Consider the following 123,098-nt stretch of genomic DNA (forward strand, 5'->3'; position numbering starts at 1 on the left):
CTCCCGGGCAGCCCAGAGCTCTCCTCACCTCCCCATCCCTGCAAAACTGCCCAGCTCTTTGCTGGGGAGCCCCACAGCCATGGGTATTGCACCCCAACACCCCCAGACCCTTCCCGCTGTAAGCACTGACCTCTCCGAGCGGAGAGGGGGTTTGCCACTCGCTGCTCCACCGGGCTCACTGGAAGCGCCGCTACCGCTCTCTGCCTCAATGTCCTCCTCCCCGCATCCTTACTGGAATTTATATCGGCTTTTAATTAAGTGCTGCAGCCACATGACTTTGCTAACTACCAGGTAGGTGGGCTTCTCTGGCAACCGGGCTTTGTTTGGCCGGAGAGGCTGAAGAAAAGCTGCTAAATTAATGTAAACTGTGATTAAGTTACAAAAGACGTATCCATCATTAGCCAATTGACATGACAAATGCTTTCTGACCACCTGCAGAATGAAGGGATATTTTTCAAGTTTTACATCCTTCTGCATGACAAGAAGGAGACAGAAGATTAACTAATACATTGTTCAGAAGCAGAGTGTTTAGTTTATATGTAACTAATAATTAATAGATGTATTGTAAGTAAGAAACTAAGCAATAATAACTAACATCATCCATTATTTCTTAGTATAGACGTATTGTATGTAAACATTTTCAAAAACTGTAATGCATATGTAATAATTATGTTAATACAAGCAACGCAAGAGCATCCAGCTTTGGGAGCACTTATGGAGGGTGATCCCCAGAGCTCCCCAGCGCTGTCAATAAAGAATGCTGCTTAACAGTATAATTGACTCTGCTGTTAAGTTTATTTCTTTGTTTCAAGGCAGCTGTCGGGATGATGCACGGGAGGCAGGATCCCTTCTCTGTGCCCCGCACAGCTGTGGGGAGGAACAGATGCCCCCCAGCCCCAAACTCCATAGTTTCTTGGGAGTGATCCCCACTGCCCTTCCAGGCCGCTTCCCTTTCCAGCTGTACGCAAATATCCGCAGCCTGAGGACATCTCCCAGTTCCCAGTTAGAGAAACACCAGGTCTACAGGCTCCTTTCTCTCCCAAGGTACACGGAGGTCTCTACCAGTTTTCAAAGGGAATATTGCACACCTGCAGCTCCTGGCAGGCATCCAGCCACAGTCCAGAGCCTCTAGAAGTCCTCCAACTCCTGACCACTTGCTATCTGCAGGTTGTCCAGGCTCCCACCTCCGCTAACTGCATCTCTCCTTCATTTATCCTTTGGAAAACCTGCAGCTGCCCAGAGCTGGGAGTTCTCGGAGCTCCCATGGGCTCGACTCCACTAGGGGAAGGAAGGAGCCAGCTGCACGGTTCTCCCCAGTGCTGATGCTGGATTTCACAGCCATCATATATGGCTCCTTGAGCTTCTCAGTGTCGAGACATTTGAGGGCCACTCCAAAACCCAAAGGGAGCTGCAGCCAGCCTGATGCAGCCTCAGCCGGGCAGTCACAGGGCTGGGTGCTGGTGGAGGCGGCAGCTCTGCAGTGTCTCATCGGCCAGGGCTGCAGGATATGTGTTACGGCTGCAGCATCCCAGCACACCACGTGCCTGTTCTTGCCGTTTCAACAGAGAGCTTCAAAGCAGAGTTGGCGTGTGTACAACAGGCAGCTGCACAAGGGTATGGACCTGCAGCACCCAGCTCCTTGTCAGGAGAAGGACACAGCTCCAACACACATGGGCTTTTCACCAAGAGGAGCCAGGGCCAGAAGGTCCTGTGGTAGGAGGTGCTGCTCACGAGGCCTCTGCAGTCCTCTCCTGTACTGACAGCAGCAGATCTGAGAGCCGTTTGCTAGAAATCCCGGTGACAGAAGCCAAAAAGGAATCACCTTCCCATTCAAATCCCCAGATGCACACCCAGGGTGGCTAATTGCCCAGGTATCCAGTGTCCCAGGGGCTGCCAACTCCTCTGCTTCCCCGCCAGCACCCCCCTGCACCTTCCCGCGGGCTGCCCGCTCCCAGGTCAGCCACTTGGCCGGGCTGCTTCTGGAAACACCCGTGTCCTTGCGTGGCTTCAGCCCTGCAAGGAAATGTGGGGATAAGACCTGAGCGGTTCAGTTTCCAGCTGCAGGCGGCTGCTGGAAGCACTCAGCACCCAGCTGGGTCCCCCAGCGCCCAGCTGCCCCCTGCACCCCACATGCCTGGATGAAGACTCATCTTGGATCAGAGGCAGGTTTGGCAGCCCCCCTGTTCCCATTCCCACTCCCATTCCCAAAGCTGGGCAGGTGCTGAGTGCCCCATCCAGCCCCATTCCTGTGGCAGGAGCTGCTTGGCAGCCCAGTCCTCCCGGTTCCTCCAGCCCCAGGGGGATCGGGTCCCCAGACGACGCTGCCCCCAGCCCCCGGCTGACTCCAGCCCCCAAGCAGAGCCCACAACCCAGCTCATTAGGGCCTGTTTGCAGCCTGCGGGCAGAGGATTTCTGGGAAGGCATTAGCGGTAACGAGGATGGCAGTGCTGAGAGCTTTTTAATCTGCAGGAGCCACGTCTGCTTTGTGCGCATCCCCACGGCCAGTAACGAGCTAAATGAGGCAGCCGGCCACTCGCTGGGCCGCTTCCAGGAAAAGTGGGATCGTGGCGGGGCGGGGGGACAACACGGGTCTGGGGCTGCGCCCCCAGCTCCACGCTCCTGGCCCTGAGCAAGGGTGAGAGTGGGCGACGGAGATGCCTGTGAGCTGGGCAGGAGGGCAGCGGGCTGGGAGCCTTTCCCATGGCGTGACCCACGGGGGACGCAAAGCACGGGCCGGGGGCTCTTCCTCCCTCCCTGGAACTGGCCCCAGCGGGCGGGCGGCTCATTTAGCTCGTTACCGGCCCTCATTACCGCTAATGCCCCCCACCGCCCCAAGCGGGCCTCAGTGAGCCAGGCTGAGGCCGCTGCCCGGAGGCGCCGCTGCCCGGAGGTGCGATGAGCATCGCCCCGGGCTCAGCCCCGGCGCACGGGGCCCTTTAAGGCGCGAGCCCGGTGCCGCCTGACGTCAGCGGGGCGGGCGCGCCCGGGCAGCCGCAGCCCCGGCGGCTCCAGCTGCGGCGGGCGGTGAGTGCGGGGGGCTCGGGGCTGCCCGGGGTGAGGGGGGCTGGAGGGGGGCGTGTGGGGGCGACCAGGGTGCTGGTTAGCTGGGGACTGGCAATATGGGGGTGCCCGGGGTGCTGGAGGTGGGAGTATGGGGGTGACAAGCGTGCTGGAGAGCTGGAGGCAGGGGTATGGAGGAGCCCAGGGTGGTGGGAGATTGGAGGTGGGGTGTTGGGGCGCCCAAGATGCTGGGGAGCGGAGGTGAGGGTATTGGGGCGCCCAGGGTGCGGGAGACCTGGGTGTAAGCATATTGGGGTGCTCAGGGTGCTGTGGTGCTGGACACCTGGATTTGGTGGTATCAGGATGTCCAGGGGTGCTGGGGAGTGGAGGTGGGGGTATGGAGGTGTCCAGGGTGCTGCGGACGGAAGGTGAGGGTATTGGGGTGCTAGGGTGCTGGGGACCTGGATGTAGGGGTATTGGGGTACCCCAGGGTGCTGAGGAGCGGAAGCAGGAGTATTGGGATGTGCAGGGACTGGAGGTGGGGAGTCAGGGGTGCCCAGGGTGTTTGGGACAGTGATGTCCTGGGGGTCCTGGTGTCTGCGCTGCTTGGGACCTGTGTCAGGGGTGCTGGGGGACATGGTATTTGGGGGTGCCCTGTCCTCCACCCCCCACATTGCTCAGCAGCTCCCCCTCCAACAGCGCCGGATGCCCGTCGCTGCCTGACACCGCCGCCATGGCCGGGGCGCAGGGCTGCGGCGAGGGGAAGATCGCGGGGCTGTACGACCTGGAGCGCACGCTGGGCAAGGGCCACTTTGCGGTGGTGAAGCTGGCGCGGCACGTCTTCACCGGGCAGCGGGTGGCCGTCAAGGTGATCGACAAGAGCAAGCTGGCGGGGGAGGCGGCAGGGCAGCTCCTGCAGGAGGTGCGCTGCATGAAGCTGGTCCAGCACCCCAACGTGGTGCGCCTCTACGAGGTCATCGACACCCACGCCAAGCTCTACCTCATCCTGGAGCTGGGTGACGGCGGGGACATGTTCGACCACATCATGCGGCACGAGGGCGGGCTGACCGAGGCGCGGGCCAAGCACTATTTCGCCCAGATCGTCCACGCCATCTCCTACTGCCACAAGCTTCATGTGGTGCACCGCGACCTCAAGCCCGAGAACGTGGTCTTCTTCCAGGAGCAGGAGGTGGTCAAGCTCACCGACTTTGGCTTCAGCAACCGCTTCCAACCCGGCAAGATGCTCACCACCAGCTGCGGCTCGCTGGCCTACTCAGCACCCGAGATCCTGCTCGGGGATGAGTATGATGCCCCAGCTGTCGGTAAGGGTGGCGGGGTGCGTCCCTGGGGACGTGCCTCCCTCATGTCCCTTGCCCGGAGCATGGTCCTGCTGGCGGGGTACCACCTCACTTTTGGCCCTTTATGCACCCATGCCCTGGTGGCACTGCTGTCCCTGCGAGGAGGAACCCCGTCCTTTGGGTGCTCAGCTGCCCAGCCGTGCCCTGGCACAGGGTGGTTCTCTCCGCGGTGACCATCCCTGCACCCACCGAGATCCTGCAGATCAATGGTTCATGCCAGGGAGGGAGAAAAGCCCGAGCAGGCTGCAAGCCTGGCGTGGCATCCACTGGGGCTCAGGAGGAGCAGCGTGAGGGTGCAGCTGCTGGCAAGCCAGTGCTAGTGATTATTTGGAGGGGTGATGCCGGAAGGAAACTTGCTCAGGATGCTGCTGTTTGGGTGGAGGAGCTCCAAAAGTTTCCTTTGCTCCATCCCTGCGCTCAAAACTGCTTCCTTTCTGTGGGTCCCAGCACCCTTCCTCCCCTGGCCAGGGTGCAGGGGTGCTGGGGAGACCATCCTGGGACACAGGGAGCTGGGCTGGGGGCACCAAGAGACTCTGCTGGGACAGAGGGGACGTGGGAGAGAAAGCGGGACCTGAGCCAGCTCTGCCGGAATTAAGGGCAGGAAGATTTAGCAAAACAAAACACAAGCCCTTAAAGGAAAAAGCCCAGCATTGGCTCAGGGAGAGGCGGTTCCGGAGCTGAAGATGGGGATGGCTTGTGGAGACGGCAGAAAAGTAAGCTGGTGGCGCTGCAAAGGGAGATGACAGGAGAACAGCGGTGCAGATGAGAGATTTTTCAAATGCGGGCACTTAGCTTAAGAAGCTGAAGGTATTAACAGAGAGCCCTGGGGTGTGCTCAGCATCCTCAAAAAGCGCTTTTCCAGATTTGTACTCAGCAGGAAGAGCAGGTGAAGATGCCGCTGCCTCTGTCCCTGTCCCCTGGGCAGGGCAGTGATCCCGCTCTGGCTGGACTCTGTTTTGGAACTGGGAAGCAGAGTAATGACATTAAACGGGTGGGTGACCGGGGAGGGGATGGAGCTCGGGGCTGACCTGGGAAAGGGGAGATAAGATCAACTATTTTGGTGAAGCCCCTTGAGACCTGCTTGGATGTGGGGATGGGGAAGGTCCTTCCCCACCTTGTTGGGGCTGTTGTCCCCCTGTCCATGGGGCAGGATGTGGGAGCATCCCAGTGAGCACTGGTCTCTGCTGGATCGGCACTGGGGGGCTGGTGGGGTGGCCCCCCCAGGGTCCCTGGGATTGAGGCTCTCTCCTGAGCCATGGTGGGTGCGACCTGAACTGCTGCTGCTTCTTGCAGACATCTGGAGCCTGGGGGTCATCCTCTACATGCTGGTGTGCGGCCACCCCCCCTTCCAGGAGGCCAACGACAGCGAGACCCTCACCATGATCATGGACTGTCGCTACATCGTCCCCCCGCACGTCTCGGCACAGTGCACGGAGTAAGCACCGCTCCCCCCGCCAGCCCGCCCCGACTCACTGCCCCCCGGGGGTGGGTGCCTTGTCCCCAGGGGATGTCCCTGGGAAAGGAGGGTAAAGTTGCCGAGTTTGGGGTTTGCCTGCTGCTGCAGGACTGCAGCATCACCCCTTTCCCCCATCAGTCTCATCTCCAGGATGCTGCAGCGTGACCCAAAGCAGCGAGCCTCCCTGGAGCAGATCGAGGGCCATGCGTGGCTGCAGGGGGTGGACCCGTCCCCCGCCAGCCGCTGCCTGCTGCCCCTCACCTCCCACAAGCGCGTGTCCGAGGAGGAGCACGAAATCATCCTCCAGGCCATGACATGTGGGAACATTGCAGACCGGGACACCATCCAGGAGTGAGTGACAGGGCGGGATGCCAAGGCGGGAGCCGCTGCGAAGGGCTCTGGGGGTCCCACCGAGCGTGTCCCTCGTGCGGTGATGTGGGTCCCTTGGTCCCGCGCAGGGCGCTGGAGGCCGACCGCTACAACCACATCACGGCCACGTATTTCCTGCTGGCGGAGAGGATGCTGCGGGAGAAGCAGGAGAAGCAGGGCCACCGCCTCAGCCTCGTCTACAACCTGGCCAAGGAGGTGCAGAGCAGGTGAGCCCCCCCCATGCCAGCCCGGGTTCCCCAGTGTAGGGCCCTGGCTGGTCCCCTGTCCCCTTCCTCGCCACAGCCCTCTCAATGCCCAGCCGGGTACTGACACCTCCATCCCTCCCGTTTCTCAGGACCAACTTATCAGACACATTCAGCCCCGCAAGCAGTGCTGGTGGCCTCTCGCCCTTCACGGAAGCATCAAGTGGCCTCACCACGAGCCCCCGGCTGCCCCCCGGAGGGGACATTGTTGGCCGGCAAACCCCTGGGACCCTGCTGAAGGTCCCCGCCGTTGACACCACCATCACCAAGAGCACCCCGGCCCTGCAGCAGATCTGTGAAGAGGAAGAGGAGGATGAGGAGGAGGAGGAGGGGAGACCGAGCACCATGGAGAGGAAGAGCAGCTCGCTGAACCAGGAGCAGATGCGAGCCTTCCTGCGTGCCCACCGCCCGCCGGGCCGTGGGGAGGTCTGGGGGCCGGGGCCTGAGCTGGGGGGCCGGGGTGGGCGCCCCGGGGCAGCCTGGGCTGGGAAGGGAGCGAGTGGGGGCCGGGGTCCCCTGGTGGCACGGGGGGATGGAGCTGAGGTCCCCAGGAGGGGGAAGAACGTGGAGCTGGGGGGGTCCTTGGCAGAGCCACCCAGGGAAAGGGGAGACGCCTCCCTACCCCAGAGTGGCCCTGCTGGGGTCCCTCGGGCACAGGGGGCAGAGACAACCCCCACCACCCTCCCGGGTCCCATGGACAAGTCCCCAGGGCCCACGTCACCCGCCAGCCCAGCCCGGCGGTCAGTGGAGAACTTAGGCCTGGGGGGCACTGAGGGGGGTGCAGAGAATGTCATCAAGCTGGACCCGGGCAAGAGCAAGGGGGGCAGCCTGCGGGACAGGCTTCTGCAGTTCCCGCTCTGCGAGAAAGCCCTGGCCTTCAAAATCCGGCCGGGCTCCAAGGAGAGTCTCCTCTCCCTGGGGCAGTTCAACTGCTGCCATGTCATTTAACCCCTGGGGCGAGGGTGCTGGAGGGCAGCCGCTCCCCCCTTTGGTCGTGCCTGTGCCCCGCGGAGCAGTGGCCATGGGGTTGGTGGGGGACGCAGTGACCCTGCTTTGTCACCCGTGGTGGCCGCCCTGCCGGCACCCACCCCGGACACCCGCTGCGGTGCCTGGGGGCTGGGCTGGGATAGACCCCCAGGACGGGACTGCCCGGCACGGGGGTGAGGTGGGCTGGGGTCTGTCCCTGCACCCACCGGTGTGTCCCCAAAACCCCGAGGCTGCTGGGGCAGCTCATGGCCCCGCCAGGGTTCGATGGACCGTGACGCATTTTTTTAACTACTAGAAATAATTTTTTTAAATAGTCTATTTTAATGTAATTAAATAGAGATTGCTATATCCCCCCAACCCCTCCCGGGACGGTGGTTTCCCCACCAGTGCCCATGGCCCCCCGCTGTCCTGCCCGCGGTGGCCGTGTGGCCATCGCTTGTCTGCCTGCAGCCCCCCCGCGGTCCCCCCGGCCGGGACCAGGCACCGGGTGTGACCCGCGGCCCTCCCCTGCGCCTCCCCCGTAAATAAGCTTCCTATTTATTATCTCTTTGTTTTCTTGCTGGCAAGAAATGAATGACGACGGAGGCGTGGGCCGAAGCTGTGCGGCACACGCGCGTGGAAAGGATCGGAGCCGCTGGGAAACGAAATTCGTCGGTTCAATAATAAAATAAGCTCATGGGTTGACGCGGCTGCCACATCTCGTTGCAAAAACACCCCCGTCCTCCAGTCCTGCAAAGGCCGGGGCACCGGGGGTGGCTGCACGGGAGCATCTGCCCGGGCCCGGGGGGCTGGTTTGGGGACGCAAGGGGCACAGGGTGTAGTGGGAGGGGGTTTCCCTGCCCGGGGCTGTTTTGGCCCTGCCTGGTTGGTGTCCCCGGCCACATCCCTGTCCCCGTGGAGGGCGAAAGCAGCCGCCACCACAGCCCCTTCTGGGGGAGTGAGGTCTGGGGGAGCGCGGGGTCCCCCAGGGGTTTCAGCCTGTGCGTGGATGGGCTCTAAAACGGAGCTCCCGTGGGGCACAGAGGGGAATGAGGGCAGGGGTGGGGAACATGCAGAGGCGCAAGGAGGGCCTGGCACATGCCGAGGACGTCGCCCACCTCGGGAGGGGCTCTGACCCCCACCGCCGGGCTGGGGGCAGGAGGCCCCCCCTGAGCCCCCAGCCTCTCTGCCATGTACTCATGTTCTTCTATCCATCCCATTATCTCCCTCCTTTAACATCCCCCTCGTGTGGCACAGGGTGGCTGGAAGACAGCGGCGCCCTGTGGGTGTCAGAGGGATGGAGCCAGCCCAAGGAAGCCCCTTCTTCGCTCCTAAAGCATAAAACCTTCGCCTGAACAGGGGCTTGAACCCTGGACCCTCAGATTAAAAGTCTGATGCTCTCCCAGCTGAGCTATCCAGGCTCCTGGTAGGTCACTCGGGCGGCATCCCAGACAGACGGCAAGGACCCCACCTCGCTGCGGCACCAGCGGGACAACCTGCGGGGTCCCCAAATCTCTCAGAGAGACCCCTCAGAGAGGCGGCTGCAGGGCGCGTTTCGCCCCTCTTCCTCTCGCCCTTTCTGTCCCTCCGCGGCCGCCGTCAGCCCAGCCGGCGGGGGGCGGAGCCTCCCGCACACCCGGAAGAGCCCGGTGGTGACCACGTGGTAGGTGACCACGTGTTCGCAGCACCATGGCGTCGGCCCCCAAGCGGCGCAAGGTACGGGGGGACACGGGCCGGCACCGGGGGGGCCGCCGCTCCGGGGCCCCCACCCGTGTGCGCCGGGGTCAGTGCCCTACTGCAGCCGGGGGGCTGGGAAGAGCTGACCCCGGCCCGGGGGGGAGCGCTCCGGTAGCGGCCCCGCCGTTCCCTCCCGCCCCCCGCGCTTCACCCCGAGTTTTCTTCCACCCACAGACGGCTGCCGGGAGCAGCGCCCGGGGGAAGGGCAGCGCCGACCCCCTCTCCGGCTTCCTGGCGTGGTGCGGGCGGGCCGGGGTGGAGCTCAGCCCGAAGGTGAGGCGGGGCCGGGCGGGGCCGGAACCCCCCGGGCTCCCCTCCCCATGTCCCCTCACGGATCGCCGCTCCCCTCTCGCCCAAGGTCCGGCTGAGCAGGGAGGGCGCGGTGGCGGGGTACGGCATGCTGGCCGCCGAGGAGCTGGAGGCCGGAGAGGTCCTGTGCACCGTCCCGCGCAGCGCGCTGCTCTCCCAGCACACCTGCTCCATCCAGGCGCTCCTGCGGGAAGGTGAGCACCGCCTCGGGGCTGCTCTGCCTCTGCTTGCTCCAGAAACTGGGGCTGGGATCAAGGCTAGGGCTGCTGGTGCCCCCCGCTCTGGGCCCCCATTACTTAGTAAGGGAGCCTAAGGCCATACGAGCAGAGAGGAAAGCTCATGACTGCAGTATCTCTGATTTTTAAGTGACAGCCACCCAGAGGCGGGTGGAACCACCCAGACTCTAGTAGGAAAAAGCAGAGTTTCTTTCTTGCTAGAGGGACCCAGAGCCTGGGGGTGAGGACAGTAGGTGAGGGGGTGCAGGGCCTGGAGCGGGTTCTGCTTCAGCTCAGGACAAACCCAAGCCAAACAGGAATTAAAGCAGAACTCCCCACCCCAGGCTGAAAACAGGTGGTGAGGCCAGAAGCTTCATTCTTGGAAGACTTGTTCTCAGAGGGAAAGACTACCACCTCAGATCAACTTACGTTTTTCTCCACCATCTCTGGTTCCTCAGGCCAGGAGGCTCTGCAGAGCCAGTCCGGCTGGGTGCCGCTCCTGCTGGCCCTGCTACATGAGTACACAGCCAGCAACTCCCCCTGGCAGCCGTATTTCTCTCTCTGGCAGGACTTCAGGAGCCTGGATCACCCCATGTTCTGGTAAAGTGAAGCCAAGTGGGTCTGTGGGGTGGCCTGATGTGACAGCTGAGTGCAGGCACAGTCCAGGGGCTGCTGAACGGGAGCCCTGGGGTTGGATGTGGTCCTGCTGCCAACTCCATCCCTCTGTCCTAGCCCCATCAATGGCAGTAGTAACCTGAGGGACCCTCCCAGGCATAACCAGAGAACAGGAATCTGTAGAGCACTAGAAAGTTGAGGTTTTGAAGGAAGGAGGAGTTTATAGACCCCTCTGAGGCAGAGAGAGATAAACATGCTGTTTTTCTCACAACAGGCCTGAAGAAGAGCGAACAAGGCTCCTGCGGGGCACAGGTATCCCAGAAGCTGTAGACAAAGACCTGGCCAACATCCACCTGGAGTATAGCTCCATCATCCTGCCCTTCATGGAGTCCCACCCCAACATCTTTGACCCCAAACAGCACACGCTGGAGTTATACACGGAGTTGGTGGCATTTGTCATGGCCTACAGGTGAGAAGTGAGAGCTTTGCTCCAATAAGGAGCAAGGACAAGGAGTAGGATCACAGGAAAGATTATGGGCTGTGGTACTTAAAAGGTTGCAGTTGCACAAGAATCTAAGTATAAGGTGAAGTTTGCCCTGTGCTGAAAGGTGTAAAACTGGCTTGTCTTCATCTCCCTTCTCTTAGCTTTCAGGAACCTTTGGAGGAGGAAGATGAAGATGAGAAGGGGCCCAATCCTCCCATGATGGTGCCTGTAGCAGATATTTTGAATCACGTGGCCAACCACAACGCCAACCTGGAATACTCTCCTGTGAGTGCACAGCCGCTGTGCTAGGCTCGTCCCGCTCCGGTTCCTCTGCACTGCAGGGCTGTTGGGAGCAGTGCCACGGCAAGGCCAGCGCTGCACCCCAAGCAGCTCTGCTCACCTGCCACCCAGCCTGGCCTGCATCTCCTTCATCTGAAGCTATTTTGCTCAACATACTGCCCTGCTGCAGGCCTGGCTTTAGCTAGGAAGAGCTTAGGTCATCTGAGCCTCTGAAACACCTTGTTTCTGAGCATGGTAGATCACCGCAGCTCTGAGAGCCTCTCTCTCCCTGCTTGCAGCAATGTTTACGGATGGTTACAACACAGCCCATCACCAAAGGGCAAGAGATCTTCAACACATACGGGCAGATGGCCAACTGGCAGCTCCTACACATGTACGGCTTTGCAGAGCCATACCCGGGCAACACCAACGACACGGCCGACATCCAGATGGTGACAGTACGCAAGGCAGCGCTGCAGCGTGAGTGGCACCCGGAGCCACTTTGGGAAAGGATGGGGCGGGTGATCTGTGTTAAACAGGGATGAAGGGTGACATGAAAAATACACTTGTTCCGCAAACACTTCAGGTGTTGGGGCTACGCCTCAGCTTTCTGGCTTCTGTTTGCCCCTCTCCATTCACCATCAACCACTGCAACCTGAGTGGGGTTTGCAGCTCTGCTGTTCTTCAAAACAGGTGCCAGAAGCGAAGCACAGCAGCAGCTGGTCTCAGAGCAGTGGGACTTCTTGTGCCAGCTTGAGATGGTGGGGGAGGAAGGTGCCTTTGTGCTTGGCTGGGATGAGGTGCTGACAGAGGAAGAGCTGTCTGTGACCCTGAAGGTAAGCACTGCTCAGGGGGAAGAGCTTCACAGGGAAGAGCACAGGTGCAAAATGGTTCAATGAGGGGGGAACAAGCATGTAAAGGCGTTTTGGTACTAACAGTCCTGCTGGAAAAGTAGTAGGAGGGTGGTTGCCCAGCTCTCAGTACTGTTGGTCATCTTCCTTTCCCGAACAAGCCATCCATGTATACTTACAGACCAGCCTGGACTGGCTGTGGCTTCTGCTGTTCTAGAGAGCTCTGCACCTTTGTAGGTAGCAGATGGGATGTCCTTTAAGACTGTTTCCATCACCCAGGTTTGCTGTTTGAATGTTCTTCTAACCCACAAGTTATTTGTGATGTCTCTTAAGCCAGCTTTACTCTCACCTTTAGTGCAGCTGAGGAATAACTCACCTGCACCACATGGCCCTAAGACATCCTTCTCTAGAGAAGAACACCCAATGTACTCACACTGCTGGTGACTTGTCTCTTTGTCTGCATCATTACAGGTGCTGTGCATGTCAGAAGAAGAATTCAAGGAGTATAAGGAACAAGATGGCTGGGAAGACGACAGTGAGGAAGAGGAAAACTCCGTCCTTTCTAACGAGGCTCTCTCCAGACTTAAAACCCCTTGCAAGAAGCTCCTTTATGAGAGTGTGCTGCTGACCCTGGAGTCCTATGGGTCAGACTTGAAAGCAGAGCAGGACTTGCTAAATAACAAGGAGATTTATGAGAAACTGAGTCGAAGGGAGCAGCAAGCTTTGCATGTGCGCTACGGACAGAAAAGGATCTTGCATCAGCTGCTAGAGCTGGTACACTAGAAACCTTGCTGCCCCAGGAATGAACTGCCCAGACTGTGTGTGGGACAGGAGGGTCAGCCTCTGGCCACCTGTGCTACAGCAGTGAGAACAGGTGGCAAGATTGAGTATGAGCCCACTTGTCCCTCAAATGGCACATGGCTTTTTAGCTACCTCTACATAAACAATCTTCCACAGCACAGAAGTGGTTTTGGGTGGCCTTATTTTACAATGAGAGCTCTGGAGCACAACTGCCACCTTCTGCTGGAGGACTTAAAGCCCAGACCTCCTAATGACTGTTTTAGGAAGGTAGACATACACTGCCAGAACAGCAAGTGCGTTCCCTCATTCAACATCAGAAATTTAAGGCAAGACCCATTCCTCGTCCCAATCCAGCTGGTAGCTCTTACAGAGGTTCGGCGTAAACATCTGGCAGAGGAGATGGTGACAACACTAAACTCTTTGACTACACTTAGTTGATGCTGAGCACTTTAAGACTACAAGTGCATCCCTCTGGTTTTCATGTAGGCTCAGTATAGCAAGATATTTCCCTGAACTCAACCATTGCCCTGCATCATGTTTAGCTACATTAACATTTTTTCCCCTCAGCAGTTTTTGCGTGACAAAACCCTGGAGGTTTGGAGGACAAGCTATATTTAATAAAGATAATGTTTCTTAACTCAGACAGTGCTGTCTACTTCAACAGGATGCAAAGCCCCATCTAAGTGGGGAATCTTTGCTGCTGCTGCAGTTAGAAGTATTGCCAACAAGCAGAACCCAGACTGTACTCATGATGACACAGGTCAGCTGCAGCCCTGCCCGCACTGCTAGGGGCCATGGTGGTTTAACAGTACTGAAGGCAGCTTTTTTTCATTCCCCTTTTACAGTGGTGTAACGCAGTGGCTGTTTAGAGTCCCGTCTGCCATCTTAGTGCTTCTCTCCCTACAGCAGACTAGATTTCAAACTACAAAAGTTTGGTCTTCATTTCTTAAACATGAGACGCATTATACCCAGGGCCTCTGCTGACACAGACGCTGGGGGAGCTGATACCAGTACCATTTGCTCTGACGGTACCAGCTGCAGGCTCCTAACCTGCCAAGAGAGGATATGAAGTGCAGTGGCCTCCTCTCCATCCTACCAGCCCAACTCATGTTATTGGGATCTTGGCTGAGTCCTGTCCACCTTCCACCCCCTCTTTACACCAGCCTAAAAGTTCTTAAAGCCTAAAGGGAACCAGCCACATACAGCAGCATTAGTACAGAACCAGAGAGATCTTTGTGCTGAGTCATTAGGACAAGTCAATAAGCTCTGCATATGGTTTGCTAGAGTTAAATTGCAGAAAAATCAATAATCCCATGGCATCTGGACTAGATTAAAAAAATCAGTTGCTGGCAATTCTCTGTATCCTAACCCAATACAGGAGGAAGAGTAAGCTGGAGCTGCAGAACACCAGAAGCAAAAAATTCAAACTTCAAAAGGCTCAGTTTCAGCACAACTGCTGACCTGACAAAGAAATGCCCGGGAATTGCAGGAACTGGCAGAAGACTACTCCTTGGCACACAGGTGACTGAGAAACACTGCCTAGAGACAGATCAGGAATGGAGAATTCCATTTGAGCTGCCATCCACCAGCACAGTTGGCTCAGCGGTCCCTTGGAGCTACTTACTGCTCTGTGCAAATGCACAGCCAGGTATACAGTCCCTTAAACCTGAGCAGGATGTCCTGACCTCTCCACCCATACAACAGCAGTCAACCAGCTTTACCAAACTAGTATTGTTACATAAAAAGAAAGCAGTGAAGCTCTATTTTCTAGTGTCTGCTACGTCACAATGCATAGGCTACAGGAGTTTGCCGTTCTGGCAACACTAAAGCCACCTACCCTTAGGACAGCTAATTAGCAACACCTTGCACAGATCCTGGCTGAAGTGAACTATCACAGCAGGGTGCAAGTGGTGAGAAATGCAGCTGCTCTGCTGTCTGTGCCTCGAATCCCTGCGCTGCAGCAGCTCCTTTCCAGCACAACTTCAAACTCTGCTCAGAAACTCACAGCTAAGATATTTCTCTCTCCACACAGCTGTCCTTTCGCACTTCACAGCAAGACCCATGACAGTTCTCCCCTGTGACCTCACACTAGAAAGCAAGCTCAGTTGCTCTCAACAGGCAGTGGCCAAAACTGGAAAACTGCAGATTTTGGATGGGTGGAACAGACTTTGAAAGACACCAAATGGCCAGGCAGGATGGAACTGGAGAGAATAAGCACAGTGGCACGTGCTGCATGTCATGACTTTAATGTGTAACTACAGTATGCATACATACAAGAAGTGGGAGAACTAAAGCCCAAGAACTAGAAAGGCTACAAAATACAACACATGGACCAATACTTTACAAAACATTCAAAATCCTTACAAAATGGGCTGTATTGGTCCTTTGGGTTTTTAAAGTTTTTTTTTTTCTCCTTTTGGATTTTTTTTTTTTGTATTTTTTTACAAACTTATACTGTGTGGTCACAGGGTGGGGGGGTGGGAAAAGCTCTAGATTTAACCCCCTACCTTCCAAAATTTACAAGTGTCAAGAAAAAAAAAAAAAGATATAGGCCTGGTCTCTGCTTTCTTTACTAAAAACAACTGACCCTCTCCCAAAGGGCCTGAGGTGTGTCTTCTCCAACAGAAAGGAGGCATTCTCTGCCTGCCACTCCACTTGCTGTCTGTCAGCATTTGACGAGGGTAGGGGAAAAGCAACACAGAACCTTAACCCCTCCCTCACTCCATATTCCAAACACATCCACCTTTTTTTTTTTTGTAAAACAACTTAGTGATTGAAAGGTCCCCCATCCACATAAAGAAAAATAAGTTACATAATATTATAACTGGCTTTTCAATATTCTTTGGGAGTCTGGGAATGTCAGGACAAGGAGGTCTGCCCCAGACAAGTGCTTGGCATCAGCAGCTGCCCCTTTATTACAAGCTGGACAGGCACCAGTTACCCACCTGCCTTTTACACAATTTGCACAAACCCAAAAGTCCAGACAAACGTTTCTGTTCCTTGTATTTACACTAGTTCAAAATGATATTCACAGCATCTTCTGAATTTTGGCCAAAAGTCAAAAATTTGTTTCAAACTTTGGAACATGCCCAACATAGACTTTCAACCCATGGTCTGTTGTGTCTACCCGATCAAGGGGGCTGGGAAGGTCAGGAGGAGCCTTACAGAGTCTTCTGTCAGTCGATGGGACGGGGATCTCCAGTCTGGCACGCTTACGGCACAAGATGCAGCTCATCTAACTGGCACCAGTGCCTTCCATGACTTGCTGGGCCTGCTTCTGCCCCATGCAGCACTGTGCAACCGACTGGAACAACCTGAGCACAGAAGCGACACAGTGTTAGGTGCATCTACGGCAACAAGCAGTGCTTCCACTATCAAGCACCAAAATTCAGGGTGTGACCCAGCCCTGGCTTCAGATATATTGTTTTAGTGATTTTTATGGTTAAGTTATACTCACTTCTCAATTTCTGGAGCACAGTGAACAAACTCATGGTTCCAGAACTTAAACGCTGGGTTTTTTATCAGCTCTATGAAAGTAATAAGGAGACCCCAGGGATGAGGCCTATTTACAATCAGTCGTTCCAAGAGAACCCTGAAATCCAAAAGTAAAAACAGTGAGAACTCAAAGATCAGAAATACCCAAGGAAGGAGAGCAAAAAGGTGAATGCTGGCAAGTTAAATGCCTTCCCTCTCACCTGGTGATCTGCTCCTGGATAGCCTCAGTGTTGGCCTCTGCAAACAGGTACAACATGGTGCAGCTGAAGTAGTGGGTGTGACTGTTTGGGTATCGCAGCTGATTGGCAATTGCGTTCAAGAAAAGATACCGGCCTGCAGAAGAGGAACAGTGAGTCCATATGGTTTCCCCTACACACATACAGAAAGGAATAAAGAAGCAACTTGTATTGCTTAAGATGAAGGTTTGTGAGCCTACCTTATGAAGGCATAAGAAACAAAACCAGCTTAAATATGAAAAATCTTTATCAATCCAAGCTGACGAGGCAATAAGAATTCCACTTACCTTCATTAAACTTCTTATTCCCCTGAATACCTTGAACATCAGATTTTAATATTGCTCCTATATTCAGAGTTTAATATTCTAACATAGCATTACTTACTGTGAATTCACTAGCAGCTACATGAGGCGATTTTCTGCATTTCTCATTGCTCACACAGACAATATACCATTAAATTTGATATCGCATGAACTACAAGCGTTTCCAGCCCACCTTCAGTGTCCAGGTCTACTGCCAAATTCTGGAAGATGTCCATGTGAGCCGAGTGGGTGATGGTGCTCATAGAGGGTGTGCTGCCTTTGTTGTGAATGTGCGCAATAGCTTGAGTACCTACGTAGAGCACCAGTGCATTAATCAGCTGGATGTTGTAGCGGTTGCCAGGTTCATTTGATACCTAATAGCAAAGATAGGAAACCCATTAACATTCTATATTCCTTCAGCAATTGAAGGTACAGCATGTACAACAACAGCATCCAAGTATCTTCTTGATTATACAGACGACAACAAAGTTAGACATCTACAAATTCAATCTGGCATTTACCTTTTCATAATATAGCAGTTGTTTGGGGTTTTTTTGGTTTTTGTTTTTTTTTTTTTTTTTTTTTTTCTTCCCCAAAAGCATCAGCAAAGCGTTGACAGACCCAACAAACTATTTTAGTACTCCCTACAATAATAAAATCAGGTAAAGGCAACCTGAATTCACCTGCAGTGCCAGAGGCTGGCTGAAACACATACCACCTGCCTGAATGCTCCAGTCTGAGTGATTTTCTGAGAAGGTCCAACTTCAGTCCTGAAGCCATGTGATGTATGAAATGTTGACTAACAATTCTGAACTAGGCTTTAGCTAGTTTGCACACCCCCCCCATTTTTTCTTTTTTTTTTTACTCCTGAAGCATGATCCATACATTCCTATAACAATCCATTTGGAGTAAAAATTTAAATCAGATTAAAAAAACCTGCAATCAATAAAATCAGTTGAATCTCAGATAGCACATGGATAAACAGTGCTGGAATCATGTGATGGAAGCCACAAGACTCTTCAGAAACAAAAGCGAACTTGATGTGATCAGCTCTGACTACATTCTTCCCTAAAGCTTTGCCAGATTGTGCACTAGAGACAGGGAAGCAGAAAGGTTGAAGTTTTAGAAAACCCTACATTCACTTATATGAGCTTTTGGCACCTCATGTAGATAAAACCAACTGCTTTTAAATTAGATCGTTTTAGCGCTATTGAAAGCCTACATTCCTCTTTCCTTAAATTCCACCTGGCTGAAACTACTTAACACAGCCAAGGAGATCATTTGTGCCACACTATTTAAATTCAGCATCCTCAGAAACCAGCCACTCACTTGTAGGTTGCTGCGCAAGTCAGACAAAAAGGTGACTGGAGAACGGGTTTTGAGATAGGAATCCAAATCTTTCTTGAACTGAGGTGGCATCACTCCAGTGAAATTTGTGAGTATTCGTGGAGCAATATTAATCTCACTTAACATGTCCACCTGTTGAGAGAAAACCCAGTCAGTTGATCCACAACCAATGAATTGCAAAAGCAGATCTGTAAGCAATATTACATCAACTACTTCTGTTGCTTTTTCCTACCAGCAATGAAAAGGAAACACTAGATTTTTGCAGATTTCAGAAGAAACATGGTCTTTAATGTGAAAACTTATTAGGTGACTACTGACTCAAAGAATTGAGACTGGAGGATAAAATAATTCAAGAGCCGTAGGGGAATTCAGTCACCGCCTTTGAAGTCTCCTTATCTACAGTCAAGTACAAACATCCCCATAAGTCAAGAACAACCTTCAATCTCAAGAAGGCTGAGTATCGCAGCTTCACTCCCATCACCCTGCATAGCTCAGGCAATCAAGAATAATAGGACAATGCTTCAGCACTGTGAGAAAGTTTACTCCTAATCCTTCCACCATTAGGAGGCTGGCATATGCCCAAAGATTTAATTAGATAACATTAACACTTTGCAAAGTCTCCCCCCATTATGCAAGAGGCTTGCTTCAGAATGGTGGTTTCTCTCATTAAGAAAGGGTGACATCCATGTTTCTCATCAAAAATTATTTACAATTGCATAGGGCTTGGACACAAGCTCTTCAATAATTACTTAACTAAACTGCAGTTCACACATCCTACAGAGCACAAGCTGTACAATTCAGTGTGAGCTGAACAGAACTGAGACAAGAACTGTTGGCTGAACGTTCAAACAGCAAAGCCACAAAGGCTGCTTAAGCACCTGTTTTTCAGTGAGAAATAAAGACACTAAAATGATAAAGATGCCCTTGCCCCAATGCTGTATATGCCAGTCAGATCTGGGGATGCCATCAAGCCTCCCTTTGAAAAAAGAAAAGCCCTCTGTGTTCCATGCAAAAGCTGAGTTTTTGAATGTTTGCATTAATTCAAGTATCAGTTAAAACTGTGCCCAAAATTCCAGTTTCTGCAAAAAAAAAAAAATGGATGAAGATTAAATGGAGCATTAAAGCTTCCCATTATCCAACTCATGAAAGTAAGTCCTACCTTTAGATTGGGGGTGAAAGGGTCTGGAAGCCTCATGTTTCGTGGGAAGGCACTCAAGATCAGATTCCTTAGCTGAATACAGTTAGGTGGGATCACGTCACAGAACCCATAATGGTAGTCACAGAGAAATTCTGGGAAATCATGCAATAAGACCAGCAACACACGCAGAGTGCCCTGTGAAACAGAATTAATATAAAAGAGGTGTGACTGTTGAAACTGCCCAAGATCTTGCAGAGGCATCCTTCTGTCATGTGGTTAACATTAACAGGAATAAACTAATCTGGGAAGGCAGCCTGTTTGTCCCACATCAGATTTGCATTTAACTTTAAGAAATAAATTATAAAAGAAATGTAAATCCTATTTTGCTACCAGAACACCTCTACTTTCAGACAGCATAGTTGAAAGTGGCATCTATTAGCCAACTTTTTTTTTTTTACCTTGTAAAGAATTTGCATAGGTTTGGTGAGTTCCACATTTCTGAGGAATGGAGCCAAGTACTTGAAAAGATCAATCAGTAACTGGGCATACATAGGCCAACCCTGTCAAGAAAAAAAACCAGCAGGTGGAAAACATGCAATGAAAAGCAATTATCTTAAGTTCAAAACTATAATTAGATTGGTCTTTATATGAACCTGGACTGAAACTTTGTCCTACTGCTAGCTCTAGCACTGAGTGCGGCACAGCTCACTGCAAGAGCTGGAGCTGCGTGTCATGTGCTATGGGTGTTCCCAGAACACTCAACACGCCACTTTCAATTGACAGGTTTTGGCCTAGACTACACCTCTTCCAGAGTTTGACAAAGGCATGTTTGTTAAATTCAGTTCATCCTGTATTCCATCATCTACTGACACAGACTCTCCTCCATGCAGTTAGGTTACTGTGAATATGGAAGACAACAAAAAACAGAACAGCCATGCCAGTAGTGCACTTGGAGATGTGAAACAGCACCACACCAGATAAGCATCTGTGTGAGCCTTTTAATTCAGAAGAGATAAACTGCAGCCACACCTTCTGCTGTGGTGTATGTGCCAGCATTCTTGCAATAAATATCCGATGGGAGATGAGTTCCAGCCAGGCATAAACAAAACCTGGAGCTTTTGTAGGCCTCAGGATGTGAAATGTGTTACTGAAAGAAAAGTTAGAGCAGGTTAGAAGTGCACAGCAATAAGATTGCTTTTCATAACATTGAGGGAAAACATACACAGCCCTAAAAGCAAGGCATTTTAGCATCTTGGAGTCTACCAGTCGTTGTTCTTAAAACAAGCAAGTGGACAGTCTACAGGAGAACCAGTTATTCCGAATGTGACTAAGCCACCAAAAAGGAATGGTCAGAGAGCCTTCAGATGAAAAATCTTGATCCTGCCAGGAAAGGATGAGCATTATGGCCAATCTCAAATACATACCAGAAAGCTGTGAGTGTCTGGAAGTTGATGGTCTCCAGCACATGCTCAGGAGCATTTAATTCCAACAGTAACATGATGAAAATGCGATGGTAAGGAAGTTGCTGAAACTCACTCTGCCGAACATCATGGTCTTGCAGAAGAACTCCCACCACAATACCGAGAACCTGAAGACATCAAGACATTCCAGTGGTGACACTAAGAATTACTTTGTAAATCAGGCTACTGATAATACTTTAACCATCAGTGAAAAAAAAAAACCAACAACAAACCAAAACCCAATAGATACTGACAAGAACCAAAAAAAAAATCTAGTTATGGGAAGTGTTATGTAAATTAACAATATAATCTGCCTCAGCAACTCCCAACCACTATACTTTGCTCTTCCTGTCCCATGGATCATGGTCACAACAACTGACTGGGCAGTGTTGGAAGATCTTAACTACTCAAGACCATCTAACCATAAACCAAGTACTGTAAGAGTGTAGGCAAGGCCCTCACAAAAGTTGCAAGTTTGTTTGATATGAAATCTTTGTGAACACTTAACATCCTGATGCTCCACTCAACAGTTTATCAGTTCAGTGACCAATCCGTTGAAGTCCCCATCTGATATGTTAGCAGTAACCTCATTAAGGTCTACGTTTCACATTTATCAGCAAACTTATACCAGATCATGCACTTTGAATGCTGCAAGTACAAAAAAGGTTCCCAACCTTATTCAGAAGGTTGATCTTTGTAACGGTGTTGGTTGCCTCCCCAGAGTGCTTCACTAGCAGTGCAATAAGTCGCACAAAGGCATCCAGATTGTGGTAGCACTTGGCTCGAATCATAGTGGGGTTGGCAGCAGGATTGTGCTGTTGCTCAGCCTGAGCACGATAGCTGATTTCAACACACATTTCGGTGCAAAGACGGAAAAAGCGGGTGATCAGGTCGTCTGTTTTTAGGATTCCTTGCTGGTGCATCTATCCGAGAAAGGAAAAAAAATTTCAGAACTATAACCACAGGAAGTTCATTTTACAACTTATTTCAAACAATAATTTACAAAGCGCCCACCTTGCCTGGCACTATTAATTTTTACCACACAAGACAGATGGGCAGCAAGTTCTCTCTGCTACTCTTCGCTAAGATTAATATTTTCAAGGCAATGTGAGGGTGGCAACACAATGTTAGAGAAGACAGAATCCTTTGATCCCAATTCTTTTCAACCATCAGCATAGCTGAGGAGCCTGTTTCAGTATCAGTTCTGCCTCCAGCACTCAACCTTGCATGAGGGACAGCAAGAGGCAGCAGCAGTTCAGTTTAGGAGCTCACAAGCTCTGGGAACAGCAGCTTCAGCTACCAGCTCAGGAACCATCGCTATTTTGCAGCAACATGCCGTAGAAGCAACCTGCATCTGGATAGTGATCTTTCCTTACATGAACATAACATGCAGAGGAAGACTGGGTGGTTTTTTTTTTTCCTTGGAGGGGGTGCTGTTATTGTTTCTTAATAACATTTTTTATATATATATATATATATATATATATATATATAAATATTAAAAGAGACCTCTTTATTTGTTACCCGCATTATTACAACCATAAAAATTAAAGAAATTACACTGCAGGAAGCTTCTGGATTTTGCATAAAGCATCTTCTAAACTCCTGCACAGACATGAAGCTATGTAAACAGCATGGGTGCTAACTCTTGGAGAACTTCCAGTATTTCTAGAGAAACTTTTTTTTTTTTTTAAATAAGGAATTAATGTATGTGCCTTCAAAGTTCTACACCCTTCTTGTCCTAAAGACTTAATTTAAGCAGCCAAAATTACAGTCATTTAAGTTCAGCCATAAAACCTTGTTTAATGCAGTCACTACAAAATACTCCTTTAAAACCCACAGCTAAAGCCTGTAAGGAAAAAAATATTTAAACACTGCACTTCCATATATTTCAATTGCTATTTCAAATCTGATCAATTATGTACAAAAGGTAAAGAAACAAGCGTGATGAAGTGAAGCAGGTCAAAAGCACATTGAGTATTATAAGTATACTATACTGGAGTGTACTGTATAAGTACGTAAACTTTAAGGTATAAGAAGAGTGAGGTTGCACAAAGAGGTAAAATTTCATTTTTAAAAAGCGAGTTTAAACATGAGACCCATTTAGAACATTCAAAACAAGATGTTATGCAGTGGAGGACCAACAGAAAGCAGCTACAAGCCAGTACACGAGGCCACTAAAGTCACATGAAAAATCACTACATCAGTCAAGATCTTTATGCATATGTTGTAGCTTGAACTTTTTTTCATTAGTAGCTGCAAAACCTGTAGCATTTCTGTGGTATTAACATGGAAATTTAAAGAGAACACAATGCAAATTAACTAAGCCAGGGGCTTCCTTGTAGCTGCAGTCAAGGAGCTGCCAGAAACTGTTTTAGGGAGATGACAGCAGATACATAGGGAGTTTGTTACCACACAGGTTGGGTTACTGAGGGCATCACCCTTCTCACTCACACCTGGAATGCAGATGTGTGCTGCTCATCACACCTGGTAAGGTACACAGGAGTGAAATGTGGGAAGCTGTTTAAATTTAGGCACCACTTTAGCTAATTAAGTTTCAAGTTTTTCCTCGCTCTAATGGTTCTAGTTAAGAAAAGGATTCCCTTGTTTACATGGTCTGGAACAATTCACCTGCAGCTCTGTCCATTAGCAATTTCCTTCTGTAGGCTCTCAGAGCCTCTAACTGTTACCCAGAAGGAGCAACACTAGTCAAGCTTCACTGCACAGAGTGTGTCAGAACTATTCCCAACAGCTCTCAGCTGAAGTTCTTTTCCCACCAGATGTACACCAGAACTCATGGTCTGAACTGACAGCTTGTTGCTACAGTATCTGAAGAACATGATTTACTGAAGAGTAGGGGTTTCTACAGAACTTTACCACCAAAACCAGACAAAATTTTGATAGTCAACTGCCATACACCTGGAAGTTTCAAAAGGATACCTAACATGGGTTATAACACTGTTTTAAAATGGAGGGCATCACACCCTACTGATGTTGAATAAAAAGCACCTTTCTTTCCAAAAGCTCTACCTGTCCAACAAACGCAGAGAACGCTTTGGTACTGTCACGGCCCGCAGCAGCTGAATGGTAGAGGTTCACCCACTCCCTCAGCAGGTATTCTGCCTTCTCCCTCAGACCTGGCGGATCATCATACTCAGAGGCTTGGGAAATTCCTGAATGCATCATGAAATTGGGACCTCCATGAGCACGGTCAATCATTGCTTCGTAGTTTGATCGGACCACTTCCATCAGCTGAGGTAACCTAATGCAACAAACCAGAGCAAGAGCTGAGTTAGAATTTCTCCTGCCCTGGAAGGCACATGTACTGGGAGCTCAGACAAATACAGCTGAAAGAAAATTTAGTTTTTATACTAAATCTTCATATCTCTCAGTCCTCATGGAACAGCAGAAATAAGTCATGAAAGCAGATGCATTTATGATGAAAGAAGGAACACTGACGTCATACAAGCTTTGAAGTTCCCCTCCAATTCATACAGCAGTGTGCTAAACTAGCACCGGAAGTACTGGAAACAGTTTCACTTTTCCAGATTTCAGAAGCGCTAAAATGCACTGAGAGATGATGAGATGGTCAGTGCTAAACCAGCCTGACTGGCGCCCTCAGTTTGGCTGCAGTGAAAGTCAAGTCATACAGCAAAGACAGTCAACTCACACCAACTGCAGACAAAAGGACTTTTGTTTTGGAACATTCCACCAGCAGTTGTGGTGCTAGTAATGGCAGCCACTGCCACCACCACTAGCCAGCTGCTGGCTGCTCTCTTGGCAACCCAGAGTTCTCCAAGCTCCAATCCATGTCCTTCTCAAACCCAGCAGCAATTGCTTCCACTTTAGTAACAGGAGGCCTGCAAGTCCCACAGGTATTTCCAGATTTGCTGCACAATTATCTGCTGGTGCAAGCCACGTGAGATTGGCAGATGATTGCTTTGTAGATTCTAAACAGAAAATTGTCTAAAGAAACAAGAAGGATCATCTAATTTGATGAATTGCTTGTGATTAACAAATAACCGTATTAACACCTAGATATTTAAAATTTAAATAGGTAAGAATATTGCCTACATTTGTGATAAAGCAGGAATTCAAGCAAGTTTCTCACAGTACCACAGTATTTTTGAGCACACCACATAGATTTTCCTGCTCAAGCATTCAGTTTGACATCATGCTACAGCTGCTTTTGACATAAAATCAACATAATTACATTAGAGTGACAGTTTAAACTAACATACGATTGCAACCCTAAAGAAAGTTTAAAGCTGTATGATTGAATGACCTGAGATATTGCTTATATAACATTTCAAATAATAAATTAGCACAGGAGAAGTCATGTATTGCACAGTATTTCAATCTCACCCTTCTGGGGCGTTTCCTCTGGAATGAGCATTAATCCTCATGAGTGTCTCAATCGTGTGAAACAAATCTGCCTCTGTTACGTGGGCGACACTTCTCTCATCCACCAACAGGATCTTCACCAACTGCATGGCAAATGCCACAGCCATGTAGTTCAAACCATTCTCCATTGACTGTCAACAGGAAAAAGGCAATTAAAGTTCAGCCACTATCTTACAATGGACTGACCAGAACTCTTCTCCTCCAAAAGAGCAAGTTTGCTTTACCTGAGCCAAGTGAAGGTCGTACTGCTGCATGTTAACAAGGTGATTGCGGATTAGCAGCTCCACAGCTTCCACGTTGTACTTGTACTCATCTCTGCATTCAATCAGGCATCTGAAGAATTGAACTACTTTTAAAAACTGTACTTCAGCAACACAGTTTACGCCAAGCAACTCAAATCTAATGCTTCAGAAACTGCACCATTCACTGTGATTCATGACTCTGCTCCAAAAAAAGCCTCTCCTAGAGCATTCTCTAAGGCAACATTTTGAGTTCAGAACAGTCAGCCTCAAGCATTTGTCACCCCGCACTACTGGTCACAACAACCCTTCAACAGCTTCAGTTTATTCAGCGTAAGAAGCCTCTCTTCTGAGGGTGCTTCTGCCATAGGCATATGCCATGTTGCAGTCTGTGACAGTGTAGAGACATACTCTATAAAACGAGGGGAAAAAAACCCCAGAGCATCTCTAATGCTTAACTCCATTAAAGATTCCTATCATGTTCTAGGATAGAGTAGCATTATCAGAAGATCTAGTTACTTCAGACAAAAAAGCTAGTTATTTTTCATCTGTCCAAATGGCAGCAATGGAAAATATTAACAGGCAAGTGATTCAAATTAACACAGTAGCTCCCAAAAGATGAAAGCTACACCAGTGTTCCTATTGTCTCCTAACTGACCTAGTAATTTGTTTATTACACCATGGAGATCCATATGCGCGGCCGTCCTGCAGAGCCTTCAGCACAAGCAGATGACACTCACGATAGCGAAGCAGGAGGTCAGCATCTGCCCCACTGGTGGCATCCAGTAAACCCTCTACAGCCTAGAACAGATGCAACCTGTTAGCAGAGGATAAAATGGGTCCTCTTCCAAATCTTCTGCAAATTAGATCAGCAAGAGTTAGCACCAGAAGATTCAGCAGACATGCAAAAAACCAATTTAGCCATTGTGCTGACCATTTGGTTAAGGCTAGGTGAGATTCTACCAGCTTCTACGGCATCTACACCTTCACTGTACACAGCTACCCTACCACAAACAAGCCTACGGTCTCTGTATGCCCCACTGGCTTTATATAAGCACCAAGTAGTATGAAAGACCATATCAGTTTGTGCTGCAGCTTCTGTAAATCAAATTATCTTTTTTCGTTGTGCACGCAGATTTTGCTTTCTCTACTAAACTGGCATAATCTCGATGAACAAGTACATCTTGCCTTCCCTCTATTTTCTCCCTGTCCTGTGGGAGACAGGAGAGAGTGAGCAGCTGGATGGATTGGCCAGGGTCAACACACCACATGTGCTCATTTATCAGTTACTGCGAAAATACAATACACAAGTGTGCTGCTATAAATCCAGCACTACACTCAATACTATCCACCTACAAAGGCAGTTCAAATATCTTCTTAGCCTCCAAATTATGCCCAAATCGAAGGCTGTTCTAGCGTGAAACAGTTCTCAATATGCCACATCTGAACAAAACTCCCCAAAGTCCCAGGATTCTGTACCTGCTTCTTCCCACAGCAGCCTGGCCACCGTGTGTACAGACACCAAGTGAATACCATGGCCCTCTTACAATTTTATTTACTGAATTTCCAGAGACAGCAATTGTTCAGTATTGTTCACCAAGCAAGTTCCACAGGATGCATGAAGACAGACTCCATCAGCAAGACAACCCACAAGCCAGATGAGTAATAAACTCTTGGTGAGTCATTACAGGAGAAGAGTTGTTGACACACTCACCTTTTGCAGTAGTCCAAGCGCAGCAATAGCATCACGGGAGTTACGAGCCACTACCACAGCCTCCAAGAGGCTGCGCAATGCTTGAGCTTGAGGGTTCATGGCCAGGGTGTGTGGAATGGACTGCAGGTGCTGCTCCAGTTCTGTCATACATTTGTCATAGATTTGTGCTACGTCATCTGTAGCCCAAGCTTGCTGCTTAAGAGAAAGTGGGAGTGAGTGATTTTTTTTTTTTTAAAAGGACTGTGTTTACAAAACTCAAACAGTGATTGGCTCTTCTGCCTTGGAAATTAGAGCATCCAAAATTTAGACCTCTACAGTACTGTGGTCAGTTATCCTGGCATTTTAAATAAATGAGTGAATTAAGCTGCGGAAATAACTAGCAAACAATTCTAGCAGTCCTTAAGACGAAGTACACATACAAAAACCTGTTCATTATCTCAAAATCCATTCTTGCCATCCATGATCTCCAAAAGTAACCTGAGATTTGAATAAAACATTTCACTGCTACTAAAACTACATGTAGTAATAATAATTTGCAGAACTTGTCCCAATTTAGGTTGCAGCCCAGAACAGTACAAGTCTTACATTGCCAATAATTCGACTTTAACGCATCTTTCAACCACTATTCTCAAGCAATACAAATGCCTGATTCTCACTAGTCTTCTAGGAAAGGACACGAGTTCTGCAACATTCATCAAAAGGGCAACAGCACTCTGAAGCCAATTAATTCGGAAATCTCTACCTTCATAGGCTGAGCCAGGAATCCTGTAGGCTGAGTTAAGTCATTGGTAGGCAAGAAGCCAGGGACATTACGTGCAAACTCTTCATAAACGGCCAGCTGTTTTGGGTCCACACCTCCAACCTTTGCAAAGAAAAGAACAGGCATTAGCCTAATCGTTAAGAAATGAGGGCAGTTTGTGCAAGACGTAGCTCCTCAGTCATATTCTTAAGCAGAGTGGCCTAAACATCAAAAATTAGCATTCATCTGCTCTGCAGTGAGGTCCTGTCTCTCCTGCTACAGCTCCTAACAAGTAGGATTTTGCTTCACAACTGGAACCCACATTCCCAGAAACAGGAAGAACTGAATATGGCTTCATGCATGTCTGATGCACAAGAGAAATGCTCTGCTGAGAGCACAAGGTATGTCCTTCAAGGGAATAAAATATAAAGGACACAAGACAATGAGATAGACCAGTGATTTTTCAGTGAAAGCAGCACAGAGGAAGAAATGCGAGTTTTAACATCCTCAAGGATTTGATGAAATGATATGAACACTCATTTTGGAACAACATATTCACGTGTTTCCATTACTAATGAAGCTAATAGCAGCTGCGCTGTTAGACAAGACTTATAATATACAGGATCGCTCAGCTGAAGCTGCACCATCCACTGTTCATTATCAGGAGGGAGAAAAGAGCAGCATCAGAACACAGCTCAGTTCATATCCTCACCTTTAACCTGATCTGTTCTGGCATCCGCTCAGCCTGGTAAGTTAACACGACAGGATCACAGTAGCGACGACCCTCTTGTCTAGCATGTTTTCTGAGCTCAAATTCCTGGGAAAAAGCCCCAAACACCACATTGAATTTTAGACACTGAGTCCGGATGTATATGAGCACATTTAATACCTTTAAAAGACAGGAGTCCCATACTTACAGTTGCGAGCCTCTTGTCCATCTCAGGGCCTGCCTTTTCCACAGCTGTCTTCTGGATAAAGCAGCACGCCAGTTCACAGTTATCCTGTGCTAACTGGGCAGCTGCCTGCTCCATCATGTCCCTCTGTTGTGGGGAAGCTGCCTATTGAAAACCACAATAATCAGTGAAGGCTGCAAATTTTCCTTGTATATTACTAGCCTCAAAATCTGCACCACTGACCATACAGAACAGCAGCAATAAAAAGGAATGCTCTTAGGAATGCACTCTCTTTGCATGGAATATACAATAATAAATTTAATTTTGCATAGCTTTGAATAAAACATGTAGGCAAGACAACAGTAAAGGCTTTCAACAAGGAACAAAACAGCAGGAGGTTCTCCATCTTCTCCACCAACCTGTCTCCAGGGCACAGAAATAAAGCCCTGCTTCAGACTGATGCACATACAACATATGCTAATGCAGAAAAACTAAGCTCTGCATCACAGCCTAAAAGTTTTTCTGCTTCCTAGGCTGTAATCAGAAGATATAGAGGTGCATCACTAAGAATGCAGAATCGCAGTCCTAAGCCTGTTTCAGTGGGTTCCCCTTCTGGTACAGATTTTCTTCTTTCCTCCTTTGAAACTGCTTTAAGGGAACCCTGGACAGATGGACTTATTTTCCAGGACGCAAAGCAGCAACTCCCACTGGAAATGGAATACACATACAAAGGCAAACAGTCCAATCTACTTGGATTTCTTTGTCCATTAAGATCTACCCCAATTTCATTAATTCCTGAGAACTACACTGCTTCTCTCAAAATAAATTCTTACTTGTTAGCCCACTTCATACAATAAGCCAGATGCAAATTTTTTGATGTCTTGTACAGCACTTTTTCTGCAACACAATGTTTTCTGTAATTAGCCCTTAAGAAAACTTCTTTGGATTACAGCTGGCCCTGTATCAATGCCATATGTCTTCAAAGATAAAAACAGCTTGACTATTACATTACATTTTCATAGCATTTTTGACATTTTGCAAACAGCACCATACACAGCACTGTCTTCCACAAAATTTGAATTACTTTCGGTTACACACATTCTCCAGTGGCACATCATACCTGGTAGATACACACAGCTGTAACACCAACTCTGTCCCCATAACTCATGTGTCACATCTTGACCTTCTCATACCACCCAAAAGACAACCAGCATTTCCCCAACTACCTCCCTATCCTAACTGTCATCACATCGGATGAACGACAACAAGACTGCACACCAAAGGAGTACTTGTGCCCCTCTTATCAGACAGAGAACAGGAGTGCTTTCTCTGATGGTTGTCAGCTTGACACCCAAACTCTGAATCATAATTAGCACAGGTGCTACCAGTGGTCAAGGGCTCAGCTCACACTAACAAAGCAATATTAAAACTGTTTACTCCCATCCTAAAGATGGATGGAACAAGATTCATTTGTATGCCTTTCCTGCTCTTCAGCACAGCAACCAAGTTACTTGAAGTTCTCTGTACGAAGGAAAGGTCAATAGTGTTTGAGGCGTGGGAGTTACACCACAGACTACCCATCCCGTACCTGCAGATGCAATTCTTACTACCATTTTGTGCTCCCTTCAGACCATTAAGTCCTGCCCTCTTGAGCTGGTTACCATGCAAGAGGGCAACCCCTTTGCAAAAGGGCCTTTGCACTGTCACTCCCTGACAGATGGGAAATAGTGACATGCCCTTAAGCAAGGGGTATGCAGTCCTTTTAAATTTTTTTAATCCCTGAAAGGATAGCAATGCCTTGATCTTTCCAAGATCCTTATGCTCTTGTGTCTGTCGCTGATGGTAAGCACAGCAAGATTTCTGGGTAGCAGCTGCTGTTCTGGCCAGTAGTTCACAAACGGTGTTCCATTTAGCCAAGAATGGGAAGCTAGCGCTGCAGCTCAGATTTTCTTCATGAAGAGAGTTGAAAATATCCTCTAGAAAACCCAATGAATTAACAAGCTGTACAGAAAAATCTTAACTACATATCTGCTAACAGCACAACGAAATATCTGCCTGAAACACACATTCTTGCTGAGACAATCCAAGACACCACCAGCAAGTCCCAGAAACAATTCAGTCCTCCCCACTCTGGCTTTTTTACCTCAAAACCCACAGAAAGATAAGCACTCCAAGGCCTTTGTGATGTGATCAAATTGAAGAAAACACCGGGGCAATATAAAAGGGTAGTCAGGAAGTTTTAGTGCAATATAGTAGGATTCACCATGCAGGCTTAAGACTGGTCTGAAATAACAGCTCATGTCAAACAGGTTGTTTTTGTTTTTTTTTTTCCCCCTGAATTCATCTCCACACTAGTTAAGCCATGTAATTAATCAACAAGTCTACAGTGTGGAGAACTGATTTGCTAATGCTGGATGTCTACAGTCCCATAAACTGGAAATAAGCTTCAGATGATGTGACTCTTACCCTCAGCGCAGTAGCAAAACTATTTTTCAAGTTGGTAGCTATGCTCATCAGCAAAGGTTCCCTGCAGGTAATCATGGCCATCCCAGCAGTCAGGTTCCGCATCATGTGGTGCGCGGCCACACGCATCCGTGACTCCTCAGAATCCAGTGCAAAGTCCTTCCTGACTATCTGCTCACAAGTAGTCATGGCAATCTTAATGGACCGATCAACCACTGGATGGACAAGCTCTTGCACTGCTCGCTCTATCGCCTGCCGCACACACTGCTTCAGCTGCGGGTGGGCTTGAAACAGCGGAATCTGGAGGATTAGAAAGTTAAGTGAGAATACTGTAAACTAGAATCCCATCTCCTCTAGACATTCCCATTTTCCAATCAACTTCTAAGTGTACTGTCACAGCTCGCCTACAGTGTTCCATATGCAGATATCACGATGTCTGTTTGATAATTCTTAAATGGCGATATCTGACGATTTTTCTTCCAAAGTTGCAGCTGAGTGTCACGCAAAGACTAACTTCACAGCTAAGTCACTGACTAGTCATAAGGAACAAGGAAGCTACTTTTAAGCTTCAATTCTGATAGCAACTATCTCAACTGTTACGTATTGCCAGAAATGAATTGGATACTAATGTAAATATCACAGTGAAAGATCACTCGACCATCTGAAATTGTCAGTTAACATTAACTACTAACCACCTCCGAAGCTTTCCGTTTGATTACTTCTTAGCACTCACCCTCCTCAATACTTTGAGAAGTGACTCTCCAATAACTTCAACTTACAAAATGCTGCTCCACCAGCTGAGATCTGTGGCAAAACTGGTGCCAATAATTTTTTCAGCAAACCAAATCAGCTCTAAAACTTACCGTTGGATTTAAGGTAATATGTGGAGCCAACCCTCCTAAAGAATAGACGTTGATGTCATGATAACTGTACTGGGGCTGTGGAGGAACCGTGGCTGTACAAGTGGTGCTGGTAGCTGGAGTTGTAGAAGCAGCTGTGGAATACAAGATGTTTGTACTGAACCATGACTGAAAAGCAAATGCTTGTAACAGAAGTATGTGCTTCTCTTTTAAACCAGCAAGTGACCAAGAAGAAAAACTTTGATCATGAAGCCTCCTAAACTTCTCAAGCAATTTTTATTCTCCATTTTCCCAATGATTAGTGCCAAACTAGCTTCAGCACATTTTAGCAGAGCTGTTTCTTTGGACACAGTTGAACACCTGATGTTTTGTTAATAGATAGACCTGCTTCACTCCCTTCTAAGGGAGTGCTACACACAGTACATGTAGAATTAGTCCTCAGGATCCCGTCTCCACACTCTGCACACCTACTTCTATTACAAAATTATTCAAGTGCTCCCAAGGATTCAGCAATATTACAATAGCACACGTAGATTCACACTTTTCTTCATAATAGCATAACCTGTCTTATTTAAGCTTCTACAGTGTGGTTGTGGATTCTATACAAAATGTACTTACTTGTTGTTGTGATGGGTGGTAGCTCTTCCGGCTGCTTCACATCTTTCTTTGGAGCAGACAGCTGCTCATCCAGGTTTTTCAGACGATCCTTATCCTTCAGGAGACTTCCAGGTTTCAGCTCATTGATGTCTAGTGCAAGATTCTTGCAGAGCACCTCAATCTCAAACTTCAGATTCAACTGCACGACAATTCTAGTTTAGGTTATGTCATAAAGAAAATACCCAAAACGTTTACTGGGTCACTTGACCCCCAAGCTTCCTATTCTAACCCCAGCCCTTTTAGAGACTTCAATAGTGACTGAGGATTAGACAAATACCTTGCATGCTGACCTCATAGGAAAAGAGTTTCATCCAAGTTCTGCCAAATTAAGCAATGCCCAATTTTCCCCAGGCTAAAGAAACCAGAAGTGAAATTTGGTCCTTTACAACATCCTTCTTGACTGGTATGTCAAGAAAACCTCACACTCAGTAGGTATAGGAAAGAAAAACAGAAGTTTACTTTTAGATCATGTTCTTGATGCAGCTCAGCTAAAACATTCATAATGGCCATTGTCCATGGGTTCGGAGGCCTGAAGACCTAAAAGAGAAAGAGGAGAGAGTAGTATTATCCAAATGATTTAAGAAGTTTGTGTAACTTCTGACTGAAAATTTTTGAAACATGAACACCTGTGTGTGCATACAGCTGTGGAGAAGTTTGTACAGCTGCATTTAGGGTTGAAGTGAGTATTCTGTTCGACTGAAGTACATTAGGCTGCTAGCTGAACATTAAACTGGAAACGCAATGACTTGGTCCTTCTGAGAGATCAGTTTTATGCCAAGCAGAACAGACGAGCTGATCAGGGTCAAAGAGGGGTGGGAGAAATTAAAAAAAAATGCAAGAATAAATAGATCCTAGAACCTTTTCAAAGGCATCCTTCCATTTCTCAATGGAGTTCTGTTCAGGGATACCACAGCACTGTTCAGCTAACACCACCTATTTAGACTGCAAAAATGCACAGGCCATGTACTTTCCTTGAAATGGAACTCCCTCACTTCAAGACCTTACATTCCTTTTTTTTCTCTCCATGAAATTCAATCAGTTTTCACTTCATGAAAAAAAGCTACTGCAAGACTTACTTTGTACAAGACTTATTTTGCCACTTGAGCAATAACTGTCAGCACAAAGTCACTTACCACACTCCTGACACTGGATTCTAAGACTTTGGCAACAAATGGCACTACATAAAGCAATTCCTGCTGTCCCTTAACATAGGCTTCCAGTAGTAGCGATTTCACATCCAAATCCTGAAAAATACAATCAACAATTGAAAAGGGGAAGAGGGTGGAAAAAAAAGGCAAGCGCACTGCAAAAATTCCACTTACACAGTATTTCTTCATAGGACATATTGGTAAAGTTGAGTCATAGAATCACAATGTCCTGAGTTGGAAGGGACTCACAAAGATCATCGAGTCCAGCTCCTGTCCCTGCACAGGACAACCTGTCCTTGAATTTTAGAGTGCTAAGCAGCAGTTACTTTTTGAACACAGATTTACAGATATACATTTTTACATGGGATTACTACACTTATTTTGGCAAGAATTTAACTACTAATTTTTCTGATAAAAAATTTTAGAAGTGTTAAATGACCAACTCTGGAATCATATTTTGTACTTGGCACACAAAAGAGGGGCACCAGGAAGGTGACAAAGTTTCCCAAATAGCCTACGCTACTGCATAACAGCACACCAATTCATGCCAAACAAATCTGTAGAGACAGAAGCTCACCGTGTGCAAGATGGGCTTATTTTTAGCCAGCGTAATCATTCCCAGCCAGTGACCAAGGTTTTTTAACAACGAACGGTCTGAAAAGTTGGCTGCAGCTTTATCTGATGTCAGTAGCACCTAATGAAAAAAAAGCAACTTGAGCAACAACTGGAGGACAATCACAGACTCAGAACCAAATCCAACAGCTGATCTGACTTAAGACCTAGAATTTTAGGACACTAAATTCTGAGCTTCAGTCACATTAGAGAGATAATCAAGAGCAGCCTTCAAGGCAGCACCCTGTAAATCTGCCCTGTAACGATTTCAAAATTCCTTTCTTTCAAGAGTATCAAAGAGAGGATTACACTTTTCCAGATCTTAACAGTTACTCTGTCAAGACCATTATGACTACTCAGTTAGTAAAGTACAATTTGTGAAGGCAATTCTTCCAATTAATGTTTCATCACAGACCTGAAGGCTTCAGTTTGCACTTCTTGAGAAACCATTTAATTCTTATTTCAAGATTTAAATTATGTCACAGCATTCTGCTGTTAGTTCTGTTCCTTAGCTGCAGAGGAGCATCAGCTGAGCAGCGCAAGGTCAGCTGTGCTCTAAAGAGCCAGGAGATTCTTTTGCACTACAGCGTAACCCACGGCGGTCAGGAAATTCCACCAACAGGTTTAAAAATAGTGCTTGCTTGTCAAACTTCTTTCATCTGCTCATCTCTTCCAGGCTACTGCTTTTCTCTCCTCCTCCCCTTCACATTAGTTTTGCCCTCTAGTGAATTTTGGTTGTCACACCCCACTTTCTAAACCCTTCCCTTCCTCTTTATTCTTCTTTGACCAAAACAGCAGAAAGTGTGGTTTTCTTGTCTTTATACTTTCCCCACACAAAAGAACTAGACCACAAGCAATATTCCCCTAGGTTATAATTTGCAAGCCTCACACAAATTTACACTCCACCTACATAAATGAATTGAAATGCAGATTTGCCCTCTCATTATTCAATCCAAATTAAATCTCTGGTACACTCCTGACTGAAACCAGAAGAATCCTAGTATTCACAGAGGTAACCTGCTAGTTCAATTGTAAGCTACCAAGTAGATCTTTTGAATGATATTCCATATTTGAAGATCAGCAACACAGTAAGCAAACACCCTGAGAACAGAACACTCTTAAAACTTTAAATCTACCTAAGTATTAGAAAACTTGCACTACTCACCTTGATATTTCTGTAGGTTTCATTCAGAACCATTTTATTAAACTCTGGATTCTTAAGCGTGTCAAGGAAGTTTGAATATAAGCTGTGAAAATTCGGCTCAATACTGACTCTCTTCATCACCAGATACTGTGATACCCAAGGCATGAACTCTTCTTTCACTGTTTCCTTCAACTCTTCAACCTGTCCCCGTACCAGAGGAAAAAGCACACCAGAGAAGTTATGAGAAGATGGCCACAAACTTCTGGGGTCAGCTCTGACCAACACAGTTGTGTTCAGTCAACTTCTTTTAACAATAATGCTCTTTGCTTTTTTAAAAATAGCTTTGAAATCAGTGTGTCATTATCCAAAGAACTGGTCAACCAGTAAGGACTTAATCATAAAATGGGCAAGGCATAATAATTTACTTACTCCTCATTTTTTCAGCTTTTCACCAGCTAACTGCAAAATATGTCGGCATCTTATGTTGAAGCCGTCTGTCCACATGACAGAGAGCATGGGTGGCAGCAGTACTGCAGATTTCTACTAGTTCAGAAAAAAATTCCCTGAATTTCAGCTTGAAATAAGAGCCCAGCAGCTGAACCTTGCAATATCAAATGGTACCCAGCCCATTTATGATGTGAATGTCTGAACTTGTATTAATGTCTTTCAGAAACTTGCATTAGTATTTTTCAGTCCTTTCAAATTACAAAAACATCAGAATGGACTACCCAGCAATTATTCAAGGCATCTACTAAAAGCGATTTCCTGAAAACAAAGCATTACAGACAAAATACTTCAGTACAAAGGATTTAGCTATGCAGAAACAAGGAAACTTGCAGAAGAAAGCAAGATTAAGAACAGCTTTCACTCACCTCTCCTTTCCCTGAAAAGTTGTATCTTTGAAGAGATTCAAGCAGAAAGTGTTGGAAAATACTATTTCTTTACAGTGTGCTCCCCCTATCATTTTGCAAGTTGGAATTTTTCCAGAAACATCACCCCCCACCATTTTAGAACGGATTTCCAGGAATATGCATTAAAATTAATTCTGTAGTGTTCTTCCATACTTGCCTTCTGTGTCATATTTGACTGAGACAGATTATTGAAGATGAAAGCAATTTTTTCCTGGACATTCTCTGGAGGTTCCACAATCCTCTCAGTTTGATCTGTTGCTACTAACAGCGTATCAATGTTGGTAGTATTAATGGAAGGCTAGAGAGAGAACAAAATGTTCAGAACAATACCTAGAGGTAACATCAAAAGAAACTCTGTTCTGTCAAGCGAAAAAAGAATTGAGCTTTGTCAGGTGACATCTACTGTCTCAGATTCATTTTCAGCAGCACTCTAATAAAGCCCAGTGATTTTTTTACTCAACAAACAAAGATCAATACTGAGCAGAAGAACACTGCTGTACAGGAAACCTCTAGCATTTACATTCGCATATAACAGGTGCCACTGCAAGGGCACCCATAAGGCCTGGAGAAAATCATAGTGCAATAGTGAGCAGCGCTTGGCACAGTGGTGAGTCTCTGGGAGCACTTCAGGGCTGAACTGGGAAGGAGAAATCCCAGAGCTTCATTTCTGAGACAGCATGCCAACTGCAAGTTGACAGAATGCAACCCACGTCCCTACAGCTGCAGGTCTACACCCAGGGGCTTTAGCACCTGGGACACTGCAAATAAGGGGAAAGGAGATACAGTTTTACATCTCCATCACGACTTCAGTTTAAAATTGGGCAATATAAACACCTGAAAACACTATCTATATGACATAATCAGGTGGGAAAGACATTAATAGCCACACTATGAACTGTCCCCCACAATTTGTTCACAACACTTTCAGCCACCTTTGGCTTTTGCCTCCTTTAATTTGAGGAGCTCTTTTAAGAGAACTATACAAAGTACCACGAAGCCCGACAGATTTGACCTTACAGTGCATCAGTTATCATACAGTAAAAGCTCTACACATCCTCAGCCTACATATGGGACCAAGAGCTTTCTGTGGAATAGCAAATACTGTCAATCTGCCAACGCTGTAATAACTCTGCATAACAGTCCAGAGATGTGTTTATATATGTGACTAAAGATTTTAAAAACCCCCTGCAGTTAGAACTGCTGGGTCAAATGAGATTCAGTGTGCACTAAACGTTCCCAAGCTCCAAGCCAAATATTTCAGAGTCCTGCTGCAAGTCATTAACAGAAACAATCATTCTATAATTGTCTTGATAACTAAAGCATTAACACATTTCTACTTGACACCACAGTAATTCTATAGTTTTGCGATCAAAAATACAGTCTCTACAAAAATGTTGGTCATATTTGCAAAGGTTATATATGCTGTAGATACAAAATATAGATCGTAGTTTGAAAACTTGTAGAACATAAATTAAATCAGATTTTGTCTCTGTGTACTCAACCCAGGCCATCAATTTAACTCTTTTGTTTCTCCAGTAAGGACACTGGAGTCACGGAATGCTTACCGGCACATCTTTCTTGAAGCTGACTCCAGTTGGTCGGGTAATTGTAATGGTTTTTGCAACAGTGGTGGTGGTTGAGGTGGTTACTATAGTGCTGACTTGGCCAGCAAGAGGAGCTTTTGCTGGAACTTGGGCCTGGGCCTGAGCCTGGGCAAGTGCAATACTTCCAGGGGTGGTGATTGAACCCTGCATCTTCACAGGAGGATCTCTGGATTGCTGTCCATATTCTATGTACTAAAACAGGGCAAACAAGCACATACAGAACTTCACACACTGCAACAGAACGGTGAGCTGCCTTTTAGCATGAGTAGTATAAAGGTTTGCCAACAATCTTTAAAATACTCGGCACTAACATCTTTAAAGAAATCTGAAAACTACAACTGAGTATGAAACTGTATAAACCCAGTTGGATGCCCCCTATTTTAGAGGAAAACTCCAAATCATTAAGGGACTGTAATGTGAATCCGTTGAAAGGCTTTAAAACCTTTGTGCAATGCCATGAGTCCTGTTTGATGATGCAGTTATGTTCAGGCAGCTATTTCAACATAAGCAACCCAAACAGGTTTATGGAAACAGAAGAGGCACCAGGTGACCACCTTCACCCAAAAACTTTTAAGAAAAGGCATTTGATTTTGTGGATGTGCACTACCTAAAAAATTGTGACAGCTCAGACTATTTTTCCAAACGAAAACAGGAATTTGCTCAAAAGAGCTTAAAATCATAGAAAGTCAGTGTGATAAAACAAACATACTCACCTCCTGTAAATGATGTGGGAACTGTATAAAGTGACTAATAGAAGCCAAGTGCTGACAATACTGGGGATAGTCCTTCAGTCTGTCAGACAAAATATGCATTAGTCAGAAACATAAGCCCAGATCAAAACCAGTATTATAGAGAAATACAAATACAGCACTGGTATGTCATTCCCATACGGCATCGCAGAACTAACTGTGGACTGCTAACAGCGGCTGTGCTTATTATAAACAAAGCATTTTCTACAAAGTACCTTTTGTCGCAAAACCCAGTTGAAATGAATTCATTTGACAGCGAAACACAAGGTTTATTCACAGCAACTCATCTCATCCTACATCTCAATACTTCTGACTGAGCACACAATTGCATTTATATTCAGTTTGCACTAAGGTTATTGAATAAGTAATTTTTAGTCTGGTTTGGTGTATTTTAAACAGCACAGACTGTCCCTGACACCCAAGACAGAAGCTTCACCTACTCACACCAATTATTGCAGTTCAATTTATGAATGCTAGACACTGTTACTACTCATGGAAAGTAAAATCTCTAGGTCCTGCTTAAAATGGCTCTTAAGGAGTAAGGAGGTGGCAAAGTCTCCCGTATGTCAGCCTTAAGGGCCTTTATTCATTCTGCTCAGCGAACTCCACAACAAAACATCCAACTATGAATGCTGCAACAACAGCTATTACAGATGCAATACTGCACAGCAGATGAACTATAGAGGGAGAATAGGACAGAAGATAATGTGCTCCTTGCTTGTGAGTCCACACTTCAATCTACACATTTCTAGTCATTAAATAATTCCAGGAAGCTTTCTAATACTTTTCAAGTTCAACTATCTTCTTCCAGAATGGAGATTTTTCCCATGGGTACACAATCCTGCCTACTATTGCAGCCTGCCTGGAGAGTTTCCTCTATCTGCATTCCATTAAGACTTTTGAGAAAATGGTAGTTTGGGGTTTTTTTTAATACTGTTTTCCATACTTGAGATTTCTGTGTAAAACCAAAGTTCCAGACCTAGCTAGCCTCTCAGTAACAAATAGCACAAACAGAACCTTGTTAGAATGCACCTGTACAGAGTAATTACATTCACTCCATTTCTAACAAGCTAACAACTTCATTTAACTTAACACTTCACTGAATTATTTTTTATAAACAAAATCTGCTAAGCAGTTTCAGCATCTCAGTTTGTCCCACATTTATACAGGTACTGCATTGAACATTTTGATTTAAAGAAAAAACCCCACCCTTTAACTAACACATTAGCACATTTTTTTCAGCTCAGCATTTCTCTAAAGTAATCCTGAAGTTGAGATGTGTAAATTTCTAACACATTTAACCAATCTTGTGCTGCATATTTAAAGCAGGTTCAAGGTTAACAAGATGTTACAAGTATTACAGAAAAACCACACTCACCTATTTTTAAATCTATCTAGTGCAGCAATACCAAAATAGTACATTTTGGATGCAAAAGGCTTTCGTAAGGCTTCAAGAACATAGCGCAGGGCCAGGCCCAATGCCATATAAGTAACCAGTCCTTTCTCTATGATCCCACCGAAGAGGCAGGCTGTTATGTGCAGCTCTTTATCCGGGTACTGAGGAAAGAAGCGGTATTCCTCAAACAAGTTCCTCAGCATACAGTTAAACACTTCTCGTTCTCGTTTAATGTTGGAGTCCTTAAACCTCTGCAGCATTTCCAAGACCTGCAAAGAAATTGGAAATTGTTACCAACAAATTTGCTTTATTTCAGCCCTTCTGCATCTTCAGGTTTCAAGAGCGCTTGCAGCCACTAAGGTAACTTGCCCTACCATAAGCTAAACTGCAAAATAACTGCTTCAAGAAAACCTCGTTTCAGCCAGCAGACGCTACATCACTACGAGTTTCCTCTTCAGACTTGAATTTTCTCACTTTTGTTTTAAGTAACTGTCTTCACATAAAAGTTTTTTGTGACTGCCTACTCCATTGCCTCAAAATTAGAAAAATGAAAATTAATGTTCAGTGTCTTCCATAATTTATAACCACACAAATACATTAAAGTAAATTTGAAGTACTTCAAAGAGCAAATACATCAGACTGATAATTACTCTCATAGAGACTAATCAAAATAATTAACAAAGCACAGAAGGTAGAACTTAGGACACCTTTATATACTTAGAAGTTGCAGTAATTTTTAGACACTTTAAAAACAAATGTATTCAAGATAAGTGTAATTTATACAGACTGTGCACACTTTAGCACTTGTTTTGAATACACAAAGCTTCCATTCCACATTGAACTCTTTCCACTTGGCATCATTTTAGAAGTGTTAATTAGACTTCTCAAGTCTTCAGTCCACAGAAATCAAAGCTGAATGCAATGGTCAACTGCAAGTTTACTCTGTACATTTCTAAGGCAGCACACTTTCAATTTACTTTATTAGAAAAGCAGTGCTGCAAGCATCCACCATTAGCCCTTTATCATTTTCCACTAAACTAATACATGAAGGAATAATCACTATCAACATTATAGCAAGTCTCTGAGCAGGTGATGCAACTGCTGCAGAAGGGAACTCACCTCATCTACAGACATGGTTGGATGTGGTGGATGGTTGTAAATACGCTGGAAGTAGCTGTTTGCCTCATCATCTATTTCTTTGCTAAAGTGCTGATTAGCCTCTGGCCACACCTGAGATAAGTCAGCTGTTAAAAAAGGAAACAGATAACATGCTCAGAACAACTCCAGGCAGTCAGGATTTCGTCTAGTCCTTTTCAACTCTTCTAATCTATACAGAACCTGCTAGTTCTCCTGAAAAGTAGAATATGTAACCTTTCTAGTAGATGGGAACTGTTATTTTAAAAAAATCTGGTTTTCATACATTATATTTATGCAAAATAACTGAATACTAAGATAGAATTAACCTCATACTGCTGTATTCCTAGAACCCACTGCCTCCCAAGCTAACCTCAACCGATGCCTAAACTAAATGAATGCAAGCCAGACTAGAACAAAGCATGCTACACAACACTGACATGCACACAAGCTTTCACACAAACTTTCAGGCCAGTCAGTGAGCTTTAAGCAAGTTCATACTGAATGCTTGAGCCCAAAAATATAAACTAATGGCCAACTACAAACATGGTACATATGTAGAGACTGGTAACTTTGCATTTATGGATGAGCTATCAGAGGAGACTGAGATATGTAATAAGAGCAGTGTGGAAGGTTTAGCATATGGCTATGCTTCCTAAAGGTGTTTGATTGCTTAAACATTTCATTGTGAGCGTACTTCAGAGGCACAAATGAGTTAAGGATAATGTCTCACTGTTAGGAACCAAATTATTCTGTCCAAACCCCACATTCCCAATAACTTATGTTAGTCTGATTTCTTTCCAATGTTGCGGTCTAATTCACTGCTTGACCTGTCAAGTTATCTGCTGCAGGTAGCTTTGTTTAACCTTGCTACAAATAAAACAAAAACACCCTCTTACCAGATGCATACAATTCTGTAAAGAGCAGGACAACACTTCTGTTCAAAACACATCACAACAAAAAAAGAACACAGAAACACACTGTTCATGCAAATCCATAACATGTTATATTTTTACACTAACAGTTTGTTTTTATCCCCCCAGATTACTTGTCAAGCTTTTAGAAGTTTAGAAGCACATTTTTCAGACTTCACTACATAATCAAAGCCAAATTTCTAACATTTATCACCTACAGATCCAAGCCTCCCCTGAAGGAAATGCAGATTAACTGCAGACCACAGTCACACTTCACAGTCACAGACAACACTACCACTTACAAGGTTTCATCTTACTCTGCTGGAATGTAGGCTGGTTCAGTCCAGATGTGCTCAGCTTCCTTTGCACGAATGGGTCATTGTTCACTGCAGGAAGGCCCAGGGCTCCAGTTCCTATTCCAGTCAGGCTACCCGTACTAAGACCACCTACTGAAAAGTAAAACTGTAGTAAGACCACCCACTGAAAAGCAAGCAACTGGTCATCTCGATTGCGCCCTTCCCAGCATGCACTTACCACTCCCAGCACTTGCCATTGCCAGGAACTCAGAGCTATACAGCCTCATAACTACCCAACATCTAGCAGTTTTATCTCAAGCAATTCCTCACCTCTGTCCCAAACTGAAATAATACTGCTAAAAATCTGTCAAAACATCTTGACTTTAAACATTTTACTTATTGCAGCTGCAACATTCTGAAGTGCCAGCTCAGCAGTGACCCAGGAGTGCAAACAGTGTAATTCCCTCCCACAGGACACCCAGCTGTTTGTCCAGTATTTCCAACCACAGCAATGACACGGCTTTAGCTCTGTGTCAAAACCAGAAACACTCCACCCAGATAGCAGTACCTGGAAGCTGTGAGGAGAGTCCTCCGATGCCACTGAAACCCGTCGTCTGGTTTTGGGTGGAAAGAGGGGGGAACGCTTTTGCTGGTGACTGAGGAGTACTGAACGCAGAGCCCAGGTTTGGAGGGAAGCCTTGCATGCTCTGGGTGTGAGGAGCTGCTGAGCCACCTAAACTAAGAGATGCCATTCCTGCAAGCGAGTCGATCTGAATGAAGAAAGGAAGATTATACACAGACAGCCATAAACCAAAAATCAAGCTTTTGGCAGGTTTTGTATAAAGGCAACTACATATAAAAACATTATTGAGAAGAGATTTTCTGATGGTTACTTTAAATTCTGAAGTCATCCAGATTACCCTAAAAGATCAGTTCGTCTACAAAATGTGATTTCACTTTTTATTCTATAATCCCACAAAATCCTATTCTATCAGAGGTTTTACAGAAAGGCTGATTGTTCCATAGTCTCTAGTTAAGTATAACACAACAGCAAATGCTTACAAGCAGGAGCACGTAGGATTTAATACTAGAGCAGTTCACGCTCTGCAGTTTGTGACCTCTGACCTCACCCCAAAACTTGCAAAGGCTACTTCACAACAAGCTTATAGAGTATTTGTCACTGTCTGAAGGATCCCACTTCTCACAGCTAAACACCTGAATGCAGGCTTCAACAAAAAACATTAAGACCTGAGTGATGAGTAGGAAGGAAGGCACAGTACCAGCTGACAAAGCAATACATTAAGAGCTCCTGGCTAGGAACAGCAGAAAACTGTATTATCTGTCCAAAAGATAGCATGGATACAGACTAACATCTGCTGCTTTATTTGTTCACATCACTTATCTGCAGCAGGTTGCCAAGATATTTGGTACATTTGATGAGCAACTTCATTAAAGTAACAATTTACAAGGAAACTGCTCTCTGTATTTAGTTTACATAATCTACTGATGCTTCAGACATTCTTAAATGCTGAATTGCCACTATTCCATGTGAAAAAGCTTTTACCATTTTACAATCTGCCATTGAATGCAATTGCTAGAAGCAAAACCTGTCTGTAATGTGTTGCTCCCAGAGGAGGAAGGGATGATGAGTGGCAGGGAGTAACTTAAATGTACCTTGTTTTTAAAAGAGCAGTTCAGTTGAGAGCTGAAGAGCCCCAGTTATAACAAGTCCTTATGCTCTAGCACTGTTGCTTGGCCCGTGAAGCTACAAACAAGACACATCAGGTTCAAAGGCAGTGCTTAATTCTCAGAAGTCTTAGTAAATTTTAGCACTTAAAATAAATCCTCAGTTATTTTTAAAAAGCCAAATCTCTATCCCTCTTCAGTGCTCCCATCCTGCTATACTTCAGTTACTTCTTAAAGACATTTGTGAAGTGAAAGATAGTTCTGAACTACAACCTTCAGGCATTGTTCTGTAGTTATTACCAAGTTATCTAAACATGCAAGCACGAAAACTAAGGGAGCCACATCATCTTTCACTTAGTCCTGCCGAAAAAGTTCAAATAGTGCAGCAAAACTAACACTAAGCAACAGCACCATCTAAAAATGCAGCATTTTATTTATCTACCTGTACAGGGGAGATGGCATCCAAGCTGCTAGCACTGGGCGGGCGTCCTTTTGGCATGACTCCGGGTGGCGGCTGTCTGGCCTTGTTCATGACATTACTGCAGTTGGCTACCATGGTGAGGATGGTCTCTGACAGCTCCTGAGAAACACTCCTGGAACAGAGCAGTACGATAGTGAGCCATACAACACTGACCAAACTGAAGCCCCTAGTTTATTTTGTTCTCCTACAGAAACTGGGGCCATATCTCACAAACAGAAGTTGCAAAACAAACCCAAGAGAAGCTACATTTTATTTGGAAAACTTGCATTAGAGCTTGTCCCAAGAGAAACGGCTATATATAAACAGAAAATTTTAAACTGTAGTTCTAAAATTTCATCTCCAATAGTAAATTCTTTCATTTTCAAAAACTCCAATACTGCTTTACAGTTACCCCAGCAAGTAATGACTTACAGAAGGCTGGGATATATATCTACAGGGCTGCAATAGGCCTTGGGAGAGCAGACTATTTACAACAGTCTTTGTCTCCTGCTGTCCACATTATGGGCTATATACAGCTCAACCTCATGAATTAAAAAGCACAATAACGGATGCTATGAGCCCTTGTTCAAATCCACTACTCAAGGCTCCTTCCTGTCCCCAGGCTTCACCATTCATGATTATTCCCATTCTTAATCTCGTTACACACAAGGTCTCTCCAAAAGAGGAGAGGACGTGACTAGAACCTGGACTACTACACAAAGACAAGGATGAGGAGTAAATACCACCACCCAATTCACTAAAATTCACCTGCCCATAAACCGAAATACATGCTTCACACGCCAGCATTTAACCAAAACAGAGACAGGAAATCTAGCTATTCAAGGAAATTATGATCAAGAGCCAACAGAGGACTCAAACTTAGGCCTGAAGTCATTGCACCTCTTTCCAAAGTACTCCATAGCTGACTGCCAGCTTCCCAAACTGGAAGGAAAGTCAGCTCTGCTGCTGACCTACCTAACCACAAAACACACACCACCAACATTTTCCTTTTGGAAAATACACCTAATTTTTATAGCTTGCTCAAACTTTAGTTTGACCTTTTTAGTGAGGACAGTTAAAGCAACAGATTCCTTCCCGACATTGCACAGCTATACCAACTCAGCTCTGTTAACCTCATCTGGTGATCTCTCATTTTAACTCAATTTTCAAAAACTTTTACTGCACAGGAACCACCCTGATGATTAAGGCAGGAAAGCAAAGTGCAGATCATTCTTCAGTTTTGGCAAGTATCCCATTACAGGCTTACACAAAGTTAAGGGCTTCCAGTTGTTCTCCAAAGCTAGTGACCCACTATGTAGAGTGGGAAAAAGCTCACCTGAGACAGACAGGGGAATCTGGGGCGATACGGTGAGCAGGATTCCATACAGAACAACAAATACTTTATCAGCTGTTTCATAAACTGACTCCTTTACATGCTTTAACATCCTCTCACCAGGGCCTAGTGTCAAAGACTTTAAAAGCAAGGGGCTCAGGAGGTGTGTATCAAAAAGCAGTCAGGAACCTGCCAAAAAAACCCAAAACAAAACACCACAAAACCCAACACCAACAAAAGGGAATTGTTTTGAGAAAGTGCAACCAGATCTGACAACAGAGCTCCAAGCACAGCACACGGTAGGCTCAGTAGCTACAATATGTATTTGCCCACACCCCGATGCCACAGCCTTAGAAATCTCAACATTTAAAGGTATGTATGACCAATTCACAGTTTTTTCTGATGCAGGAGGCATTCCAAGATCACACAGCACTGCAGCTAACCAGGGAACAGGACCAGGGACTGAAGAGCTGAGTTCACACACGTTTACCACACTCAATCTTTTGCCCTCTTCTTTTGTTTCGTAGCAGTTAAATTTGCAGTCTTTATGCTTAAATATAATACTACAACATGCTTTAGTAAAACAAATGCCAGTCTGCTGTAGGCAGCCCACAACGAAGACTAAGACACTTAAAAATCCTAAAGTTTGATACTTAGGAGGACCAGCTGGGCCATTCATGCTTTAGAGCGAGCCACTAATGTTATTATGTCCTGCCTTCTAGACAGATTGAAAGTGAACTTTATCACGTCCACAGACACACTGCTGTAACCAGATGCAAATGTCACAATATTTTTAGATAGCACAAAACTGCAGATTTTCACAAAATAAACCCTGAGCTTGAGGCAAATGATATGAAGTGGTAAGTAGGTGGGCATGATTTGATAACTAGATCTTAAAGAAAGTATTCATATTTTCCAGTTCTATGTAGAAATACATTCAAGCACGTAACCTAATCAGAGCCACTCCTGGAAGAGAACTAAGGGAAAACTACAGCATGGAGAACTCTGAAATGCAAGCAAGCAAGAGAGCCAGGGACCACAGTCAGCCAGTTCTAGAGGAACAAAACTGTCACAGCTTGCTGAAAAAACAAGTTCATCTCTCTTGCTTTTTTTTTTTAACCCATTTTTACAAAGCAAGGAAAGGCCTTTTCATTTCCTTAGGCATCAGGAGCCAGAAGCCTGTTCCCTTCTTGAGGCAGGGCCTGAGAAGGAACGAGCATTCCCCATGCTGACACATTTGGACCACGCTGGACACGACTGCATGGAAGAGGCTCTGCTGCCTCTCAACTCACCGTAGCTCCTTGAGGGGAGGACTTCTCATGAGCTGTTTGTTACCAAATCACAGCCTTGGTCAGCCTGCGGAGCCTGAAACCACCCTGACTTCATTTTAAAAACACTCAGTAATAAAAGGAACACTTATTTCTTTTTGAAGCCTCACTGCTACGTGATGCCACAACTGCAATGTTCACCAGAGATAAACAAGTTGCACCAAAAATAAAGAGCCTTGGAACATGTGGGGTCCTTGTGGCTAAGAAAAGAGTCTCCCTGGACACAAAACGGGACATGAAATAACTGCAGCCTAATTAAAGAGTGGGCTCCTAAACTGACAGATTTAGGAAATGGCAGACTTCAGCTGGTAAAGTGGAACTACCCTCCCAGACATATTTAATATTTACTGCAATTTTAATCTTCTAGTCTTTACAACGCCTGCTTCCATTTGTGACTGAAACCTAAGCTAATCAAAGCAATTGCTTAATGAAAGAAACCCAAGCATTTTCTTTTTAAAGCTCAAAGAGAATAACTAATGGAAAATGGCTGCAAGTAGGTCAAATTCATAAAAGGGAATACAAGTAGCTATAAAAAGAAACCAAAAGCTCAGAGAATTGTGCCAGTAGAGAACTAGTGGCTTTTGGAATTAATTGAATAAATACAACTTGGTAACGCATTAAGATTCAGAACGCAGGGACATTAGCTGCAAGTCTACAGTTAACTATTAAACCTCTAAAATCTGGACATGGCACCACACAAAATAAGGAACAAAGTTAATTTGTGAACTATAGTCTCAGAAGATGCATTTTGAGTTTAAAAATGACAGTCCAAGAGGTGTGCTGGACCATTGTACCTCCGACACAATATTTCAAGAGCATTTTGAAGTTTAACTGCACAAGTCCCAGTAAAAACCAGGAGTATTCTTTCTCCTAAAAATCTTAGAGGTATCTTCAAAGGTATCCTTCCAGTTCAAATACCCATTGTGACAATGCTGTGTTGATGATTCACTTCCTGGCATCTACATGAGAGCCAGGAATCATCCTGGATGCCCTTAATTTTTTTTTTTTTATACCTGTCGGGACAACACTGTCTAACCCAAGGGACACAATATAAGCCTCAGACCTGGTAATATGCACTTGGACATGACAGCCCCTTTTGGTGTCAAAATTTAACACCAAAACCAGCACCACCTCCAGCTCTCAGTCTCTCTGGCTTCTAAGTCACATTACGCTATGCCTAGTTATCTTTGAAGTATTGCTGCAGTTAAATGCTGTCTTGATCTGACAGTATTAAGAAGTGACACCACGAATATCTTACAACATTCAGTCATTTTTACCAAATGATAACACCATATTTAAAAACTGATTTGTCCAACTCCAGTTTCCATTAGTGTTTCCGTAGCTCTCTAGGAGCCACACTTTTTTCTTCTGGACTTCAGCTAAACAACCTGATCTGCAAAAGATCTTAGATATATTCCAACCTTTGACTGCTTTGACTGTCAGTACTTCAAATGAAGACAGAAGCGGCACATGTCTAGTTCCGGTCTCAATTACACTACGATCACCACTTACCTCTTTTCTTCTACACATAAGGATTGCATTAGCCCTTTCTGCTGGGTAATAACCACACATGGAGGTGTTTGCTTAACACAATTGCAAAATCCTTTATATAGTCACTGTTTTCCAAGGTGCTGTTCCATATTGTAGGTATGTCCTGTAATCCTTTTTGTCCAAATTACAGCTCTGTATCTAGTCATTAACAACCCAGGCTCTGACTAACAAGCCATCTCCCAGTTATCAAAATCACCTCACCAGTTTGACTATAAAGACAAGAACACTCCTCCTGGCTCTTGTGACCTAGCCTACAACAGAAGGTTCAGTGCAAAATTAAACATACTACTGCATCTATCCATGCAAGCTTATATACTCTCATTAACCCCATTCTCCATGTGAAATTCCAAACCAGCTGTGACCATGTGCCAGCAAACAAGCTGCAAGCAGATAAGACATTCAGCACAAGCAATATAATCCTTACCCAGCACAAGCTTGCAGACATGCCAGCATAGTTGCCAAGGTTTCTGGAGGAAGCTGAGCACTTTTGGGTTGATCTTTTTCTGGAGCAAGGCCACCCAGGATAGATGGACATCTTCTTTTTAAGAAAGTCATACAGGCCTGGATGAAGGGCTCCTGAGGAAAAAAAATGTTGTCTTAATCTCCCAAACTGCATCCAAGCCACTATTTCAAACTTGGCAATTGCACTGTGGAAAGAATCGCAGTAAGCTATTATAGTTCAGTGAAAATGTTGAACTATCAGACCTGGACACTTTCCACAACTTTAAAGCTACTTACACAATTGTTAAAGTGACTTAAGTTAGCCACTGACAGAGTGCAGAAATTAAAAAAAAAATCCTGCTTTACCCCATGCTCCCGAATTTTATCTGTGAGCCATTTGTCAAGTTTGAGGTATTCCCGTCGAGAGGCAAGTGCAGCAAGGTCAATAACAAAGGCAAATGGAGTACCATTTAGCAGCATTGACAAGGCCTAAAGAAAAAAAAAATCAGAAGACTACTAGTGAAGACACAAGGATACTCCTTCTCCCTTCTTTTCTTTCTAATCCCCATATACTTTTTAGTAAAGAAGTCTTGCTACCACATGCTGCTATGCTTTCTCTGTCAACAAAAAGATCAGTACCATCAACTCACTTATAGCTTGCTTGTGAGACAAATAAGCAAGAGCTCTCCTTTGAAAGCATGAACCTGCCTTCTTTGAAGCAACCTTGTGCTTCCAGTTTTAAATTCCTCTGATGAAAATCCACCAGCAAGTGGACAAGAGCTAGCAAGTTGATACTGCAACAAAATTAAATCAGAAGAGCCTAGCATCTCCCTGCAAACAGACCTCAAGGCCCTCAGAGCCATTTTGAATACATCTGCTCAAAGCGTTCATCTTTGAACACAGTAACAGCTACAACAAAACTGGACTGAAGCAGCAGTTGATGCTCTTGAACTTGGAGACACTCAATTATTTTGCATCTAACTTTAGGAAGTGATAAAGGCCGCAAAGAAGTCAGTCACAACTTCCAGTCTCTCTTGTGAATGTGTAAACAACTGAAAAGTAATTAAGAAATTTCTACTGCATTAAGCTTAGTAGTGCCACATTTACACATATCCGAAGGATTATTTCTACATTTCCATTTCAACGACATTCAAGGTTAAAACAGTTGAAGCTCTTCCTGGATTTACAGTATATTCACACAGCAAGCAGTTCTATTGTACTGCTTCCCAAGTTACTAGTCAGCTAAGCCACAATAACCAGCTCTGCTGCAAACACCAAGTAAAATGTCTTGGGTTCACAACTGGACAAGCTAGAAATCATCTGGAGTCAGATACCACAGCTCAGCTGAAGAGCACTTATAGTCCCATGAACATAGGCTGGTTTTGGTTGCTTTTTGGTTTTGTTTTGTTTGAGGTACAGCATCAACAACTGAATCCACACATGGTTAAACAAAGTAATCCATACTAAGTTAGTCACATCTAACTTAAGCTTCACTTTTGTTAAAAGATGAGTAAGTCTGCGTAAGACACCAGACAGAAAATAATGGCAGTGTTTTGCAAAACTCACCTTCAAGTCTTGCGCCACATCAAGAATACGTGACAATTTTGCCTGGTCATACTGCTCCCCTCTCATGTACCATTCTGCCATTGCATGCATGATAAGCTGACGAATTGAAGGAGACTGACCCTAAGGAGAATTCAATTAGGATTGTACTTCATGGCTTTAGGAAAAGGATCAACTATGTGAACATCAAGTAAGACATTTTACCTCTAAAGCTTAACATGCAAACATGCTTTCTCATTAGCTTCAGAATTTAGTTTCTGAGTTGGGCTAGTACCATAAAATAATAAATTATTCAGGAGCTACAACTAAAGGATGTAGAATAACTACAAATGGTAAGTACGTACATTCTCGTCTCTTTCCTACCACTGTACAGGTCAAATTCCTCTCAATTGTAGAGAAATTGCTTTTGGAATATGCAAATCTTTTACAAAATGCTACACCTGACATGCTGTCCTGAAGCAAGGATTGCAATGTGACCTTAACATGGGAGAAAAAAAGCGTATCTAGCTCTTTGCTCACACAGGGGCAATCATAAACTACAACGCAACTAAGATTTTGATAGCTGCAAGGGTTTTGCTTACAGTTCCCTCACATGAGGAAGAAAAACATCAAGTTGTGTAGTGGCACCATGTCACATGGCAGCCATTATTTTGTACTTTACTGTGAAGCCTATCCTGCAGAAAAATTGTGTGTTCTGCTATTTCAAGACTTTATGCAAAAAGCACATCACCTCTATCCTACCCCCATCCTGTCACTTCTTCAATTCAAAGACTTTTATCAGGAAAAAAAAAATCAACACACAAAACACATTCATAGCACTTCAGCTAGCAAATAGCTGTAATTTTGCAGTGAATGTGGACCAAGACCTAAGATGTCACACTTCTTATCATTAACTCCACCTAACTTGAACAGGGCAAGATGTTTCCTAATGCAGCTTCTACCCCCTCCAGAGGATTCCTCTGCCTTGAGTTTCTTCTTGTAACTACTATCCACTTAACTACTAGTGGACACAATGTTGAAGGCCACACCAAGAGTCAAATCCATAAAAGCCCACTTGTTTGCCCACCAAAGCAAGGTGTTTGTATACATAGTTACCCTGTCTCTAAATGGAAGCTCCCCTTGAAGGTCAGCAGCCAGCCTTATTTGCAGAAAACACCCTAGATTCTTAAAACTTACAGTATAAGTATTTTCTTTATACTTAGAATAGCCTTAATCTTTTAGCAAGTAAAATGGAGATCATTCTGGTTTAAGCCCTCCCCAGCTCTTACTGCTTCAAGGTTCTACACTTCAAATGTGTGAGGCTGAGAGTTCGGTGAGGGGATTGTTGCTGTTGTATGTGGTTGTGTTGAGGTTTTGTTTGTTTGTTTTAAATCAAACTTTTGTAAACTCTAAACCTAAAAGGTTAAAAACCAAACACACACACACAAAACAGTCAAACTTAACTTTGGTCTCTCTACTTTTCCTGGAATATTTTCTCAGTGAACATTATTTCTTTGTTCTGAATATATTTCCCCAAAGAAAATAAAATCACAACACTTTGCTTCAAGACAGAGACAACTCGTATTACTTCGCATAAAACATTGATAATTTACCTCTTGGGCTTTGAATTACCCAGTTCATAAACCAATACAAGCACTGCTGTTCTAACTGTTCAACCCATTTAACACACTTTCAGTTACATGAACAAACTACACGCACACTCCAGTGAAAATACTGACCTGTCCATGCCATGCATAGTGCAAAATGATGGCAGAGTTGGGATGGTTGCCAAGGAAAATTGGCATGAGCGTGGAGATAAGTTCATGGCGCAAGGTGTGCCAGGACGTGTTGATCTGCAGTAAGGCCAATACCAACATATCTGGGCAATGTTTGATAGGAAAACTGAAGAGCTGCTTAACCTGCTCATACTGTCCCACTTCTGCCAATCGTAATAGAGATTCAATCAAATCCAGGCTCTTCCTAACAAAAGAAAAAAAGAGAAACAGACAACCCCCCCCAAAAAGTTACAAAGTAGTTATCTGACAAGATCCTACATTCAAGCATTTTGTAGCAACAACCATAACACCACTTAAAGCAATGCCCACAGCAAACAACCTGATACTGCAGCTCCTATCACACACAGTTAAGCCTACAAGAATATTCTTAACCATGAAAAATAATTTTTTAAAAAATTGAGAGCTAAGAGGTTCTAATTCTGTTAGGGAAGAAGGACAATTGAAAGCTGATGTTGAAAAAAAACTCAGCTTGAGGTGGGTCACTTGGATAATTTAACTTGAAACATACTTCCAGGAATAGAATACACTGTTTTTCTATACCTCAGAGTCACAACCTGTGAAGCTTAATGAAGATATTCTTGTTTTGTCTGCCTCACAGACAAGTAATAATTGCCACCATCCCCAATTTACCCATATTCTCCCATCCTCCAATTCCCTATTTTGGACCATACAATAGAAATGGAAGCAAATATATTCACTGAAATCAGCTACAGAGCTATATCTAAAGAAGGGGTGTAAAGGTCAGCTCAGGAAGTCACATTAGTCAGCTTTATGCAATAACTCAGCAATAGCTACATAAACTCCTATTTAAATCCCAGGATTTCTTTCACACAAGTAAAGCAAGTTTCACTAATGTCATCCCAAGAAAGACAGATTTAAGTTCATACCTCCTTTATCCCCTCCTCTCAGCTCACAGTATCTGCCAAAATACATCAGCAGAAGTTCTCCAGACAACCAGAAGACTTTAATAAAAGCAAGAACTGGCAGTACATTTTCAGATATTAAGGTAGGACATACATAGTTCCGATAATACGGGAACTTTCACTGCTTAATCATGGAGCAAATCCTAATGGCTGATCTATTGGGATGTATACACAACTACAAATAAATCTGGTTGCATAAAGCCACACGTGACCAGACAAGTAATCTTACTCTAACTCTAGGTATGAAAAGCAGTCGAGAGCAGGTTTACCATGTAGCAATTTCTCGATTGTCATCCTCTGGTGGTGCTTTCAGGATGTCTGTGGCAACCGTATGACAAGGGTAGTCAGCAAAACAGAAGATGTCGGGGTTTATGAGGGAATGTTGAATGAAGGAAAGCTGGAATATAAGACATCCAAAAAAATAGTTTAGATATATAGAGTTTCAGGTTCCTTCCGCTTCAGAAAGTCAATAAAGCAATAGAGATGAGCCAAGATTTACTACCAACGTGTTTTATGCAAGACTGAACCTCACACTTCTCCCAGAATTTATGAAAGCAACCGATACGGCTGTGCTGAGGGTACTTGTTTGCACAAAGTTGTAACCTTTTTGTGTAACCAGGTAAAAAACTCAGAGCACGGCCATGCAGTAGCAGTTCTACACTGAGCTGCATTACCCATCAGAACTCTGCTAAAACTGAAGGTGCTGTCACACATGTGTAGCAAGTGATGATCTCCTCCCAAACAACCCAGACACCATTCAATTAACACACTGTACTTCAGTAACATATCCAAGGCCTATGACTTACAGGCCAAGTTCTCAAGTGTGGCTTGTTTAAAAATTCACATTACCAATCCACATTTGCCATTCAAGAAATTCACGAACTTCCCAAGTGTTGTACAGATACAGCAGAAACGCTGGTGAACCTACCTGGCCCTCTGCGTGCTTCCAAGGTCTGTATATGGCGTTAACTGGAAAAACTTCCATGCCCAGCCCTCTCTGGATGCCAAACACTACAATATGAAGGCCCTTGCTGTCACGAATCTGAAATCCTGGATGGTCCAATTCATAGGTAACTACTTTGAAGTCCAGGCTAGGATTCTGCAACCAGAAAAACAAGAGAATAGTCAACATTCAACAGAATCTTCAGTACTGTTTTGTAAGGACTCCTTTTCATCAGTATTTTATTCAGCTTAACACCCATCCAACTTTTAGCTGAAAGCAAGGTTTTTGTTTTAAAAATAACACAATAAACTTGATGCAAGTTAATGTCTGAAACTAGCCTGTGAGATTGCACTTCAAAAAAACCCATCCTAAAATCACCCAAACACATAGCTCCCTTCTTCGCATGCTAACTCATTCCTTTTCTAGGCTGCCATATGCCCTCCAAAAGGCAAAAGGGCCTGACCCGCTGGCAAGAACTTGCTTTTCCTTGTGAAGAATGTACACTGCAAGTACTTGCAAAGTACCTATTAGATTTTCAGCAACAGTGTGAAGCCATAAGGATGAGGGAGCTTGGAGGGAGCTATGGCATTGTGGAACACAGACCATTCCTTCCAGAGATAGGTGAGCACCAAAGACAAAGCTAGTTGTATGTTCCAAGGTTTAAAAAAAAAAAGTGACTCCTGAATAGATGAGAGGGAACATACAGAGGGGAAAAAAAAAAAAAATCACCAAATATAAGGTAGGCAAAGGAAATGGTACTCATGTTTCACTGAGTTAATTACAAAAATTGCTGCTTATAAAGTGGTAGAAAAACTTCCCTCTTTTTCAAGTGCCATCATAAGCAAGAAGCATTTAGAGTTTTGGAATGAGTAGCTACAAAAATAGTTTGGTTTCATTTTCATCATTAATGCTTACAGTGAGAAGCTTTTCAAAACAAGGTGCCTGATACACAAAACTTTCCACTGTCAGAAATAAGCTCAAACACAACAACCCTCAGAGAACACATGGGAGCAGTGTGGAATAAATCTCAGGTTTCACCCAAGTTAGCTATTTAGGCAGCTTTTATTTCCCACAATTCCTCAAAATATTGTTGTTCATGAGAAAAAAAAAAAGTCATCAATCACTTAAGTGCAGCAGCACAACTACATTAATGAGATTCAAAAGTCATTCAGGCTGCTAGGAGCTTAAAAAGCTTTATATTCACACGGAGACACACCCTTCTTTCAGATATTCTGCATAAAATACCTACCTAAGATGCTCACAAAACTTACCAGCTCTTTAAGAACATCAATCAAGACCTCCACATTCCAGGTGTGGGCTTGTGCTCCATCACTTTTATCTTTCCCATCACTCCAAATCCCACTGCCAGGAGCCGAAATAGACTGCAAGTTAAATACACTCAAATATTAGTTAAAAATAAAGTCTCAAAAGCCACTAGCTACTCCCTGCTCTATGAAGGTAAGCAGAAGTTCAGACAGGTAATGGCACCAGTTGCACACTTCTGGGAATCTTTCATTCAATAATGTATTGTAGACATTTATAGCAGAACAGTTAGTGTTGAATAATAAAAGCAATTCATAATGTATTGAGGCTAGCATTTTAACTCCTCATTTTATGTTGACTAAAAAAATATATAATCCCCACCCCAGCAAGCCACTCACTTGTAATGGAATACCATCTGTCAATCCCGAATGAGTTCGAGCCATCATCCCCAAAACCCTGGCAACCTGGGCAGCCGTGACTTCCCGCACACCAAACTGCATGATTATGTTGCGACATTCTTCAACACTAAGATGCAACAAAACAGAGAACTCTTAATACTAAAGCAGGTTTCACTGTGGCACAACATAAGACGAACCAAAACAAGACCTCTGAGTACAGCTAGGACAGCACAGACTGTTGGGAGTAACTAACCACAGACTGTAAAATGTGACCATTTACTCAAGTTGTTAGTCAAATTATCCACCATAACAAAATTCTAGGACAAGCAAGAAGAAAAATTCAGTAGAATGTCCATGCAATTATTTCCATGAAACACACTGTGCCATGTATTCAGTTCAAAGCCAGGTCTACTTAAGCAACAGTGAGAGATGTTTCACAGGCTACACTCTGTCAAAGTAAATGCACAGGCTAGCTTTAGCTGTTTGCTGTTAAAAGCACTTCCACGTATTGACCTGTGATACAGAGCTTCAGAGACTGAAGTCTTCTGCTAGCTAGAAGTAAAACAAAAGCTTTGAGAATGCACATTTCAAAATGATGTGCACTGTTCAAAAGGTACGTTGTGCAAGTACACCTTTTAGCCTGATGCAAGTTATGGCACCTTGAATTTCACAAAAACCTTTGAGGACCCTTTGGGCAAAGAGCAAACAATGAGCAGATGCTCTGGTTTCAATTTTAGAACTCAAAGCCTTTTTTGTAATTTTTGCTTCATTTTGTGAGCACTTCATAGTTAGGCCAACACGATTTACACAGCATCAGTATAGATATAAAAAATGTTTTATTAACAAGCACATGTTAACAACGGAAATTTTCAATATCTTCCAACACATATTGTGTTTCCTTACTTCACTGTTTAAACAAACTTATGTTAATATATTTGAGATTCAATCACCCCTTCAAAGTAGCCAATAGTCTTTTTTATAATACAGAATCATTTACTACTCTTCGCTTATGCTTCTTATTGAGTCTTCCTTTAAAAAAAAATTTAGATTCATATCGAGGGCTAAGATTAAGGCCCCTTCAACACTTGCAGGCTTCTGTTACCACTACCGGTGTTAGAGCACTATCCTAAATCCTTAAAAAAAAAAATTCAAAAACTGAACCGGATTTGTGCAGATACACAGCAGGAAATAAACCTTTAATATATTCAGATGAACTCTCCAGTAGACAGCTAACTAAAGCCTAGCTTCTCCTTCCATCTTTCCTAGTAAGTATTCCAATTCACACACATTATAAACGAATAACCCATGTAATGCAATACTTGTGTTAGGTGCTCTAAGCAAAGACCTTCAGTCCTGCTCACACCACTCCTGCAAACCCACACAGATCTATCAACGACAGCCCATTTCGTACAGCTCCAGCAAGTCAGCAGAACTGCCCACCTAACATTTCAGACAACGAACAGAGAGCAAGAATACGGAACACTGTTGAAGATGTGGGTAATGTATGTCTACAAATAGACACACAAACCCAGGGCAAGTTTAAGACAGCTGCATTTTTACCAAAAATAAGCCTAAGCAGGCAAAAACTGATGCAGCTGTCAAGGTACTCCAGCAATTTGCTATCATAATTAGATTCTACAGCTACAAGTAATCCCAGTCTTACTGTGTACCACACTGATCAAAACTCAGTACAAACAGAAAGCTGTTGCTTGGAGTAAGACAACTATTAACTTCAGTTCTTATGTAGTCTGTTTCATGGGGACAGTGAACTGACAGTGAACTAATAGGAGTCAGTCACACGCGCTAAGCTTTTCCAAAGATCTAGTCGGATTTAGTTGAAATTTATGCCTACCTAGCCACTTTGTTTTTACTTAAAAAAAAAAAGGGTGATAGTCAAATTTTTATAAAACCTTTAAAAGGAATTTTAATACCTAATGCTTTAATACCTTTACCTAGCACTTCTTACCGGGACAAAATCCTACACAATTTCAACAGACATGCTATACACATTAGGAGAAAGCAAAATATAACACAGGAATCAAAACAAGTGACTTCATAATACTTAATGGCGTTTTAGTCGTTTTAGTACTTTAAGTGCTCTTTACCTTTTGCCTCAAGAAACAAAACCATCGCACCACCCAAAATGCTTGAAAATCACATTTTCCTACAAACCTTGTACAAAAGCCATAGCCAACTTCCTGCATGAAATCTGCCAGAGAACTCTCCATCATGGTTTTGGCTATCCCTCCAGAATCAGGCAGGATCCTGTCCATTAGAATGTCCCGTTTTTCAGGGTATAGAAGTGGTGCAAGCACCACAGGGCAACGCTCCTGGGGAAAATCTAAAGGCAAGAGTAACAAAAACAGTGTCAAAACCCCAGAACACCAGTTGCATGCAAGTGACTATTCAAAATAACTGACTGCTGTGCTAGAGTTTCCCTGGTGCTGCAGACATCGAGAGGGCACTCATGCAGCATCCCTCCATCCCACCTCCCACTTCTCTACTGGCACTTGGATATCCCTCGAGAACAAGAATGTAGAACAGACTAAGTTTGTGCAGGTTCGCGGCAGCTGCCCAAAAGGCAGCTGTGCTGGTGCCAAGTTTAGAAGTAGATTGTCACTAACAGCAGTCATCCAAAAAAAGCACAGAGGAGGCAACGAAGCAGTAGAACAAAAGCCTCTCTTGCAAATCAGGATGTATTAGGAAACAAAGGAACTGCTATTCCAGCTAAGAAGTCTAGCAAGCCTAAACTGAGCACTTGGACATGGAAAGAGAGAATACTCCCTTCTTCCTCCCAGGGAAGCAAAGTTTAAGAGAGACAAAGTAATGAGAGGATCAGATGCGTGGATGAGAGTTCTGCTCACAGTGGAAAGCAGCAGAGACATGTTATGGGTGGGCCTTCCTAAGACAGCATTATCTTTAAGATGATGCTTAATGTCTCCTCTGAATAGCCCTGAAGGGTATGAAGAGTTCCCAATTTCCCAAACCAAAGTGAGAGGAATTGCAGAAGCTAATACACTAATCTTCATTAAAGTATCAACTAAGAAGTTGTACAAATAGAACAAATATTTTGCTCCTGTATAAAGGGAGCCTTCTTCAAGGTCTGTGCAGAACCAAGGAGTGGGTTGAGTTAAATGTAGTTAGCTTCTTGAGTCCAAATCTCCCTTATTCTGATGAGTTTACAGCAAACACTGTTGGTTCAGAAAGGAAGAGACTACCATATTGATAACATCCCCTGCCATCACGCAATGACCATGGTACCTTCCAGGAAATGAACCAGAGTTTATTCAAAAGCACTTCCCTCGCAGTGCTAGTGTTTCCTCACAGATCTGCACCCAATATAAACAACCCAGTGCTTAAGATCTACCTGCTTGAAATGTAAATGTATGATCCTTACACTGGAAAGAGTTCGAGTTTTTCAACTACAGCACACTGATTTGCTTTACTTAAATCTACAAATACCATCCCACACAACAAAGCAAACACAGAATTGAATATTTATCACAACTTTAAAAAAAACCTCAAACATGAGACCAAGTTACAGCTTGTTGAATGAAAAACAGAACATTACCACCCGATGCCAGAACAGCGGCACCAAGCTCCCCACCATTTGGGCAGCCACCCGCACTGACAGTAAGTTACAAAAACCCATTTCAAAGTTGGCATTTAGTCAGGGCTCCCAAACACCACCACACTTACCTCTACGTAATGTTTTGAGGAAAGCGTCAATCTGTTCCTGTCCTACCCCAAAGGCTCCCTTCTGCCCAAAGAGGAGATGGGAGAGGAGAAGGTGCAGGACCTCTATTGCAATATCTTGGAAGCCACCTTCTTGATTTCCACTGACGTCCGCGTCAATGTAAGAGCGCAAAAGATCCGGGAGTTTCTGTTTGATAAACTGGGCAGCTTTTGAAAACAAAAGAGGATAAGAGTCAAAACCTGAAATTTCTTTTTAATATGAAGACTCTTTTTAGCTAGGTACCAGGCTCTCAATCTGATTTTGTTTACCACAAGCCACAACAGGTCAAATTTAAAAAGAAGTCTCATAATCCATACCTCAGAACTCAAATATTAATGGACAATTAAAAGGTAAAATATTACACAAAATATCAATTTGAATGATTATCTAGCAAGTTATTAATGAAAGGGACCTTCAACTTCGTAGAAGATGACTGTGCTATCTACTGCCCCTCTCAAAATGGTGTTAGACTTCAACAGCACCACTAACTGCAAGGTCTTGCATTCCTTGGGTGACACAGACACACATCTATATATCTAGAAAGCCCACTGCTCAAAAAGAAAAAAGGTGTCTCTGCTGCAGTGTTTTGGAAGCTTCACTTACCAAAACCTCGTAGATCTGAGCTGAAAGAGTTCAGTAAAGCGAGACCAAAAATCACCTACAAACAAGAATAAACATCATAGTAAGGGGACATCGTCCTTTTAACAAGCTTAGTCAAAAAACATTAAGAAGTTTTTGAAATAAGTGTTCACCTACCTCTTGAACTTTACTTAATTTGATGACTTTACTCAATTGGGCAAATAAATGGGGTGAAGGCTTTAGACTCTGAAAGAGGTAAGAACAGTTAAATGGAAGCTGTTATGGGATTAGTCTCATTCGTCATGTGGCAGACTATCTACAGGCCATTTGCAGGTCTGGAGGATGAGTAACTATTCTGCTGTAGGTTAACACAAAGGTTATATGGCTAAACAAACATACTTGGAACTATTTTTTGATACATCTAAACTGAAAGTTCCTACTGTATATCCCACTCTTTCACTATTAAACCACTATCATGGCTTTCATATTAAAAGAAACAGGAGTACTGATGATTTATTTTGGTTCTGGCTGCCACAAACAAGCCATAAAGTACTAATATTATATTAAGCTTCAAAATCAGTTTGCAGACATTCTGAGTAATTTCATAATTTGGTCAGTTTAACAACAACAAGAAACAACTTCTGGGCAAGCTTTTTGAAGACTTTAGTACGACCCATTTTAGCCATTAAAAAAATAGGAAAAAACACAAGGGAAAACTAGCTGGTTTCCTACAGACCCATTCACTGTAGTTTCTGACATGGTGATCCCCTTCAAGCAGCATACAAACCTTCTGATAGTGCAACGGATTGTCAATGGCGTAGGACAGCGTCGAGATAAAGTTTGGTTTTGTAATCAGCGACGCACACTCCTGGATCAGAAATTGAGTCTGAAAAGAACAAGATAACTTGAACACTCATACTGTTTGGTAACAGGACAATAAAACAAAACTACTACTGTTCACTGTGTGCAGTCAAACTAAAAGGTGCTTAAGTCTTGTAAGTGCCCGAATTCTCATTAACTAGTTTATTTTCAATCAAGTTTTCTCCAGGTTTAGTTTTTAGTTTGGTTTTTCTTTTAAGGCCAAGAAAGTCAAACATTCTCCATCATATATGCAATGTTTTGTTTTCTGTGAACATCCTCACGCATTGTAATAAGCAATTTAAGAATATTTGATTCCTCTTTACGAGCTAAAAAGTCTGTGGCAAAATTGCTTAAGGATGAAAACACTCCTGAGGACATAGCCAGCACCACAAGTGCCAGTTAGTGGATTTAGATGAAGTTTTAAAAGACAAAGAAAGACTTTCAACATAGAGCACTGCACGCGGTAGAAGGAGCAGTTGTACTAAACTATGAGTTTTTCCAGATTAAGGGATTACAAGAGTCAGATATCAACAGTTTGTTGTCTTCTGACTTGAGGACTGGCAAAAGGTGCTTGCAATTGAAAGGCCATATATCGAGAAAGAAGCTTGCTTGAAGCTACTACCCCCTAATCTGTCTTTGTATTTAAAACAGATCAAATTCTACTGCAGATTTTTAACAACCAAAACTAATAAGTAGATGCCTCGGTGCAAACTGTACCTGATGAAAATCTTTGCCACTGCTTTTACCATCGCCACTGAAATCCACGTGCGAGAATAGACAGCGTAGTAAATGCCTGTCTGCCTCGGGACCGTGCCTATTCACAATCTGGAAAAAAACGCAAAAAGCAACTTGGTAGCAAACAGTCATTACAGAGTAAGATCTGGGTCTAGTACTATGAATACAGCAGCATTTCTAGTGGTTAAGTCATCTACAGTTTCAACAAAACTGCTAAGAATGTCCCTTTTTAATCAGTAACCTAGAAACCAAGACAAACCCTATTAGCACATGAAAAGTATAAACTAGGAGATAAAGAATCTAGATACTAGTCATTGACACAGAAGCCCTGCATTTCACAAGTAGTATTCTTAAAAGGCAAAGTAAAAAAGGGGTTTTCCGACTATTTCAAGCTTCTCTGCCACCAAAGCAGCCCAGACTGCACACAATGTCATAGCCTCACTTTTCTCCATTTCTTCCCGCAGCTACAGTGTGTAGCTCTGCCTTGGGACAGCTTGCACCTCTGCACTATGCCTATGTAGCAGGGATTTATCCCAGAGACAAGCCACCATCCAGCATCTTCACTGATCTTGCAGGCAGCTTCTACATTGTCTCCTGGTCTCAACTGACTTGGCTGCCGTTACTCCAAGGGTCTCTCAAGACATTAAGGGAATATTACACAGGAACTGCTTCCTGCCATCTAACGAGAAAAGTTCATCTCAAACCTGATCATTAGCAAGTTTTAAAATCAAATACCACATGCTGAACACCTGCAGCTGAGACCTTTTACCAAGTCCTTGCCCTGTCATTAGAACTCATCCAACTGAATTGTATACTTCACATCATAAACAGGTGATCTGCAACACCTATCACTCGGTACTAAATCTTAACAATACTATTACATTTTTGTTTGCATCCCCTATCACTTGCCTTAAGTTCAACTCTTGGCTACAGACCAGCTCATCCACTCATTGCTTGAAGAATCTTCAGGTTGTTTCAGTGCTTATTCATTTCTTTAAATCTCACCTCACTAGACATTCCTTGTTTTAAATAAAATCCACATTGGCAGAAATTTGAAGGCACTTAATCACCAGTAGCTTGCCTCTTTTGTCCAAATAGTAGCAGCTAACATCAAATCCAACCTTCAACTATTGGCAAAATTTTTGCCATTGTTTCCCCCTTTCTCACTGTAGGACAGACACAACACATGCCAGTACAAACACTCTGACTGCTTCACCCCATCACAAATATCCTGTTTGCCGGCAGCTTCTTTGTGCAAAAAGACAAACAGCATTGCTTGAGGTTGTGTCTGCTCCAGCTCTGCTGTTTCCAATTGTTCTCATCTCAATTCTTCTACTGCTATCTGACATTATGTTTCCCTTTCCCTCACAACCTGTGTATTCCAGGGGCTGCCAAGTTTTGTTCTGCTGGAAGGAAACATCCGAGTCAGATATAACTCTGCTTCTTGACCAGGGGCTGGAATATATGTGTTTGTGAGATGTCAGTCCAGGGTAAATACCCCACTTCAGTTATTTTGACAGCACTGTCTTTGAAGGCAGCCAGTCCTCGCCATTACGTAGCAAGATGCTCAAATCGGTGCAAAAGGCAGCAAAACTGAATCGACAGCAAGTTCTACTAGTTAGCTCAGGCTTCAGAAAGCAGGCAATTCATTTAAGCAATCCCAATTAAATATACAGATTTAGATGTGGTAACAAGACTGGCATGAAGCTGGACCATATCTGGTGCCATGACCACAATTAATTCAGAGCAGATAGAGGCAGAAGGAAATCGTACATACTAAAGCCATCAACATAACCTCTCCACATCAGAATTAGATTGCTCCCTTGCATAAAAGTTCACAAGGTTAATAATTTGAAAGTTTAACATATGGGGAGGAGGGGAAGAGAAGACTATAAGTTCAGTGCAGCATCTTTCAACTCTTAACTACATTCACAGAAAAGCTTTCCCAGGAAACAGGGAACAAGAATTGCTAGTTTTCCTGCAGAAAGAGCTGAAAGAAATCTTTGTATTGGCAGACTTCATACACATTTACAAGATGGTGTACCTAATCATAAAATAATCTGTAAAGACTGATTTTTTTTTTTTTTTTAACCATGAGCGTGACCGAGCGCTGCCACAGGCTGCCCAGAGAGGTTGGAGAGTCTCCATCCATGGAGGTACCCAAAAGCTGTCTCGACATATTCCTGGGTAATCAGCTCTAGAAGACCCTGTTTGAGCAGGAGGTTGGACCAGATGAGGTCTCTTCCAACCTCAACCAGTCTGCTATTCAGGATAAAGTCTGACCCACCCATATTTGGATTTATCACACACAGACGAGTTTTTGTTTAGGCAAACACAGGCTTAGATCAAAAGTAACTCTGCTTTTCTAGATTCAGAAAGTTTTGCTTTCCCAGACGAATCTGTCCACAAAGCCCTTCCCTCCTCTCCAACCAGGCTCTCCTCAGCAATACCTCAGGAAAACAAGACCACAAAAACTCACTTCAGAGGAAGCCATTAGTCTCTCTGACAAATGCATTAAAGGTGTTTTTTTAAACCTACTTCCTATTTTTTAAGCAGTCTTAGAGCATCAACCATGTTAAATGACTACCGAAAGCATGTTTAAGCAGAAATCAGTTCTTCAAGCTTTGCCACAGTGATGCTTGTGAGTGATGTGTTTAAATGCAAATGTCACTTTAGTCACTTGTGACAAGAACAACTGCAAGTATGGTTTTCCACATACTCTGTATGCTTAGAGATAAGGCTTGTATAATAGAGTGAATTATGCCAAAAATTTACACCGGTGTACTGTGAGACAATTAAAGCATGCACATATAATCTCTTTATCTATGGAAAAATTGTACTAGCAACCACAAAAGTAAAGTAATACCGGGAAGTTAAAAAACAAAAAACAAAAAACACGGGATCACAGAGATTTTTGGAATTTAGTCTTGAAATCCAAGATCTGTCTTGTAACCAAACACACACAAAACAGCCATTTCCATAGACCAGTTTCCAGACTCTCAATCACACAGCAAGTCTAAGAGATCGGTCATGAAGGATAAGGAACAATCCGTCCCTGTTTGAGAGATCTATATTCCAACTGAACAGCAGATCTACCATATCTCCTCCCAAATCAAAGAAATGTTTATCATTCCTTACTTAAACATTCATGACAGATCTGCAGGTCATGCCTCAGTCACACCTTGCTGCAAGAACAGCCTGGTGAAACCAACAGCAATCGAAAGGACAGCATGATCTCAGATGAGGCCCTGGAAGTACTGAACTTGCAAAAACATGGAAACTTTACAAAAGTTACAAGAAATTTATTCCATTTTATCATTTACAAGATTATTTTGAGCAGTGAATAGTGCTGCAATCAACCCCTCTCACCTCAAGATAAGTAATGAATGCACTTTTAAAGAAGTCAGCTGTTACCAGAAACTCACTCTGCTTAAGCCCTCTTGCCTCCTACTCTGATTCAAATCACTGCAGGACTGCACTAGGGTAAGATTAAAAAATTTAACTGGCCCAGCTGTCTGCTGGGAACTGAACTAAACCAGTTTCTAAAACTGGCTCAGTAACATTCGCTTCCTCCTAAACACTCCTCTGCAGATAATGCTTTTCAGTCCATCCTGCTTGTCAGAGCTATTTTTAAAAGGGTCAGTTAAACCAGAATTCTTGCCCAGATCTTAGATATTTGGGTTTCAATCTACAGTAACTCTGCCTGCCCTCTGAAAACCCAGTGCCAAGAAAGTCAGCTTGGCTTCACCACCAAGCCACACTTCATCAAATGAGGAACGAAAGACTTCCACCCAAGGTAAGCAAAAGCATTCAGATATAAGTAACCGCGTACCCACATTTTCAGAGCAACACCTCTGAACAGTAAGTGTATATATTCTCCTCCCTGTCCCGATCTGTGTTCTATGGAATGTCCAAAAACTGAAAGATGTAAGGTGAAGGAGCTAGGAAAGCTTTGATACCACACTCCAAGAGCAGCAGTTAATCCTACTACTCAACTACCAATACTGGTCCTAGGCTCTGAGCTGCCACATTGCAAGATCTGACAGATGAAACCAACAGGAATATCGGAGACACAAGCTGGAATTCTCGCACTGCAGAAACCAGCACACAGTAAAGCAGATGAGAGCACTGCACAGTACAGTTCAAACGGGAAGAGAAATTTCAGTTGACACTCCCATTTTTTCTTTCAAAAATGTCCTTTGTAGCATCATTCGTTTACTTACATGCTGTATTTCCTGCTGGCTGGCGCGGTAGTTTTTCTTGGTTAAATTGTCCACCAGGTAGCTGATTTGAGACAAAGCCAGCGAGAGCGAGTCAAGATTCATTGCTGGTTGGGGCGGAAGCAGGCGGCCGAGCCCGGCGCAAAATCACCATTATTCCCCTTTAGTCACCTCAGAGACAGGTTAATTTTTTTTCCCCCAATTAACCTGTATCTGGTTCTGTGTTACTTTCTTCAGCTCTTCTTTGTCAGTTTTCTTCCTCTGTTCTGAAACATGGCACCTGAAAAACAATATTGCATTAGATATAAATTCTGTAACAACTTCACAGCTACAGCCTAGGCACCACTGTTATCTTGTCATGGAACCAGTCAATTTAAACTAAGTTTTTCAGGAGTGTTTGTTTTGTTTTAATTAAAAAAAAAAATCTTTAAGCTGTCTGCATGCTGCTAAAACCAGTCAGTAGTTTCTCTGTATTTTCTACTACCATCAGAATACTATACGGTAGAAAATTAAATCCTAGAGAATTCAGCATTATGCCTCAGAGCTTTTTCTTTTATATTTTTGCTAGTTTGCCAGTTTGCCAAGCTAGTTTGGCAAACAACAACAAAAAATTAACAAAGAAATTGATAATACAGACATGTTTGATACCTTAACTTACATAAACCATTTGCCATAACTACGTCCAGAAGGAAAAAGAAGTACTATTAAGTTTTCACAACACAAGCTTAGTTGTTTTCGTGCTACCCGACCACATTTATTCATTTCTGCATTTTGCCAGTCTGAAAGAGCTAACAAACAGCTCTGTCAGAAGAATGACTACCCTTTCAGCACTGTGAGAAAGAAAACAAGATGCATAATGAATTCAATACCACACAGCAGAGGTCAGAATCATTCAAAGCATCAATCACAAGTTTATTAAAAAAAAAAAAGTGCTTTTTAGCCATCTCTGCAATACTTTGCCTCACTACCATGAAAGTAGTATTGCACTCAACCGTATACACCAAAACAAGCAATTGTGAATGAGCAACACAGGCAAAGAACTGCAATAAACTAACCCTAACATTTGGCTTGTACTGAAACAGCTTTCCAGTGAGCTACCACAGCTGAGCTTGCCAGTTTAATAAATTTCTATGACAACAGAAAACTTGGCACTTGACACCTGTCTGTTAAATTACAGATTGCCAATGTGATAAAATTGCATCCCAGAGTAAGTCCTGTACAACCAGCAGCCTGGAGTCTCAAAGGAAGCCATACGCTGCTCTGAGAAGCAGCACTCTAATTTATCAGAGGTGGAATCAAGCTGGAGAGTCCCTGTTTTGAAGTTCTACTAGATCAAAACACAAAGGTCACCAGCTTTCATGCCAAGAGTCTGAAGACAACTTTTTCAGAATTAAAAACCCCACTTCTCTAGCATCTTGAATATATGGACAGAACCCCCAGTATGGGATTTCTGCCTCATCATGGAGATGATGGCACAGGTGATGTGTTAACTTGGCACATACAACGCTTGGAGCAGCCGCTGGGGCAGCACAGCTCCTCGCCAGGCATCCTCCTGCAAGGATAGAACAGGAGCAGCATGGAAGGAAGCTGGAAATATTGCTGGGTAGGAACACAAAAATCTTTCCCCCCTCTCCTTTTATACAAAGGTTTTCACTCACACTTAGAACTACAGCTTATTAAACATCTGCCTATACTTTAAAACATTTTTGCTCACCGGACAGGGAAGAATCCACCCAGCAGTCAAGGCAGCAAGACACCTGGGAGGACAAGCACATTTATACACAACATGTGGGGGAAACCTACTCTCCTCTTTGTCCTCCACAGGCACCAAAAGCATCAGGAGTAACAAATCCTGTCACAGGGGATGAAGGTTATTCTGCTCTTCAGGAAAAGTTTATTACATTCAATAAAATGTGAGTAAACTATTTGTAAGGGAAGTAAAATCATCAATTGACTTCCAGACTTTCATAATGCCCTAGAAAACCCTGTGTACTCCTAGAAGCTATAGATTTTATTACACCAAAGAAACCCTTACATATTGTGAAGAAGAAATTTTCAAGAGGTAATACTCTTCAATGACAAGGCAGTTGTGCTATGAAAGCATTTCAGAGAATGTTTAAAACTGCAGCAAGAAGAATTATAGAAAACTTCAAATTTCTCTTTTTTTTTGTACATCTGACAAGCTACAATTCATTACCTCTATTTAGATGTTTAAAAGCCCAATGACTGTGAAACAGCTTTGCAGGAAAGGAGATAGGCACAAAAGTTAAAGATTGCTCAGTAGCACAGCACCTGTTTGGTTTTGTTTTGTTTGTTTGGGGTTTTTGTTGTTGTTTGTGGGGTGATTTTTTTTTTCCTTTGTTTTTGTATGTGTTTTGTTCTGTTTTTTTAGAACTCTATTCCTCTTTTAGAGTAATCTAGAAAGTGTCATTGGGCATGGCAAGTACACACTTTCCAAGACATTCTTACTGGCAAGGTGTAACATATGGGACCAACAAAAAGCTTCTGGAAAACGTTAGTTACAAACACAGCAGACAGACACTGTGCCACAGCACTTACACCCACCAAACCACTGCAGGAAATTCAGTCCCTACCAGAGCACCAGATTTCAGCAACCAGCCTGAAGACCTCAAGGGCAGGTTGAACTCAGGACTCAAGAACAGGGCACAAACCAAAACTCCATCACTTTTAAGGCAATGACAGAAGTTTTGGAGTTTGCCCTTTAGGCCCCTGGGAAGAAAAATGACATTTCTCTGGGTATTGTTCTCAAGATCAACGCAGACAGCACAGTGATCACACCTACTCCGCCCAAAAATCAAGCTTTTAGGTGCTATAGCTCTTGAGTTTGGCTCTGTGGTAAATGTGATCCCCTGCAGAACACTGACGCTGACCAGCCCATCCCACCAGCATCACTGCTTTCTCCCAAGAAAAGGACTACCATCTCAACACGCTTTAATTGCAAGAAAGCACAAGAAACTTTGCCACTTTCTAACTGCAAAATCTGACAGTGCCACAGGAAAACCCAAATTGGGGTCAAAATGGGATTTTCCCTTTCAAGGAAGCAGCACAAGAGCCTGAGCAGACACCGACACTCAAGGACAAAACACAATAGCTGAAGGAAGCAGCTTCCTATTTATGTTCTAAATATATGGTACGCACAGTATGTATGCTGATACACAGAAAAAGCCTGACAGCTCTCATGAGCACCAGACTAACAGCACTCAGGAGTTCCAAACGCTGCAATCTAACTTACAGTAGTATATAAAAATCAGAGTAATTAAGGGAGCCCTGCCCGGAAAGCAGATGTGCACAGGTACCTCTCTGGTCATCCGATACAAGGCTAAAATTCAATTTATACAGCACTGATTAAGAAAGCTATGAATGCTATGCAAAGCAGACTTTATTTTTAGATGCATATATTCTTAGTGGGAAGGAATCTCCCTACACCAGCCTCAATTAAAGAAGCTTTCAGTCCATGGGGCAAACCTGCCATCTCTACAGGCTCAGAAAATGTAGGCCTCAGACAGAACAAGTTTACAAAACAACCTTAAGTTCACTGACAAAATTAGCTACTTTCAATTACAGTTCCTATGATACAGTAATGGATTAAGCTATTGGACATGAGAGCCAGCAGCTCTTAAAAGAGCACAAATTTTATACTGTGCAATACAACTTTTTAAAAGGTAGAAAATATTTACTGAAATCTGCAGTATTACATAGCCTCAACACTTCCTAAGGAAATGAACAAGCCATCAGTTAAACATTTGGCATCTATTTCAGTAGATTCTTTTCAATAGCAGAGTTCTGTTGGGTTATTAAAACATAAATATGATAAAAATTTAGGCAAGAAGCCAAAAATCACAAGATATAGAGGGCCAATATGTTAATGAGCAGATGGGTTTGACAAAAACACTCTCTACTAACCTGAAGCAGCACTAGGAGTAACTAAGTCTTGCTGCTGAAGATGACAAACCTGAAGTCTTCCACAAATTTGGAAACAGCCTTACCAAGGAAGTCAGTTCAAAATTACTTTAAGTTGAATGTTGGAATTTTTTTAGTATTTTGCAGAGGTCAGCGACTAGTTCCACTGGATTTCAAGAGCTGTAAAGATTTGGGCCACATGTACTGCATTTGGAAGACAAAACAGCTCGAGTGACAAACAGCAACACGTTCGCCAATTAGGTTCTAAACTCCTGTCAAAAAACATTATATAAAACATGCCAAAAGTGGCACTGCAAACCTGTTCTTCAGCACATGGTCTCTTACCCACTTCTCAAACCCACGCACACAGAACACAGGGAAGAGCAGCACTCCTCTCTGAAGCCCCACATGAGAAGCCCTCCAAGGGTGAAAGGAGGTTGTGAATCATACCATAGGTAAGTTAGAGTGCAGGATGTCAATCATATTGAAATCTACAGAGAGAAAAACCTTACAGTCTAAGTCACATTAACAGTAAAGTAAGTTCCTGATTAATTTGACCAGTTCAAATTTAGGTGTTTACAAGTAGAAAAGCCACTTGAACACTCCATATACTGGAAAACTGCACACAATTCCAGTCAACTGGAAGCCACAATGCTGATTAGACACAGGAACTTTACAGAGAGCAGCTGAACTAAGTACATATGTTTGTTCCCATACATTATGGCCAGTTAAGTTTCAGCTTTGGAACCTACCTCAAATATATCAGGCATGCACCAATCACGACACAACCGCTTCAGGCATTTTCACATCTCAACTAGGATTGTTTAAAAAAACCCAAACATGTACATGAAGAAACTCTCACTTCCTACTTTCCCTTCAATCAAACACTGTAGTATAAAGTTTCCGCTGAAGGGAAGTTAAGGAAATTTAGGGAGCTGTTCTCAAAGGTTTTGTGCCATTTTCAGGTCCAAAACCCATTTTGGAACAGTTAAATTCTATGTCAAAAGGCGAAGGAGAACTGCAGGATTCATATAGTTAGGATGGCTATAGAACAAAAGAGAAATCTGGCTAAAATAGTGACATCCTCAACCGTGATTCTCAGGAATAAGAATTTCCAATACAATTTAGCGATGACCTGTCCTGGGGTCACAAAATATCACTGTCCACTTTTTCTAAGTTAAATTTGCACAGTTTCTCTTCCACTTACTCAACTGAACACAGACACTAGCCATTTGAGCAGCAATTAAAACGAATTAAATATCTAGGGGCACTGTGCTGGAAGGATAAACTGAATTAGGTATTTCTCTAAAGAGGAGAGACAGGCAGATAGCAAGCTTGCTCGAGTTTGTTTTGGAGACACCAGGCCAATGCGATCAACAGCAAACTTAAAAGCGTAAGGGCAGAAAAACACTCAACAAGACAATAACAAGTCTAGAAAGGACAAACACATATACTGCCAACTAAGTTTGTTTCCTGTTCATAAGAGTCATCTTGCCTGGACTCATCCTGCCTATAATTTTAGTCAATACCAATGTAGTTACCTTAGAAACAGGAAACACTTAAGTCGTGTGCACTAAGGATGACTTGTCAGGTGTCAGACCTGTTTTCTTACCCACTTAGAAACGCGTTCCACCGAGAGCAATGTCTTGCTTCCTTCTAACAAGTGGGATTCAGAAACAGCCAGTCTAAGCTCATGACCTATCAACAGATTAAGTGTCAGGTTTCGCGTTTTTCGGTATTATCTGACTTCTGTTGTAAATACAGCCCAAAATTGTTCGCGGTTTGTTGAAATTCAACTATGACTGTTCACTAATGTTATTGTATAAGGATAGCAAGGTACTACTCCGAGTTAGAGAACTATTGTAAAGGAGCTATTTCTAACACCACAGCATTTGTCAAGACAGCCAACTGTTGCTATTTCTAGTTTCAAAATAAGTAAGTCCATTTTACTGGGCAGCGTGTTCTCAACTGGAGGGCAGCGCTGAGAAGCGTTTCTTCCGCGCGCTCCGCAGGAAGGTTACGGCACCGGCTGATTTACCACAGCTCACTGTTCACAGGTTGTTTCCTTTGGGTAAGTCAGGATAACGCCGATCTTCTAAGCAGGCCACCGGGACAGCTCGGGGGGGCCCAGCACCGGCCGCCGGGTCTCTCCGAGCTCCCCCAGTCGCGATCGACGCTACAAGAGCGGGCGGGGGAGACAAACGGGCACAGCGCAGGAGCCGGAGCCTCCCGCGCCGCTTCGAAACGATCGCGCTGCCGCCGCCGGAGCCTCCGGCCCGCACCGGGAGCCGCGCGCGGCAACCAGGACCTGAAACACTCGCGCCTCCCGCCCGGGCCGGGGAAAAGCCCTTCAAAGTTTGTTCGGCTGCTCGTCCCGCGGATCGGACGGGGGGGGTGAAGGGCCGGGCCGCGGGAAAGGGCCGAGGGCCGGGCGGGGAGCGGCGCAGGCCGGGCCAGGCCGCGGGGCTGCCCCACACGCACCCCGGCCGGGGCTCCCTCTACCGGCCCCGCCGCCGCCCGCCCGGCCCCGCCGCGGCCCGCCCCGCCGCTCGCCACCCCCGCGGCCGCGGCACCCACCGCTCCAGAGGCTCCGCTGCTCCCGCACCACCCCCACCCCCCCAGCCCCTCCGCGGGCCGCCAGGGCGCGGGCCGAGGCTGCGCGGGGCGCGGCGCTCACCTCAGGGGGTGTAAGGGAACCGGAACGGGGCGCCAGGCTGGGGCCGTTCGCGCTTTTATCCTCTCGCCTCCGCCGTTTCGCTACAAAATGGCGGACGAGGTCGCGCGCTCACGTCGCGGCCTTTCCCCTCCCCCGTCCCCTCGCGGCACGCCAGCGGGGGGGGGCAGCGGGGGCGCGGGTGGGCGGGGCGTCCGCCGAGCCTCCCGCCCCCCCTGGCGCGGCGCTCCGCCAATCAGGGCGCAGGGCCGCGCGCGACCTGCCCAATCAGCGCGGCGCGACCTCCGGGGGACATTCCGCCGTCCTCCCCCCGCCCTTCCCGGCCCTCCGCGCGGAGCCAGCGCCGCGCGCCCATTGGCCGAGAGCGGCCGGAGTTCTTCCTACCGTTGTGGCCAATCAGAGCCGGCAGGGCTCTAGATGCACGCATGCGCACTAGCAGGCAACCCGAGCTGGCAAGGCCAACCAATGAATGCGGGGCGCTACGCTGGGGCGGGGCGGAAAGGGGAAGTGGCGGGGAGCGCCAAAGTGCGCGCGGAGTCACGGGGGGGGGGGGGGACGGGGACACCCCTCCCCAAGTGGTGCGGTCCGCTCCGCCCCCCCCAGGCGCCGCGCTCCCGCCCCCCGGCGATGTACGGCTGCACGCGCCGCCACCCCCCGGCCCGCGCAGCGCGGTGGTGCGGCCCACGCACGGGAACGGCTCCCCCCGCGTTGCCGTGGTACGGTCCTGGGATCGGGCCCCCAGGACCCGTCCTGGCAGGGGACGCGCGGTGTGAGGTGTCACCTCTGGCCACGGGGTCAGCACCAAAACCCACCCCCAAAACTCAGCCCGCCTGGTGTTTTGGGACACGGCGTCATCCCCACGTCCCACCCGGGAGCATCTCCCTCCCCCGGCCCCACAGACGACAGCTGGCGCCCAGCCGGTGCATGCACCACAACGTCACGTTTATTGAGCCGAGGTCCCGCCGCTTTCTGCGGGCAGAAAGTACATCTAAAAAGGCCGGTGTTTTGTAAACAGTCAGGGGAACCGTAAGGCAAACAGACGAACGGCCACACGGACCCCCGGGGGCCAACCGGAGCTGCGGGACGCCGTGTCCGCCCGTTCCGGCAGCGGGACCTCACCTTCGGGAAAGCCAGAGCCACAAAAGCCACTGGGTACCGAACCCCAGAACCACGGAACAGTTTGGGTTGGAAGGGACCTCCAAAGGTCACCTCATCCAGCGCCCCCTCTCCGGCCTGCCTGGGGACAGGCACCAAAGGCATCTTGGCGTTGGCATGTGCCGAGCTTTGAGCATCTCTGCGGGGGGACGGGACGCGGCTCTGTGGTCCCCGCGGCCGGAGGAGCGGTGGGCAGGGCTGGGTGGCGGCGGGGGCACCCTCGTCTTTATGCCCAGGGGTCCCCCAGCGCCGGCTCGCGGGGCAGGAGCCGGGTGAAGGGGCTCAGGAGGCAGCCGGTGCCATGCGAATGGCGGGTTTGCTGGAGCCTGGTTTTGTCTGAAGTTGAGGGCACAGAGGCAGGAGGGACACGCGCCTTCGCAGAGTCTCTCAAACACTCACGTTGTGCTTGGGGCTTTTTCCTCCTCCATCTGGGTTTCCCCATCTCATCCTGAGGACCCTCACCACAGACACAGCAATAGATACACATTAATTTCTCCCTCCCCCAGGGTTTTGGAGGCCAGACAAGGAATGAGGGTACTCAAAGACTGAACAAGAGCAGTTTGCTGTTGAGGTTTAACTTCCTCAACCGAATCTGCAGCTGGGGGAACTGCTCAACCCAGCAGAAGCAGAACTGAAACTATCAACCAGACATACAAGCAGGGACAGTCCAGAGCAACACCAGCCATGGAGAGTGTAAACGAATAAAGGAACAATATAAAACAGAATAATACTGACTGCTTCATCCCCAAAGCATCCCTGAAAACCTACACCCGGCCCCGGCCCGTTCTCTGGACACCTCCTGGAAGAACAGGATTGGAAATCTGGAGAAGAGCTTTGCTCTAGCGTAGTGTCTCCAGTGGGACGATGCAGCCACAGCACCTTCTCTAGCAAGCCAGCAGCCCCTGGCTGGGGAAACATTGCACCGGCACGCCCCTACCCTGGGCTCATCCTCAAAAAAAAAAAAAAAAAAAAAAAAAAAAAAAAAAATCAGGCTGAAGGCGATGGTTCCACTTTGTAACACAAAGTGCAGCCCAGGTGGAGGGACATGTAACAGTAAGGGCAGGAGATGAGCCACAGGAAAGTGGAGTTCAAACCAAACCAAACACTGACACAGAGGAGGACAACGGGGATGTCGCCCTGTGTGATAAAACAGGATTACTAGTTCCCTTTACGCAAAACACACGGTCTCCCTCCAATGTTGGGAGAAGGAGTTAAAGCTGTGGAGAGGAGCTCCACCAGCACAGGGTGCACGGGTGGGAGCAGCACGTCCTCACAACCCCCAGCCGCAACCCCTTAGTGATGTCTCAGGTACTGATGTCCACCCTGGAGGGGCAGAAAGGGCTTGACCTGGACTGCAGGTCCCCTTGTAGTGATGCTCTGGCTTCACCAGGGAGTCAGGGCTGAGAGAAGAAGCCTGACTGCCTGGTGCGTTAAGACGATACAAACCAACCCGGGGCTCTTTCAGCCAAGCCTCAGGTTACAACGCACCTCTTGGATCTTCCCAACACACCGTGTTTTCTCCTCACTTCCCTTTGGTCCTAGGGGAAATCTGTATCCCCACAGCAGCAGCACAGTCCAGCCTGGAGGAGGAGTCAGGCTGTGAGATCCACGAAGATGGCGTTGGCAGTGGTCTGTCCGAAGATGAAGGCTCCGAGGGTGACCATGAAAACCCCGTAGCTGACCTGGGCCCACCAGCTGCAGATACGGGAGGACAGGGCACATTTAGAGAGGACCTTCACCCCCATATCCACAGGAGAAGCGGGGAGAGAACGCATGTTTCGGTTACCTGATTGCCCTGGTTTCTTGGATCTCGGAGAGCTTGGCTTGAATCAGGCAGAGCCCTGAAAGGAAGGGGGGCAAATTAGAGCCAGATGATGACTGTCCCCTGGGGACTGAACAGACACCTCACATCCAGGGAGCCACACTCCCCACCGCAGAGCAGAGAGTCTAGTCAAAACAGCTGGGCTGCCAACCGACCTCGTGCCACATTTACGCCCTTCTCTAAAGACCTTCTGGTTCCTGCGCCCCCATCCCAACCTCTCTCTCTTCAAGGCACAAGGCCAAAAGACTTCCGCCAGCCCCAAGCATCCCGAGACGCCCTACCTGGGAAGATGAAGATGAAGCAGGCAGCCAAGCCCCCGATGACAGAGATGACTTTGCCGATGTCGGGGATGAAGAGAGCCAGGAGAAGGGTCAGGAGGAACCAGCTGATGGTCTGAAGCAGGCGCCTCCTCCGCTCCCGAACCACATCCTCCTCCACTGTCACCCCGGTGTAACGGAGCCAGAGACCCTCCAAGACCGCCCTGCAGGCACAGACCCAGGGCAGGGGGGTCTCCCTGCGCTGCCCCTCCTGCCCACACCAGCCCCTGCCTCCTCCCAGTGCTCACCGGCCGCAGAAATGCAGGATGGGGTAGGACGTCAGCACGCAGAGGATGATGAAGGCGCGGGCAAGGGCAACGGGGATGTCGTTGGAGGGGTAGGACAGCAAAACGTCCTGCTCCACGCCGGCCCCAAAAGTCAGGAAGCCACAGACACCTGCCAGGAAGGCAGCAGTCAGTGGGGGACAGGGACAAGCCTCCTGCACGTGTGTTTGAGGGACCAGACTCAGATGGACAGGGTACAGGGGACATCGCAGGGGGGTTTAGATAGACTCTCCTCCTTTCCTGCTCTGTCCCTCTGCTGACCAGAGGATCCCTGCTCTCCAGAAACTCACAGCTCCTCTGAGGACCGTGCCACACTCACGCGGGATCCCCTCGCTTACCAGTGCCCATGTAGACAAAGAGAGCGATCACCATGGCCGCTGTCACCACCGCCCCCCAGGTCTTCACCTCCGGCTGCTTCATGCTGTTGAAGACGGGCACGCTGCTCACGTGGCACTGTCAGGGACATTGAGAGAGAGCGGGGACACGCGATGGGCTGAGCCAGAGTAACGGGGAGCCATGTGGGTTCCATTGCATTATATCCCCAGGTTTGTCGTGATATTGTGATCCCCTCAGCTTTGTCACTGAAGAAGAAAAGCAGGGGACAGGCTGCCCCAGACTTCTCAGCTGGGGTAAAACTGATCCATCTCCATCCAGGAGTGGTGAGATGTCAAACTGGCTTCAGCCCACTCGCAACACCATGTGGTGAGCAAACAAGGAGGGTTTTGGCTGAACACCTAACAGAGCATCCCTGGACCACACCGGTCCCCAACCCAGGTGACTGCGGGGTGGGAAGGGGAGCACCAGGTTCGTGGCCTTACCTGGAACCCAAAGCAGATGGTGGGCACAGCATTGAAGACGGCCGTCCAGGTGGAGGGGCTGGCAGGAGAGAAACACCCGCCGGTCAGACCAGGGCCCTCCATGCCCCCCACCCAGCTCCCCTGGGGGTATTCAGTGATGGGCTCACTCCTCTGCTGACCTGCATCTCCTGCAGTGATTGTATCCCCCCACCCAGGATGATGCCCTTGCATGGAGTGAGGTTTTTCCAGGACCCAGCACTCCCCGAAGACCAGGGTCTTTCACTGAGACAGAATCGGCCAAAATTGGGACTTAAACAATAAAAGAATCAGTAAGAAAACAAGGATCTACTGAAGCAGTGCCAAAAACTGGTCTAAATTTTGCCCTGCTCTAAAATTCCCATTGTCTGCACTTGGTCCAGAAATGTCCCCAGACTGTGAAGAAGAGGACAAGCCATAGGGGCCGTGCTGGCCAAGGAAATAACCGAAATCATCCTAAATAGACACAGTCCTGGTTGCTGGGTGAGCACAAGCACTGCACGGGGAACTCTGGGCCTGGCTGTATCGGAGTGAGAAGTCAATCAGTGCTCTTCAAAACCTGCGATGGAGCCATGGGGACCTCCAAGAGGTCCTTTTCCTCTCCTTCACCACCTGCTTCTCTGAAACATGCAGAGATGCAGCCACTTAGGAGCTTCTGGCAGCAACACAGAGTGTCCCCAGGCCCAGGGACGGGACTTGTGAAGGGTTTGTCCCCAGCCTCTGCAGCCCTCACCCCCGCAACTCTGCCTGGCTCTGCAGGGCTGTGATGGCCACCATCAGCATCGTGGCTCTTACACGCACCTGGTGGGGATCTCCACAGGCACTAGCTCCTTGTCGGGCCAGATGTACTTGATGATAATGACTGCCGTGACGTACCAGGTGCCAATCACGCTTAGGGAGCTGCAAGAGGGGACAGGAGGCCATCAGTGTGCTGCCTCCCCACTCGGCAGAGGGTCTCCTCGAGCCTCTCCAGCCCCATCTTCCTCCCTGCACAGCTCAGGCCACCCCAGCCCTTCCCATCAGGACCACCCCTGCTCTCCTTTTCTGTGGGAATATGCCAGACACTGTCACCCACTGTCCCCAGAACTGATGCCAACGCAATCCCGCTGCGCTCAGCGGCTGTCCTGTGCCACTGTGGGCACTGGACCTGCCAGCAAGGCAATGGGCTGGGTTTTGGGGAGGAGAAAAAGGCAAGTGTTAAAGAAGTGACACTTCTCATCAGCCTTGGTCCAGCCGCAGGGTGACACCAAGATGGCTGGTGGAGCAGGGCTGGCCTGCAGACCACCCAGCCTGGGGACCCTTACTGGCTCTCCTTACTGCTGGCTGGCCAGCTCTAAAGACAGAGGACAACACAGTTGAAAGCAGCTTCCTCCAGCAAGCAGAAAAGAGAAAACCAAGCCCTGGAGTGTGACAATGTGGCCACATGGTGCTCAGCAGCTCCTCTGCTTCCCAGATGGGGAAACTGAGGCACGGGAAGGCAGAGGAGGAGATGTCCAACCCCTCAAGGGTGAGTGGGCAGATATGGCACTAGAACCACGGTGTTTCCATTCCCCATCCCCTGGAACCACGCTTCGGTGGGTGCTGGCTGCCGCATCCCCGCTCCCAGGCCCAGAGGGCTCTCCCCACCCACCTGGCATATTTTTGGAAGCCGATCTCCTTGGGGATGGAGAGGGGCAGGATGAGGAGGAAGGCGGTGATGCTGATGGTGAACTTGCGGTCCGTGTACCAGCGGCTGCTCTCAGCTTCCTCAGGCTCCGTCACGAGAGCAGCAATGACTGTGGGGACAGCCAGGGCAGTCAGGTTGTCCCCTTCCAGCCAAAGGGACAGCAACTGTATATTTTTTTCCCATGGGACACACTTACTCTTGTCCTCCTGGTCTCCAATGATGATGAGGAAAGCGATGCAGGTGCCAAAGGTGTAGACGGCGATAGCCACTTCGCAGAGCACGCCAGGCACCTTCCCGCAGACAGCCCACACCACCTCCTGGTAGGTCCGCTCATTGCTGGCCTGCGAGCAGTACGCCAGGATGACCAAGCCTCCGATGATAAAGATCAGCATGCACTGGGGTGGGGAAGAGACAGGGAGGGGACAGTGAGGCAACAGCATGATGAGGTCCCCAGAGCCACCCTGGGCAGCCAGCCCCAAACACGCAGGGCATCTCTGGGACGCCTGACCCAACAGGGCTTCCTTCCAGGAGGCAGCTTCTCCCCGAGGCCCTTCTGGGACTCCAAGCATCCCCACCACATCCCCTCCCGGGGTGGGACATGGGACCATCCCTTGCCCACCCTCTCACCATCTGCAATGTGATGCCCACGGCCACGCCACCGGCCATGCTGAAAGCGGCAGGGAAGTTGAGCAGCCCAGCCCCGAGGGCCGCGTTGACCACGATGAAGACGGCTCCCAAAGCCGACGTGGCCCCCAAGCCATTTCCTTGGCTCTCTCCGCTCTTTGGCACCGTCTCCACGCTGGGGCTCTGCAGGAGCCTAGCCCGTTCCCCAGCATCGGCGCTCCACTCCCAATCCTTGTAGTCGCTATTGATGCTCCCGGTGCCCTGAGCCATCGTCCCTCGCAGGGTGGCACACGCCACCGCCAACGTGCCACTAGCGCTCCCGCACCAGGCCCAGCCGGCCGCCTCGAGGAGGGTCCTTTGCCAGCACTGGCTCCATCAGGCAGGGAGGGCAATGAACAGGCAGGCTGGGAATGCAGCAGCGCAGGGGTCAGGCAGTTTGCTGCTCCTAGAAGGGGATGGAAGAGGACACGGTAAGTGTTAATTAAGGTATGTTAACAAGGGGCAACCTGGGCATCAGACAAGGACACAGAGGAAATGAGTTCCCTGGGTCTCAGCCTGAGGGTCGCAGCACCCAGGTGTCCTCACAGCAGCAGAGACACGGCAGGACTCGCCTTTCTGTGGGCACGAGACCCAGCGTCACAGTTCGCTTCCTGATTTCCAACCCAATTCCTGCAAGCTCTGCAAGAGCCACCGTGCACGTGCTCCTGGGTAAAGGTCAAGGCTGGGCTCAGTAAGAACGGCCAGCACACACAGCAGACACACCGTGTCACCAGGGGAAGCAGGACTGGCCCGTTCCGGTTCACCCCCAGGGTGACCACCAGCACAAGACGTCTCAGAAGCTTTTGGACCTGAAGACCTGGTGTTTCCGGCACCGCAGCCCTCGGGGGTTGAATGGCCCAAATCTCTCCCCAGTGCCTCTGAGCTACAGGAGATCAACCCTCACAACCCGGTAGGACTTCACAAGGACCGACACAGCCAAGGGAAATCTCTTTTCAAGAGAAATCTCTTTTTTTTTTTTTTTCCCCTAGATGACATCACCAGAGGCTCCTCCTGACTAGCCCACCCTTTGCTTCTAGGCTATTCAGACCCCACCTTGTGCGACAAATATGCTTCAAAGATTTCTGGGGAAGGGGGAAATCCCCGCAGGTCTGCGAAGGGGAAGCAGAAGAAAGGCAGCGCTCCCGCCCGGGGGTAGGGGCGCACAGGGGACACGTCCCAGGTCCCCCGGTCGGTGATCTGCTGGCACGGTGGGTCCGGCTCGGCTGAACCCCCTGCCCGACCGAGGAAGGGTCGACGCTTTTCCCACGGCCAGAGGAGGAAGCTGCGGGGTGCCCGGCCGTCCTTTCACCCCAGGCACAGCCACCAAAGCCGGTGACACCACCGACCCCGAGACCAAGCGCTTCTCCGCGGGTCACCCCCACACGCACGGCCCCGGGAGCAGCGAGGCCCGGAGCTGCTGACGCTCCCCCCGCTGCCCTCCCGGACGCGACGCGGCCCCGGCGGGTCGTTGGGCTCCCCACGTCCCCCCTCCCCGGGTACCCCCGTGCCCCGGCCCCACTCACCGGGCGGCGGGAGCGCCGCTCCAGCCCCGGCCCCGCTCCCGGCTCGGCGGCGGCGCCGCCCGGCCCCGCCCCGCCCGCTGCACGCCGGGGTTTGTGGTCCGCCCGCGGCCGGGAACCCGGGCCCCAGCCCCCGGAACCAGCGACCGGGGATCCCCGCTCCGGGAAGCCCATCCCTACCGCTCTGCGGCTGGGAGACCCGCAGGCAAAGGCAGGGGGAGAAGGCAGGGCGGTGTGCGCCAGCTCTGCTTTTATTGTAACAGAGAGCAAGCTGCAGAAAGGCCTAGCGCAAGGTGGGAAGGGTCTGTGCAAGCAGAGCCACGCAGAGCCGGGAACCACAGCACGGGAACCCACAGCGCCACGGGCAGCACGGAAAGTGGTTTATTGCACAAATGGGAGCGAGCGGCGGCTGCGGGCATCAGGCCGTGTAAACAATCATCACTGTTGAAACCGGTTTGCCAGGAAGGTTGCGGGAGGCTCCAGCCTTCCTCGGCTTGCGGCAAGTGCAGTGCCCAGGAGCAGCACAGGCCCGTCCTGGCTCCCAGGAGAAGGCAGAAGGGAAGGAATGAGAAACACGGACTGCTGTGCTAAATGTCGTGGCACGGCTGCAAAGCAGAAGGGTGTCAGTGCATGGAGGAAGCTCAGGCAGACACAGAGGTAATCCCTCCAGCTTCACTCCCCGCAAGGGGAAACTCCATCGTGCAGCCGTGGCCAGGCATGGGCCCCACGGCCTTTGGGAACTCACGCTCCCCCCACCAACACCTGTGTTCAACCCCATAGGCTTCAATTTGAGCTCCATGGCACCACCTCCCCCTTGGTGCTCTTGGGGCACACGGGTGGGAACTGGCCTCTCTCTATATGGGATCCTCCCATTAGGGTTTCACTGACCATATGAGCTCCCCTGTGCTGGCACATCCCCCAGAGGGAATATTTGGTACATGGAAGGGACAGGATCCAGCTGTACAATGACAGGAGAAAGTTCCCAACCCAACACAGCTGTGCACCAGTTTATTTGGAATAAAAAAAATCAGAGTCCAGTGAGTCACAGGGCCTCAGGCGGACTCAGTATAAAAGGACAGAATGTTTTTTGAGTCATCAACTCTCAGACTTCCCTTAGGATCTTTCCCTCCCATTTTCTGGTGTGTGGCAGATGAACAGAGCAGATGAGGGACACCCTGCAGCCCCATGTGAGGGTGGGCACAGCAGGGCCCACCTCTTGGCCCACAGGACACACACAAAGACTCAGCTTTGCAGGAGAGGCTGCTGGGTTGGAACAGGGAGACGCAGAGACCAGGAGAGCAGTTTTCAGATGTTCTTATTGGGGAAGGGCAAGAAATTGTTTGACTTCAGGTACGGGAGTGTAGTCAGGAGAACCAGGCAGGTTGAGAGGAGGGACATGGGTCTGCCCCACACACCAATGCCACTGTGAATTACCCCTGAGATTCCCAGATGGAAAGAAAGAAGCCAACAATGGAGCAGATTTTAGTGAGAAGTCCTCAGTGCTGGTTGTCAGAGGGCAGCTTCGGCACTGCCCAGCCCTGGGCCAGGAGAGTGAAGGAGGACAGAGCCTGGTGGCAGCAAGGACCAGCTGAGGAGGTCACAGGAGCACATCTGAGCAGCCCTCCCACCCAGCTCCCCATACACTCTGCCTGGGCCAGCGGCCAACAGCCTCACAAAGCCTTCTCACGGAGAAACAAGTGTGGGGAAGCCTTTGGTGCCTATGCCAGCAGGATGGCAGTGCTAAGCATTTGCTCCCTCCAACACACATGGGTGTTTGGGCTGATGGACAAAGGATGGACAGCTGGGGACAATGGCTGTGACAAGCAGGAGCCAGCCATGTCCCTGCCCCACAACGTGGGGTGGTTTTCACTAGGCTTCTACAACAACTCATCTACAAGATACATTCAGCAGCGGCGTCAAGTGCTGTGGTTGGAATATTCTGCTTGTTCCCTTTCCTTCCCCATCTTTCGCCAGTGGGGAAGGGAAGGCCACCAGCTCCAGGGCACACGTTTGTCTTCACTTTGTGACTTGATGGATGGCATGAGCCAGGTAACCTACGTTGCTCGATGTAACTCCCGCCACAGAGATTCGTCCATCTTTTGTCATATAGATGGAGAACTCCTTGATCAGCCGTTCCACCTGGGGTGAAAAAGCAAAGATGAAACTGCAGGCCAACCTCTAACTCTGTCAACGGGTTGCAAATTTACCCAGCTAGCCAGAACAGAAAGCAAACTGGGTGCCAGCAGACAAGGCATCCCAGTACCTGCTGAGCCAGCAGTGCCACCTGTAAACCAAGAGATGCTGCTCGGCTCTCGGACAACATGCAAACACTGCAGATGTCCAGCTGGAAGAGTCACCTCACTTGAGCTGACCTTTAAGGTCACCCTAGAGCAGTGCCAAGTGACCGCTTCTTTTGATAGTGAAGTGGGCTGCGTCTGCTTCCAACCTCAGCAAGCACAGTGGGGAGCAGTGCAAGACCTGGCTCCCCAAATGCTCCAGTGCTGCATGCTTGGAAGAAGCTCCTCCTGGAGGAAGAGCTGCACATAAGGGCTCATTTTGGAACTTGCGGTCAGGAGCTTATAGACAAGGAGCACAAGCAACACCTTGAGACCACAGGAACTGCCTTTACCTGCTCAGGTTTCAGCCCTGTAAAGCAGAACATGCCGATCTGGTCAGTGATGTGCTGCCAGTTGTGGGAGGATCCCTCTTTCTTGAGGTTGGACACCAGCTGAGTCCGCATGCTGATGATCCGGTCGGCCATGCCCTTCACCTCCACGAGCCTGAGAAGCCAACCCAGGAGCCGCTCAGAGCAGGGCTGGGATGCACCAAAGCTGCTCCCCCGCTCCCTTAACTACCAGGAATCAACCCTCTCAAACTGCAAGGGCCTCACACCCCAAAAACACGGGGAATGCAGATAAGCAAAGACCAGAGTGTGTGAACCTGTAGCTCTAGCTGAAGAGCTACTTCGTTCTCCTGCTACCTGAAGATAACTGCTATTTATTTATTCCACAGCTACTGGACACTACTACCAGAGTATCAGCATCTCTCACTTCTGAAAGCTACAGCTGAGTAGGAGGCCTCATGGCGGCACTGCCCAAACCCAGATAAAATAACATCTGCAGATAGATGAAGAGTGCGGGGGTGCCTCCCAGCGCAGGCAGACATCCCCTGCTCCAAGGCAGCACAGGAGACGTCTCTGCTAGGCCCTAGATCAGGCACAAGTGTGAGCCTTGCCAAAAGGACACAGCTCCCAGTGAGGCCACATCACACTGCCAGCCTTTGTTCTGCCAGGCCAGCTGCTGGCAGGGACTCGACACCAAAGGGCTGGCACAGGCTGACGCCGGGAAGCAGGCTTAGGGCACGAGGGTCTTATTTCCAAGTGGCTTACGCTTCCACTTTCCTCGTGTGAGACATACTACACAGCTACAACGCCTCAGTCAGTCTTTCACACTGCTTGGATACACAGCTCCTGCAACACTCAATCCCAGGGAGCTTTATCCCCTCCTTTACAGTGTTTTCTGTCTTGGTAACACAAGGGAAACCTGTGTGAGGCTGGACCGAAACCAGCAGGGATTTCTCCAGAGGAAAGTGGTGACACATAGTTCTGACTGTACCACCAAAGCTCTGAGCTGCCCAGGACAGCAGCAGGCAGTGAGGACAGCACAAGGCTGCCACAGAGAGACCTCACACCTCCCTCTCGTGAGCATTAGGAGCTCCCTCTTACCACTCCTTCCGTAGGTCAGGGGTGTTCAGGATGATAGAGGCGATGCGGGCTCCGTTCAGGGGTGGGTTGGAGTACATGGGGCGGATGAGGATCTTCAGCTGCGATTCGACCCTCTTGGCTTCCTCTGCATCACTGCAGACCACCGTGAAGGCACCCGCACGCTCTCCTGAAATAGCGGCAGTCAGGTCCCAGCCTCTGTCCCCCAATACCCAGGGCTGGGGCAGGATTTATCCAAATGCCACATAGCTTTAGCGGAGCCCTGTTCTCTAGAAGGGTCTCCACCAGCTCCCAGATTATTTCGTGTGCCCAGCACTGCAGGATGAGCACAGGCAGCAGAAAAACACAGGCTGCTAAACCTGGGGTCCTTCCAGCAGCCTGGATGAAACTACTTCCACACTACCTGCCCTACTCACCATACAGCCCCATGTTCTTGGCGTAGGACTGTGACAAGATGACGTTGATGCCCTGTTCGATGAAATGCCGCACAGCCCAGGCATCCCTGTTGATGTCCCCGCTGGCAAAGCCCTGGTAGGCCATGTCAAAGTACACAAGGAGGTTTCGTTTCTGCCAGCAGAGAGGGGAGAGAGTGTCACAGGAGCTGAACACCTCTAAAGGGAGCAGGTAAACAAGCTGAAAAGAGCCACACAAGCAGCAGCCTGCTCAACTGCAACTCCTCTCCTCCAGAAGCAGAGCCATTCCCCTTCATTTGCCACAGGGAAGGCAGCCCAAACCTCACTGCCGCCCACCACACATCAAAACAGCAGGACAAGACCCTACTAGTGCATTTTTGGGGTGTGCGGCCTAACCCAGAAGGCAGAAGTGCATTCAGCAGTAATAAATTATTCCATTTCAGTGTCTCCTAGTATCAGTTTCCAGGAAAAACACCTGGAAACCCTCTGGGCACGTGCCAAACCTTCCAGTGCCTCCAGGCAGATAACCCAGCCCCACTGCCCCTCCATCAGGAGACCCACAGCCATCTGTAGGCCCCAGAGGCCACTTTGATGTCTACTAATTCTCAGGACACTACTAAGGCCAGGCATCCCTAAGCCAAATATCACTGGTTACAGCTTGAGGGAGCAGCAGGGAGGAAGAGTAGAAGGATGAAGGAAGAATCTGCCCCTATCTGTTTCCAGCTGAAACTTCTGAGAAGACACCAGGCACGTGAAAGATCTTCCAGCATTTTAAATACACCAGACTGGGAGACCCTCTCCAGTTATCCCAGCTCAATCTTTCAAGCCTGCTGCTCTCCTTTCAGGTCTCCCCTTCCCCATTTGCTGGGAAGGTGCCAGCAAAGAGTCTGATGGTCACCTAGAACCTTTAAGGGTGCACTTGCCTTGCTCCTGTCTTCAGTACAAGAACATGGCCCCCATCCTGGCTTCAGGGAAGGGAGGAACCTTTAGCGTAGTGAAGATCAGATACCACCCGTGAAAGCCCAGGGATACGGTTATCCCAGGAACTGCACAGTGCCCTGGGACACTCTACTGCTCACCTTCACCACAGCTGCCAGCTCCTTCCACTGCTCCTGCCGGGGATCCACCCCGGTGGGGTTGTGAGCACAAGCATGCAAGAGGATGATGCTCTTCTCTGGAATTTTCTATGAAAGATGTTACATAAAATTAATTAATAGCACCTGAGCACTCTCCTCAGCAGCTGAGACTCTTGCCCTAGACAGCTTAGATGAGCTCTGCAAGTCTTCTAGCCTTGATTTGGTGCCTTCAGGCATCATATTTAGGCTAAAGCAAGAAGATCACCCATCTCCCCACATCACCTCCTTGCTTCCAGGCATGAAAGGCAACTCACTGAAATGTCATCCATGGCTCCGGAGAAGTCAAGACTGCACGTCTTGGGGTCATAGTAGCGGTAAGCCTGAAGTTGCATGCCAGCATCACGGAAAATGGGTGTGTGATTACCCCAGGATGGTTTGGGTAGATATACATCACGACTGGACTTGAAGAACCGTTGCTGATCAAGAGAAAAGACAGCGTTCAAATAGGCTGAACAGATTCAAGCAGTTTGAAAACCCCAAAGATTCACCTGTGGTCAAAACACGTCCTTTCCTTCCCCCACCAGCCAGGGACTCACCAAAAAGTTGGCTCCAATTCGCAGAGATCCAGTCCCAGAAATACCTTGCACAGTGACATACTGCAAGAGACAAAACAAATACATGAGTCTGAGCAGCCACAGTACGATACAGGGTAAGTCCAGTCACGATGTCAGCACTGGCAGAAGCACAGCTCTGCGACAGCTCACCCCAGTGGGGACATGGGGCTGGAGGGGACCTCATGGGTCAGCAACTCCAGTTGCAGGGCAGAGTTGGGACCCCTGGCAAGGCGAAATCCCCTCCTCAGGATGGGCTGTTTCACCCCAGTCTTCTGAGGACACAGTTATCTTTGGGTTTGGCCAGCTTGCAACTCGGAGGCAGGAGTACCTGCCAGTCCTTCCACTTTTGTTGGGCACCCAACTACCAACCATATATCAGACAGCGCTGCCCACTCCCTGTTCCCCAGCCCGCTCCTTACCCGGCCACTCTTGAAAGCCTCACTGTTTTCACCCAGAGCCAGTTCTGCAGATGCACGGGTGAAATCCGCCAGCCCCCCAATGGGCAAGTACTCCTTGTCCATCTTCTTGGATGCAATCTCGGCCTCCGCCTGGGAAGGAGGAAACAGATTCAGCAAGGAAAGCACCACTGTGGAGAAGTACATGGACAGCTCAAGGTCGCTTCTCTTCACATTTGCTCACTCAAAAGTGGCAAAGGTTGGCTGGCAGGAGTTTCCCTCAGAGATCAGGGCTCATTCAAAGCCAGTGCTCTGCTTTCACCACAGGGCATGGTCCCCAGCAGCCACCAGATCCCTCAGCAGGTGCTACCATTGTTATGGCAGAGCCAGGACACCCAGCACCAAGGGATAGCACCACTTCCAGCCCATTACAAGTCAGTGCTGCCACACAAGGACAAGCATCTCGTTGCCCAAGCAGGAACTGTCCTGCAGGAAGGCAAGACTTGACTGTTACTGAAAGGCAGAGATTGTCTCTACACAGGGAGACATCCCAGGGAGGGTAGCAAGCCCTTTGTAGGGCCTCGTCATGCTGGGAATTTTATTGAATTAGATGGAGCAGGTGAAAAAAAAAATCCAGAAATCTCAGGCAATGTTGGAAGCAGCCTGTCTAAAAGCTGGCTCACCCAACCCTTAAACAGGGCTCCTCTCAGCTTTGCTAATATCTACTTCTTTCAAGCAGATCCCACATCAGAAACCAGTCCAAGTCCCTGCCTAACACAGGATCAGAGAGTGGCAGCAAGAGGAGCAGGCAAGGAGCCACGCTGAGGAAAAACGCTGTGATGGAGGCATCTGGAACACTCTAGGAACCCTATCAATGCCCCCAGAGTGGCAGGACAGACCCCGGCAGCACCCACATACCACCAGGAAATTGTTCCTGTGACACCACCCAGGCTCCCTGGTTGTGACTCAGCTGTGGTACGTGCTGACACAGGGACAGCGAGGGCAAGGCATGGCTTTGAACCCCACACTGATGAGAAACATGGACAACGTGTCCTCCCTGTGCCAAGGAGACCAGCCAGTCAATGTGTGCGTCAGCTCCCAGCTATTTAATGGCCTATTTCTACGCTTACGGCCCTGAAAGGCTCGGTAATCCCCTCAAGGGCAGTGTCCACATCCAGCTCCCTGGGCTGGAGTTTTAGACTGGCTTATGGAAAAACTGGTAACAACGGCTCAGCAGAATTTCTAAGACTAATCCATTAAGGGAACAATGTCAGCTCTTTCCTCCAATGTGGGCTGGCCCAGGGAACATCAGCCTCTTCAAGGAACACCTTGAAGTTCAGAGGACAGCTGGGTTGGAGGGCTGGTGGAAGTCAGCAACAAATTAGATTTAGCCAGATGGGAACAGGACACGTATTCCCTGTTTTATCCACTGATACGTAACAACCAGCTCTGCTGTGTCTCAAAAACTTTAGTACTGCTAAGAGAGACATCCAGGAACGCTGTCCTGCTCTGTTAGAGACAAAGCTTATTCTAAGGACCAACAGACGAACCTTGCCTAGAGGCCTTGCCCATCCCTGACCCGCCCCCCAGGGCACCCGACAGCTGGATCCGTCCCAGCAACCAGCACCGGGCTCACCTTGCGAACACAGTTCAGGACAAAGGGCTTCCCGTTGTCATCCCGGTATGCCCCCACACCCAGGTTCATCTTCTTGGAGTTGGTGTCACGCTTGAAAGCTTCTGTCACCCCCAGGATGGGGTCGGGGGGACCCATCTCCACATGGGACCACCATGAGCTGAAGGGGAAAAAAAAAAAAGCTAAGAATTAGGTTTGAGAACTGGGCAAGGACAGGGCTAGAGAGAAAACCTCAAGGAAATCTGGTCTTTAAACCACTAGAAAAGGTACAAGCAGTGGTAAGAGAATTATTCAGGGGGAATAAAACCCAACTCCTCTATGCTCCATGATCTGGCGCTGCATTTTATGTTGCAGAATGGGCAAAGAGCCTCAGTTCACTGAGGCTGAAGATGACTGACCTCTTCCAAGTTGTTAATGTGTAGAAATGGCTCTACTTGCCTTATGTGCCAACACCAGAAAGGCCCCAGGAAACAAATCTTAAACTCTTATGCTCTGGCCAAGCACCATCTCTCCACAGACCAGAGGTAGGATCATGTAGGCTAGTCCCCTCTGGGGAACCTCGACAGACACAGGTAATTGCACGGAGCACAAATACGGAGCCTCTTCCAAACTCCAGGGCTCTTGTGCATGAAAACTAATTCGCTTTTCTTGCAGCACAGCCTGACCTAATGAAGATATTTCCTTCCCTGCCCTGCAAACTCTGCCTCGCTTGAAGAGGGATATTGTAGCCAAATGCTGTTTTCCTAGAAATTGCAGAGGACACTTTCTTCCCACTGTGACAAGTGACAAGCTCTTTTGCGAAGGCCCCTTCCCTTGCTGTCGGGCATGGAACCTCCCTGCATCAGCAGGAGTGTTGTGCCCCACGCCCCAGCAGCCACTGCACAAACAACCTGCCTCTGCCCTCTTGGCAGGACATCCTGAAGACGGAGAGGTTCTCTTAATGTCAAGGGCAGACCAGACCATGCTATAAAAAGAAATCTGTTATTCTCTCTTTGGCCACAGCCTCTGCCCAGTCCCACGTCCAGGCTTTGCAGGTTTGTAGATAATGCAAGAGAAGCGGTGTGGTGGTTTTTAACCTGCCTGGCAGAGGGTTACAGCTGTAACAGCCCCCTCCTGAAGGCAGGATTACTAAAGACGAGGACTCCACATAGCTCTGAGCACCCTGAGCATCACACCTGCACTTACCCAGATCCCCAGGCTCTGGGGGACAAAGCACACAGCACAAGGTACATTTGGTTTATCTCCTCTGGGGAAGGATTGAGCCTGGATTGCTAAAGGAGAAACATACAGCCAGAGGGCTCCCACAGCTAATGCTGCCACATATCAGCTTTACAAAGCTTTGCAGCCAGGGAAAGGATGCCTCCTGTGAAGATAACACCCTTTCCCAACTCAGGAATGCTGTCCCGGGGCTGGGTTTTGCCCCAGGCAATGCACGCAGCCTCCAGCCACCCCCTTCTGTTTGGTGTGGGGACAGATACAGTGAATCTGAAGGCAGCAGGGCCAGGCGGGTTAAGGAGGCTCTAACACTAGCTGCAGGTTAGCAGAATCCACAAAGTCATCTTCCCCATCCACTCTGCCTCTGTTTTGGGTCCGTTTAGACCCAGTTCAGTCACTGCATAAGCATACTTTGCACTAGCACATGTACATGGATTGTATCTCATCAGAGCCCCAAACATCATTTGCCCTTTTCAGACTTAACTGCTCTTCCCATCGGCACAGTATTTCTAAATAAAAAGCCTCCGTTTCTCTTCCTGACAGGCGCTGTGAAAACAAGGGCAGCAACATATGTACGAGGCAGAGCCACCTCGGGTAAGTTTAAAAATGGAAGATGTGCTTATCATTTTCTCGACCACTAACAAGTTTTAATTACCTCTGGTTAAGCACAGGATCAACTTAGAAAGGAGGATGAGTCAGTCGTGCCAGGAACACACACCCTACAGAGGGGACCCGGTGGGGAGGGAGAGACCTGGGCAGCCAACCTGAGCAGGACGGGCCGAGGGGCTGTCGGGGCAAAAACCGGCTGCAGGTTCAGGCAGCGTGTGATGCCGCTTTGAGGAAACCTCTCCCAACGCCTTCCTGGTGGTGTGGGGGAAGAAGGAAACACACTCTGCACAGGAGCATATCCCTCCCCTCTGCAGTTTACCTGGTCTGCGATTATTTTGGTATTGAGGGCTGCAGGGGCCTAGCCATCTATTTTAAAGAGTGGCTGCTTCCGAGACAGCGATGGCACAGTCTTTCTGCTGGGCTTTTCACCAAGCAGCTTACGGTGTTTTGGGTATTTAGGTCCCGATCCTGCGAACACTTAAGCAGGTCACTGGGCTCTAATATACTGCTGCTGCAATTAATGCTGATCCTGCGGGTGTTTACCTAAGCTGCAGCACTCTGGAGAGTTAAGAACTGTTGTTCTGAGCTGGTCTTTCTATTGGCTTAAGGCAGCGAAGGGTAGGTTTAGGACTGATTTTCCCATTCCCTGCCTGCAGGTTTTGGGGTGAAGGCCAAAGAAAGATTCTTCTGCTGTTTCCAGGGAGGTGAGATTGCAGAAGACAGGAGAAAAAAGTCCAGGCTGAGCTGTCCAAACACATCAGGATACTCAAGAGATCACAGAGGCAAAGCTTTCTAGGCAGAGGTTTGGGACAAGAGCTCTACCAGGGATTCGAGGCCACAAGTCCTAACAGACTGCTACCCCTACAATACTGTAACATTGTCGTCTCTGCACTGTTATATTTTATTTTGAGCAATGAAAAGAGCATTCGTCTTGAATAAAGGTCAAAAGTTATAAACTGGCTGTTCTCTCTGCCGGGCTGGAGGTATTTTGGTGCAGAAAACTAAAAACTTGAGGGATAACAAATGAAAACCAAAGAAAGCACATTCTCCAGCTACAGCACTGGTGGCCCAAGTCAGAGTGGAGATGCTGAGCAGAGCTGGTGTTCAAGCAGCCTTCATACTCTTCAGCCTGGCTAGTCTTCCAAGCCAGTTTAATGCACAGCTGCAAGTGTGGTGTGATACATGGACAGAGAGAGGGTGGGGAAATGCACCAGGAACTGTGTAAACCAGCAACAACCTTTAAAAATGTAGGTGGAACTCAGCCTGAGCTGCAGAGACTTAAGAGTGTGCTGATGGACTCTAGCCAAGCTCAGAAAGCTTGCAAGCATTTACAAGTCCAGTGAAGGCTTCCATTGTGAAGAGGCCAACCTACGTTCCCTGAGGTACAACCACAACAGAGACTGGATTTCAAAGCCTCTGCCAAAGCCCCTATGGCAGGTCTGCAAGCCAGGGCAGAGTGAAGTGGTCAAAGGCCACTTTGGCCACGCTGTGGGGATACCACAACTAAAGCAAATATTTAAACAAGAACAATGCCAAGGGGCTGCTGGTTACTACCCTCCTTTCAAGCCTAAAAATCCATTGTCCCAGTCGGCTTGGGTAGGCCTCCTACCAAGAAAGCACTTAAAATAGCTGCTTCAGCAGACTGAGTTATCACCTCAATTAGCACTTGCGTGTCAAAGGAGCCACTTTAATCATTTTATATCTCTTCACCTCTGTCCTGATTTCAGAAAGCCCCTTCCACGTGCAGAGCAATGGTAACAGCTCCAAGTTGCTGAAGATAAGGAAGCAGAAAACTGCTAATCACTGCTTGGCCTCCCCTATCTCAGGCAGGCTGTGCACAAAGGCTCTTTAATTACAGAAGGGATGTTCTGCATGTCTTTGGTGACCTAGATTCAGTTTGGTAATTTATAGTTTTCTGTAGAACAAGCTTGAGAAACGCAAAGCGATTGCCAGCGGGCTGGCATGCCTTTCACAGACCTGCTAGAGACCAAGGGCGGAAAACACAGAGACAGGTGCTCCTCCAGCCAGTGCCCCAGGGCTCTCGGGTCAGCTGTACCTTGTGGAGCTGCTCTGGGCTGCACCCTGTATCCTCCTATCCATCTGTCCATCCATCCATCCATCCATCCATCCCTCCCTCTGCTGCCTTCACAGGCAGCGGAGTCCGGAGCTGCCAGCACAGAACTGGTGCTCAGAGAAACCACCTTGCTCCCGCACTGCTCACGCCAGGTCTGAGAGCATGGCTCTAGCGCTGGCAGCAGCATCCCAGCCCCATTTCATGGTGCGTGAGATCGCTGCGGACCCACCAAACAAGTGCATGATTCCCATCTCCATTTCACAGTGCGCGGGGTCCCTTTGGTCCCGCTACATGGCGCAGGACAGGCAGCAGGACCCCGGCCCCACTGCACAGGCTCCCCCCAGCCCCATTTCCGGGCGCACAGCGCCAGCAGCGCCCGGCCCCGTTTCCCGCGGCACAGGGTCCCCGTTACACAGTCCCGCCCGGTGCCGCGCTGCACGCGCCGCGCGCCCACGCGCCCTCCACGGCGGCTCCTCAAGGGCAGGCTGGGGGGGCGTCGGGCCCGGCCGCAGCCAATCAGAGAGCGAGGAAGCGCCGCGCGCCCCCCGACCCGCCGCCGTCCCCAGCCAATCCGCGCGCTGTCCCCCCGCAACCCCTTTTTTTTCCCCACCGCGGCGTCACTGGCAGCGCCTACGGGCTCCGCAGAAGGACACGCTTCCTCCCCGCGGTCCCCCGACCCGCCCCCCTTACCGGGGGCGACCGGCACCGGGGGCAAAGCCCCTCCGCCGGCACCGGAGGGCGGCCCCGGGGGGCTGAGCCGCTCCTCAGGCCTCACCTGGCGCGGGCGGCGGCGAGGTGCGGGGCGGCGAGGAGCCGGCGGGTGTGCAGCAGAGCCATGGCGAGCGGCAGCGAGCGGGCCGGGCTGGCGAGCGGGCACTTCACGCTGCGGGCACCGCTCTCGCGCCCCGCCCCGCGCGTGCGCCGCCCCGACGCGAGGCGGCATCGACACCCGCCCCCTGGCGGCCGGGAGGTCTCACTGCAGTCGCGGCGCCCGCCCCGTCCTGCGCTGCGCTGGGCTGCGCTGGGCTGCGCTGGGCTGCGCTGGGCTGCGCTGGGATGCGCTGGGATGCCCTGGGATGCGCTGGGATGCCCTGGGATGCGCTGGGACGTGGAGGGCTCGGCTGGGACGCGGTGCTCCGCCTTGCGCTGCACTGGGCCGTCTCGAACCGGGCTACACTTGGCCGTACTGGGGCAGAGAGGACTGTACTGCACCACACTATGCTGCACAGCGCTGTCCTGGACTGTGCTCAGCTGTATAGGACCATACAGCACCATATGAGGTCACACAGGTCTGTAAAGGGTGGTACGGGGCCACACTGGGCTGTAATGGGCTGTACGGGGCTGTACTGAGCCATACTGGGCTGTACAAGGTTGTACTGAGCCATACTGGGCTGTACAAGGTTGTACTGGACCATACTGGGCTGTACTTGTCCGTAAAAGACTGTACTGCACTACACTGGACTGTATTGGCCATCCGGGACTGTATTGCACCATAATGGACTGTACAGGGCTGAACTGGGCCATACTGGTCAGTAAAGGATGGTACTGGGCCATACTGAACCATACCGGGTCATCCAGGACTGTACTGCACCATAGCGGGCTACACAGACCTGTACTGGGCCATACTGGGCAGCACAGGGGCTGACCCCCATCCCCACAGCACTGCACTGACCCCACCGCCGTGGCTCCCCCACCTCGCACCCCCTGACACCCGTGGGGTCTCAGCCTTGTGGCCAGCACCTCCTGCACGTCCCCAGCACCCACCCCAGTGAGAGGCCACTGGGTGGGGGGGACCAGGGTGCCCCCCACTGCCAGCGGGAGAGGTGGCACTGGGACTCCACCAGCACTGCCACCCCAGAACCAGTTTCCTAAACTGGGTGGGAGGAGGGTGATGCACAACCCTTGGGATGTCCCTGAAGCTTTGCCAGTGTCTGGGAGGGGTAACCAGGAGTTACTGGGAAGTGTGCTGAACTGGAGGTCACCCAGCTGGGGATATCAGTGTCCCCAGCCTGCCCACGCTCTGCTCCTCAGGAATTCCTCCCCCAATCTATAGGGGCTTTCTGAAAAGCTCCATCTCTCTCCCCCACCCCTCACCCAGCAGCTGCGTGGGGCCATGGGGGGGTCCCACCTTTCCCTGCCACCCCCTGTGGGACGGGGACAGCGGGGCTCGGGTCTAGCAGTACTTGAATTTATTTGTAAACGCTTCTTTGGTAAACGAGAAAAACTTAGGAAGAAATCAAACAAATGAAAACACACATCCCCCTCCACCCCCCTGAAAAAAAAAAATTAAACCAACCAGGTGGATGGATTAAAAAAAATAAAATAAGAGTTTTCCGCCCAAATTGGGATTTTAACAACCCAAGAGCTGCTGGGGGGCACTGGGGGGGAGGTGGGCGCTGAGCCCCCGAATTGGGGGGCCCACCACTCCCCCATGTTCCCCCAGCAGCACTGTAGTGGTGGGTGCTCCCCTGTTGTGCTCATTTTTGGGGAGGAGGAGCATTGTTTGGGGGGGTCCTACATGGGGGGCTCATTGCAGAGCACAATCTCCAGCTCCTTGCGGTAGAGTTTGCCCCCGTCAGAGAGGTTCATGATGCTCTTCCTGTAGTTGGTGAGCTGCTGGATGTTCATTTCCTGCAAAGAGGGCGGACTGGTGGGGCTGGGCACCCCAATTTCTCCCTGGGGGGCACCCCCAGGCTTGGGACAATCCCCCCTCCCCAGGTTCAGTGCAGCATCCCATGGGGACGCAGGGCTGGCATCTAGACCAGCATCTCTCCTGGTCCCCAGGGAGGAGGGACACGGGTGGAAGATGCCGCTGGGAGAGGGGAGGAGGCACAGGGGGGGTTTGGGGGGGCACCCAGGCTCTGTACCCCACTTATTCTTCCCTTCTTACTTTCTTATTCTTCTCATACAGGTCTTTCAAAAGCGCGTCCAGCTCGTTCTCATCAATGAAGCCGCTCCCATCCTGGGTAACGAGGGGGGGACATCAGCGGGGACAAGGACACGAGCCCCACAAGCCCACCCTGGGCATGGGTGCAGGGGGCACCCCTAGACCCTCACCCAGCACAGACCGGGGTAAACCCAGCACTAGCCCCCCACATCAGAGCAAGAAACTGACCCAACCCAAACCGTGTGGTTTTGCTTTGTTTTGGTTTGGTTTTGTTTGTTGTGGGGTTTTTTTGTTTGGTTGGTTGGGGGGTTTTGTTATTGTTTTTGTTTGTTTGTTTAAATTTTCATTTTGCTTTGCCTTTTGGTTGATTTTTAAAATTTTGTGTGTGTTTGGGTTTTTTGTTTGTTTTTGTTTGTTTGTTTTTCAGAGTTATATTTATTTGTGGCAGTTTCCCAGGAGCTGGCTCCCTACCTTGTCGTAGAAGGCGAAGATGGCATTGAACTCCTCCGAGGACAGCTTCATTCCCTGGGCAGCAGCAAGGGACACCGGGGTATGAGGGAGGGGACGGACGTGCAAGCAGGGAGCAGGAACTTTTGGTTTTAATATTATTATTATATTTTTAAATTTTACCTGAAATTTCAGGAGGAAATTTTCTTGCACAGGCAGAAGTCTGAAAAAGAAGAAGGGCAGGAATGAGTGGGAAGCTGCCAGGAAAAGACACTTTTTTAATCCGAAATTACTTTTTGCTCAGGAACAGAAGCGAATTAAAGAGGAAAACTGTTTCCCTTGGAAGCTGGAGCAGACTCTCCCTAGAGGCAAGTGTTTCGGGGTGTCTTTCCCTCCTTACCGCCTGTGACCTTACCGGGACATCTCTGAGAGGCCCAGTTTCCCATCACCGTTCATGTCAAACATCCGCAGCTGTGGGGACACAAGCAGCACCTGGTCACCCATTGCCTCCTCCTCCTCTCCCTCCTGCCTGCCGTGGGGTGGCGAGACCCCCGTGGGGGGACCTGCGCTGCCCCGGGAGAGCCGTGGTCCCCCAGGACCAACCACAGGTCCCACTTACGATGGTCTGCGTGTACTCCTGCAGCTTGGGCTCGTCGTAGGGCCGGTTTGCCTTCTTCAGCAGGTCCGACAAGAAGCCCTGGAAGGACAGGGCTGTGCTGGATGTCCCCATCCCTGGTGGGGACCTGGCTCAGCCCACCCCCTGCCTGCAGCCCACCTTGAGCTCGTTGGCTTCGATGTAGCCGCTGCGGTCCGTGTCGTACCTGCGCCAAGCCTGAGAAGCAACCGCTGTGAATGTTAGCGTGGGCTTGCGTCCCATGTTTCCCCCCCTCAACATGTGTGTACCCGCATAGCCCGCAGCATCCCCCACCACCCATCAGAGATGGGGTCATCTCACAGCTCCGGTCTCGGCTCATGGTGGCCGAGTGCCACCTGCTCTCCCTTGGGTGCTGGATGCTTTTGTTCAGCCCCATGCCAAGAGTTCAAGCACTATTATTCTCACCCTGGCATGTGAGGCCAGGCTTTAATATTTGATTGCATCCCCCAATTAAACAATAGTGCCCACCTCCACCCCTGCCCGTGCCACGGGGTGCTCCTCTTTCAGCTATTGCCTTCATCTTGGCTTCATTTTCCAAGCACAAGCTCCCCTCAGGATGCTGCACATCACCCCCAGCCCAAGCCACGTTTTGGTCTGCACTGGCAATTTCTCTCCTGCAGATGAGTTCACCCCATGCAAGCCCACAGCGAGGTTTTGGGGTGGCCCAGAGCATGGTTGTCTGCTTCAGCACATCCCTCGGGCACTAAGGACTGACCACCCCAGAAGAGGAATTTACAGCAAAGCTCCAAATCCCCACAGCTCACATCACCTGGAAACCGGGACAAGGTTCCCAGCTGCCCTGAGAGGTGTCTGAGGAGCACTGAGGACTGGGAGACTCATCACACTCCTGCTCTCCCCCGCTAAACCGGCACCATCCACACCAGGATGCCTCCACCTCCCCTCCTGATGCTGAGTTTAAGCCAAGAGTTTGCAGGAGGCTAGGGTGGGTTGGGCAATGCCAGCTCCAAATTGTTTCTGCATGGTGGAGCTGGGTACTGAGGACCAAATCCCACGGGCAGCCCTGGCACAGCCCATCCCACTCACCTCCATGAACTCCGAGCTGGAACCCACGTGCTGGCGGAAACACAGCAGGAAATTCTCCTCCGTGGGCAGGATCTGGGCCAGCTGCAGGGAACACGAGCATCAGGGGGTGACATGAGTGTCAGGGGGGAACACGGGTGTCAAGGGAGGACCAGGAGCATCCCGAGGATCCGCAGAACCAGCACCACTCACCTCCGCCATCTCGATTTTGCCGTCCGCGTTTTTGTCGTACTTGCGCATGAACTCCTTCATCTTGTCAGCCAGGTTGTCATTCTTGGAGTCCTGCCAGCAAGGAGAGCGGGCAGGAGCATTGAACCCCCCTCCCCGTGCCAGTGTCCCCCGCTTGCCTCACTGCTGGGAACCCGCAACAGTGCCTGGGTCCCACTCGTGAGCTTGAATCCTCAGGCAGGAGAGAAAGGAGGAAGAGGGGGAGCAAAACCGGGAGAGGTTCTTACCACACCCGCCCCCTTCCTCGCGCTTTCCAACTCCTGGAAGAAATTTTCCAGCTCTTTGCCTTCGATGTAGCCATTTCCTAGGGAAGGGAAAAAAAGTGCAGTAAGACCCCCCTGGTGTCAGAGGGTTGGAAGCGAGGGAGGGATGCTCCTGGAGGACACAGTGCTTGTCCCCCCCCACACCGGGACATGGCTGTGAGGTGACTGTCGCAGCAAAGAAAAGCCATCTGATGGCAAGTGTTATACAAATGCAGTGATACCCAAATTTGCAGAGAGCTGGAGCCCCATGTATTGCAGCTCAGAGGGGACGCAGCCCTGCGCTTGTTCCCTGCACCCGCTTGCAGGGCACAGGGGCTTTGTCCCCATCGCCATCACAGGGGACTTTGTCCCCATCCTGTTATTTGCTGCTTTTTCTGCATCTGATGCTGTAACCAGGTGGTTTAACTAAACCTTTCCTTCCTGAGCATCCCCCATCCAGGACTGCCTCCTCTTGGTTTACTGCAGGAGTCAGCAAGGGCAAATGGGGAGCAGAGACAAGGCACCTGGCACAGCATCACCCCCGGGTGCAGGATCAGCTCCGGGATGGGGTCAACCCCCAGCGGGGGGAGCCCAGAGCTGGTCTCTGAGGTGTCCGGGGGCTCAGAATGGTCTCTGTCTCATGTATCCGCCAAGCAGGGACAGCCTAAGCTCTTCTTTGTGGGCATCCTCCCCCCAAAACCCTTTCCCATTTCAGCCTCCAGAGGCTTGGGCTGTGGTGCCCTGCTCTGCACCACCTTCAGCGTTGTCACCCGTGGGCTCCCAGGCAGCATCTTCTCCCCACTGCAACGCAGCAGCTGGGAATAACCCGTCCACATCCTGGCTGGAAGCACCTGGGGAAGCCCCAGGGCGCCTTCCTCCCGCCAGATGAGCAGCATCCCTCCCAGGAGGGCATGAGGGGCTCTGGCGATGTCGGGGTGCCGGCGTGAGCTGCTGAGGGGCTTGGGTTTCCACTTCCCTTCCCGGGGCTTTGCATTTGCAGATATGGGAGAGCCCCAAGCTCCTTTGAATTCAGTTGGAAAATAAAAATCAGCAAGAGTTTTGAGCCAGGAAAAGTAATACTGCCAAGAAAAGCCATGGCTGGTAGCCTGTTTTCCTCCAAGCAGCAGCTTGGACAAGTCTGATCCATGTCCACAGAGTGGCAGGGTGTGAAGCCGTACAGAAAATCTCCTCCGGAGAGCCACGGCCGGTCTGTGCAGCTGCACCAGCATCCCCAAAGCCTCTCCGTGCTGCGGAGCTGTGTTTGGCAAAGCGAGAACATCAAAGACCCTCAAGGGAACATCTCCAGGGCATGAGGGAAGAGGTAAAAGCCCTAACAGAGGGGTTTAAGAGTGGGGAAGAGCTTGGATGAGACAGCCCTATCTGCAGGGGCATGAACCCCGGGTCCCTCCATCACCCTGTGCCCATGGGCAGAGAGAAGTGGCTGGAGCTGTTGGTGTTCCCACCCGGTGTGGCCAGACATTGTCCTTGCCAAGGCCACCGTCTCCATGGCACCTGAGTCCCTTCTCTCCTGGGCACCTTGCCCACAGGCCACACTGGACCCATGCCTGCCCCTGTGTTTTGGAGATGACGGAGCACAGCCAGGGGCGCAGCTGGACACCCACACCGGGAGCTGCCCGCTCTCACAGGAGTGCGACAGTCCCACCTTCCCCAAACCCCACAGCTGCCCCAGTGCCAGCTCCAGTGGTGACAGTGACAGCCATGCCGGTGTCCCTGGGGCTGCAGGAGGGGCCCCGAAGTTGTGGCCAGGAGGACACCAAGCGCAGGCTGAGCTCTGGCTCCAGCAGCGCAGCTGGAGATGCTGCATGATGCTTTCCCAGGATTTTGGTCCCCAAACCGCCCCCAGGGCCAGGAGACCCCGGGAAAGGCAAGAGCTCTCCCCTGGGCTGCTCTCGCCAGGGGGCTGAGCCTTTTTCACAGCACCATGGTGCTGAAACAAACTATTTTCTCACTAAAATGATGCTGTGTTCTGCATTTCCCCCCTTTTTTGGGGCTGGCAGCAACGGGGACAGGGGGTGGCAGGCCCAGCTGTTATTCTATGGGGAGACAACATCTCCATTGGGGACAGAGCCACTGCCACGGCATCCCTGGGGAGAGATTTTTGCAGGGCTGGGGAGCAGGCAGGGAGGGACAAATTGCTCCAGCCTTGGAGGGGCCATTCCTCACCCCGCTCCAGGCAGGGAACACCCTCTGTGTCACCCTCCACCTCCAGGACCATGGGGTGGCCCTGGGGCCAGGCTGGTGGCTGCGCTGCCCCTCACATCTCCGGGCAACCCAGGCGCAAAGGCTAGGGCACCATGGAGGCAGGGCGGCTGGAGGGGGCAGAGGGTGGGCACTGGGCAAGGGTTTATTGGGAGAGGGCACCCTGGGAAGAGTAGGATCCCCCGGCAGCACCCAGAGGTGACACCAATCCTGAGCAAATCCCAGCTCTCGGGGGACCCTGCACCCCGGGAGACCTGGAGCACCCCGGGGCTCGTCGTCCCACGGGCTGGGGCTCCTGGAAGGGCTCGGTGCTGGGACGCCCCATCCTCTCCCGACGGGGAGGTCCTGGCGGGCCGCTCGCTCCCCCGATCCCGGAGCTCGCCCGACGGGGCTGCACCTCGGGGACTCTCCGTTTTCCCCGGGCTGCGGTGCCAGAGGCTCTACGTCCTCCTCTGGGCTCCCCGCGACGGGATGCCCGGGGACTCTCCATCGTCCCTCCCGCTCCCGCGCTCCCGGAGATGCTCATCCCGGTGTGTGGGGTGTGACGGCGGGTCCCCCGCGCCCCGGGACTGACCGTCCGCGTCGAAGTGTCGCCAGACGTCGAGGAACTGGGAGGCGGTGAGCTCGGCCAGGTGGAGGTGCGGGGCCTGCTGCGGGCCGGCCATCTCCCGCTGCCGCCGTCGCCGCCGCTGCCGCCGCTGCCGCCGCCGCCGCTGCCGCCGCCGCCCGCCCGCCGCCGCCTTTTATACCCGACGCCGCCGGCGCCGCCCGACGCCGCCAGGGGGCGTCGCCGGCCTGGGACACCGGTCGGGAACGGGGCGGGCAGCGGGACACCGGGGGGGTGACAGGGACACTGGGACACCGGGGGGGTGACAGGGACGCTGGGACATCGGGACGGGTGAAAGGGACACCAGGGGGGTGACAGAGACACCGGGAGGGGGAGGTGACAGGGACACCGAGGCACTGGGGAGGTGACAGGGACACCGGCACTGCAGTGGGGGACTGGGACACCGGGACACCCGGACACCAGCACACCGGGACACGGGCACACCGGGGCCGGCAGGATCTGTGCTGGGCACCGTGGGGGGCAGTCTGTGCCACTTGTCACCTACCCCTGTCCCGTGCCTTGTCACCTACCCCTGCCCTATGTCACCTACCCCTGTTCTGACCCTTAGCCCTGCCTTGTCACTCTGCCCTGGCCTGCCACCTCCTCCTGCCTGTCACTCCATCCCTTCCCCAAGTCCCTCCATCCTTTCCTGTGCCACCCAGCCCTGCCCTGCCCCGTCACCACGTCCTTGCCCTGTGTCACAGCATCTGTGCACCTTGTCCCTGCCCTTCTGCCTCACTGGGCTTCTGACAGCAGCTTCATGGCTCATGATTTACTGATCCCAGCGGGAGGAGCAGGACAGAAGCAGCCCCAGCGCCACCACCACCGAGGGACCATGCGGTGTCCACAGCAGGACCATCAACCCACAATCCATGGCTGGGTGAGGACATGAAACTTGGACACTGTGCCCGTCTTTTGGAGGAAAAGATAAGGAAACCTCAGATAAAGGCTTTGCCATCCATGCTGGAGGGGTCTCCTCCGAGGGATGGGAGTGACGCTCACCCCAAACAGTGATGCTTTTCACCCCAGCTCTCCTTGCTGCTCACTGGCTTGTCAGGGGATTTTCTTTTCCCAAGTTTTCCCAAACAGCAGGGAAATTTCCAGGCCCAAACAAACAGCCACACATGGGGTTTATCACTGGCTTGAGCGCAGCTTGCCCAGGGGAAGCATTGCCATGGCTACGGGGAAAAAAAAATATAATTCAGATCCAGTGAGAAGGCTCGGCTGATAGAAGTGCTTAATTAAAGATGAGAAGAAGGCAGGAAAGTTTAGATGTGTGCAGAGCAGGGACATAGTTGGTGGCAGGCAGCTGCGGGGAGTTATCGGGGGGATTGCCCATCCTGCTGGGTGCCAGTGCCTTGTGTTTTTTGTCTCTTGGCTGGGAGAAAAGGGGGTGCAAGGTGCTTATCCCAAATCACAGAGCCCACAGCCCATTTTGGGGAGGAAGCTTGGGGACTGGGAGATGTCCCCAAGCTTGGCTTTAATACCATGGGGAGCTGGGGCAGGGCAGGGTGCCAGACTCAGGCCGTGGGAAGGTAGATGCTGTGCCACTGTCCCATGGGGTAGCCAGGCTGGCACCCAGTGCAGCGGGACAGCCTCCACCTCACTGCTGCACAACGCAGCCTACAAGCACACGTGGAGACACTGAACAGTGTCCCAGGTACTCAGTTCACATTTTCTGGGGTTTGGCATGGAAGCGAGTCCTAAAAAACTTCCTTTTCCCTTTATCGGAGCACAACTTTCCTCAGCAGAGCCCATTGGTTTTCCAGCCCCCTCCCTCCAGAGCAAAGTCTTCCTGGGGGCTGAGAGTGGACACTCACTACCCCCCTACCCAGGGCTGGGTTTAGAGATGTGTCCCCACACGTACCTGGCCTGGGGAGAGAATGGGCACAGGGGAGCATTGAAGCCCCAGCAGTGGTCCAGCATCCACTCCATGGGGAGCAGAGCCCCAGCCCACAGCGGGGTGGCTCTGGGACAACAGCCCGGCACTGCCCCCCTGCTCCAGGACACGCATCTCTCCGCTGATGAAGACACAAGGTTTCTCCAAGTTGGCACCTGGGAGTGAAATCTGGGCTCCAGCAATGCCCTGAACCCACTCCCTGCTGTCCCTGGGGAAATGTCTCCTCTGCAAAGCACCCGGGGGGCAAGAAGGGCTCATGACTTAGGAAAGGATTTGCTAAGATTGAGAAAGAGAGTTTTAGAGAGCAGGCTGTGAAGCATTGCTCAAGGAAGGCAAGTGGTGGTTGTCCTTCGGTTTAAAGCTGTTTCCCAGCATGGGTGTCCAGGCTTCGGACATGGCAGGAGAGGACAGTCCCTCTGCAGCAGAAAAGGCTGGATGGCCCCCTCCAGCCTTCACCCATGTTCTGGCTCTTAAACCAACTCATCTCTGAAAGTGCCATGAGATTTTGGAAACAACAGACCATCACGCTGCTTACAGAATCAGGCTTTAATTCAGTAATGAAGTAAGATCAGCCAACTGCCGTGACCTGCATCTCTCCTCCTTGCTCCGCATATTCAGCATGGCAGGGAAGAGTTTAATTCTTTCCAGCATATGAAATGCTTGCAGGGAAGGCCTAAAGCATTTGGGAAAAAAAAAAAAAGACCCACACACCATAGCAAAACTCCTTTAATTCAACTGCAGGTTTTCAGTAAAGAGAAAGGTCTAAGGGAATTTTGATAACTTGAAGGCAAAGCATATGTTGAGCTGCTGAGACAGTGCATTTTTTAAAAAAGGTTTTTCCATTTACTTTTATGTAGAAAAGAGTGCAAATGGCAAATCTCATATAAAAGGGAGTCTGGGAGACCAAGCCTTGTAAAACAAATGGGATAGAGCAGACAATGAGATTTGTCTGGGACTTGGTTGCAGGGTCGTTTCTCAGATAACAGCTTAAAAACTCAGAGTATGGTCCAGCCAAGGGTTGTGTCAGGTTGTATCCTCTTAACATCAGGCTTTTATGTGAATCACACATGAGGGCATTGACACAACACCTCCGTCTTCCCCAGAGGACTGGAAGCAGCAGAAGTCCATGATCTGGTAAGTTTGCCACAGACATTGCCAGAAAGCACCAAGACCACAAAATAAAAGGCACAGGATTCAGTGACAGTGCCATGTCCCACAGAATGTCCTGTGAGCAGCATCAAGGAAACCATGTCCTGCCTCTGGTACAGAGGACTTGCCACTCCAATACCCCCACAGCCCATCACAGCTTTCAGCTGCTCAGAAGTTAGTTGAAGTCCTTTCATTCTTGGTATTTTTTCATCTGAGAGTTCCCCAGTCCAGCAGGATCAGTGAGAAATACCTGTGCAAAGTCCTGGTCAAATTCTGGTCCTGATTATCCCGAGCTTTGAGTCCTGGTGCTCTGGTCCCCAGGGCTGTTCTCCAGCCCAGAGTTGGATGCAGGGGTACAGCTACATGACTCCTTCCCCTCTAACCCATGGCATTGGCCAAGCAGACAAAACTACTTTTTTTTCCAGGATCACAGCAGGTTTTATTTCCTCCCAGTTTCTTCCCTACATATCTTCCTCCGCTTGCACCATTGTAATTCAGTTTTTTGAAACTCATCAGCAGTAAAATAAAATAATAATAATAAAAGACTCTCCAAAACCAGATGAACCCACTCGTTAACTGTATTTCCCCTCTTTTCCCCAAAGCATGAACAAGATCCCTTCCAAGGTCATCAGGGCATCTTCCTTGTCATCATTTACAGGGTCAAAAATTGGGATGCTACAGGGCTCAAATGCTATTTAGAAAATATTCCTTTATAAACAGACATGATTTCCTCAAGATTTAGTTTCATGGTGATATTCAGATTAAATTTTAAGTTGTATTTAAGGTGTATTCAGATACAAGTGCACAGCCTGGTTTTCATGCTCTGCCTCTGGTACAAGTGAGAGAGGAGCAGACCCACCTACTGAAAGCAGGTGCCAAGATCCTCGTCGTCATCCCCAGCCTGGTTTGAGAAGTACCATCCTGTTGGTGGGTTTTGGGGATGCTTCCCTCCACGCTGCAGCCCAGCCAGACTCTGAGTCCACTGAAATCCCAGCTTTAGCTCCCCTGGCTGCTCTGTAGTTACAGCTAGCTGCACAGCTGTCTTTACTCACACTTGAGAGACTTTGTATTTACCAGCTATTAATTAGATGAATGTTAAGCACCATTTTCTAGGCAGGGGAAATTATCTGCTCTCTCTCTGCCCTGTAACAAGCCCATACTGGAACAAATCTGAAAAGGGAGCAGGTAGAAGTGGTTCCTTCTTGATCTGCACATCTGCCACTTTTCCCATTTCACTGCTTCTGCTGCCAACACTGACAAGCACTTCGCTCCTGCTGGACCTGAAAAGGCAGCAGCCTTGTGGAAGGAGGAGCTGGAGTCTCTCTGCCTTTGCATGTCAGCACAAGAGCTGGTGCCTGAGACCATCTCAACAGTCAGAGCCACCAAATGGAAAGGCCTGCTGTCTCACAGGGCTCCTCCAAGTGCCAGGAGCTGCTGAACAAGTGACTTGGCCATTAAAGTGCAGGCAACAAATCCTCCTCCTCCAGAAACCTGCAAGACTGGACTGGGCAGGTATTTGTCAGGACTGACCACAGATGACCCTGCCCAGAAGAAGAGGGATGATGTGTCCAGCCCAAGATCTCCCCTGTGTCTGAAGTGCTAACCATTTCATGGAAAACATGAATAGCACAACTCTGTTCCTCCTGGTGGCAACATTTGCACCATTAATACAGCAGTTGACACCAGTAATTGTAGCTTCAAGCAAATACCCATCTGGGGAAAAAAAAAAAAAAAAAAATCACCAGGCCACAATGTCCTTTTGCACCCAGAGCTGAAGAAATGTCACAGAAGGCTGAAGGCTGCAGTGGAAGGCAAACATCGATGATAAACAACTGATCGGCTAAATTTAGGAAGGCAGTTTGGGAGCTCTCCATGACCAGTTGGGTGTCTAGAGTTCAGAGCACTGTGTTAACTGAAAACATTTAGCTATGACAGTGATGGGCTTTATAGAGAACTCCAAGATAAATGAAGGGAAAAGGTTACCTCATAATTACAGCCACTGTTTCACATCCAGCTGCATATGCAGCTCAGCTTGACCTTTGGGGAACAATGAATAATGCACCATCCTGATGAACAGTCACACTTCCTTGATAGACCATCAGCACGCTGGTAGAAGCAAGCATGGTGGCCTCTCCTGTTTGTCTTTTACTCACTGTCAGGCTCAATTTCTTCATGTAAGAGGACCACAAAAGTCAGAAAAATATACCTGTTCCAAAATGATTTCCACAGTAATTTCATATCTCTGAACTTAAACCATTGGTGCTCCTACATCTGCTGCTGCAACTGCAGCAAAGCTGGGGTGAAACACTGGGCCATACTGTGATATCTCTGTCATGGGACACCAAAAGGCAACAAGACTCCAGTGCAAGTGGTTCAAGCTGCTGATGTCCGAGACACCCAGAGACAAAATGAATAAAACCAGGCAGAGCTGGGCCTGGATCCTCTTTAGAGCTTGGCCACTTTCACACTGTGCACAAGTCATGTCTTGTACCTGAGCCGCACTTTCACTCCCTGTAAAACAGGGTGATAATGATTCAAGGGTGGAAACAGAGGAGAGGTGTGAAGGGATGTTTGGGACATGCTGAATTGTAGTGAATGGCTGGTCGTGAAGAGCCAAGAAGTGAGCAGGGCTTTCTGGTGAGACCTTTGGGGATGGTAAGGGAACACCACCCCATGCATGGGGATGCAGTGGTTTTCAAAGCTGTAAAGTCACTTGCAGCCTGCCTGCTCTGCAGTGTTGCTTGTTCTAGACAGCTCTCATCTTTAGTCCGCCCCATTTTATGTATCCAGGTCCTCATCCAAAACTCAGTCTTTTTGTGGACTTTCAGATCAGGTTCTATCAAAGCACCCTCAGCAGGCACCAAGCCTGGCAACCAGCTCTCAACCCGGCTCGCAGCACAGGGGCTCAGTGTGATGTGGGAGCAGAGACTGAAGGTGCTGCAGAGACAGGAGCACCACAGGTGAGAAACACCAAACACTCTGCAGCAGAACGAGGGGGAACTGGAGCCCACAGTACTGAGGGGCTCACTGCCAACACATGGGTTTGGGAATCTGCCAGAGGTCAGACCCTGTTTAAGTGCCAGAAAGCTGTTTTGGTCACTGGCTGCTAACTAGGGGATCATCCTGGTGATATTCAAAGCAAACTTCTACACCTGCTCAGCAAAAACACAGGGACAAAGATCAAAAGGTCTATTCAAATCAGGAGAGCAGGAGGAGACAGTCTCACCCACAGCTCTCCCCCAGTACTTGCCAGCGTTCACATATTATGATATGAATGATAAATGGTCAGAAGTCAGGGAGAGTTTGTGCTTTCCCCCAGCTTGCCAAGCAGGTGCGTGACCAGTTTCTGCAGGGCTTCAGCCCGGACCACCGAGACACGCAGGACTTCCTCGTGGTTGGCTTTCTCTTGACTGTTGTAGCTGGTCACCACTTTGTTGGTGATGAGGGAGATCCCAAGGACTCTGAGGCCACAGTGCCTGGCTACAATTACTTCTGGAACAGTGCTCATGCCTACAGTAAGAGAGGAAAGGAGCAGAATGAGTCAGGATTTACACCAAAACAAGATTTCTTCAAGGCTGGAAACTCTGATCCTACCTTCAGCACATGCCATTGTCTCATTCCCCCACAGCTCTCTATTTCTGAGCCATGTAATAGTTCAAGGCTGTGATACTTATAAGGCTGTAATAGTTGTAGCATCACAATTACAACCCTGCTCAGCACAATAAACTTCCCATATTTGATTCGTGTGTGCTATGTTTCTCTCCCCACAAGACGTGTCAGACTGCTTTGCAGCCCTGCTAAGAGAAGTACTGATGTCCTGTGTCATTTGGCTCTTCTCTTCCTCAACTAAAAAAGCGCAAATTGCAAAGAAAAATGGCTTTGTGGGAAGCTGAGCTAATTTCCTCACACAACACAAATCTGCAGATATTAATGAATGGATCTCCATGAGATGCTTCAATGGCCCAGGAGTCAAGCTGGAGGAATGATATGGATGATAATGCTTACCTTCCTCATATACAGCTGGGGAGGTATCCATAATTAACATCCCTATACAATCAAGACTTATGGAGGGCTGCTTTGTAGGGAAGAAGACCAGTGAAAATCCTTACAGTGTCAGAATTTAGTAAGATGATAGAAAAGTACTATTTCTGATTGGGGCTCATTTGGCCCTGCTGAAGTTGAGTCACCTGAGCATGGGAGTTTTGGAAATAAACAACACATTGTGCTGGGATCCCTGTCCTGGGCAGCCACAAACACATAGACCCTCTGCAGATCCATCCTAGAAGTTGTGCTAAAGCCACCGCAGAACTAAGCAGAAATACAGAGAGCTCATTCCTCTAGGCCCAGCAGACTGAAAAAAAAGTCAGCCTGTAGCAGAACTAAATGTTTAATCCATGTGCCCAGCCAAGCCTACCAGCTTACCTACAGCATCTGCTCCCAGCGCCTGCAGCATGCGGCACTCGGCAATGGTTTCGTAGCAGGGACCAGGCAGCAGACAGTACACCCCTTCTCGGACGAGGCTCAGAAAGCCCAGCTCCTGTGCGCTCTCCATCGCCAGGCCGAGCAGATCTTGTTCATAAGCATCTGACATGGAGGGAAACCTCACTCCAAACCTGCAAGGCAACAATGGGCACAGCTGTGGCAATATTGCTAGCACTACATTCCCTCCATCAGAGTTCAGGGATGCTCATCCTCTGGAGAAAAGGGAAATGTTAAGGGCAGACCTACCACAGATGCAGACTGTCTTATCCCAGCCTCATCATGCCACCGTTACATTCCTGCTAGATCTAATCACCTGAGACCCTCAGCATGCAGAGGTCATGGCTGTCGGAAGGTCTGGCGCTGTGTTCCTGCCACACAAACCTTCAGGAATGGTCTTTCCAAGGCCCCTGTCTGCAGGGAGCGCTAATGGTCGATTCTCTTCCCAATAACTTCCCACAGTGACTTTTAAACATTGCCCAGAACCTGCTGTCCTCTGCTTCTCCTGCACAACAGTTTGTGGACAGGCTCCCTGTGACGCCAAGTCCCAGCAGCTGTCTCCAGTGACAGGGTTTGCACAGGGCCTGATGGAGCATCAGTCACAACATTTAAGACTCAGGCAGCTACTAAACCAGGCTCGTGACCAGAGATGCCCCGTACCACAGCAGCAAGGGCCATCCCACCCCCGCGTTGACGCTCACATGCTTGAAACAGAAACACAGAATTGGCTGCACTGGACAAATCCCATGAGATTTGAGTCTTTCCTCCGTTACATTTCTACATTAGACCAGCTTGAAGGGCCTCAAGGAATGACTTTCTTGGCAAGGCAGATGAACAAAGCTTGCTAATCAGAAAATACAACTCGGGAAAGAGCATCCAGCTCTGCATTTGGTTGCTGGCACAGTAAAAATTGCACCAAGCACAAGCTTGGAGACTCTTCTAGGACAGAAGTGCAATCCAATTGCCAGTTTGAGATGCCCCAGCAGGTTCTACGTGCCCCTCAGCTGCCTGTCCAGATCCTGCAGGTCTCATACTGCACCTGCCAGCCCCAGAGAATGGGTATTGGATACTCAGCAGAGCATCAGATGGTATTAGATGTCTACATTAAGGCAATGGCATCCCATTGCAGGTGTCCTCCTTTGCAGGAAAATGGGAAGACTAGCACATGTTGGATCCCCAGGGCCGTATTTTAGGTAGCCTTCATCCTGTGCTTCAAGGCTGGGTCTCTTGCTTGCTTTGGATCTTAAGATAAGAGGTCAGTTCTGTTCCTGACTGAGCAAATCCTACTATTGATTCAAGTAGAGCAGAAGAAGATGGCCAAGACTGGTGTGCTGCTGCTGAGAAAATCCAAGAAATAAACTGCAGCCATATTCACCAACTCAGTTCAGTAGGAGTGGACCAGGTCCCTCATCCAGGCTATTAAAACTCCTGCTTGTTTTCATGTTCTTCCAGCTGAATGTTTAGGGCAGTAGGTGGCTTATTTAACATTTATAAACACTAAAATGTTATATAAACAAAAAACAAGCTTTTCCATCTGGTCTGAGGTAATAAGTATTCATCACCACGCAAATTGCTTCTCTCTCCTGAAGGATGGCCAGCAATGCATAAGCCAATCTCTAATTTATTAAATTCAGTCCTCAGATTCTCACAGTATATTTCCTTTCCACATCACTTCATTGCCTTTGGTTTTACTCTGCTGTGCTTAGATAAATCCTTCCTGGTGGCTGAGCTAGACTGGATTTTAGGAGGAATTTGCTCAGCTAAAGCTCTGCAATGCTTTGAAAGTTGATTCATAAAGACCTTTTGCCCATGTTGATGCCTTGGTCAGCAGCACAAGAGACACCCAGAGCACTGCAGCCTTCCCTGGGAAGCTGCTCTTGGGAGACAGCGAGACAGCCACACTGCCTTTGAACCTTGTCCAGATGCAGTTATTGTTTGGTTGGCATTTCTCCTCCTGATCCCGAGTGATTACGCAAGTCCAGAAAACTTTAAACACTCCTCCATGTGGCTTCTGTGCTTTTGATCCTTCTTTCCTCTATCTCACACCAACACCTGTGAATATGTAAAGATGTTCTGCTTCAGATGGGTACTGTCCTCTTGCCATTTGAATCGCAGAGCAGCATTTATTTCTCCCGAGGCAGTTGCTAGCGCCTTTCAGACTTTTTCAGAAGCAGGAGCCAGGTCTAGTGTCACATCAGGAAGGAAATAACTGGAAGCCAGGTAGACCACCTTACTCTCAGCCAGAACTTTCTTTTTGGAAAGATCCCAGAACAGTCGAGATGCCTGCCCTGCAAACACATCCTTTTTTCAAGATGAAAGTACCAGCCCAACAACAGATTTAACCATTTCATTATCTAAACTCACTCTTTGCTCACGAACTACCACCTCCATTGCCCATCCTCTGGCTTCACACACCTGGCTTTCATCTGGCCTCTCTCCTGCCAGCTTGGTTAGGAAATAATTCTTGTTACTGTTATCTTCTTATCACAATCCATCCTTTCTTTCCTGCCGTAAGTCTGACAGCCCTGGATCTTTACTGCTTCTGTGTTGACTTTCCTGACACCTGATGTGTCCTCCCGCTCTTTTTAGCTCCATTTGAAAACTAAGGAACTTTTTGTAAACACTGGCCCATCTGGAATATTCCCTCTTGGTGCTATGACCTTGTTGGTACTGTTTGCCTTCCACCCTACCAGTCTGGTGGTGCCCTGGGTTTCAGTAGCATAGATTAATTCAGGTTAGAAGGGACCGACCTTGAGGTCATCTAGTCCAACCTCCTGCTCAAAGCAACTCTATGTCTGATGGCAACTGCACTTCAGGGGTGAGGTTGTGCTACATGTCCCTGTGTGCACAAGAGGGTAAGGGTGCCATTACACAGCTCAAACGGAAAACCCGATTTCCCAGCTCAGCCAGCAGCAGGTCACTCTCTTAGACCTAGAGGTCTTCTGAGAAGCTGCCAAGACAACCACTTCAACAGACTGATGCCTTCAGTGAATATATGATGTTAAAACAAAGACAGCCCAGGATACAACATGGTTATCAGGAGATCGAAGTTTTATCTTTGCTCTTCTATCAGCTTACTGCCTGGTCCCTGTCCTATCAGTTCCATCATACCAGAAACAGCTGTTGAAAAATGCTGGCTGGAGACACAGGAGTTCACCAGATTGCTCAATGAAGAGGAACCAGCAGAGATAGGGACTGACAAGAAGAGATGGCATTTGGTCTCTTTAGCAGATGGTATGTCTGGTCATGTCAGGAGAAGGATCAGAAGCCTACTTTTATAAAACAAAACCTTCTGGAGGTTTGCACATAAACTCCTTATAGGCTTGCAAGAGTAAGCACCAGCCAAGGAAGGATGCTGGGGCAGGCAGGGCAGGTGGCACAGCACACACAGCTACTGCTCTGACTTTGCCCTCAGGGGTACCTGGATCCAAACTTGACCTCAGTATGTATTTGCCAGCAGGCACAAATGGCAATCCTAGCCTGAGGCTGGAGGAAGAAAAGATTAATTGGTAACATGGGGGCTGAGGGGTCAGCCAGGGACTAGGAAAGATCTGTTCAGCTACAGCACCACCTGAACTCCAGTGTTGGATAGCAGGAGATGGATCAGGACAGGAGCAAAAGCCAGTAATGGAGCTGTGTTGGAAGACTAAACAATCTGCCATGCAGCTGCTTTAAGGCAGCAACATTAATCCTTCAATAAACCCCCAGAAATATCGTTCTGCTCTTGCATGCCTATGCTGCCCGGTTCTGGGACAGGTGATGCCTCTTACCTCTCATCATTTGGTCCACGCAGCGGATTCTGCCCTCCCAAGCCAAACGTGCTGATGTGATCTCTAATGAACATGAGGTCCCCCACTTGGAAGTGGGGATTCAGGCCCCCAGCAGCATTGGTGACAATCAAGATCTCCACACCCAGGAGAAAGAAGACCCTGACGGGAAAGGTGATCTGCAAGAACCAAAGGCACATGTGATGAGTATCACAAGTAATAGACAGCTGCTACTACTACGTTTGTAGTATCACAATTTGTGGACAGCTTACATGGCACAGAGAAGGGTCTATGAGGCTACAAGAAGACAAAACTTTATTTACTTTTAAATATTCCTCTAATTTAAATAGAAAGAATTTTAATGTGTTTTTTTTTAAAACATATTAAAAGCTAATCTCAAAATGAATACCATTAAAATTCAAGCAGACATTTCCTACAGTTGCACTAAGGTCGAATAAATGCAGTACAAAAAGAATACGCAGATAATTTTTCCTCACTGCCAAGGCCTTGCAGAAATCAAACCACTGTGCTGATTGAAGTAACTACTTAATGCTCATGGACTTTGAGTGTAATTGATAAACCAGCTTTTTACAGCAATGATGCATTTTGCAGAAGGAGATAGACTCTCTTATTCATTTCATTTTATTCACATTAGTTCACCTCAGTGACCCGCTTAGGCAAAATTAAGGAACAACTGGGAACTGGAAAAAAATTTTAAAGGCTTGATTTTGAGGAGTCAGGAAGGAACTGGGACAATATCTGCTACCTCTAAATGCCAAAGAAGCTGTAGGCAGAAAATTTGCTAATTATGGATATAACTTCAAGAAATGATTTAATTTTAAAAGACCAACATGTTTTGATATACCTAGTTCTGCATCAAGTGCATTAATTTTTTTTCTATGAAAAGTTGAGTGGTACCAAGCATTACAGTTTATATCCAAATGCAAACTGACCTCAGCCACCATTAAAATCTCAAAGCTATCCAAATAAAAAAGAATATCCAAAACAATCAGCCAGTAAATAACAAATATTATTGGTGTTTGCAACATAAACATATATACATGCATGTTAGGTAATACTTGAATATTCACATAGTTCTGTATGTTAACTGGTAGACTATACCAAGTTACACTAGCCAGGGAGTTTTTTCTAGGTAAAAAAGAGCCGTAAACTCTATAAATGCAAAAAACCATTAACATAGATTATTCTTATAACTCAAAGTTTCCTGACGGCTGATTTAAATCTTTATTAAGATGAGTTAAAGCATGTAAATCAATCTGCCTTGTATGAGATACTATTTTGCCTTGTGACTGTAGCAGGACAAGCCACTTTGTATGGCTGCACAGCATCAGCTTCACCTAGCAGAAGCCAACTACCCGTCAGTTTGAACTCCCAATTCTATTTTTTGTAGAGAAATCTAAACCCTAAACAAGATTCCTTGCAAGAGCCATGTAAGTTCATTGCAGGAGGTAACCTCCTGCAGTCACTTTCGCATCTTTTACAACATATCTCCCTCACATGAACAATTTTATTCAGCAGAACTCACCATGCTGACAGAGAACCCTTCGTAATAGTGGAAACGTCCCTGCATACACACACAGGGTTGTCCATTCAGCTCCCCAAACACCAATCTGCCAGCGTGCCCTGCAACTGGAAATTAATAAAGTGTCATTCTCATTACAGGTCTCGAGGTATTTGACTTTAGAGGAATTTGTCAGTTGACGGTTCTGCATTACAGTGGGGCCAAGTGTGTGAAAACCAGAGCTGAAAGTTAAATACCACAACACAGAAATGTGGTGGGTTTTTTTTGGTTGGTGTTTGTTTTTTGTTTTTTTTTTTACTGTGAACATTTCGCCACTGAGAGACTGAGACCAGTGCCAAGTGGGGCATGTTGACTTGAGTTCTCCCTCAGTAAGGCTTTTGCAGGTTGCTGATGGATGGGTTGCGCTAACCTGTGCTCCGTGGGAAATGAGGGATGTCCTCATACTGAAAGACTGTCTTGTTATCCAGCGCATCAGCCAGGCCTCCCAGTCCAGACCCACAGATGATGGCAATCTTTGGGCACTGGATGGTACGAGCACGTAACCAATCCACCGTTTCCTTGTACACCTCATAGCTATTTCTGCAAAAGGAGAAGAGGTCAGTGAGGCTACCCATCCACCCAAAGAACAAGCTTCAAAGGATAAAAGTCCTGAAAAGCTGTAAAGAAAAAGAAATTTCATTAAAACTAAAATAATAGGAGCTTCACTGCTATTATTGAAGATGTTTCGCTTTTAATCTCATATTTTATCCCTGGCCATAGGCAAATCATTTGAATCCTCTTTGCTGGTTTCATTCTACAGTGGAGAACTGGCTAATGATACCTAGATCACAGACGTGCCATAAGGCATAACCACTCCAGCTTATGATGGGCTCTGGTCTCTCCTGAGTTACTGAAAGAATGCAAAAGTTCCGTTAGATGGAGAAATTGCAGCTTATATGTGTGTACATGAGGATGTCCAACCTCTGATGGGGAAAAATACAAGAGGACAAAAGGCCAAGGGCACTTGTACAGCACAGCTGAGACGTTGTGCTGATGAAGGAGTAGACACCATCCTCTGCAGCAGGTGGACTACTGGGACATGGGACAAGCACCTTCTACAGAAATAGAGAATGCAATCTTCGTAAGATTTGAGTGCCATCAGCTCCCAGTGCTTCCATCTGGGGCTGGTAATGCATCTCAAACATCCACTCTCTTCATACCTTGTGGTTTCAGTACAGGAGGCTAAACATGGAGATCTTGTTCTTCCTCTCCCACAGGCTGGGCAGTGGGTCACACTTGCAGTCTCATCCCAGGCAAGAGGCCCAAGGACATCAGTCTACATCAAAACAAATTTAAAATAGGAATTTGGGCTCCGGGGCCTACACCATCTCATTTAAGATCAGGACCGCTCAAATGCCGTGGCAAAAAACACTTATCCATCACTGAGGCACATTGCAAGAAGGTGGGACAGAAGCTGGCATTGCACTGCCTGTTGTGTATCTGTCTCCTGGGAAGAGAGAGGACTTCAACTTTTAGGGCTGTCAGCCCAGTATTCATCAAATGCACTAATCAAAGTTTTAGAACATAATCAATAGCAGAATAATCCCATAATCCCGTTTCCAATAGGACAAAGCAGGTATGTTATGAAAGTCAATATCAAGGTTGATTGGAAACTCTCTTCAAAAGCAAGGGCACTGGCAACATTTCTTGGTGGCGACTCAATCGCTACCACTGATGAGTAGAATTAGTGACTGTATATGGTGGAGAACCAGGTCACGGAGTGAACCAACACAGGTAGGGGCAGCAGGTCCTCTGTATGAAAAGCTGATCTGCTTAGTAGGGTGTGAAAGAATCAGATAGTGAGAGGTTGAAGGTGATGTAAAATTGACTGGAGATGCTCATAAGCAGCCACTGCCTGCCTTTTTTAAAAAAAAAAAAAAAAATCAAGCCTCTTGTTTCCAGAGGTGCAAACCTCAGTGATGTTGTGACTCTGCCGTCTGTGGCCTTAGGGGACACACAGTAAAGCTTCCAGAGTGGTGCTCTACACTCCAGGAGGTCTCAGACCATTGACGAAGACAATTTGGCTGTCAGCGTAAAACTGGTTCTTCTAACTGGAAGATCATAAACTCAAAAATCTCAATTCCATGTCGTTTCTTTATATTGACAAGATCGGTAGTTATTGCACAGGTATCTTCTGTGAGCTTCTTCATCTCCTTGCTGTCCAGCTCCTGCTGTATGTACCATCCAACATCTGATACATCCAGATTATGTCCCTAGTTACAAACTGCAATGTCAAAAATACCTCACTATGTCAAACTTGTGATGAATGTGGAGAAATAACTTCCATATGCACAAATTAAAATGAAGAGTCATGCTTAGCTGAAATACTTTTCAAAGAAAAAGTCTAGAAATGAGAAAGTTTATTTACCATAGCATATTTTTGCATTTTCCTTGTGTACCAAGAGCTCCTGAAATAAAAAAAAAGCTATGGAAGCTACATTAATGAAGCCTGCACTTGACTATATTATCCCTTGCTTTCAGAGAAAAGCTTTAGAAGTGCTTTACATACATTAACGAATGATTCTCCCCAATTTCTCTGATGAATAACTATAATCCTCGTTTAGAAATTAGAGGGAACTAAGAGAATTTAAATGTAATACCTAAGCTTTTGACGTACCTGTGGCAGTAATGAGAAAAGAATGAGGTCACCAAGATCTGCTCTTCCTCGTAACCATTAATCCTCCCCTTTTTTTGTCCAGTGTTTTTTTTAAAAGGTGCATATTCTTGCAAAATAACAATAAAGAATGGATATTACTCCTATATCTCCCAAAATTTTAGGAGTGTGGGATGAATTCCATTCAATGTCTGCTGACTCAGCTGTGCTGAGTTTGAGGGCATTTTTTTCCTTCTAAACAGAAGACATTAAAATACCGAATGGAGTTTCAGCAGGTACAGAGGGGCCTTGCAGACCCCTCTCCACCCCAAGGGCTTCGGACACACCAGAGCTGTCCCTGGGGCCAAGAGCATAAAGATGCCAAAATTAATCTGCAGTGCCCTGCTTGCAATGTTTAGTTTTCAGAAATCTTCCAGCAAAGGGGACCGGCAGGCACAGAATTTCTGAATGCAAAGAAGATATCTGCTCAGTGGGAGCTGAGGGGAGGCTTGACCCATGGGTCACCAAATGCAACATTTAGCCTGGAACTGCGTGAGCCTGAGGTCTGTGCAAGCTTTTTGACAGCCTGAATTAATACACGTAGTGCAAGGCCCCCTATAGCTACTCCATCTCCAACAAAGCACACCTAATAATAGTGCTCGGTAGCGTCACTTTGGATTAAATCACAGGATCAGCTGAAAACACAAGCCCCTTTATTGTGGTTGCTGTCATCCACTGGCGAAACACATCTGTTGCAAAACACAGGACTGTCACCGGTGACAGATCTTTTATGGCATGAAAAAAATCCCCACCTTCATTGTGCTTCTAGGTTGGTCGAAATCAAAGTCCACATATAAAGCAGACGTATCCCAATAAACAGATAAAACATTACATTTCAGAGAGGGGCACGCCACCATATGTATTGGCAGCGTATGCCTCTCCAAACCGTAAAATTTGCCTTTTCTGGCCCATAACCTCTCCCAAGGTCACCTGCTCCTTGCCATATTTCATAATACCAGCACCTGACAGAGGCAGATGGCCAGATTCCTCTTCAGTAATAAGATATTTACTTCTGAGCAGCCCTTGTTCGACATTATTAAGCATCCAGTAGGAAAAAAAAAAGAGGAAAAGCGATGCAATTTCACCAGCCCCTTCCAGCTTGGATGTCTGTGCATCCCCTATTTCACAGAACCTTACCTGTCTTCCTCAGCATAGGCCATCCTCCTCCTCTCTGCTTAACCCACAGAAGGGGATGGTTGCTGGAAATGGAGCTGGAGGGTTTTAATTGACCAAAGAGCGGAGGCCCAGTGAACCTGCAGGAGCTGCTGCTGTCTCTGGCAGTGAGTCAGGGAGGTGTGTCCTGGCTTCTCTATGCTTCTCCCCTGTGCATCTCTAATCCCCGAGTAGGAGGGGCATGTTCAGGACATCTGCTGTTCTGGCCTCACCCACATGACACATATGTTCTAGAGCTCTGCAGAAAGTCCACACGCATGCTTCATAATGCGGATGGAGCCTAGAACGTTCACACGCGCGCACACAACTTTTCAGCAGCCGCCCAGAGAGGAGCGGCTGACAACGGATCTGCAGAGATGTGCACGCTCGTGCATCAACTGGGAACAAACCAGCAGCTGGGGTCACCTGCTCGTTTGCAATTCAAGCCCCTGGGACGTGGCACGAGCTCACTGGGTGCGTGCAGACTCCGCAGGGTGACCTGCGCCACCTACTACTGCAACAGGCAACGAGATGTTCCCATCTCTCACATCATTCTCTTGCCATTCTTTCATGGGAAACAGCGGTGAGGCCCCATTAGCTTCCCCCTGGTTTTTTTTGCTCACATTTAATTGTCTCACCCATCTCAAAATGAAATACCGCCTGCAGATATGCTAAGCCTCTGTTCAGCTGATCACATTATGGAAGATATAAGGAAAAGTATAAAAAAAAAAAAATCAGGGGTCCCACCATCTGCCCCTCTGATTTTTAGCTTTGTTCAATATGAAAATGAAGCTTACGCCAACCTTGCCATGTCCTTGCAACAGTGTCTCATCCCAACAACTGATGTGAACCCCATTTTACAGAGCCATAGATGTTTTTACGACAATCAAGTGCCAAAAACATTCAAGCAAGTCTGTGATAAGTAGAGACCTTACATGTCCCAGGTAAAACGCTACAGCTACACTCACAGCTTACTAGATCCAGAAGGGACCCAAGGGACTAGAATTTATAAATATCCCAAGCAGAGAGAAAACCTTAATTAGAAGTTTTCAATCCCTAGACAAATCAGCCAGACATTTAAAAAAAAACTAGAAAAATCCAGTGGCATCAGTTTCAGGCCTCATAATATTTCTTATTACTTCCATTCACATTTGCTTGTTGGTCTTCAAGACCTCACATCAAAGATCCCCTTGGTTGCCCCAGGAAACTCTCTCAGGCGACTTCAAAGTCAAACAAAATAATAAATGCAGCCAGAAAAACCTGGGCATTTTTAGAGATACTTCATGTTGGAAAGCAGAAGCCCACAGTGACCCTCTCGATGCCAGCACAGGCTGAGAGTCTGTAACAAACAGCAGGAGTTGGGCATCATGTGTAGCAGCAAGTTCTGTTGGTAAGAGGTATTTGTCAAGATACAATTGGCACGGAAGAAACAGAGAATGGATCTGAACAGAAACAGTAAGTGCCCTTTCCCTTTAAGTTCTTAACCTTCTCCCTTTCTTCCTCATGTTCACATTTCCACTTCTTATTTACCTTCTCCTAGAAAACTTAAAATGCTTCTTCCATGAAGACCAGAAGGTAGGAGTGCTGCCCCTTCACGAACCAGTGGTACAATGCTGCACCCTGCTCTCAGTTTGCTGGAGGCCATGGGGAAAAAAGAAAAATCAACACTAAAGGTCTAATATCGCTCCATCATTTTCCCTTCTATGCCCTCTTTCTCATTCTGTTTTTAATCACAATCCCCCTTTTTTGTCATTCTCTCTCATTCTTGTCTTTCTGAACCTGAGCCATCCCTATCTCTGCCTGTTCTGTGTATACTCTCTTTTCCCTTCAGCATTGTTCTTCTACACAAAACACAGCAGGCTGTCAGCAGAGATGGCTGTACGTAGATTTCACTGCATCAAACCGAAGAGGCTCCACACCACTTGCCTTTCTATGTGAGCCAATGTGCCAAAGGACTCCACAAGTCACTGTCACCCCAAGCAACCTCTGCCCAAAGCCAGTGTCTTAGAGCCACCTCCCAGCTCCCTCATTTTTTTTTTTGCCCTCTGGAAACACATGCTACTCCTGCCAGCACTCTTGACTTCTCTGAAAGTCATTATTTGCTCTTATTAAATTAAATGATACAGCAATGTTAGGTCCTTAATGTTGATTTTCCATACAGTTCTTTGGTATCAGCAGAGTTCTGATGCCCCCCAGATATGTTCCCTTGTTTAGCCTTAACCTGATTACGTTCATTAATCCGATTCCCTTTTACAAAGCAGACAAGAGAGATCAGACAGCCTAAGAGCTCTTCCCAATTTGCTCTCATCTAAGACAATCTACTCCCTAGTTTGTATTTACATGGAAAACAGGATTATAAAAAAGGGAACATTTTATCTATGTTTGTGCAGTGTCTGTTATTTAACAGCAACAAAAAATACTCAAGTTTTTACCTGTAACGGTGCATTGGCTGGACAAGTACTAGATAAAGGTTCGCCTATTAGAAAAAATTAATTTGAGCATTGAGGGCATTCATGCCAATAACACTGTAGAGAGGAAGAAAAAAGTAATTAAGCTTCAGTTCCTGTGCAAGTACTCCAAAGCAGATCTATCTAAAAAAATAAGTTATTTAATAGATTGCATGGTCCTTAAGAAAGAGTATTGACAGTCTTCCATCCTGAAAGAATCTCAGTCATCTCTTACTCTTGCTATATGTATGTGTCTGCAGCAAATAGTGTCTATAATCATGATATTATTGGCTTGGGTGTCATTCAAATCCTCTTTCTGTAGCTGGAACTTCAACAGCTACAGGATGCAGATACAATCACCTGAAATAATTACAACAATGCTTTACATTCCTAGAGCAATTTTTATCTAAAGAGGTGTTGAGAAATGTTTCACAAGCATTTCATCAAAACATTTAATTAATGCTCTAGGGTAAGTTTCCCATTTCTCTGTGCACTCATGTTATCACAGCATCAAATTATCTTGCAGTCTTCTCACATGCAATGCACATCATCCTTTTGGGAAAGAGAACTGAGCTGCAGAAAGATGAACAGGGTGTTGACAAATTAAGTCAGCCTAGTCCAGGAGAAATCACCCCCCAGCAAAGTCCTACAGGCACTACCATACCCTCACGGGTACAGTGCTCACCTTTATCTCTGTTCAGGGGGCATTTTTCCTTAATTTCTTTTACTTAGAAAAGCCAGGACTCTGCCTCAGTGTTTTGGAGGAAGGTGAAAAAGATTACTGAACATACCTTAAGAACTCATCAGGATTTTTGCAGTAATTTGGAACTATTCGTTTGGTAAGCTCATCATTTGTTTGTACACTGGTTATCCTAGACAGCCATAGGAGTGTTAGTAAGAAGGTAAATAAACTCATATTATATACCAGAAAAGTTATTCCCCCATGGATCATATTAACAGAAATCTCTAAGAGGATCTGCCTGAAGTGATGTGTGATGCTGCTTGTTGTACATCTTCAGTAAAGAGAACTCCAGCCATAGTGAATGCAGAAAAGGAGTGACCAGGGAAACAGAAAATAGGGCATTCAAAAAGCTTGTCATGGTTAGCTGAGCAAAATAAAAACTAAGCAATGCTCCAAAGAGAGCCTGAAAAATGTTGCCACAGAGGCAGGAGAGATGCAGAAACTTAAGGCTAAAGGATAAGACTGGGGTTGTGGCCATGGGAGTTTCTGTCAAGGAACTCAGCAGAAACAGGGTATAAAGAAAATTATCATTAAGGGATTTGAGGAAAGGGAGTTGGTACTTTCCGATGGGGTAGAAACAGCTCGACTGGGGCTGAGTGGTACATCAGGCTGGGGATGAATGGATGGGCTGTGTGCTGTGAAAGCACTTTAAGACAGGCAGAAAAACCAGAGAGCTCATGGGAAAATGTAGTGGAGGGCTGCAACAACAGTTTAGTGAGGATAAGTGGAAAATAAACTATGGATCCCAGTGGACTAGAGACTATAAAAGACCAGATATCCCTCTGGTCTATGATAAATACATATGACTTGAAAAAAAATAACTAAATATAAGGAAGAAGGAAGAAATGCTTTGAGGCCTGTCAGAGAAGAAAACAATTCCCAAATAGTTAAGTGGTACTACACAGCTATACATATCAATAATGAGTCCTGAAAATATATTCTCCTATTCAACACAGGTAAATAGGGTTCATATCCTGGCATCACAGCCAACACTGGCCTGGAGCTCTGAGTTTGCATCTCTGTGGGAGGAATAAGATTTCTCCATGGGAAGAAGAGCCAAAGATTGCATCGGACCCAAATTTATTCTGTTCTGCAATCTAGTTTTCTCTCAATAATTGACAATACTTTCACACAGTGGAGCTCAAGGGCAAACCTTTCACTGGTCTCCAAAACCATGTTCCTGTTTCCCTAAACCCCTCTTTGGAAAACTTTGCTTTCTGGAGGTCAGTAGATGAACACACAACCAGTTGTAGCCATGGTCCAGTTGGATGTATTGATGCTGTCCCAACAGGATTAATGCTTCCTCATTATCTCATCTGTGGCATAATATCACTACAATATTAGGTAGCCTATAGGTTTTTCCTTTTAATTTCCATTTCAGTTATATATATATTTTTTTTAATAAGCAAAGGTCAGGCAACTGTAGAGCATATTACTAATTATCCACAGCAGACATGGTTTACTGAGGTCTCACAATTTACTTTCACTCTAGCAAACTGTGGTTGTGACTCCTCCAGCAAGGAAAGCAAAAGGCAAACCTGCCCAACTTTGGGCTGCAAGCCAGCAGCAGAAAAAGAGCCCTTATGGACTCGTGCCCAAGGTCACACCAAGCCACCATATTAGGTACAAGGAACCATCCCAGCCTCATAAACCACATACCCATTTCTCGATATAGCTGAGAGTCACAAGGCATGTAAAATACAGGACAGCCCCAGACAGGGCTCAAAGGGTGCATGATGGAAACAGCTTTTTAATAGCTGCAGCTCTCCACTGCAGGAGAGGGCTCAGCTGGATGTGCAACTGGTTCTAGGCAAATCAGCAGCATTAATCTCACTGTCCCATGTAGATGGATGGCTCCTCCTGGCATGGACTAGGGTCACCCAGGTCACAACATAACCCCAGCATGGAAGTCACAGCTGAGCCCTTCAGAAGCCCCATGACA

General features: G+C 47.8%; 7 protein-coding genes and 3 non-coding genes across 17 annotated transcripts; 2 read left to right on the forward strand and 8 right to left on the reverse strand.

Annotated features, from left to right (window-relative positions):
* The first annotated feature begins 2,991 nt into the window (after positions 1-2,991).
* On the forward strand, positions 2,992-8,106 carry LOC135992029 (SNF-related serine/threonine-protein kinase-like). Its single transcript, XM_065640951.1, has 6 exons — positions 2,992-3,024; positions 3,700-4,322; positions 5,652-5,793; positions 5,953-6,165; positions 6,273-6,410; positions 6,539-8,106. Exons 2-6 carry the CDS (start codon positions 3,734-3,736, stop codon positions 7,392-7,394), a joined length of 1,938 nt encoding a protein of 645 aa, XP_065497023.1. The 5' UTR covers positions 2,992-3,024; positions 3,700-3,733; the 3' UTR covers positions 7,395-8,106.
* Positions 8,107-8,760: 654 nt separating this feature from the next.
* TRNAK-UUU (transfer RNA lysine (anticodon UUU)) lies at positions 8,761-8,833 on the reverse strand. Its single transcript has one exon. It is a non-coding gene; the product is annotated as a tRNA-Lys (tRNA).
* Positions 8,834-9,089: 256 nt separating this feature from the next.
* On the forward strand, positions 9,090-13,306 carry SETD6 (SET domain containing 6, protein lysine methyltransferase). Its single transcript, XM_065641059.1, has 9 exons — positions 9,090-9,128; positions 9,324-9,422; positions 9,508-9,652; positions 10,132-10,273; positions 10,563-10,757; positions 10,934-11,057; positions 11,351-11,531; positions 11,745-11,887; positions 12,374-13,306. The coding sequence occupies exons 1-9, from the start codon at positions 9,102-9,104 to the stop codon at positions 12,683-12,685; spliced, it is 1,368 nt and encodes a 455-aa protein (XP_065497131.1). The 5' UTR covers positions 9,090-9,101; the 3' UTR covers positions 12,686-13,306.
* Positions 13,307-15,689: 2,383 nt separating this feature from the next.
* Positions 15,690-73,095, reverse strand: CNOT1 (CCR4-NOT transcription complex subunit 1). 6 transcript variants are annotated; one of them, XM_065640643.1, is made up of 49 exons: positions 72,952-73,095; positions 66,357-66,633; positions 62,116-62,223; positions 61,325-61,423; positions 60,715-60,783; positions 60,562-60,616; positions 59,922-60,125; positions 58,395-58,563; positions 56,223-56,349; positions 55,833-55,943; positions 54,547-54,717; positions 53,888-54,015; positions 52,639-52,879; positions 50,924-51,043; positions 49,724-49,846; positions 49,341-49,492; positions 44,687-44,837; positions 43,127-43,328; positions 42,565-42,708; positions 41,334-41,458; positions 40,197-40,483; positions 38,783-38,861; positions 38,031-38,261; positions 36,623-36,763; positions 35,576-35,755; positions 34,376-34,492; positions 33,784-33,894; positions 33,110-33,187; positions 32,612-32,789; positions 31,997-32,127; positions 31,137-31,433; positions 28,695-28,835; positions 28,490-28,594; positions 27,781-27,900; positions 27,039-27,230; positions 25,983-26,125; positions 25,310-25,418; positions 25,047-25,216; positions 23,712-23,943; positions 21,356-21,604; positions 20,646-20,809; positions 20,251-20,368; positions 19,680-19,781; positions 19,243-19,416; positions 18,066-18,215; positions 16,930-17,110; positions 16,399-16,531; positions 16,161-16,295; positions 15,690-16,017 (listed from the first exon to the last, which is right to left on the reverse strand). In XM_065640643.1, exons 2-49 carry the CDS (start codon positions 66,456-66,458, stop codon positions 15,939-15,941), a joined length of 7,128 nt encoding a protein of 2,375 aa, XP_065496715.1. In that variant the 5' UTR covers positions 66,459-66,633; positions 72,952-73,095; the 3' UTR covers positions 15,690-15,938. The 6 variants fall into 6 exon arrangements, with proteins under 6 accessions (XP_065496715.1, XP_065496714.1, XP_065496717.1 ...); XM_065640642.1 differs by having other exon boundaries at positions 27,039-27,233; XM_065640645.1 differs by having other exon boundaries at positions 42,580-42,711.
* LOC135992262 (small nucleolar RNA SNORA46) lies at positions 34,910-35,048 on the reverse strand. The gene has a single exon (XR_010606711.1). It is a non-coding gene; the product is annotated as a small nucleolar RNA SNORA46 (small nucleolar RNA).
* LOC135992264 (small nucleolar RNA SNORA50) lies at positions 44,225-44,360 on the reverse strand. The gene has a single exon (XR_010606712.1). It is a non-coding gene; the product is annotated as a small nucleolar RNA SNORA50 (small nucleolar RNA).
* Positions 73,096-73,880: 785 nt separating the features above from the next.
* On the reverse strand, positions 73,881-81,289 carry SLC38A7 (solute carrier family 38 member 7). 3 transcript variants are annotated; one of them, XR_010606671.1, is made up of 12 exons: positions 81,212-81,289; positions 79,653-80,094; positions 79,222-79,420; positions 78,990-79,134; positions 78,161-78,259; positions 77,345-77,402; positions 76,865-76,979; positions 76,491-76,638; positions 76,207-76,406; positions 75,890-75,944; positions 75,592-75,798; positions 73,881-74,560 (listed from the first exon to the last, which is right to left on the reverse strand). XR_010606671.1 is itself a non-coding variant. In XM_065640776.1 (11 exons), exons 2-11 carry the CDS (start codon positions 79,917-79,919, stop codon positions 75,696-75,698), a joined length of 1,389 nt encoding a protein of 462 aa, XP_065496848.1. In that variant the 5' UTR covers positions 79,920-80,094; positions 81,212-81,289; the 3' UTR covers positions 75,073-75,695. The 3 variants fall into 3 exon arrangements, 1 of the variants encoding a protein (XP_065496848.1); XR_010606670.1 differs by having other exon boundaries at positions 73,881-75,052; XM_065640776.1 differs by lacking the exon at positions 73,881-74,560 and having other exon boundaries at positions 75,073-75,798.
* A 910-nt stretch (positions 81,290-82,199) lies between these two features.
* GOT2 (glutamic-oxaloacetic transaminase 2) lies at positions 82,200-93,862 on the reverse strand. Its single transcript, XM_065641137.1, has 10 exons — positions 93,734-93,862; positions 89,064-89,220; positions 87,452-87,580; positions 87,015-87,074; positions 86,733-86,894; positions 86,422-86,526; positions 85,346-85,496; positions 84,933-85,098; positions 83,838-83,988; positions 82,200-83,347 (listed from the first exon to the last, which is right to left on the reverse strand). Exons 1-10 carry the CDS (start codon positions 93,793-93,795, stop codon positions 83,225-83,227), a joined length of 1,266 nt encoding a protein of 421 aa, XP_065497209.1. The 5' UTR covers positions 93,796-93,862; the 3' UTR covers positions 82,200-83,224.
* Positions 93,863-95,146: 1,284 nt separating this feature from the next.
* CALB2 (calbindin 2) lies at positions 95,147-101,377 on the reverse strand. Its single transcript, XM_065640968.1, has 11 exons — positions 101,253-101,377; positions 98,444-98,520; positions 98,181-98,270; positions 97,992-98,072; positions 97,068-97,124; positions 96,912-96,989; positions 96,708-96,763; positions 96,476-96,515; positions 96,317-96,370; positions 95,849-95,920; positions 95,147-95,589 (listed from the first exon to the last, which is right to left on the reverse strand). The coding sequence occupies exons 1-11, from the start codon at positions 101,341-101,343 to the stop codon at positions 95,473-95,475; spliced, it is 813 nt and encodes a 270-aa protein (XP_065497040.1). The 5' UTR covers positions 101,344-101,377; the 3' UTR covers positions 95,147-95,472.
* A 6,249-nt stretch (positions 101,378-107,626) lies between these two features.
* On the reverse strand, positions 107,627-117,975 carry LOC135992241 (purine nucleoside phosphorylase-like). Its single transcript, XM_065641264.1, has 6 exons — positions 117,953-117,975; positions 114,533-114,702; positions 114,127-114,230; positions 112,584-112,759; positions 108,757-108,947; positions 107,627-107,844 (listed from the first exon to the last, which is right to left on the reverse strand). The coding sequence occupies exons 1-6, from the start codon at positions 117,973-117,975 to the stop codon at positions 107,627-107,629; spliced, it is 882 nt and encodes a 293-aa protein (XP_065497336.1).
* Between the last annotated feature and the right edge of the window lie 5,123 nt (positions 117,976-123,098).

This window comes from Caloenas nicobarica, chromosome 9 (genome assembly GCF_036013445.1).
Source record: "Caloenas nicobarica isolate bCalNic1 chromosome 9, bCalNic1.hap1, whole genome shotgun sequence".
NCBI lineage: Eukaryota > Metazoa > Chordata > Aves > Columbiformes > Columbidae > Caloenas > Caloenas nicobarica.

Coding starts and splice junctions, on each gene's coding strand:
- SLC38A7 (XM_065640776.1), bottom strand. CDS start 79,919: ATGGCTCAGGGCACCGGGAGCATCAATAGCGACTACAAGGATTGGGAG. Junction 76,639..76,864: donor CTTTGTCTACATGGGCACTG/GTAAGCGAGGGG, acceptor CCTTCCTGGCAG/GTGTCTGTGGCTTCCTGACT. Junction 75,799..75,889: donor CAAGAAACCAGGGCAATCAG/GTAACCGAAACA, acceptor CCGTATCTGCAG/CTGGTGGGCCCAGGTCAGCT.
- LOC135992029 (XM_065640951.1), top strand. CDS start 3,734: ATGGCCGGGGCGCAGGGCTGCGGCGAGGGGAAGATCGCGGGGCTGTAC. Junction 4,323..5,651: donor GTATGATGCCCCAGCTGTCG/GTAAGGGTGGCG, acceptor TGCTTCTTGCAG/ACATCTGGAGCCTGGGGGTC. Junction 6,166..6,272: donor GACCGGGACACCATCCAGGA/GTGAGTGACAGG, acceptor GGTCCCGCGCAG/GGCGCTGGAGGCCGACCGCT.
- LOC135992241 (XM_065641264.1), bottom strand. CDS start 117,975: ATGGCCTATGCTGAGGAAGACAG. Junction 114,703..117,952: donor GCCTATGCTGAGGAAGACAG/GTAAGGTTCTGT, acceptor CTCCTTTTGCAG/AAATAGCTATGAGGTGTACA. Junction 108,948..112,583: donor CGTGGACCAAATGATGAGAG/GTAAGAGGCATC, acceptor GTTGCCTTGCAG/GTTTGGAGTGAGGTTTCCCT.
- CNOT1 (XM_065640639.1), bottom strand. CDS start 66,458: ATGAATCTTGACTCGCTCTCGCTGGCTTTGTCTCAAATCAGCTACCTG. Junction 44,838..49,340: donor TGTCTGCAAGCTTGTGCTGG/GTAAGGATTATA, acceptor GCTCTGTTCCAG/GAGTGTTTCTCAGGAGCTGT. Junction 20,810..21,355: donor AGATCAACCTTCTGAATAAG/GTTGGGAACCTT, acceptor TGATGTCTTCAG/GTTCTCGGTATTGTGGTGGG.
- GOT2 (XM_065641137.1), bottom strand. CDS start 93,795: ATGGCTCTGCTGCACACCCGCCGGCTCCTCGCCGCCCCGCACCTCGCC. Junction 87,075..87,451: donor AGGCTTTCAAGAGTGGCCGG/GTAAGGAGCGGG, acceptor TGTCTCTTGCAG/TATGTCACTGTGCAAGGTAT. Junction 86,895..87,014: donor GAATTGGAGCCAACTTTTTG/GTGAGTCCCTGG, acceptor TCTCTTGATCAG/CAACGGTTCTTCAAGTCCAG.
- CALB2 (XM_065640968.1), bottom strand. CDS start 101,343: ATGGCCGGCCCGCAGCAGGCCCCGCACCTCCACCTGGCCGAGCTCACC. Junction 98,073..98,180: donor GCAAAATCGAGATGGCGGAG/GTGAGTGGTGCT, acceptor TGTTCCCTGCAG/CTGGCCCAGATCCTGCCCAC. Junction 96,990..97,067: donor TCGAAGCCAACGAGCTCAAG/GTGGGCTGCAGG, acceptor CTGTCCTTCCAG/GGCTTCTTGTCGGACCTGCT.
- SETD6 (XM_065641059.1), top strand. CDS start 9,102: ATGGCGTCGGCCCCCAAGCGGCGCAAG. Junction 9,129..9,323: donor CGGCCCCCAAGCGGCGCAAG/GTACGGGGGGAC, acceptor TTCCACCCACAG/ACGGCTGCCGGGAGCAGCGC. Junction 9,423..9,507: donor GGGTGGAGCTCAGCCCGAAG/GTGAGGCGGGGC, acceptor CTCTCGCCCAAG/GTCCGGCTGAGCAGGGAGGG.